At 43.1% G+C, this 108,369-nt stretch overlaps 3 protein-coding genes across 3 annotated transcripts; 2 read left to right on the forward strand and 1 right to left on the reverse strand.

Moving 5' to 3' along the window:
- Nucleotides 1–23,392: 23,392 nt before the first annotated feature.
- On the forward strand, nt 23,393–91,989 carry THRAP3 (thyroid hormone receptor associated protein 3). Its single transcript, XM_003415498.4, has 12 exons — nt 23,393–23,522; nt 50,318–50,424; nt 68,797–68,964; nt 73,001–73,906; nt 75,443–76,144; nt 77,108–77,280; nt 78,085–78,196; nt 79,213–79,297; nt 81,201–81,388; nt 83,751–83,949; nt 84,416–84,559; nt 90,457–91,989. Exons 3-12 carry the CDS (start codon nt 68,828–68,830, stop codon nt 90,676–90,678), a joined length of 2,868 nt encoding a protein of 955 aa, XP_003415546.2. The 5' UTR covers nt 23,393–23,522; nt 50,318–50,424; nt 68,797–68,827; the 3' UTR covers nt 90,679–91,989.
- A 1,823-nt stretch (nt 91,990–93,812) lies between these two features.
- On the forward strand, nt 93,813–105,457 carry SH3D21 (SH3 domain containing 21). The gene is made up of 12 exons (XM_023554540.2): nt 93,813–93,990; nt 94,504–94,559; nt 94,652–94,697; nt 94,851–94,951; nt 95,072–95,158; nt 95,678–95,720; nt 103,029–103,122; nt 103,218–103,270; nt 103,396–103,490; nt 103,639–105,053; nt 105,151–105,214; nt 105,287–105,457. Exons 1-12 carry the CDS (start codon nt 93,903–93,905, stop codon nt 105,356–105,358), a joined length of 2,214 nt encoding a protein of 737 aa, XP_023410308.1. The 5' UTR covers nt 93,813–93,902; the 3' UTR covers nt 105,359–105,457.
- An 817-nt stretch (nt 105,458–106,274) lies between these two features.
- EVA1B (eva-1 homolog B) lies at nt 106,275–107,808 on the reverse strand. The gene is made up of 3 exons (XM_064281731.1): nt 107,723–107,808; nt 107,242–107,339; nt 106,275–106,961 (listed from the first exon to the last, which is right to left on the reverse strand). The coding sequence occupies exons 2-3, from the start codon at nt 107,306–107,308 to the stop codon at nt 106,525–106,527; spliced, it is 504 nt and encodes a 167-aa protein (XP_064137801.1). The 5' UTR covers nt 107,309–107,339; nt 107,723–107,808; the 3' UTR covers nt 106,275–106,524.
- Between the last annotated feature and the right edge of the window lie 561 nt (nt 107,809–108,369).

A 108,369-nucleotide genomic window follows, 5' to 3' on the forward strand; every position in this document is an offset into this window, starting at 1 on the left:
CAGGGATATCATTGCTGATGTCAGATGAATCCTGGCTGAAAGGAGAAAATACCAAAAAGATGTTTACCTGTGTTTTATTGACTATGCAAAGGCATTCGACTGTGTGGAACATAACGGATTATGGATAACATTGCGAAGAATGGGAATTCCAGAACACTTAATTGTGCTCATGAGGAACCTGTGCATAGATCAAGAGGCAGTTGCTTGAACAGAACAAGGGGATACTGTGTGGCTTAAGGTCAGGAAAGGTGTCTGTCAGGGTTGTATCCTTTCACTTATTCAATCTGTATGCTGAGCAAATAATCTGAGAAGCTGGACTATATGAAGAAGAATGGGGCATCAGGATTGGAGGAAGACTCGTTAACAACCTGCGTTATGCAGATGACACAACCTTGCCTGCTGAAAGTAAAGAGGACTTGAAGCACTTACTGATGAAGATTGAAGACCTCAGCCTTCAGTATGGATTACACCTCAACAAAAAGAAAACAAAAATCCTCACAACTGGACCAATGAGCAACATCATGATAAATGGAGAAAAGATTGAAGTTGTCAAGGATTTCATTTTACTTGTATCCACAATCAACATCTATGGAAGATGTTGTCGCTAGGTGCTGTCGAGTTGGTTCCGACTCATAGCGACCCCATGCACAACACAACGAAACAGTGCCCGGTCCTGCGCCATCCTTACAATCATTGTTATGCTTGAGCTCATTGTTGCAGCCGCTGTGTCAATCCACCTCGTTGAGGGTCTTCCTCTTTTCTGCTGACCCTGTACTCTGCCAAGCATGATGTCCTTCCCCAGGGACTCATCCCTCCTGACAACCTGCCCAGTGTATGTAAGATGCAGTCTCGCCATCCTTGCTTCTAAGGAGCATTCTGGTTTTACTTCTTCTAAGACAGATTTGTTTGTTCTTTTGGCAGTCCACGGTATATTCAATATTCTTCGCCAACACCACAATTCAAAGGCATCAGTTCTTCTTCAGTCTTCCTTATTCATTGTCCAGCTTTCACATGCATAGGATGCGATTGAAAATACCATGGCTTGGGTCATGCACACCTTAGTCTTCAGGGTGACATCTTTGCTCTTCAACACTTTGAAGAGGTCCTTTGCAGCAGATTTGCCCAATGCAATGCGTCTCTTGATTTCTTGACTGGTGCTTCCATGGCTGTTGATTCCATACTGAAGGCTGTGGTCTGATCTTCAGCAGTAAGTGCTTCAAATCCTCTTCACTTTCAGCAAGCAAGGTTGTGTCATCTGCATAACACAGGTTGTTAATGAGCCGTCCTCCAATCTTGATGCCCTGTTCTTCTTCATATAGTCCAGCTTCTCGTATTATTTGTTGAGCATACAGATTAAATAGGTATGGTGAAAGAATACAACAGTGACGCACACCTTTCCTGACTTTAAACCAATCAGTATCCCCTTCTTCTGTCCGAACAACTGCCTCTTGGTCTATGTAAAGGTTCCTCATGAGCACAATTAAGTGTTCTGGAATTCCCATTCTTCTCGGTGTTATCCATAGTTTGTTATGATCCACACAGTCAAATGCCTTTGCATAATCAGTAAAACACAGGTAAGCATCCTTCTGGTATTCTCTGCTTTCAGCCAGGATCCATCTGACATCAGCAATGATATCCCTGGTTCCACGTCCTCTTCTGAAACCAGCCTGAATTTCTGGCAGTTCCTTCTGCCTGGAGCACTCTCCCCACCCTCTTCCCCCCAATCACTGCCTGATGACTATTCAAATCTTAAATATTACTCTTCCAGGAGGCCTCCATTGACCCCAGAGCTCTGTACCTACCCGAGCACAACAAACGCTTTATTGTAACTGTCCACTAGATGATCCTCTGCCAGACCCTGAGTCACGAGAGGGAGTAGAAAATATTTCAGTCTTCTTCTCCACTGTACTCTTCTTAGCCCTGTGCTGGGCATACAGTAGGTGCTCAGTCTGTGTTCAACAAATGACGGAGAGAGAGAAACAGAGCAAGCACATGAAAGCCAGAACAGTTGGACGGGCGCGGTGGAATTACAGGTAGGTCCCTGTTTCTGCAGAGCAGTGTGAGGCAGACTGGAGCACTGCCAAGGCTCCCAGAGGCTGGGGTCTGGTGTCTAGATCAGCTGGGAAGTTTGCTCTGTATCCTGAGGCATGGAAAACCACTGAAAGGTTTTAAGTAACATGACTGAAGGTGAAACATCAGCCTGTAAGGTGTGGAGGCAGGTGGGCAAGGCTGGGGCAGGATGATGGTGAAGACACTGTTGCAATAAATGTTTTTGGACGGAAACACAGAGAACTGGGGAAGGGAACTGGGTGGCCGAGGGACAGAGGTGGAAAGAGACTTTAAAAAGAAAAGAAATTATTGTAATTAAATATATGTGACAAAAAATTTTGGCATTTGAACCATTTTTTAAGGGTACAATTAAGTGACATGAATTACATTCACTATGTTATGCAACCATCAAACCCATCACCACTATCTAATTTCCAAAAGTTTTTCATCACCCCAAGCAGAAACTCAGTACCCTTTAAGCAGTAACTCCCCAATTCCCTCTTCCTCCCAGCTCCTGGTAATCACTAATAAACTTTGGGCTCTGTGCATTTGCCTATTCTAGACATCTCATATAAATGGGATCATACAGGAAACCCTGGTGGTGTAGTGGTTAAGTGCTACAGCTGCCCCATAGGGTTTCCAAGGAGAGTCTGGTGGTTTCGAACTGCCAACCTTTTGGTTAGCAGCCACTACGCCACCAGGGTTTCCAAATATTGCATACGATATACTTAAATTTAAAAAAGTATTCATTGTTTATCTGAGATTTAAATTTAACTGGGTGTCCCGTATTTTATCTGGCGACCCTATCCCCTGGCCCTTCTCCTCCCTCTGCCTCTACAGCTGGTCTTTTCCTCCAATTTTATTTTAAATCCTCATTTACCACTTGGATGATTTTAGTTTTAAATTAAAAAAAAAAAATTGCCACTAGACTTTTCTGGGATGCCAGTTACAGAGTCGCTGACCTCATACAGTGCCTACCCCTGGGCCCTGCTGGCTCAGCACACAGCAGCCTAGGCCACTGAAGGGCAGGATGGGCAGGACCAGCAGGCGGGCAGCTCTGGCACCAGGCACCAAGACCCAGGTCCTGGGTACTAGTGACCAAAAACCGGTTGCCGTCGAGTTGACTCTGACTCGTGATGACCCCGTGTGTGTCAGAGTAGAACTATGCTCCATAGGGTTTTCTTTCTTTCTTTTTTGTTATATAAGTGTTTATTTTCCATAGAGTTTTCAATGCTGCTTTTTTCAGAAGTAGATCAGCAGGCCTTTCTTCCTAGGTACCTCTGGATGAACTCAAATCTCCAACTTTCTGATTAGCAGTCGAGCACATTAACCATTTGCCCCACCCAGGGACTCTGGGTACTAGTGACAAACACTGGTAATTTAACCTGCACCATAAGCCTTGGGTTTCAGTCACAGGGAGCCATGTCTTGGCTCTGAGCACTGGGCTCCGGGTACTGAAAACCAGGTACTGGGCAGAGGGCACTGGGCTCAGTGTCAGTCATGAGTCTGGTGTCCCTTGCTCCCAGGCGGGGCTTGGGTGAGGAACTGCCCAGTCCCCAGTTCTTTAGTAACAGCTGTTGGACTGGGCTAGAGGAGAAATTTAAGGAGGTGGGGGTGGGGTGGGGAGGTAGGGGTCAATGGGTAGGGCAAGGCTACTTGGGTAGGCTTATTTGGGTCCCAGGCCCTGGGCTCAGAGGCTGAGACTTGGCTGGAGCCCCAGGCCTCAGAGACAGGCAGTAAGGCCCTAGGGGCAAGGCAGGGGAGGGGGATGGGAAGAGTGGGGACCTTGTAGCCTCTGTCTCTGCACCCTCCCCTTTTTGCCAATCTCCTGGCCCTTCTCCCAGGCTGAGGCAGCTGGAGTGATTAGTGTGGACTTCAGGAGTATGAATGCCAAAGGCTTGTCCCATGACTCAGAACACAAGGATCCAGCCAGAGCAGATGGCATGCCTGAAAGTGAAAAACAGAGATCAAGAGGTAAACAGATAAACAGGGAGAACACCAAAGAGACAGACTGGAGACACAGAGCAAGAGAGACAAAAATAAGAGACTGGACTTTAGGCCCATCCAGAGCAGTGTGGCGTGTGGCTGGTGAGGGAGGGAGGGATCAGTAACTACTGAAAGGCCAACCTTTGCTTTATCTTGTCCCGGGCCTCACCCTGCCTGAGTTTAGTGCAGCTTCTCCCCACTCTGTTCCCTACCCCAGGGTTTCTACACCTTGGTACAACTGACATTTTGTGCAGGATAATCCTTTGTTATAGAGGGCTGTCCTGTGCATTGTAGGATATTTAGCAGTGTCCCTGGTCTCTATCTACTACATGCCAGTAGCAACCACCCCCCCTTAAGCTGTGACAACCAAAAATATCTCCAGACATTGTCAAATGTTCCCCGGAGGGTCCCCCAGTTGAGAACCTTCCTGGGCCCCCAAGTAGACCCATGTGTTTGAAAGGAGCCAACTCCTGGTGTCTCCCATCCACCCAGCCTGAATCCCATCCTGGCTCGCCCAGCCCCCACAGGGCACGGCTTCAGCTGCCCTGACTCTGAAGCTGGGGAAGCCGGTAGAGTTGCTAAGACTAAGAAGAGGCCTGAGGGCCTACTGAAGCCATGGTCCTAACCCTCATGCCAAAGACAGCAGTGAACAAGGCCCCTGCCCTTGTGGAGCCTCTCTTCTTGTTTTACCCAGAAGGCATCCACGGGTATGTATTGGGGTGTGCTGTGGGGTGCTTTGTGAGTGAGTGGGCACTCTTGTCTCTAAGGGAGGAGGAAGAGATGAGCTGTCAAGTATGTATTTTAATCCACCATACTTAGATGTAAGATAGGTCACATTTATTTATTTCTCTACATTAGATTACCTGCCCCCTAAAATCCCTGCCAGCCTGGCTGGTGGGAAATTTAATCACCAACATATTTTGGGAGTCCTCTACCTGGTGGTGTAAATGTTCACAGATGGATGGGAGGTGGTGTAAGGAGGGACTTGATTTGTAGCGTTTGCCTATTTTCAAGGTGTAAATAGTCCTACCATGTTCAGTTTCAAACTACCAACACCTCACTGAAGGTGAAATGGGAAGAGGTATGCCATAGCATATCAGTATGCATCATTTCTACCATACCAGTTCTGGCCATAGCATATCAGTATGCATCATTTCTACCATACCAGTTCTGGTGTAAGTAACCTCAAGAGCATAGATAATAGTAAAACAACAACAAAAAAAAAACCCACTGCCGTCGCTTCGATTCTGATTCATAGTGACCCTGTAGGACAGAGGAGACTGCCCCATAGGGTATCCAAGGCTGTAAATCTTTATGGAAGCAGACTGACACATCTTTCTCCAGAGGAACAGCTGGTGGGTTTGAACTGCCGACCTTTTGGTTAACAGCCAAGTGCTTAACCACTGCGCTAATAGTAAAATAGTTAGGATGTTATTGCCTTTGTTTTTAATATACTTTATATAATTGTAAGTTTACATAAAGAAGCCCTGGTGGTGCAACGGTTAAGTGCTAGGCTGTGGCTGTAAGGGTGGTTTGAACCTACCCAGCTCCGAGGGAGAAAGATCTGGCAATCTGCTCCCATAAAGATTACAGCCTAGAAAACTCTATGGGGCAGTTCTACTCTGTCGCGTGGGGTCACTATGAGTCAAAATTGACTCGATGGCCCCTAATGACAACAAGTTTATATAATTTAATTTTTTATAATGCCCCTACCCCTCTAAAGCACTGTGCACAAATCCTCGGTATTTACCAAGTCTAGAACTTTGGGGGAGGGCTCTCTAGTCATCCAAAAATGTCTTCAAATATCACCAAATGTCTTCTGGGGAATGAAATCACCCCTGGCTGAGAACTGCCCAGTTAGACCCATGTGACTCAGATCAGCTCTATCCCCATGGACCTTCTTGGCTTGGCCACAGAAGTCTTTTGCCATGACTCCCAAAGCCACCACTCATATCAATCACACACCTGCCCCCTCTCTGCCAAAACAACTCTGTAGTCCCATCAAAGTTTCCCTAGATCTGAGGAATGACAACAACAGCAGCAAAGACACCCAAATCCCTGTTCACTTTCTCAGACTTGGGAGTACGCTGCAAACCTTTCTTCTTGGAGGGGTCCGCTTCCGCCCCTTAGGAGCTTGGGAGCCAAGCGCTGTGGAATAACCCAGCTCCACGTCTCCTGGAGCCAGGCCCTGGTAAACAAAAGCTCTGGCGGGGGGCGGGGGGGGGATGTCTTTTGGTGCCTGGCAACCTCTGCTTTCAGCCTGGCAACCTCTAAGGCTGCTAAGCTTTTAATAGCCTTAGTCCCCACCTCCGGGCAAGAAGAAGGAAATATACCCACAACAGGGAGAACAAAATGCAAATTACAACCTCAATATGTTTCTCTGCTGCAGAGTCAGACCATTGTGGTGGCAACAACCAGCTGAATCACTGAACTAAATAAGAAGAGTTTAGGCAACACTAGCAGAGATTCAGGCTAAACTTCAAGAAAGACTTCCTGGCCTACCTGGAGAAAGATTAAGGGCTGGCACGGTGAGGTAAGTAGTCTCCCCCTCCAGGCTGCCCAAGCAACCACTCAAAATTGGCATGTCTCCCCCACACTCATAAAACTTCCTTTGATAGCTCCCTACTGCCTCAGGATAAAAAAACAAAACCAGTTACCTCCAGTGGACTCTTACTCATGGTGGCCTCATCTGTGTCAGAGTATTCAATGGCTGCTTTTTCAGAAGTAGGTCGCCAGGCCTTTCTATCAAGGCACCTCTGAGCAGATTCAAATCTCTAACCTTTGGGTGAGCAGCCTGAGCACTTAACCATTTGTGCCGGCAAGGGACTCCTACCGTCTCAGGATAAAGTCATTTTAATAGCTTTTATTAATGGACCTTTGTAAGTACAAGTGGTTCACACTCGACAGTGGTTAAGAGCTACGACTGCTAAGCAAAAGGTCGGCTGTTCGAATCCACCAGTCACTCCTTGGAAACCCAGTGGGGCAGTTCTACCCTGTCTTATAGGATCGCTATGAGCTGGAATCGACTCAACAGCAATGAGTTTGGTTTGGGTGTGGTACTAACTTAAAGGCTGGCTGTTGGAACCCACCCAGGGGGCACTGTGGAAGAAAAGGCCTGTTCATCTGCTTCCGCAAAGATTAAACCAAAAAAACCCAACTCACTGCCGCGGAGTTGATTCCAACTCATAGTGACCCTATAGGGGTTCCAAGGCTATAAATCTTCACAGAAGCATACTGCCACATCTTTCTCCCATGGAGCAGCTGGTAAGTTCAAACTGCCCACATTTTGGTTAGCAGCTGACCCCTTTAACCACTGAGCCACCAGGGCTCCTTCTGTAAAGATAACAGCCAAGAAAACCATATAGAGCACAGTACGGTTCTACTCTATAGCACCTGAGGTCACCATGGGTCAGAATTTGCACAATGGCAACGGGTTTCAGATCTTTGTAAGGTAGGAGTTATCCTATTTTACAGATGAGAAAAATGAGTCTCAGAATAAATAACTTGTCTGAAGGCACACAGCTAGAGAAGTAGTCAAGGCTGGAATGTGAACTCAGATCTGACTCCAGAGCCTGTGCTCTTTGCCCTGCGTGACCCCATCTCTCACCCGCATGTGACCCCCATCTGCCTCTGAAGCCTCTCCCAAGCACCAGCTCCACCTCCACCTGGTAACGGAGCTGGAGAAAGGAGATCAAGCGTATATTTACTGATGAACTGCAAAACAACACTCTTGTGTTAGTTATTGCTGACCAGACAATAAGAACTTTTTAAAAGCTCAGCATACTGAACCTTTTCTCCCCAAGCAAGATAAAGAATTTCTCAGCCTCAGCACTATTGACACTTAGGTCCAGATAATTCTTGTGAGGGGCTGTCCTGTGCATTGTAGGATGTTTAACAGCATCCCTGGCCTCTACACACGAGATGTCAGTAGCACCCCCCTCCCAGCTGTGACAACCAAAAATGTCTCCAGACATTGCGAAACGTCAAGGGGTGAGGGAGGAGAAAAATTGCCCCAAGTTGAGAACCAGTGAGTTAGACCAAAGATAAATATGTACCTGTTTTAAAGAAGCAGGTCTCAGGGATAAATGTTCAGGGAGGAATAAACCCCCTGTTCTGAGGTAGTTTAGGGGAGACAGACCAGTGAGGTCCAGGCCTCAGCTTCTGATGAAAGTGGGGAGGGGATGCTTCTAAGGACTGAACTCCAGTCTGGAATAAGGCCTGCTCTGGGCCTTAAAATGCTTCTTCAGGTGATACTCTGAGACCAGACCCTTTTGACTTCCCTGGGAATAACTGACTTTGTGGGGGAGGGGTGGAGTGGGGGCAGCACTCTCAAATCAGAGTCCAAAAGAGGTCAGAGATTACATTTACTGCCAGCCATGTCCACCCCAAAGGAGGATGCCCAGCTTGCAAGAGGGACCTGCTTGGAGCCAAGGATGAGAAAAGAGTGGCAACAGGTGGTTGGAGCCATTTAATGAGCTCACCTGCTAACCAAAACGTTAGTGGTTTGAGTCTACCCAAAGGTGCCTTGGAATAAAGGCCTGGTCATCTACTAATGAAAAATCTGCCATTTAAGATCCTGTGGAGCACAGTTCTACTCTGATACACATGGGGTCACCATGAGTCAGAATTGACTCCACAACAACTGGTTTTTTCTGGTTTAGCCTATGAGCCTCTTTTCTTTCTGTGTCTAATATTGAGTGCTCTGTCTCCATTGATCTGCTCATATAAGTGGATTAAAGAGAATTGAAGACCCCTACCCCCACCCAGTTTACTCAAGGGTATGTCTATGTGTGGGGTCATACAGAACACTCTTTCAGAGCACCTTGAGGAAGCACAATATTCCCTCAAATAAACCTTTGACATCTCCGTACCTTTGTACCTGCTGCTCCCTCTGTTTGGAATGCTCTTTCCCTCTTCTCAGCCTGCAACACCCTTCCAACTCTTCAAAACCCAGCTCAAATGTTCCCTCTGTGTGTTGCTTTCCCTGCCCCTCCCAGGCTGTAGAAGAGCAGTGATTACACTGTGTCTCATTTGTATATTTTTTATCCCTTTGCATCTCAAGGAGCTCTGGTGGCACAGGGGTTGAGTTAAGCTGCCAACCAAAAGGTCTGCAGTTTGAATCCACCAGCAACTCCTTGGAAACCCTATGGGGCAGTTCTACTCTGTCCTACAGGGCGGCTATGAGTCAGAATTGACTCAACAGCAACGGGTTTTTTTTGGTTTTGGTTTTGTATCTCATAAATAGGGGCAGGAGTTCCATCATCACCTTCACTTGCTTAAAGAAGTAGTCAAGGCTGGACTGTGAACTCAGATCTGACTCCAAAGTCTGTGGTCTTTGCACTATTTGATCCTATCTCTCATCCCCATCTGACCTCCACCTGTCTCTGAAGCCTCCCCCAACCACAACCTCCACCTCATAAAGGAGCTGGAGAAAGGAAGTTAATTGTGTATTTATTGATGTACTGTAAAACAACACCGTTGCGTTAATTATTGCTGACCAGACAATTTCTGAGAATTATTGAGACGATTATTTGAATATTATTGAGAAGTGATGTGCCAATTTCAGTGCTGGGGGAATATGGAGGGCACAGGGCACAGCACACAGTCCAGTTTAGTGAGAATGAATGAGCAAAGGCATGGCATGAATGCTAATGCTGGGGTCTGAGAGCAAGGCGTACTCACACCACTCCCCTCTGAGTTCAGAACTAACTGAAAGGTATTCACCCAAGGAGTCAAGGCAGTAAAATGGAGAGCTAAATCAGCTTTATTGCTTAAGCTTCCAAGCTTTGTCCTCCCAAGTCTATACTTGGGGAAATCCCACTCAAGGGAGAGCCTGAGTCAGCTGAACAGACACACTTATCCAGTTCTGGGCCAGCCTCAAGAGTGGAGACAGAGAGTAGGGCCTCTAGACCTGCCTTTAGAAATCTGCCCCTGACCCAGGTGTTCACTACATGAAGGACAGGAGCTGTTGTTGTTGTTGTGTGCCATTGAGTCGATTCCGACTTCTTGTTGTTGTTAGGTGCCGTAGAGTTGACTCATAGTGACCCTATGTACAACAGAACGTAGAACCGCCTTACCCTGTGCCATCTGCACAATTCTTGTTATGCGTGAGCCCATTGTTGCAGCCGCTGTGTCAATCCGTCTCCTTGAGGGTCTTCCTCTTTTTTGCTGACCCTCTACCAAGCATGATGTCCTTCTCCAGGGACTGATCCTTCCTGATAACATGTCTGAAGTATGTGAGACATAGTCTCACCATCCTTGCTTCTAAGGAGCATTCTGGTTGTACTTCTTCCAAGACAGATTTGTTTGTTCTTTTGGCAGTCCATGGTTCTTTGCCAACACCAGAATTCAAAGGCATCAATTCTTCTTCAGTTCTTCAGTCTTCCTTATTCATCGTCCAGCTTTTGCATGCCTATGAGCCAAATGAAAACATCACGGCTTGTGTCAGGCTCACCTTAGTCCTCAAGGTGACTTGCTTTTTAACACTTTCAAGAGGTCGTTTGTAGCAGATTTGCCCGATGCAATGTCACGGCTTGTGTCAGGCTCACCTTAGTCCTCAAGGTGACATACTTGCTTTTTAACACTTTCAAGAGGTCGTTTGTAGCAGATTTGCCCGATGCAACGTGTCTTTTGATTTCTTGACTATCGCTTCCATGGGTGTTGACTATGGATTCAAGTGAAATGAAATCCTTGACAACTTCTACATTTTCTCCGTTTATCATGATGTTGCTTATTGGTCTGGTTGTGAGGTTTTTTTTTTGTTGTTGTTGTATGTTGAGGTGTAATCCATACTGAAAGCTGCGGTCTTTGATATTCAGCAGTAAGTGCTTCAAGTCCTCTTTACTTTCAGCAAGCAAGGTTGTATCATCCGCATAATGCAGGTTGTTAATGAGTCTTCCTCCAATCCTGATGCCCGTTCTTCTTCATATAGTCCAGCTTCTCGATACAAATTGAGTAACTGAAAGGATACAATCCTGACACACACCTTTCCTGACTTTAAACCACACAGTATCCCCTTGTTCTGTTCAAGCAACTGCCTCTTGATCTATGCACAGGTTCCTCATATGCACAATTAAGTGTTCTGGAATTCCCATTCTTCACAATGTTACCCACAGTTTGTTATGACCCACACAGTCAAATGCCTCTGCATAGTCAATAAAACACAGGTAAACATCTTTCTGGTATTCTCTGCTTTCACTCAGGATCCATTTGACATCGGCAGTGATATCCCTGATTCCACATCTTCTTCTGAATCCAACTTGAATCTCTGGCAGTTCTCTGTTGATGTACTGCTGCAGCTGCTTTTGAATAATCTTGAGCAAAATTTTACTTGTGTCTGATATTAATGACATCATTCGATAATTTCCATATTCGGTTGGATCACCTTTCTTGGGGATAGGATCTCTTTCAGTCAGTGGGCCAGGTAGCTGTCTTCCAAATTTCTTGGCATAGATGACTGCGCACTTCCAGCACTGCATCTGTTTGTTGAAATATCTCAATTTGTATTCCTTCAATTCCTGAAGCTTTGTTTTTTCGCCACTGTCTTCAGTGCAGCTTGGACTTCTTCCTTCAGTACAATCGGTTCCTGATCATATGCTTCCTTGTGAAAAGGTTGAACGTCCACCAGTTCTTTTTGGTGCAGTAACTCTTTGTATTCCTTCCATCTGCTTTTGTTGCTTCCCGTATCAATTAATATTTTCCCTGTAGAATCCTTCAGTATTGCAACTCAAGGTTTGGCTTTTTTCTTCAGTTCTTTCAGCTTGAAAAATGCCTAGCGTGTTCATCCCTTTTGGTTTTCTATCTCCAGGTATTTGCACATGTCATTATAATACTTTACTTTGTTTTCTCGAGCTGCCCTTTGAAATCTTTTGTTCAGTTCTTTTACTTCAACATTTCTTCCTTTTGCTTTAGCTACTTGACATTCAAGAGCAAATCTCAGAGTCTCTTCTGACATCCAGTTTGGTCTTTTCTTTCTTTCCTGTCTATTTAATGACCTCTTGCTTTCTTCATGTATGATGTCCTTGATGTCATTCCAAAACTTGTCTGGTCTTTGGTCATTAGTGTTCAACGCGTCGAATCTATTCTTTAGAGGGTCTCTAAATTCGGGTGGAATATACTCAAAGTCATACTTTGGTTCTCATGTACTTGTTCTAATTTTCTTCAGTTTTGGCTTGAACCTATGTATAAGCAATTGATGGTCTGTTCCGCATTTGGCCCCTGGCCTTGTTCTGACTGATGATATTGAGCTTTCCCATTGTCTCTTTCCACAGTTGTAGTCAAATTGATTCCTGTATATTCCATCTGGCGAGGCCCACACATATAGTCGCTTTTTATGTTGGGGAAAAAAGGTACTTTGCAATGAAGTCGTTGACCTTGCCAAATTCTATCATGCGATCACCAGCATCATTTCTACCACCAAGGCCATATTTTCTAGCTAGTGATCCTTCTTCCTTCTTTGTTCCCAACTTCTGCATTCCAATCACCAGTAATTATCAGTGCATCCTGATTGTATGTTTGATCAATTCCATACTGCAGAAGTTGGTAAAAATCTTCAATTTCTTCATCTTTGGCCTTAGTGGTTTGTGCGTAAATTTGAATAAAAGTTGCATTAACTGGTCTTCCTTGTGTTGTTGTTGTTGGGTGCCCTTGAATCGGTTCCGACTCATAGCGACCCCATGCACAACAGAACGAAACACTGCCGGGTCCTGAGCCATCCTTACAATTGTTATTATCCTTGAGCTCATTGTTGCAGCCATTGTGTCAATTCACCTCGTTGAGGGTCTTCCTCTTTTCTGCTGACTCTGTACTCTGCCAAGCATGATGTCCTTCTCCAGGGACTCATCCCTCCTGACAACATGTCCAAAGTATGTAAGATGCAGTCTCGCCATCCTTGCTTCTAAGGAGCATTCTGGTTGTACTTCTTCTCAGACAGATTTGTTCGTTCTTTTGGCAGTCCATATTCAATATTCTTCGCCAACACCACAATTCGAAGGCATCAGCTCTTCTTCGGTCTTCCTTATTCATTGTCCAGCTTTCACATGCATAGGATGCGATTGAAAATACCATGGCTTGGGTCTGGCGCACCTTAGTCTTCAAGATGACATCTTTGCTTTTCAACACTTTAAAGAGGTCCTTTGCAGCAGATTTGCCCAATGCAACGCGTCTTTTGATTTCTTGACTGATGCTTCCATGGCTGTTGATTGTGGATCCAAGTAAAAGGAAATCCTTGACAACTTCAATCTTTTCTCTGTTTATCATGATGTTGCTCATCGGTCCAGCTGTGAGGATTTTTGTTTTCTTTATGTTGAGGTGCAATCCAAACTGAAGGCTGTGGTCTTTGATCTTCATTAGTAAGTGCTTCAAATCCTCTTCACTTTCAGCAAGGAAGGTTGTGTCATCTGCATAATGCAGGTTGTTAATGAGTCTTCCTCCAATCCTGATGCCCCGTTCTTCTTCATACAGTCCAGCTTCTCGGATTATTTGTTCAGCATACAGATTGAATAGGTATGGTGAAAGAATACAACCCTGACACACAGCTTTCCTGACTTTAAACCAATCAGTGTCCCCTTGTTCTGTCCAAACAAACACCTCTTGCTCTATGTAAAGGTTCCTCATGATCACGATTAAGTGTTCTGGAATTCCCATTCTTCACAATGTTATCCACAGTTTGTTATGATCCACACAGTCGAATGCCTTTGCATAGTCAATAAAACACAGATAAACATCCTTCTGGTATTCTCTGCTTTCAGCCAGGATCCATCTGACATCAGCAATGATATCCCTGGTTCCATGTCCTCTTCTGAAGCCAGCCTGAACTTCTGGCAGTTCCCTGTTGATATACTGCTGCAGCCGTTTTTGAGTGATCTTCAGCAAAATTTTGCTTGCGTGTGATATTAATGATATTGTTCTATAATTTCCACATTCGGTTGGATCCCCTTTCTTGGGAATAGGCATAAATATGGATCTCTTCCAATCAGTTGGCCAGGAAGCTGTCTTCCATATTTCTTGCCATAGATGAGTGAGCACCTCCAGCACTGCATCTGTTTGTCGAAACATCTCAATTCCTGGAGCCTTGTTTTTCGCCAATGCCTTCAGAGCAGCTTGGACTTCTTCCTTCAGTAGTATCGGTTCCTGATTATATGCCACCTCTTGAAATGGTTGAACATCGACTAATTCTTTTTGGTATAATGACTCTGGGTATTCCTTCCATGTTCTTTTGATGCTTCCTACGTCGTTTAATATTTTTCCCATGGAATCCTTCACTATTGCAACTCGAGGCTTGGATTTTTTCTTCAGTTCTTTCAGCTTGAGAAACACTGAGCATGTTCTTCCCTTTTGGTTTTCCATCTCCAGCTCTTTGCACATGTCATTATAATATTTTACTTTGTCTTCTTGAGCCACCCTTTGAAATCTTCTGTTCAGTTCTTTTTCTTCATCAATTCTTCCTTTTGCTTGAGCTGCTTGATGTTCGAGAGCAAGTTTCAGAGTCTCCTCTGACATCCATCTTGGACTTTTCTTTCTTTCCTGTCTTTTCAGTGACCTCTTGTTTTCTTCATGTATGATGTCTTTGATGTCGTTCCACAACTCCTCTGGTCTGCGGTCACTAATGTTCAATGGGTCAAATCTATTCTTGAGATGGTCTCTAAATTCAGGTGGGATATACTCAAGGTCATATTTTGGCTCTCGTGGACTTGCTCTGATTTTCTTCAGTTTCAGCTTGAACTTGCATATGAGCAATTGATGGTCTGTTCCACAGTTGGCCCCTGGCCTTGTTCTGACTGATGATATTGAGCTTTTCCATTGTTTCTTTCCACAGATGTAGTTGATTTGATTCCTGTGTGTTCCATTTGGCAAGGTCGCCGTTTATGTTGGTGAAAGAAGGTATTTGCAGTGAAGAAGTTGTTGGTCTTGCAAAATTCTATCATTCGATCTCCAGCATTGTTTCTATCACCAAGGCCATATTTTCCAAGTACTGATCCTTCTTCTTTGTTTCCAACTTTTGCATTCCAATCACCAGTAATTATCAATGCATCTTGATTGCATGTCGATCAATTTCAGACTGCAGAAGCTGATGAAAATCTTCTATCTCTTCATCCTTGGACCTAGTGGTTGGTGCGTAAATTTGAATAATAGTCGTATTAACTGGTCTTCCTTGTAGCCGTATGGATATTTTCCTATCACTGACAGCATTGTACTTCAGGATACATCTTGAAACGTTCTTTTTGACGATGAATGCAACACCATTCCTCTTCGAGTTGTCATTCTTGGCATAGCAGTCTGATTGTCTGATTCAAAATGGCCAATACCAGTCCATTTCAGCTCACTAATGCCCAGGATATCAATGTTTATGCATTCCATTTCATTTTTGATGATTCCCAATTTTCCTAGATTCATACTTTGCACATTCCACGTTCCGATTATTAATGGATGTTTGTAGCTGTTTCTTCTTATTTGAGTCGTGCCACATCAGGAAATGAAGGTCCCAAAAGCTTTACTCCATCCACGTCATTAAGGTCGACTCTACTTAGAGGAAGCAGCTCTTCCCCAGTCATCTTTTGAGTGCCTTCCACCCTGAGGGACTCATCTTCCAGCACTATATCAGACAATGTTCTGCTGCTATTCATAAGGTTTTTTATCAGGTAATTAGTTTCAGAAGTAGACCGCCGGTCCTTCTTTCTAGCCTGCCTTAGTCTGGAAGCTCAGCTGAAGCCTGTCTGCCATGGGTGACCCTGCTGGTGTTTGAATACCGGTGGCATAGCTTCCAGCATCACAGCAACACACAAGCCCCCACAGTATGACAAACTGACAGACATGTGGGGGTTCTGACTCATAGCGACCCTATAGAACTGAGCAAAACTGCCCCATAGTATTTCCAAGGCTATAAATCTTTACGGAAGCAGATGGCCATATTTTTCTCCTGTGGAGCCGCTGTTGGGTCCAAACCGCTGACCTTTCAGGTAGCAGCTAAGTGTTTTAACCACTGTGCCATCAGGGTTCCTTAGGATAGGAGCCCCAAAACCCAAACAAACTCATTGCAGTCTAGTTGATTCTGACTCATAGCAACCCTATACGACAGAGTAGAATGGCCCCATAGGGTTTCTAAGAAGTGCCTGGTGGATTCAAACTGCCAACCTTTTGGTCAGCAGCCTGAGCTCTTAACTAGTGTGCCACCAAGGCTCCTAAGATAGGAGCAGAAGGGGGATATTCACTCACATCTGGGGGGCAGACTTGTAAAAGGAGGGGAGCCAAGGTCTTGTTTGCCTGCTGACCCTTCTCTCAGTCTCATCCATCAGAGAAAACATTTCCTCTCCTCAGGGGATGAGCAAGCAAGTGAGAAGGGGGACAGACAGGGTGGAGGTGGCTAGAAGTATATTCTGGAGAGGTGCTACTCAAAGTGGTACTCAAAGACAGACTGGTGTCTGTCAAGTCCCCAGTGAATTAACAGTAAGTGTTTAAAAACTTTTACAGCAATGAGATCAAGTGTTTTATATGTGTCTTTTTAAGATGCATTTTTCTAATAAGTAACTTTTATTTTATCTTATAAAAAGAATTAGCCCATCACAGAAGGGAAATGAAAACAAACAAACCCAACCATACCCCTTGTCTTCCACCACAGCTTAAGCAGCAGTGTTCCAAAAACCTGGCTCTTAATCCTCATTGCACATTAGAGTTTCCTGGTGAGCATTAAAAAATAAAAATAAACTCACTACTGAAGCCTAAACCTGTACCAACAGAATCAGAATGTTTGGGAGGTAGGGCCTAGACATGGATTTTTTTTCAAAAAATCCCTGGGGGACCTAATGTGCAGCTCAGCAGAGAACCTGTGCTTCATAAAAAGGTCAGCTTTGGAAACAGGAGAATGAGGGCCTAGGGCAGTGGTTCCAAACTTGCCTGCACGGTGGAATCATCTGGACTAACATATTTCCTGATGGAAGATGCTAGCTAGCCGACTGGCTAAGCTCAGCAGTAAAGGCCCTCAAGAGCAAAACAAGCAACTGCTATCCCAACCAGAATCTTTGGTTTGGTTCTCCTGCAAAGCAGAGATGGAGGAGAAGGTACCTTGGTCTGAACAATAGGCAAAGGTAACTAACTGTTCCTTTTTTCCATAAGTGGCTCTTTAAGCTTAGAGCTTCAGACAATGATGCTGATCCCAGTCTCTTCTGATTTTCCTTCTCACCTTCCTTCCTGCCTTCCTGAGAGGCTCTTGTACACCACAGATAGTTCCAACATCTTTTCTCTCTCATGACTCCAGCTTAAAAGTGACAGAAACCCAGCTCAAACTAGCTCATGTATTGGCTCACAGCATGGAAAAGTCCAGAGGTGCTGCTTACTTCAGCCATGGCTGAATCCAAGGGCTCAACCAGTGTAGCTGGGACTATGTGTTTTGTGCTGACTTCACTTTCAGGAAGGCTGTCTCCAAATGGTGGCAAAGATGACCATTAACAACTCCAGGCTGATGCTCTTCCAGTTTAGCAATGCCAGCAGAAACAGCCTTTTCTCATGTTTCGGCTCAGGTTGATGTCGTGTTAGGTGCCATCGAGTCAATTCCGACTCACAGTGACCCTATGTACAACAGAACGAAACACTGAGTGGTCCTGCACTGGTCTCAGAATTGTTGTTATGCTTGAGCCCATTGTCGCAGCCACTGTGTCAATCCATCTCGTTGAGGGTCTTCCTCTTTTTTGCTGACCCACTGTACTACCAAGCATGATGTCCTTCTCCAGGGACTGATCCCTCCTGAAAACATGTCCAAAGTGTGTGAGACATAGTCTTACCATCCTTGCTTCTAAGGAGCATTCTGGGTGTACTTCTACGACAGATTTGTTCATTCTTTTGGCAGTCCATGGTATATTCAATATTCTTTGCCAACACCACAATTCAAAGGCATCAATTCTTCTTCAGTTTCCTTACTCATCGCCCAGCTTTCATATACACATGAGGCAATTGAAAACATCTTGGCTTGGGTGAAGCGCACCCTAGTCTTCAAGGTGACATCTTTGCTTTTTAACACTTTAAAGAGGTCTTTTGCAGCAGATTTACCCAATGCAATCTGTCTTTTGATTTCTTGACTATTGCCTCCATGGATGTTGATTGGGGACCCAAGTAAAATGAAATCCTTGACAACTTCAATCTTTTCTCCATTTATCAGGTTGATACTCATTCCCTTTGCTAGACTGACTTCAGCCACCTGCCAATCACTGAGGCCAAGGGAATAAAATGTGTGGATCATCCAGAGTCACCTGTCCACCCCTGTACCCAGATGGGGAAAGGATTATTACAGTGCTGTTACCAGAAGGAGAGGGAATAGGAGGATGCTGGGCAGGCAAAAGCAATAGATGGCCACTATAATTGCTCCCAGGTTAGTGGAGGGATAAGAGGTGCAGAAATCACCATAATGTATAGCAGAATCTGACCAATGCAGATTGGGTGCTGGGGGTGCTTCTGAAGGAGGGGGACCCTGAACTGATGTTATAGGTGGAAACACTGAGGAGGGAAGGCATGAGCAGGTACAAGGAGGCAGGAAGCCCAGAGTACGCTCAAGATGAGTATAAATGACCAGGGCACTGGGTGCGAAGGAGCCAAGGCTAGAGAGGAGCATGGAGGCCAGATGGTCAAGGGCCATGAGCTTGAGCTTCATTCCAATGACAATCGGGAGCCTTTTGAAGGTGGAGAAGCTGGAGAGGTAGTCAGAGGTTAGACCATGCAGAGCTTTGTAGACCATTTTGAGGATATAGGGTTTGATCCTGAGGGCACTGGAAACAGGGAAGGACATGATCACAGCTGTTGTTGAGAAACAGCACTCTGACTACCTTCTGGAGAATGGACTGGACACAGAGAGGCCTTCAGAAGGTAGGGAGGCCAGTGGAGAGGTTTTTCTAATTTTTTCTTTGTAAAAATATAGATGAAACAACATCTGCCAATTTAATATTTATCATGTGTACAATTCAGCGAGATCAATGACATCAATCATGTTGTGCAACTATCACCAATACCCCTTGCCAAATTTTCCATCACCATAAACAGATACTCACTGCTTCCTAAACAATGACTCCCCCTCCCCCCCTTCTTCCTACCCCTGGTAGCCACTATTAAACTCTGATCTCTGCACATTTGCTTATTTTAGGTGTTTCATATTAGTGAGATCATATAATATTTATCCTTTTGTGATTGATTTATTTCACTCAGTATAATGTTTTCAAGGTTCATCCATGTCATGTAGCAGGACTTCATTTCTCTTTATGGCAGAGTAATATTCCATTGTATGTATATACTACATTTTTGTTTATCCATTCATCCATTGAAGGACACTTCAGTTGTTTCCACCTTTTGGCTATTATGAATAGTGCTGCAGTGAACATTGGCGTACATGTGTCTGTCTGTATTACTGCTTTCAAGTCTCTTGGGTACATACCTAGGAGTGAAATTGCTGGATCATGTGGTAATTCTACGTTTAAGTTTTTGAGGACCCATCAAACTGTTTTCCACAGGGCTGTACCATTTTGCATTCCCAGTGGAAGGGTCTTAATCATAACTAATACTTATATTAGCACCGTTCTAAGCACTTTACATGTCTAAAGACATATGAAAGCCTGAAGGAGGGTGATGGGGGATGTGGTAGATATTCCTGGTGCAGAATTCCTAAGACTTTGTGACTGATACAATGTAATAGATGAGGTAGAAAGAGGAAGCCAGGATTCCTCTGAGATTTTGGACCTGGGTGATTAGAAGAAGTTTCCCTAAGAGAAATAGGGAAGGAAGAACTAAGAAAAGGTCATATATATTTATGGCTGCCAAGTCTAAACCTAGCCTAGTGCTAGGCTCTAGAAAGACAAAGAACAAGCTAGTTGTTGCCTTCTAGGAGATGGCTCTCTGCAGGAGAATAATGGTTAATTTCAATACATTGTGATCCCTGTGGTGAGATTTGTACAAGCAGAGTGGGGAAGGGAGAAACAGTACTTCATTCCATACTGCCACTTGACACCTCCCTCTCCCTCTCCCTCTCACCCAGTCAGACACCAAGACCAGTAGATTTGACTTCCTAAATATCTTTTCAATCTGTCTACTTCTCTCTACCTCCACTGAAAACACACTAGACCAAGCCACTGTTCTCATCTGAAACAAGACTCAACCAGCTGTCATTGAGGCAATTCTTACTGAAGGCAACCTCATGTATGTCAGAGTAGAACTGTGCTCCATAGGGTTTTCAATGGCTGCTTTTTCGGGAAGTAGATCTTTATGCCCTTATTCTGAGGTGCCTCTGGGTACACTTGAATCTCCAACCTTTCTGTCAGCAGCTGAGCACTTTAACTGCACCATCCGGGGATTCTTTTTTTCTCATCTTAACTAGTGCAATAATCCACTTTCTCTGTGGCTTGCCCTAATCCATTCTCCACACTGTGCCAGAGTAATCCTTTAAGAAAAGAAATCTAAATCATGTCCCTGTTTATAAACTTTTCAGAGGTTTCCTGGTTCTCAGAATAAAATCCAGTATCTTCAACATGGGCCATCAGACCTAGTGGGATCTGGCTCCTTATGACATCATCAGTTTCATTGTGCTGTAATTCCTATTACACTTTAGACTCACTGGCCACCTAACAATATTTAGAATGTGCCAAGTTCCTTCCAGCCATTGGGCTTTCCCATGTGCTGTTCCTTCTGCCTAGAATGCTCTTTCCCTAAACCCTGGGCTGGCTAACTACATGTTTATCGGTCACTTCCTCAGGGAGAAGCCTTCTCTGACCCTCTAGCCTAGGTCAGGACCTCCTGCTTCTATGCCAAGAATCAGCGATTTTTATCAACAAAAGGCAGAATGTAAATGTTTTGGACCTTGTAGGCCATGTGATCTCTGTTGTAAGTACTAAACTGTGCTGTAGTAGCAGCCATGGAAAACCAAAAAACCCATTGCTGTCAAGTTGATTCTGACTCATAGCAACCCTATAGGACAGAGTAGAACTGCCCCATAGGGTTTCCAAGGCTGTAATCTTTACGGAAGCAGACTGCCAGATCTTTCTCCTGTGGGGTGGCTGATGGGTTCGAACCACCGATCTTTCAGTTAGCAGTCGAGCACTTAACCACTGTGCCACCAGGGCTCCTTAGCAGCAATAAACCCAGTGCCTTCGAGTCGATTCTGACTCATAGCGACCCTATAGGACAGAGTAGAACTGCCCCATAGAGTTTCCAAGGAGCGCCTGGTGGATTTGAACTGCCAACCCTTTGGTTAGCAGCCGTAGCGCTTAACCACTACGCCACTAGGGTTTCTGGTTTAGCAGCAATAGACAATACGTAAATGAATTTATTTATTTATTTTTGGGGGAAACTCTATGGGACAGTTCTACTCTGCCCTACAGGGTCGCTATGAGTCGGAATTGACTCGACAGCACTGGGTTTTTTTTTAATGAATTTATAGATTCTGAAATTTGAATTTCATATACTTTTCACATGTCACCAAATATTCTTCTTTTGATTTTTTTCCAACTATTTACAAATGGGAAAACAATTCCTAGCTTTGGGTGCACAAAAACAGGAGGTGGTCCAGAATTGGCCCACAGGCCATAGTTTGACAACCTGTCCTATGCTATCATAGCATACCCCATATACCTTCCCTGTTTTGCACTTATCACAGTAGTAAATAATTATGCATGTGATGGACTCCTTACTGTTGTCTCCCCAGTTGAACTTAAGCTCTGTGAGGCTTCATGAAGAAAAGCCTTTCAGGAGAAAGCCCTAGTGATCTGCTTCCAAAAAAACCAGCAATCGAAAACCCTACGGAGCACAGTTTTACTCTGATACACATGGGGTTGCCATGAATTGGAACTGCCTCGAGAGCAACTGTTTTGTTTAGCTCATTAATATCTTCCCAGTATTTTATCCTGAGCATTGCATATAGCATACACTCAGGAAGTCTGTGGATAGAAAATTAAGTTGAATCAGGACGTTTCAAAAAGCGCTCCACAGTATACGGTCCACAGGAAACGCTCAAAGGAGAAACAGTAAGTAATGTGGAAGGAATGCTGCTGAGGCCAGTAAGGGTGAGGCTGATGTGGCATGTTTTCTCTCACAATGAGTACTAGTTTCAACATTCATTGGTGTTTATTTGGAGCCCTGATGGCACAGTAGTTAAAGAGCATGGCTGCTAACCAAAAAGGCTGGCAGTTCAAATCCAGCAGCCACTCTTTGGAAACCCTGTGCAGTAGTTCTACTTTGTTCTATAGGATCAGAGTCCACTTGGCCGCAACAGGTTTGATTTTTTTGGTTTTACTGTTTACTTTGCCCTGAGCAAAGTCTGGTGGGGAAGATATACACGGGCCCTGATAATTACAGTACAGTATAACCTACTGCGGGAGCACAGAAATGGGAAAGAACTAGTAAACTTGTGAGGCATCACCGGGGGTCCTGGTGGTGCAGTGGTTAAGCACTCAGCTACTAACTGAAAGGTTGTTGTTTGGAACCCACCAGCCTCTCCATGGGAGAAAGATGTGGCAGTCTGCTTCTGGAAAGATTTACTGCCTTGGAAACACTATGAGGCAACTCTACTCTGCCCTATAGGGACAATGGGTAAATGCATCACAGAATAGATGACGTTGGAGCTGAGTCTTAAAGGTGTTAGTTGACTATGGCAGAAATTCCAGAGGAAACCAACAAGCCTGTGCAAAACCCTGATAAATTCAAAGCCCTGATTAAATACAGTGGTTTTATGTGTTAAGAATCACCGAAATGCAGGTTCCAGGGCCACACTCGTGAAACTTCTGCTTCAATATGCGAGTGCTCCCAGTTATCAGCATTTTAACAAGCTTCCCAGGACCACACTGTGAGAAAACCTCCTTTTGTGCTTCCAGCGTCATGGAAGGGGGACGGTGGCAGGAGACGAGGCTGGAGACAGGTTTGCCATCCTATCACAATAAAAATAACTCCATTTTGTCGGAGCCTTCCAACGATTTATGGCATACAAACCGAGTCTCATTTTATAGGAGAAGGAATTGGGGCTTAGAGAGCGGAGGCAATTTGATCAAGGGCAGAAAGCGAGAGGTGGCAGGGTAAAGACTTAAACCCAGCTCAGGCACTTTTAGACCACGCAGGAAGGGCAGCGAGTCGGTGGGGCTCAGGCGCTCCTTCCAGCTTGGATCCAAAATGGTGGGGGCAGTGGCGTCAGCAACGCCCCCGCCCCTTCCGTTCGCCTCCCTCCTTCTTACCCCAGGCGGGGGGAGGGGATGGACAGGAGCGGCCCACGTGACATCCGACGACTCGGCGCGTGACGTAAATCGGCGGGCCCAACGCTCGCCTTATCTTGTGGGAAACGTAGTTCAGTAGACCGCCGAGTCGGCAAGGACAGGAGGACCTAGGACTACATTTCCCAGGAGGTAGCGGGATGATGCCGCCGCCACCGTCGTAGGAGAGCGGGGACGCTGGGCGCGCTGTCGGGCGGGGGCGAGGTTCGGGCCGGTTGTGCCGTTGCGAGGCTGCAGCTGCGATCGGCGCGGTGGGCCCAGGTGAGTAGGCTCCTCTGATGAGGGGTCAACTCAAGCGGCTCCAGTCGTTTCGCCTTTTGCTTTTCCTCAGCGGCGGTTAGGTCAGGGTTCCCGGGAAGGCCTGGCGCGGCTGCTCCCCCACAGTTACCCCCGGGCCTCTGGTGTGCGGGCCTTGCTCCCTCCGGCTCCTCCCCCTCCCCGCCCTTTAGGGCTTCCCCTCGCTGCGGCCCCGCTTCCGAGGCTCGAGGCCGCCTTCTTTCTCCTTTTCTGCAATCTACTGGGGGAGACCGCCCTTCTCCCTTCCCCCACTTTGGTCAAACGAACTTCACTATTTGGGTTTCTTCTTTTCCTGGAACTCTTGGGTGCCCTCCCCCTCCACCAAGTCTCCACTGGCCTGGTTTCTCTTAGGGCGCATGTGGCTGGCAGTCAGCGAGTGCTGGTAGCTCTTCGTTCGTCTCTGCCTTGTGGCCAGAGGAGGCATAATCCAAATGTATCTGCCACGGGAATGATGGTGCTTCCCATTCCCTGCTCCGTTTCTGTTTCAGTCTCCTGGGCCGGGGGGAGGCCGACTTGCATTTCAGTGGTTATTGGCGTGTGTTCTGATTATACGAGGCAATTTCCTTTGCTTCTCTTTGCACCTAAGCAACTTTTATCGGCCGTTCTCTTTGCCCACCTAAACCTTAGGGGTGGAGCAAGGCGGCAGAAGCCAGCACTGGTGCCCAGAAGTTGGAAGCCATCAGCGAGTGTACGGTGTTTACGGGGAGGTGTTGATTGTACTGAACGGAGAACCTCTGAGTGCATGAAAGGGCTTGGCAGCAGGAGAAAGCCAGTAAGGCTTCTGCTGGCAGTATAACAGAAGGGACCTGGGAGACCGTCTGCCTGGGTTCGAATCTTGGCTCTGCTAGCTTTTGATTTTGGGTCAAGAGGCTTCACTTCCAAGTGCCTTAATTTCCTTATTTGTAAAATATCGGTAAATAATTGTGGGTGATTTATAGGGTTATTGTGAAGATTAGGAAACCATGGTGGTGGTGTGGTTAAGAGCTAGACTGCTAATGCAAAGGTCGGCAGTTTGAATCCACCAGGCGCTCCTCGGAAACTCCATGGGGCAGTTCTCTGTCCTATAGGGTCGCTGTGAGTCGGAATCTACTCGATGGCAGTGGGTTTGGTTTTTTGGTTTTGTGAAGATTAAATAAGATAAATTGAAAACGACTTGGCTCATTGCCTGGCATATGTTAAACTGTATATTGTTATTATCCGGAGCCTTGGTGATGCAAAGGTTAAATGCTGGGCTGCTAACCAAAAGCTTGGTGTGGTTCAGGCTCGCCCAGTGTCTTCAAGGGAGAAAGACCTGGCAATCTGCCTGCTGTAAAGATTACAGCTAAGAAAACCCTACGGGGTAGTTGTATTCTGTCAAATGGGGTCGCTATGAGTCCAAATCGACCGCATGGCACCCAACAACATCATTATTGTTATTTATAGAACTTCTAGCTTGTAGGCCTAGGATGGAAGGACGAGTATTACACGGTTGTTTTTCTGGCCTTACAGATGACCTCCCCGTTCCTTTTTTGTTTGTGGAATTAGTGTCTGTTTTATTCGGTCCTGTTGTCCGGACAGCCTGATGTGTATTATATATTGTGTAGAAAGAAGCCTGTTAAAGAGCCAAAAATGGCTGCTACCCTGAACAGCTTCTGGAGCAAATTGGGCTATTTGTTCCTTGCTGGGAGATATGTTTTTGGAACTTTTGTGCACACTTCAGGAATATTATAAGCAATTTTTACCACAGCCATTTAGGCTTGGTTGTGTTCTGTAAAAGAGATGAATTGAAGTTTCTGTAAGAAATTGTGTAATTAAAAATTTTAATGTCCAGTATAATTCCACGTCCCCTCTCCCATCCTCCAGACTTTAGCACCAGTGAAAACTCTGGTTTTGGATACTGATATTTTTAGTCTGCAGACTATGTACAGTTCAATTTTAGCAGTGGTGGTGGTGGTAGTAACAGTAGTAGTGGTTCTTCAGCGTATTTCTTTAATACTGTATTCACATACTTTTTGAATTTGTTTAGCCAGTTATGGGTTACAAAAAGAGTCACCTGTTCTGTGCTGAGAAATTGGAGGGAGGAAGGTTGGAGTATTTCTGAGGTTAGCACTGAGATGAGGAGGGGTGAAATGGTTTGGTAAAGCATAAGACGTAGGATTTACTTATTGTTTTAGGATGGGTGGCCTTAACCACCAAGAATCTTGGGATGCTAATTTGTTTATCTTGGGCATAGTGACATTGGGAATTGAGGGAATGTGGTTAGTGCTCTTCTCTCAAACGGTAGATTTTGATTGATTACTTCACGTACTCATAAACATTAATAAGATTAATTAGTTAATGAGATTATAAGATTAATTGGTTCAGCAGACAGTGCTTGAGGGCAGGGCTACCATGCTCTAGCCCCTGCGCTGGGCTCTGTGTGTACAGTGGGATGTGAGTCAGATGGGTTCTTGCCTTTTGGGAATTTACAATATAGGTGGTGGTGGGAGGAGACACACAAACAAGTGAGAAATAAATTACAAATTGAGAAAAGTGCTGTGGAGGTATGAAGCAGGGGACTCCGAAAAACACTAAAAAGGGGGAGAGCTGAGTGTGGTCAGAGAAGTTCTTTTTAGGGGCGCGAGAAGAGCCAGTTTTACAGGCTTTCGAGGGCAGAGCATTCCTGGTGGAGGAAACAGCAAGTGCAAACGCTCAAGGATGGGAAGAATTTAGGGTTTTTTCAGAGCTGAAAGGAGGCCAAGTGTGGTAGATGCCTAGTGAGAAGGATGAGTCGGAGAGGTAAGCAGAGGTGAGATTGTTTAGGGAAGCAATTTGAAGAGTGGGAGAAGGGGACGTTAAATCACTTCCACAGAAGTTTGGAAAATGGATTGTGGGGGTATTAATAAAGAGGCTATTGTACTAGTCTCAAAGGAGCCCTAGTGGTGCAGTGGTTAAAGAGCTTGGCTGCCAACCGAAAGGTCGGCGGTTCGAACTTACCAGCTGCTCTGTGGGAGAAAGATGTGGCAGTCTGCTCCCAGAAAGATTACAGCCTTGGAAACCTTATGGGGCAGTTCTGTTCTGTCCTGTAGGATTGCTGAGTTGGAATCTTTTGACTCGATGGCAGTGGGTTTGGTTTTTTTGGTTTTGTACTAGTCCAGGCTGGAGATGGTAGTGGCCTGAATTAGAGCGGTGGAGTAGAGATGTAGTGATGGGGAGAAGCAGAGGGTCTGGAGATTCAGTCTGATTAATACTCTTTAGAGCAGGACATTCTTGATTTATGGTCTGTGGACTCCAGGGGGCCTATGACCTTGTAAAATTTTTGGGAGAAGGATGCATTTTCTTAAAGTGTCTTTACCTTTCATCATATTCGTTAGTGTGTCAGTAATTTGAGAACCGCTGCTGTAGGGTCTGTAATGCAGGTTTATAACCCATAAAACAGTAGCTGCCTAAGGCTTACCAGGATAGTAAGAGACAAGTCTGCCCTTTCTAAGACATTGACCTTCTCAGTCTTCAAAAGAAAAAAAATTTTTTTAAAGAAATATGGAAGTTAGAATGGTCTCTTAGTTTCTTTTTGTCTAGAAGTAAGGGGCTGATTATGCACAAATTTATGAAAGTAATAACCCAGTTTCAGAAAGACCCATTTCTTAATGTTTTCTTCCACTGGGTTTTGTTTACGGTTCCTGTTTTCGTGGCTGAAATGGAGCACCTTAGTGTGTGAAGAGTAAGGTGATTTTCTTCTTGCTTTCATTCAACAGTTAGGGGTTTAAGATAGATATTCATATCTTTTGTGGCATATTTTAGACATCTCACAGCACTAGATGTGGTGTTTTTTGGGAGCATATGATGTGCTTTCCACCCTGAAGTGCTGCCCTACCCCTGAAAGAACCGTATATTTTTCTTTTTATAGCAGAGCTTGAAGTCTGAAGGCTCATGGACTAAATCCAGTCTGCAGACGTGTTTTGTTTGGCCCAAACAGTGTTATGAATTTGAATTAGTTGACAACATTTAAAAACTGGGAGATTTCATATAAAATGTGAATACAGGCTGCTCTTGAAAAATCAGACCTGACAACTGGGGCCTGCATTTCTGCTTGTGGCAGCCATCTTCTGTAGTTGTCGTGTCCTTCCAGTTTGCCACAGATCCCACCATAACTGACATACATCCCTGGCACGGAGCAGTTGATGTTTGTCATTTTACACCTTTATGTTACTTGTCTGTTGTAGACATTTGAATTTGCTGTCCCTGTTTTGGGTATATGATACAGTTCTCTGCTGTGACCACTCAAAGTTATTCTGCTGTCTTAACCATCACCATTTCTGTTGTCTGTCTTGGTGCCTTATTTCTTTCCTTCGTTTCTTCTAAAAAGACAATTTTAGGTAATTTTGGATAAGGAAGGTAGGAAGGGAGGCAAAGAACCAAAATAATTGAATTATTTTGTTGCCAAACGGAAGAGACCCAAGAACTTCTAGAAAGGATAACTACATTGATTAGGTTCCTGCCCACGCCTGTTAGCTGGTGAATGTGCAGGGTCTTCATTTCTGTTCTGCCTGGTTTGCTTTGTAGCATCTAGAATGTTGTAACTGCATAACTTGGCCAGTCTCAGAAGCTAGAAGGCCAAGCGAAGATAAGTTGTTGAACGTCTAAATCGAAGACTTTTGGCTCTTGTCCTGGGGCACAAGAACCAAAGTCATCATTATTATTTTTTATAATGTGCATCTTTTTTGCTTTCAGTAATTCTTTGTGATTTTTTGGAGGGATTAATAATTCGGTTCCCTGTGAACTTTTTTTTTTCTCTATTTTGGTTAAAAAGGGTGGCATAAACAAAGGATTGAGAGAGGAAGTCAAAGAGGTGAGACTGTTTTCTAAAGTTATTCAGATTATTTTATTCCAGGGCTTTCCATTACATCAGGGTTACCCAGAAGAGGGCCCCAGTATAGGGTCTTGACTAAAACTGCCTTTGGCTTCCAGACTGTGGGCTCTCAGAAAAGACTTTAAAATGGAGAACGAGGAAGTTGGTCAGATACCAGAATGGGGTTGCCCAATAGAATAAAAAGAATTGGGTAAGTTCTTTAATACAAGAAATTCTTTTTTCAGGCATAATAATGTGATCCTTCACAAAGCCTTGCTCTGTTTGCATACACTTAAGTTCTTGCTGCTTAGCTGTTTGATTGCTGTGTCATTTTGAACAGCCTTAAAAGAGACCAGTGAGTTAGGGGATTTTTTTTTTTCTTATTGTTATGTGGGTAAATGTACATGAAGACATTGTAAACTCTAAAAGTGATATGAGATGTAATTATTGCTTTTATGATGCAGAGTTTATGGGGTTTGAAGAGCTTCTGATTTATTTCACTTCCTTGACTGAAAGGGTGTGGGCAGATTTCATCAAGCACACATAGTATTCCTCTGTCCTTTCCCTGAAGTGCTTAATGCCAAGGTCATTAGCTTGCCTTTCAACGGCGTTTGTACATAGATAGGATTTTGAACTCTTGGTAGAAAGATACTAAAAATTTACTGTTCTTAAATTTTTATCAAATAAAACCTGGAGTTACGCAGGTGTGGTTTGTGAAAGTGGGCATGATGTGGTGGCAAGTTAATGTGGAGCCAAGCCAAAATACGTACGTGTCTAGACTCTCAGGTTTGTGTGTAGAATCTGGTCTGCCTGCGTATTCAGAGGTTACACATACACCAACAGTGATTTCTGTTGCTGGGAAATGATCACCTGTTTCAGGTATAAAAACGTGATGCCTGACAAATGCTAAAAAGAGATGTAAGTGTATGTGTGTATATATATATATACACACACGTATATATATAAACGGGAAACCCTAGTGGTGCAGTGGTTAAGCGCTACAGCTGTTAACCAAAGGGTCTGCAGTTCAAATCCACCAGGCGCTCCTTGGAAACCCTATGGGGCAGTTCTACTCTGTCCTATAGGGTCACTATGAGTTGGAATTGACTTGACGGCACTGGGTTTGGGTTTTTTTTTGGTTTATATATATAAATGGGGAACGGGGATGGGAAGGAGGTTGAAACCTATAATCCTGAATGTCAGAGCTGGGGCCAGACTTCTGTAGCTCCTCAGGGCTCTGATTCATATGGAATACCACCTTAAAGAAATACCGTTTTACCTCGCAAATTCTAAACTTTATAGAATCAGAATTGGAAAAACCTTTAAAAGTTATTTAGTCTTGTATTTAAAGCTGAGTTTTTTTTTTCTTACAATTTAGCAGTAGTAAACATAATCTGTTTAAAGCAGTGATTTGTTATGGCCCCTCGACACCCCTTTTAACTCAATACTGAAGTTACTCCTGAGGTTCACGTTTCAGCCAGAGAAAGATGAGATGAGTTTATAGGGCCAGCAATAACATGTGTGAGGAATGAGCTTCCTACTTCAATCATGCATACGAGACTAATGGGCACACCAGCTCAAAAGCAAAGACGAGAAGGCAGGAAGGGACAGGAAAACAGGAAGGATGGAAACGGAGTGTCACAAAACAATATGTGTATTAACTGTTCAATGAGAAATTAATTTGCAAACTTTCACCTAAAGCAAAATTAAAAAAAAAAATCCCTTCAGCATTCACATAAGTGAAATGTCACTTTTCAGGTGTATGAGTCAGAGTGAGTTTCATGGAAAAGGCAAGATTTTTTGTAAATGGGTGGTATGTTTGATCAGCAGAGATGGGAGAGCATTCTTGTCGGGGGAACGGCAAGGGAGTATTTATTCTGTTGGCTGTGTGTCTGCTAAACTGGAGCGCTATTGCTATTGAAAAAGGGGGAGAATGGACTTGGGGGCAAATAGTATCTGTTACACCTGATTTGTACAGAGACTACGGCAGGAGGACCACATCTAGGTAATATGCAGAGGGCTTGTGTGCCCATTCCTTTAGCAGGAATGTTCTGGCTAATGAAATAAAGGAGTTGATCAGGGAAAAATAAATAGATAAAGCAATGATTTGATGCTCAAAGTATTTATCAGAATACTAGCTATATAATTTGGAAGTTCTGTGTTCAGTATGCTGGGCATTTAGATTAAAAGATTGAAAAGCAAATAATACTGAAAATTGGCCTTACTGAAAACACTTCAGAGTAAATTGTAGGAAAGTACATATAACCTCCTGGCGTTAATCTTGTTGGGTGAAAAATAAAATCAAGGGATATTTGCCTATTTGTATTAAGTTGCACTTAATATCTTTGATTTCTCAACCAATCTCTTCAGCGTCATCAGCTTTGATGTCCTTTTGAAGGCATGAGTCTGTCACATAGCGAGAGAGGCCCCCCCTTGACTGCCCTGTCTATAGTAGCACCCCACACCAGTTGATACTCTTTTTTCCTCCGTAACCCTATGTTATTGCTACCTGATATTATTAATCTTGATCTATTGTGTCCCACCCTTCCCCCCCAGAGAGTGAAGCAGAATTTGTTTTTTTTCACTGCTAGAGAGACATGCTCTGACAAATAGAGGAGGCTCAGTAAATATTTATTGAAATACAGGAATAAATAGAACCTGCTGGGTGGCAGTCTCTGGAAGTTCTCCCACTATGAAGTTCTAGTTTACTCAGATTCTGTTAGGCTACCAGTTGGAAAGAATTTTTATGGTGTGTGTGGAGGGAAGAGCAGATTGAAAAGGATCAGGTGGGTACTTTCTGGAATAATGGAAATATTCTGCATTTTGATTGGGGGTCATGTTTACATGGTGTACTTTGTTAAAACTCATCGAACTGTATTCTTAAAATGTGTGATTCTTATTGTATGTGAATTATACCTTAATGAAGTTTATTTATAAAAAGATTTCTTATTCCAAACCCATCCTTTAAAGGCCATTCTGTAAAATTTCCAGTAAGTCCAAATAGATTTTGATAATGATTATTTTCATTGAATTTTTAGTGAATTTGACTAAGTATAGATTGGATAGGTATTTTTTTAAAGTTTACCGTTGGCAGCGAGGAAGTGCCTCAGGAGCTGTTGAGGGCGAGAGACTGAGCTGGCAGTTTTCTGAGCTGCCCACTCTCCATTTCAGTCAGCAGCTCTGCATTTGTGCTTTTATACTTTGGGGATCTGCTTAACATTCCATTTTTAATTTTTTTTCTCTTTTTTTAAAAAATCGTGCTTTAAGTGAAAGTTTACAGCTCATGTTAATTTCTCATGCAAAAATTTATACACATATTGTTTTGTGGCATTAGTTGCAATCCTCACAATGTGACAGCATGCTACCCCTTTGCACCCCGGGTTCCCTCTGTCCATTCAACCAGTTTCTATGCCTTCCTGCCTTCTCATCCTGCCTTAACATTTCATTTTTAAAAAGGTGAAAACCACTGAGTCCACTAAACCTTCCTATTTCTATCCAGTTTTCGAGTTCAGAGCTTGATAAACAACACATGTCATATAAAATGCTTGGTGGAGGCAGGGAATTGTCTTCAGTTTTCCCTTGCTCACAGACATAATAGATGCTCGTTGAAAAAATTCAGACATTTCAGATATATATAATGTAGAATGTGAATGTTCTTTGTGATGCCGTCTCTTTGGTCCGATGGCAATAGCTCGGGTATGTGGAAGAGCTTTCTACTGTTGGGTTGTGTCATACTTGTGATTTTTTCCTTTGGTGCGGAGCGAGGGTGTTTCAGCATAGTAAGAGCAGACAGTAAGCGACCATAGGGGAAGTACGGATGAAGCTTGGGATTTGTTATGAAAGCTTAATATGTAAAACATTGCTCCAGAAGGACTTGAGTTGTTAAGAGTATATTGCTCGTGATAATCTTCTTGGTTTTCTGGAATATTCGGAAGGTTATATGTTAATTCTTTGGTTAATTGTAAATGCTCTGTTCATAGCGTAGAACTTAATTTGCCTGTTTTCTTTCTTTGTTTCTGTTTCAGGCTTATTAGTCACTTAGATATGTTATTGTTGGACGTTTTATTTTCAGAAAGTATAAATTGTTTTACCACTCAATGAGCCAGAAACGATTTAAAGTTGTCTGTCAATTTGAATGGCAACGTAGAATGGAAAAGAAAAATATATTTACTTGATTGTTGGCTTATAGTCGTTCTTTTTTGCTGTGAAGTCTTTTTAGTGTTGGGGATACAGATATAATAAAAAATACGGTGAAATCTGTGAGAGCCGGAATTTGATGGGACTGCCTTGTTTTTCCGGTTCTCGAAGATTTTCCACCTTTGACAGGGTACAGTCTTAACCTTTGACAGGGTACAGTCTTACACGTTTCTATTGCTTGTTTTAGTGGAAAATACTTGCTTTTTCCTTCTCTGACAGGTCCCTATCTTATACAGATTCCACCTTTCGCAGGTTTTACTATGGTTTGTTAGGGAATTAATAGTTTGTGTCCCATTTGTAGCAAAATATTTTCAGCTGCAGTGTCCTCTTCATAGGGCATGCTCAGGGAGGCGTAAGATCTGTGGTACTTAGAGACCTTGGTTTTCTTGGATGAATGTGACAAGAAGTGGAAGTTGTCTGTTTCCTTATCAGAAGGATTTTTTTTTTCCTGTCATTTTTTTAACTCAGACTTTGGGGCAAGCTGTTTAACCCCTCTGGAGGAAAGTTTATTCAGTTTCAAATGGAGGTGGAAAAGTCTACCTCCAGTAGGGTTATTGTGGCGGATTGATGGTTAGGCTAGTGCCATGCACATACATGGTAGGAACTCAACAAATTCATCTCAAAATTATATTTGGAAACTAGAGGAGATGGGTTGTTGGGTAGCTATTTGGAAAAGTGAAGTACTCATGTGAAACTGGTCTGAATGAACAGTGAGAAAACTCCGGGCCCTTAATGATAGCAGATGAAAAGAGCAGAGGTTGTGATATAGGTCGTACATCAGGAATCTGAGGGGAGTATGAATTAGTCAATAAACAGTGCTGGGAGAACTGAGAAACAATTTTTGAAAACTAGTTAGATTCCTATCTTGGAAAAATAAATGTCATATGAATTAAAATTTAAAAGAAAAAGTAAAAGCACAAAAGAACTATGAATAAAAATGTGTAATTTTTTTTTTTTTTTTGGCTTTAACAGATTTATTTTCTCACAGTTTAGGAGGTTAGAAGTCCTAATTCAGGGTGCCAGCTCCAGGGGAGGCTTTCTCTGTTAGCTTTGGAGGAAGGTCCTTGTCTCTTGAGCTTTCTGTTCTAGACAGTCTTCATGTGGCTTGGCATCTCTCTTCCCCCATCTCTGCTGCTTGCTTGTTTCATCTCATATCTCTGTAAAGAAAGTGACTCAGACACAGCCTACACGACTCCTGTTTTATTAGCATAACAAAGACAACCCATTCCAAAATGGAATTATTACCACAGGTGTGGAGGTTGAGATTTACAACACGTTTGATGGGGCAGGGGAGACACACAATACAATCCATAACTGTCTACTAACTGCCATTTGCCTTCAGTTTATTGCTACTTTGGTCTTGTCTGTGCACCGTTACTGAAATTAGCTCAGCTCTTATCCTTGCTGTTTGCGAAGTTGATCTATGAAAACAACTCCATGGGCTCCTATAGAGTGATTTGGCCCCAGCCTCTTCTTTTCAGTCTGTGTTCCACTACTACTTTTCCTCTCTTACTTTATGCTCCATTCAGGTTTGACTGCAGATTCCAAACACGTGACTCTTTTCTGTAAAAATGTGTAATTTAATATTAACACAATCTTGGATAGGGAAGACCTTCCTAAGCATGATACAAACATAAACCGTAAAACAATATTCCTAGTTTTAACTCCATAAAAGTTAAAAATTTTTTAATGAAAAAAATATAGTCTGAAATAACATAGTAAAGGGATTAATATCTTAGAGCCTTTTTAAAATAGTAAGTATATATGGAACAAAACATTTACCATTTCAGTACTGTTCACATGTACAGTTCCTTGACTAACTTGTTCATCATGTTCAATCATCACCCTCATCCATTCCCAAATTTTTCCATCTTAAAAAGCCTTTTCTAATTAAAAAATATTGTTTAACCTCATTAGTAACCAGAGAGATGCAGATTAAATCAACAGTGAGATAATATTTTCTTTCTCAGACCTCCACTATGATAAAAAACAATATGGAAATCATTGTTGGTGAGGCTGTGGCGAAATGGGCATTCTCAAACAGTTTGGGTATCAATGTAAATTGCTGCAGCCTTTCTGGAGGATACAGTGTGTATCTGTACTTTTTTAACATGCTTAATCAAAAGTGCAAGTTTCCTAATAAAAGTTGATACCTACTTTCTTACCATTAATGTATTAAGGAATTTGTGTACATGAGTTGTGAATATGGACACGAGAAATTCTTTAATTTCAAAGTTGGCAAATAAATTGCTGCTCTCGTTATTAGGAAACTGATTTTATGTGATAATCAAAAGTATGAGTAAGCTGTAACTTTGTGTACAATGTTATTCCAGCTGGAATTTTGACCTTGCCCTTCTCACCTGGTCTTATTCCAGTAACTAGTCTTACGCTGAGCTGCCAACAAGAAATAGGCGGTGCTTTCTGAAGTGAGGAGCCCTGGTGGTGTAGTGGTTAAGAGCTCGGCTGTTAACCTAAAGTTCAGCAGTTCAGTCCACCTTGGGAAGCCTATGGGGGAGGTCCTACTCTGTCCTATAGGAATAAACCAAAAAAACCATACCTAGTGCCATCGAGTCAATTCTGACTCATAGCGACCCTATAGGACAGAGTAGAACTGCCCCATAAAGTTTCCAAGGAGCGCCTGGTGGATTTGAACGGCCGACCCTTGGGTTAGCAGCTGCAGCACTTAACCACTAAGCCACCAGGGTTTCCATGAGTTGGAATAGACATGGCAATTTGTTGTTGTTGTTGTTTGTTTGTTTCTCAAGTGGAGAGGATATCTGTTTCCTTGTTAGATATTAAATAGCTCTGTGAAGCCATAGGGATACAGCCATTGTCTCCTGTATTCCTCATAGCCACTCCTTTTAATGGGTAGGAAACCCCTGCTCAAATCTAAATTGTAAGTCCTAGATACATCTCTTTGTTGCTTGCTTCCCATCTCAATGCATTGTGCATGGAAGACTCAGCTTTTCATACAGCAACTCTTGAATAATACAGTTTCCTCTTGGAAATATTCGGAAGTTATTTTTTTTTGACTACATTTCTTGTTACAAAATATATAGCATATAGTGTAAATTTTTTTCTTAGCATAAGTGTAACCAGTACCTGAGTTAATTGTACCTAATGTAGATTTTTTTTTTGTTTAATGTAGATTTAGGCAAAATCCTAGCCCGATGTCTCCTTTGCATTTTACAAATATTTGTGTATCAACTTGGTTTTTTGAAGGTGATTCTGGAAACAGAAATATGTTTTAAGGATTTGACACAGTGCTCGTAAATGTAAGGATGTTGCTGGGGGGAAGTCTCAATGAAGTTTGAAATAAACCTTGATTCGCTGCTGAAAACAATTTGGAAAAATAAAATGATCATTGTTGAGTCTATCCATTGTTATCTCTGCCTTCCAACTTCTTGTTTTTATTTTTCGAACTGCCTTTTTTTTTCATTGTGCTTTAAGTGAAAGTTTACAAATCAAGTCGGTCTTACACAAAAACTTATATACACCTTGCTACATATCTACTCCCAATTACTCTCCCCCTAATGAGACAGCCGGCTCCCTCCCTCCACTCTCTCTTTTCATGTCCATATCACCAGCTTCTAACCCCCTCTACCCTTTCATCTTCCCTCCAGGCAGGAGATGCCAACGTAGTCTTAAGTGTCCACCTGATCCAAGTGTCCACCTGATCCAAGAAGCTCACTCCTTGCCAGCATTCCTCTCTGTTCCATTGCCCAGCCCAATCCCTGTCTGAAGAGTTGGCTTTGGGAATGGTTCCTGTCCTGGGCCAACAGAAGGTCTGGGGGCCGTGACCACCGGGGTCCTTCTAGTCTCAGTCAGACCATTAAGTCTGGTCTTTTTACGAGAATTTGGGGTCTGCATCCCACTGCCCTCCTGCTTCCTCAGGGGTTCTCTGTTGTGTTCCCTGTCAGGGCAGTTAGTGGTTGTAGCCAGGCACAATCTAGTTCTTCTGGTCTCAGGCTGATGTACGCTCTGGTTTATGTGGCCCCTGTCTCTTGGGCTCGTAATTACCTTGTGTCCTTGGTGTTCTTCTTTCTCCTTTGCTCCAGGTGGGTTGAGACCAGGTGATGCGTCTCAGATGGCTGCTTGCTAGCGTTTAAGACCCCAGACGCCACTCTCCAAAGTGGAATGAAGAATGTTTTCTTAATAGATTTTATTACGCCAATTGACTTAGATGTCCCCTGAAACCATGGTCCCCAGACCCCTGCCCCTGCTACGCTGCCTTCAAATCAGTTTATTTAGGAAACTTCTTTGCTTGTGGTTTAGTTCAGTTGTGCTGACCTTGCCTGTGTTGTGTGTTGTCCGTCCCTTCACCTAAAGTAGTTCTTATCTACTATCTAATTAGTGCATACCCCTCTCCCTTCCTCCCCTCCACCATCAAAGAATATTTTCTCAAACTACCTTTTTAAAATACAATGTGCTATGTACTTTATATGGAGCCTTAGATGGCATAGTGGTTAAGAGCTACAGCTGCAAACAAAAGGTTGGCGGTTCCAATGCACCAGGTGCTCTTGGAAACCCTATGGGGCAGTTCTACTCTGTCCTGTAGGGTTTGCTATGAGTTGGAATCTTCTCCATGGCAATGGGTTTTTTTAAGTGTACTTTATATACGTTAATTAATCAATCCTTATATTAGGTTCATGTGTTTGCAAAGCCCTTGCTGGTAACCATTTTGCCTATTTTCAACATATGCCCACATATGTTTATCCTTCGATGTGGGGTTATTTCTTTGACTTGACCATATAACATTGCTTTCTAAGTTCTGTTTCAGTCTTTAGAAGTTGTTCGCAAAAAATCTAAATTAATGCATGTGGTCAAAAAGCTTGGGAGATTCACAGGAATGATTGCACTTTTCTGTCACTATCATATGAGAATTACATTATTTTTTTTCCCCCTTGGTAGAGGAACTGGGAAAGGAAATGTAAAGGTAGGCTTTCTGAGCACAACTCCAGTGTTCAGCATTGTACAAACCTTTTTTCATGCTTTTTTTTTTTTAAAAAAAAGTATGCAACGTAAAGACATGCGTAAGAAGTATAAAGAATAATACAATTAGTAATCATGTAATTAAGCAATAAATTTAAGAAATAAAATACTGTCATTGTAAAGCACTTGACTACTAACCAGAAACTCTTGTTGAGAATTTACATTTCCACCCCAGATATACTGAATCAGAATCTACAGTTTAACAAGATTGCTAGATGATTCTTGTTGTTAGGTGCAACTCATAGCTACCTTGTACACAACAGAACAAAATACTGCCTGATCCTGCGGCATCCTAACAGCCGTTGCTATTCTTGAGCCTGTTATTGCAGCCACTGTGACAGTCCCCTCTCTTTGATAGTTTTCCTCTTTGGCTAACCCTCTATCAAGCGTGATGTCTTTCTCCAGGTGATTCTTAGGTATAGTAAATTTTGTGAACTGCTGCTCTACTATTGGTTCTCAAGATAGGTTGCTAACCAGCAGTATTAGAATCGCCTGGGAACTTGTTAGAAAGGCAGGTTCCCAGCAGGGTTTCAAAGCTCTGGTTCAGACTTACTCAGAGGCACCCTGGAAGACAGGCCTGGTGAACTGGTTCTGAAAGGTTACAGCCTTGAAAACCCTATGGAGCATTCTACTCTGCACAGAGGAGGTCGCCTGGAGTCAATCTATTTGACAGCAACTAGCAACGATCATCAGTAAATTTTCTGGGATTGCCCCCTTTTTCCCGAATCACTCTTCTGAATTTGGTGTTTATGATTTCTGTGCATTTTTTAGCATCTTATTAAAAACGTTTGCTTCCCTAAGCAACACGTTACCATTTTTGTATGTTTTTAGGCTTCATAGAAATTGTTCCTTACTGATTTATTTTGCAGCTTTTTTTCACTTAATCTTATGTTTGTGGAATTCATTCATGGTACATGTGTACTTTGTTTTCACTGCTGTATAATACTCATTCTCTGAACATGCTGCCTTTTTTTTTAATTGTGCTTTAAGTGAAAGTTTACAGCTCAGGTTAGTTTCTCACACAAAAATTTGTACACACATTGTTGTGTGACCCTAGTTGATGTGACAGCACACTCTTCCTTTCCACCCCGGATTTCCCTTGCCCATTCATTCAGCTCCTGTCCCTTTCTGCATTCTCATCTCACCTCCGGAGAGGAGCTGCCCATTTAGTCTCATGTATGTATCTGTTGGAACTAAGAAGTACACGCTTCACGAGTATCATTTTGTGTCTTATAGCCCAGTCTAATCTTTGTCCGAAGAGTTGACTTCAGGAATGATTTTAGTTCTGGGTTAACAGAGAGTCCAAGGGCCATGTCTTCTGGGATGCCTCCAGTCTCAGACCATTAAATGTAGTCTTTTTACTAGAATTTGAGTTCTGCACCCCACTTTTCTCCTCCGTCAGGGACTCTCTGTTGTGTTCCCTGTCAGGTAAACATGTCGCTTTTTATCTGTTTTCTCATTGGTATGCAGGGAGAGCTTTGGATAATCCTGTATGTGTTTTCTAGCTGTGTGGGAGAGTTTCTGTAGGGTTCATACCTAAAAGTGGAATTGCCGGGTCACAGAGTATACATATCTTCAACTTTACTAGATACTGTCATGTTGTTCTCCAGAGGGATTGTACTAGTTATTCTCCCAGCAGCAGTATATAAGCATTTCTGTTGCTATACATCTAAACGACACTTGATAGTTAGATGTAAAAATTTTTGACATTCTAATGATTATGAAATATTTCATTGTAGTTTTGAGTCGCATTTCTCTGAGTAATAGCGAAGATGAATATATTTTCATGTGTTTATTAGCCATATAGCTTTTCCCTTTTGTGGTTTGCCTGTTCATCTCCCTAACCCACCTTATTTTTAGTATTTATCATCATTTGACATACCATATATAGTTACTTGTTTGTATGTCTCACCTCACCATGAGGTCAGAGACTTTCTGTTTGTCAGTGTTATATCCCAAGTGCCTAAGACAGTGCCTGGCATATAGTTGGTGCTCAATAAATATTTGTTTAGTAAGTTAATCTTTTAATCCATTTAAACGATTGCAATTTTTACCTTTTTTTTTTTTTTAATTGATTCAGAGTTCTTTATGTGGAACCTAAAATTTAGAGTTGGGATTTTAGTCCTTTGGTTATATGTATTGCAAATGCACTGTCCTAGTATATGAATTTGTTTTGGTTTTCCAAGGTGTGTAGCCAGATTTATCTGTCTTTCCTGATATGGTTTGTACTTACAGTATCTTGTTTTAAATACTCCCTTCCTTGATTCATAAAGATATTGGCCTATATTTTCTTCTAAAAGTTTCAAAGCTATTCACATTTAATGTTTTATTTATTGTTTGTTTTTTAGACTACTTGGAGTTTATTTTTGTCTGTGGTTTGAGATAGAGATCTGTTTTTATTTTTCCCATATTATTGGTTTTAGCATTCATCAGTATTTTTTGTGTCAAGTCCCTACTTGTTTTAGGGCTTTGTATACAAAAAAAACCAAACCCCCGTTGCCGTCAAGTTGATTCCCACTCATGGCGAGCCCATGTGTTACAGAGTAGAACTGCTCCATAGGGTTGTCTTGGCTGTAATCTTTATGGAAGCAGATCTTCAGGCTTTTCTTTTCACTGTGCCACTGGGTGGGTTGAAACTGCCAACCTTTTGGGTAGTTACCAAGCACAAACCCTTTGCACCACAGTTGGCCCTATAACTTTTCTGCCAGGGTTTAAATCTTAAGTAACTTTATGTATCAGAAATTAGAAAAATATTGACAAACTGTAATACCAAATTTCCAGGCAATAGAAAGCAAGATTGCTAAATTAGGGATGGCATGAGTCACACAGCTGAATTGAATGTTTTAGAGGGAAAACTGTTTAAAGGCTAACTTTGACAGATGACAGTTCTTTTAGTAACTAAGGCTTGCAGTTACATCAGTTGCCGTTTTTTTTTTTTAAGTAGTTTTTATTGTGCTTTAAGTGAAAGTTTACAAATCAGGTCAGTCTCTCACACAAAAACCCATATACACCTTGCTACACACTCCCAATTACTCTCCCCCTTGTAAGACAGCCTGCTCTCTCCCTCCACTCTCTCTTTTCGTGTCCTTTTCGCTAGCTTCCAAGCCCTCCACCCTCTCATCTCCCCTCCAGGCAGGAGATGCCAACCTAGTCTCAAGAGTCCACCTGATTCAAGAAGCTCACTCCTCACCAGCATCCCTCTCCAACCCATTGTCCAGACTACACTGGTTTTTACAACCATTTATTTTCCTGATTAAACTTACAGACATAGCACTAATTCTGGTGAACTGTTATGCTGCTCATAAATGCTTTGGAAATAAGCTGTATTTTGTGAGGGACCCTCTGCTTAAGAGTGGCTAGATGGCCTTGAAATTTGGTATTTTGTGGGAGGAGGAGGCTTACTGTTCCCCAGTGGTGTTTGTAAATTGCTGTAGGGTTAATACCTGTTTCCAAGCAACTGCACATTTGTTTTCTAGAATTAGGAGAACTGGAGAAAATGGAAGTTTTGGATAGGCATTTTTTTCCCCAGAGACTTCTAAGATGGCCGATAAAATTATTGTTAATAGTAAGTTTAGTCGGAAAAAAATAATAAGTTTAAGTTGTCAGTACTCTGAGGTAGTTATTGACCTGCACGTTAAGTCTAGTAGCTGCTTACAGTTTGTAATTAAAAAAAAAGAAAAAGTTTCCAAAGGTGAATGAATATGCTTTATAATGGCTTCTCCAGCATGAGCACACTAATTTATCCAAACTAAACCCAGATTTCTTCATCCAAATTAACACCTTCCTCTTTACTATTTGCAGTGCCATCATGTTTTTTCTGGTCATTGAGTTCTGACGCCTTGTCTCTTCTTCATTTCTAAGTCTAGTCAGTTATCTGGTGCGTGCCATGCATGTGTAAGGTACTTTCAGACTTCGCTCTCGTGAGCTGTCATTTCCACTGGGATCGTTGGATGCTAAGACAGGAATGCCCCTTTTGTCATTTCTACCTATCCACATTTTACTTGTTCTTGAAGGGCCAGCTCAGATACCAGCTTTGCCTCCTTGAAACCTTCCTTCTTCCTTTAGCAGTAAATGGTCTTTGCCACTGTACTCCTGGTGGCACTCAATTCTGGTATGTATTATGTAGGTCAGTGTGTATAACACCTCTCCCCCAACCTTATCATAAACTCCTTAAAGGCCAGGATAGTGCCTTAAATATGGCGGGAACATATGTTAAATGAATGGTTCTGGTCCAGAGTTGCTTTACCTCAAACATGATAACTCTCCTAACTTATCCCTACTCTCGTCTATCCTGACTCATCCTCTTACCCAACAGTTTGCCTGCTTAGAAACATTTACTGCTTCCCATTCTCAGACATAGAGTTCAGCTTTCTTTTTAGTTGGCATTTGAGGCTAGCTATATTCTGGTCCTACCCTTAGGTAAATTTGACACTTCTGCATAGCTGTTCCATTCTTTAGCTCTTGAACAGTTGCATTTGCTTTTCCAGATTTTTTTTTTTTTTTTACATTTTGCTAACCCTTTGGGACCCAGCTCAAGTGTTGTCTTCTCTCCGACTAAGAACTCCCTTCTGAATTTCTATAGTACTGCCATATCTCTTGTGTTGTCAGAGTTTGTTAAAATTTTTTATGTACACTGTTTTGTATCTTGGAGTTTTTAGGAAAGAGGAAAAGCCAGTCCCGATAGGTCAACTGAATACCTACTAATAGGGCACGCTCCAGACAAAGCGACGTATGTTCCAAAATAAAAAAAAATTATTATGGCCTTTGGGAACTGGAAGTTGGGGAAATGGAGGATAGAAATTAGAAAGGAGACATCGTTGGAGTTTGAAAAAATTTACAAGCTAGTTAAAAACTAAACATTTTAGCTTTCTCAGGCAAATAAAATATTGTTGTCTATGTTAATGTCTCAAGTACATGATTCTATACATGTTACTTTCTTTTTAAAGCTGTATAGCTAATAGCTGTAAACAGTATACATAATATTCATTTGTTTATTCAGCAAACATGTAGTGATGCCCATACTGTGTCTAGGCACTGGGAATACAAAAAGGAATTTGATCTGGTACCTGTCCTCAAGGAGACATTTAGTCTTGTAATATTGCACTAGTAATTTTCAAGGAAATTGAGGTTCAGGTGGTAAGGAAATAATGTTAGCTTATAAAAGTTATGCCATATGATAAAAAGATAGATTCTGGAAAAGTAGCTGTTAAGATCTCTTGACAGTTCAAGTCTATCTGCTGGATAGGAGTGCTGTTTTGCTCCGAGGCACCTCTGTATAGCCTCAAAACCTGTTGCCGTCAAGTCGATTCCCACTCATAGTGATCCTATAGGACAGAGTAGGACTGCCTCATAGGATTTCCAAGGAGCGGCTGGTGGATTCAAACTGCCAACCCTTTAGTTAGCACCTGAACTCTTTAACTACTCTGCACAGCCTGAGAGCAAGATTTTAGAAACTCGTTTAGGTAGAAACTTTTCAGGTGCACACATGGCATGTTTGATCCCTCTCTGCCTTGTAAGGTGAGAAGCTGAGGCACAGAACAATGGGGTCATTTGAGGGGCAAACTCATTCAGCCTGGAATGAATCTTGGGTTTGTTGTCAGAGCACACTGCTTCTTTAAGATATTTGATGGTGTAATTAGTGTCTTACATTCTGAGTCGCCATAAAGCCAAATTCTAAATCCTCAAGACAGAGAAGGTAGTTGTTAGTGATCTTGTGACTACCATACCAGCTGGTTGAGGTCTTGTCTTTTAACTCCTGTCATTTTGACATTGGCCAGATTAATAGTAATATTTATTGAGTACTTAACAATGGGTAAGCACTGTTTAAAAACCTTTATATGTATTATAATTTACATAGTAACCTTATGAAGCAGGAACTCTTTTTATGTCAGTTTTGCAGATGATTAAACAGAACCGACAGAGTAACTCTTAACTCATTCAAAGGTCTCAACTGCTAGTTGGTGGAGCTGGGGTTCCAATTCAGGCCATCTGGCTTTAGAGCAAGTGCTCTTACAATTTACTGGACTAGTACTCTTTGGGAATTGCTTTAGGGTGGTTACTAATTTTTATTTGTCTTATTGTAAGTAGCTGGGTATGAATGTGTGTGTGTGTGTGTGTGTGTGTGTGTGTGTGTACATATATATGTGATAGTTTCTACCATTTGAGTTTCTACAGCTTTGAGAATTACTGTTTATTAAGGCTTTGTTGTTTGACCATTTGCTCTAAGTGCCTTTGTTAGGCAAATTATGTAGAATGGAGTTAGCCAGGTAGGGAATATTTTAGGTTTGTGGGCCAAGAGGCAAAACTGAGAATTTTAGGTAGGTACTTATGTATAACGGGAACCCTGGTGGCTAAGAGCTTTGCCGTTGGAACTTACCAGCCGCTCCTTGGAAACCCTATTACTTATGTATAACGGGAACCCTGGTGGCTAAGAGCTTTGCCGTTGGAACTTACCAGCCGCTCCTTGGAAACCCTATGCGGCAGTTCTGTTGTCCTGCAGGGTCGCTGTGAGTTGGAATCAATGTGTAACGAGAGAAAATACATTTCCACAAATTTTTTATTGACAAAATTCAAAATATAATAATTGAATACAATTTTTGTAATACAGGTCTGCTAGTGAGAGGAACAGATTTCTTTTTTAGGGGGATGACATTCCACTTGATTGGGGTTCAAAGTTCGTGTTCACATCAGAGTCAGTTGCAAATGTTCATCTGTTAATTCTGTAGTGAAATTTTATGTATTTCATCTTTGAAAATGTCTTTTCACACAGATAGATACTGCCAACTACTAATAGTAATCAATAAGCATATGATTTTAGTGGAGCATATTCATCACTTGGAAGGCATTTATAGAATTCTGTTAGATTCTTTCCTTGGTATTTGCCTTGTAGCATGCCATTACATTGAAGATTAATCACTTCCAGTTGGAAGTTAGGTGGAAACTCCTTGGTTGCATAGTAAACAGATTTTGAAATACAGAGATTTCCTTTGCACTTGTGTTGAGGTAGGAAAAATCCTGAAAATGTAGTTTGCTCAGAAAGTATATTTTACTTCTTATTTGCGTGGAAATGGAGATCTCGCTGGTTTTAACTTCTGACAGTTTGGGAAATGAATAAATAAAGTTTTTTTCTGACATTTTCGATACAAACAATATTCACATTAATTTCCCATATTATAAGCTTCTCCTGTAAGTGCCATTTTGCCTTACAATTTTAGGTCGAATTCATTAAGAAACATCAAGCGTGCAACAAAAGCTAACTTCCAAAGCCATTCAGTGTTCAGTAATAGCGATAAAATGGTTCTCCTTGTTCAGAAAATTATCAGCCTCAACACTGACCTCAGAAAATCACAATAAAACTTTACCACTGCTAAGCCATCCAGCTGCTGTGTGGTAAGGGAGATCAGGAAAGTGGCAAAACTGATGATGGAAGTCTACAAGAGTGACTATGATATTTCTATATGTATCTGTTTCTGTATTAAAGTAAATAAGTTTATACTGTGTTTACAACTCTGATCTAGAATGCTAGTACCACTTGGATTTTTCTAGGCTTCCCCTCTTGCTTGTCTATAACCTCCCATTCCAGCAGTAAGAAACCTTGCTTCTGTCATCTGCCAATCATTTACTTAATTGCTAATTCCACTATACATATATTATAGTGGTTTCAGAATTGTTAACCTGTATCTCTCTGGCGGTTTTTATCCCTCTGGCAAACAACTTTACCAGCTAGAGTACAGTGCAGTTCCTTTCCTCTTGAGTCTTCCAGACGCATTCATTTCCCAACTTACTTAGGTCAGTACCTTTTTCCTCCCACTTGCCTTGTTTTTTTAATTGACTGTTAATGCTGCTTCCATTGTCCTCAGTTATTCCCAACAATTATTCTTACTGAAAGGATAATAGTCTTAAGTTTATTTTTTCTGGACACATGTCTTTAGCTACTGCAGTCAAACATGATTTAATTAACTCACCATCACTAAATCGGCTTTCCTTGCTTTGCTAACAAGTGAGCCACTCAGAAACTTACTTTGGTTGTTGCCTTGTTTTTATTTTTGGAAAGAATTTCTGCTGTGACGAGATTCTGTTTTAAATTTTTTAGTTTTTCTGACAGTTGCTTTCTTATGAGTTGGGACTAATGTGATGAGTGCTTAGTTTGGCAGTGTCAACATACATTGTATTCTTAGCACAGCTGTGGTGTCATTTCCTAGTACACCAGCACTTTGCCATCTGGTTTGATAACAAAAAATAATCCACACTCACTATGCCTTAAAAGGGTAATATTCAAAGCCCCATTTTTTCCTTGTTTTGACATGACGGGTATGCACTGGTGGTTTAAAAAACACTGATAAAATGTGATGTGGCAGTGTGCATGGCACTCAGACGCTTTTTCCTTATAAATGTGTTGCTGTGGTTTGTCGTGTCTTGAGCAGCTGTGCAAAGCGATGAGAGCACTGCATACAGTCTCTGTTGGGGCTGCTCAACTCTGCCCTTGTAGTGCGAAAATCGTCCCGTGAATGAATGAGCATGCTTTTTGTGGGTACTGGAATTTGAATTTCATACAATTTTCACATGTCATGAAATATTATTCTTTTGATTCTCTGCCTCCATTTAAAGATGTTAAAACCATTCTTTTTTTTTAATTGTAATTTAGATGAAGGTTTACAGAACAAACTAGTTTCACATCAGACAGTACACACATTGTTCTGGTACATTGGTTAATAACCCCACGACATGTCAGCACTCGCCCTTCTCAACCCTCGGTTCCCTATTACCAGCTTTCCTGTTCCCTCCTGCCATCCAGTCCCTGTCCCAGGGCTGGTGTGCCCCTTTAGTCTTGTAAAACCATTCTTAACTGGTGGGCTGTACAAAAGCGGGTAGCCGTCTGGGTTTGGCCTGTGTGCTGTAGTTTGCTGGCCCTCAGTGTGGAAGGCCCTGTATATGTGACCCGTATGAAGTGTGTGTCTCTCTCTCCATAACCATTTGTAGTAACTTCATCAGTCTTGGATTCAATATAGGTTGCTGCCGATACCATGTAAACTACTTGGAACAGACGTTGCATTGTTTTCTGTGGTAGGACACTAAAGGTTTATTTGTTCAACTGTTCTGCTGTCATGATCTTATCAGTTCTTAGTATTTTTTCAATGGGGGAACAGCTAAGATGAAATTTTATTATTTATTGGCTACCACGAGTAGAAGACACTGTCCTCATTTGTCCACTTTAATTGGTAGGTAGCATCATGCTTTTGAAGCCAGAACATATTGGTCCTTCAGCTATGATACAAACAAGCTTTGTCCTGGTAGTTTAAAAGACTGGCATTGGCCTTGGGGTCACAGGAGTGGGTAAGGTCACCCTTGTGTTTCACCTTATGTTTTGTACTCTCAATAAAAGATTGCCAGGGGTGCCTGAGGCGAGATAAAAAAAAAATTCAGTCTTGTTTAACTGCAGGAGATACAAATGCTATATGGTCTTAGAATATTAGTGTTCACCCTTTGTTTGAGGACCTATATATTGTTGTTTAAGGTCTAGCAGTGGCACAGATTGTTAAGTGCTCTGCTGCTAACCTAAAGCTTGGGGGTTTGAACCCACCTAGCAGTTCTGTGGGAGAAAGACCTGGTGATTTGCATCCGTAAAGATTACAGCCAGGAAAACTCTACGTGGCAGTTCTGCTCTGTCACATGGGGTCACTATGAATCAGAATTGACTCATCGGCGCCTAACAACAGTGTATGGAAAGTGGGCATGTTCTGAGCTATCACTGGTCTACGCTACTTTTGTCCTTTTCCTAGATTATTGTAGGCAGTATCTACCAGTCGCTCTGCCCTGGTCCTGTTAAAGTCTGTTCTCCCTCAGCAGCCAGAGTGATCCTATGAAAACACAATTATGATCGTGTTACTCCTTTCTTCAAAACACTCCAGTGACTGCTCATGTTACCAGAGTAAAAGCAAAGTCCTTACAGTGGCCTGCAAGGCCCTGTCCATTAACCCACATCTCTGACTTGACCTATCAACTGCTCCCTTGGAAGTTTTTCCTTTGCAGCCACTCTTTTTGCTCAGTTCTTCAGACAGGCCAAGTGTGTTCCTTTCCCAGCGTCTTTGCACTTGCTGTTCCCTTTGCTTGGACCCTTTCACCCTCAGATACATGTACAGCAAATGCTTTCTCTTCAAGTCTCTGCTCAAATGTCACGGGAGAGAAGCCTTCCCTGACAGTTTTGTATAAAATCTTAACTCTTCTGCCCCCATCCCCCTCCTAGTCACCCCCTAGAGTGTAAGCTCCAGAAAGGAAAGGACTTTTTAACTGGTGAATCTCCAGTGCCTAGAATGCCGCCTTGCATGTAGTAAGCCAAAATCAAACCTGTTGCCATTGACTCACTTCCAACGCAATAAATGTTTTGTTGAATAAATGAACAATTAGTAATATAGAAGGGAAAAAGTATATTGTTGGCAATGCCAAGGCGTCCTTGGTAATACTTTGGCATTCCTCCAAGGGGGTTCAAGAGATAGAGGCTGTAAAGAACACCCAGTGGTTTACCAGATGACAAAGGCAGGACAAGCTGCTGGGGGGTGGGGGTGGGGCAGTAAAACCTGTGGTGGCAGGGCTTCAGGTGTCTCCTTACAGTCACAGGATCCTGATGGGTCAGAGTCTCAGGCTTGCTTCTCTGCCCATCATAACAATGAAACATTGAAGACTTGTTGGAATGATAAAATTCTTGCCAGTATCTGAGAAGAGGTTAATTAGCAAGAAAGAAACATAATGGGGTAGGAAAATGGAAGAGATGTTTGTATATTTGCCACTTGGGTAGAATTGTACAGTAAGATCATTTCTCAGTTTTGTAGCAGTCATTGGAATGTCCCTCACTGGGCAAGCCAGATGGATATGAGCCCTTGGTCCTCTGGAGTTATGAGGCCTTGGAAAGGAATTCTGGCTGATATAACCTAGGATGAGTTATAAGAATAAACTGCAAGAATGTATGCAAAGGTATTCTGAAAGAATGAGTTTTTGAAAGTGCTATATATATATATTTTTTTTTTACTATTTATCAACTAAGTAAATATCAACAACATTTTCATTAATTTGACTGAATGCAAATTTCCTTTAAATTACAGTCTAATCCTATTAGTATTTTTGTGAGTAGGCGCTTCGTAATGTTGGTTATCTGATTGTCTTTGGTACAGGTCAAGGGTTTGTTGCTTAGGTATTCAGTTTACTCAGCAAAAACATATCAGTGTTAGGTGCATAAAGAGTTCACAGCCCAGTGGGGAATTTGACAGATAAACAGATACAATTAGATGAGTGTAAGGAAAGATGTGTCCAGCTAACACAAAGAAGCAATACCTAACCCAGTGTGGGAGAGCCAGGGAAGGCTTGGTTTGGGAAGAGACCCTTAAAGGAATGAGTAGGAGTTTAGTGAAGGAGGAAGAGGCATTCCACATGTACAAAGGGTTCAGAGACTATAACTTAAGGAAATCAGTTCTTTTCTGCCCTGGGTAAGTAGGCAAGGGTTCAGCTATGTGCAAACCATGGGTTTCAGAGGAAGCTATGATGGGGAGGCCACACCTGAGGCACTCAGCATCTACTGAGGTCACCCACATCGCCATGGTGGAAAGTGAACATTGACTTGGGAGAATCAGGAAGGCTGCACCTTGAGACCAAAGGGGCATGCATGCTACAGACTGGATTGATGAAGTCCAAATAGAAAGTTTCCCATATATTTGTGAACTAGGTAGTCCTGATATGCCCCGGATGGGATATGTGAGGGACATGGCAGAAGGGAGATTTGTTACCTTCACACACCAATAATGGAGTTAGTGTTATATTACATAGCAAATTTAGTAGCCAAAAACAAAAACTGAGTATATTGTTTGTTCCTAGGCTCTGAGACCTAGAGGTTATGCCTGGTGCTGGGCACACATGGGCTTTCAGTGTATATTGATTGAGTGAATGCTGAGTAAGTTAAGAGAGTGTATCTTCAGATTATTTGGATCTTGGTTACCTTCCTACCTTTATAGTAATATGAATGAGTGATACAGCTTTAATAAGCTAGAAGTAAGGATATTAACTTTATATATGAGCTTGTTGATCTTGGAACTTTGTTTTCCTGTTTGTTTTGGATGACACTATTTTGATGTGCGGCCATGTTACTAATGTTTAGATCTGGGAAAAATTAGACAAATGGAGCTGAAGTTATTTTTGTGTGCTTTGTGGGGTGGGGATGGTGGTAGTATTTTGACCTGGAATGTATTTGTTAAATTTAGCTCTGCAAAAAATGATGTGCAGAGGGACGGAAGCATATGGGAACTCCCCGTACTTTCTGCACAGTTTTTCTGTACACACCTCAAACTGCTGTAAAAAAAAAAAAAAAAAGTCTATTAAAAATTTTAGCTGCACATATCTCAATTACATTTTTCTTTCCTTTCAAACAATTAGCTCCTGTGAATTTCTCCAGGTTGAATTCTGGAGCTTGTGAATTCGTCTTGCATAATGCAAACCCTGGCACCTGAAATATTACCAGTGGAAGAATTGGGTTACAAGAAGGAAGGTTTTAGCTTTCCACACTCCAACTTTATTATAAGAGGTTGAGTGGATGAAAATGAGGCAGGCAGACATGCACACACACGCACATCCGTCACACTAGCTTACTGAGAGAGGAGCCGATGTCCACTTGAAGTTGACAGCTCAAATAGGGTTTTTGCTTATAAATTTCAAGCATCGGCGATGCAGTCTACAGGTTGTGGATAGCGATTTTATCAGTGTTTATTTCCTCTCATTCCAGAATTGTAACCTGACTTTGTAAATTGGAAAAGCCAGTGGCACTGCCAGTGTTTTTTGAGGTAGTGTCTGCTTGGGATCCAGTGCAAGTCGAATCATTGTTCAGATAAGGTAAGTGTATGGGGGTAAGAAGAACTAATACCTTCACTGATGTATGAAATCAGTCTTTATGTTAAAAGTTGACTATTTTTCAGAAGATTCCTAATGGAAGTTCTGGTTACTTATTAATTAAGCAGCATTTGTATTTCAGTTTAACAAACTGAAACCAGTTAATAAAGTAGCCTTGGACTCTGATTCCTTCCATATTGTACGATCAGCAGTTTGGTTGGTTTTTTAAAGTTTTGAGTTCTTTAATAATACACGTGCATTCATTTGAAAGTACTGAAAAAGATCATCCATAAACTTGACATACATATATTAAAAAAAAAAAAACAAAACCAAACCCAGTGACGCCGAGTCAATTCCGACTCATAGCGACCGCATAGGACAGAGTAGAATTGCCCCGTAGAGTTTCCAGGGAGTGCCTGGCAGATTCGAACTGCCGACCCTTTGGTTAGCAGCCGTAGCACTTAACCACTACGCCACCAGGTCACTGTTAATATTTTGGTTAACAGTCTTTTAATGAGTATGTTACCTGGATATGTATGTGTTTAATCAAAATTGGAATTATACTTTTTTGTCTTCTGGTTTTTGTTAATAAGGTGAGATATATTTTCCTCATTTGCATTTTTAAATGCCTGTATGACATTTCATCATATGGATGTGCTATATAATTTATTTAACCTAATCCCTTTTTGGTAGACATGGTCTTATCCCCCGTTTTTCCTTGTCATAGATTTCTATGTGATGGACATGAAAAAACTCTTGTGTACATTTGATTTCTCCCCTATATTACATTCTCTTAACTTTAAACATTCTATATTTTTTTGGTACTGTTTTAATTTTTATTAATGCATGTGCAAAAAAAACTACGTAGACAGACAGCTGCACCACTGGGCTTTGTCCCCAATCCCTAGGAGCAATTATTTTCAACTCTTTAGCTGTTTCTTTTGTTATTAGCATAGCTTTCTATGTGCATATATTACTTATTGATTTCCCACTTTTTTTGTTATTTTGTATTAACTTCCTATGTTGGATAGTGGAGGTCTGTGATAGGCTTCCCCAGCTGCCTCACATACATTTATTGTCACTGGTTATAACATAATTTTGGTTAGAACAGTATTCACTGTTGACAATATTATGATTCACCAAAAAAAAAAAAAACCAAACCCAGTGCCATCGAGTTGATTCCGACTCATAGTGACCCTATGGGACAGAGTAGAACTGCCCCGTAGAGTTTCCAAGGAGCGCCTGGTGGATTCAAACTGCTGATCCTTTGGTTAGCAGCTGTAGCACTTAACCGCTATGCCACCAGGGTTTCCTAATATTATGATCATGAATAGCTTATTCACAGCGTAGTTATTTTGCATGCTATAGTTACTTTTCCTATTTGCACAACTGTTTTCCTGTGTTAAAATATTTTTGTCTGTTTTGCTTAGTTTTCAGTGTTTTTATCAGTAACTCCTCCCAGACTCTACCTAGAAGTGTAATCTTTCTCATTACATTTAAGCACCTTGGCTGTAAGTTTTATCTTCTTGGAGATGATTTCTGATATGTTCCGTTCTGAGCTTGTGCTCTATGCTGCAGTCGTACTTGCTATCCCAACGTCATCGGCCTGGTGATATTTCCTACCTCGTTTGTACTAGATTCCGTTATCTTTTCTCATCTCTGTGTTTTGTCTTTTTCTTTCTTTATTTAATCCTTTGTTTTGGAGAGCATTTCCTGTAACTTCCTGAGAAGAGGGTGTATGAGAGGTAGATTTTTTAGACATTGTCTAAAAAGGCTTTTATTCTTCCTGTATGTTGATTGTTAGTTTGGCTGGGTATACAATTCTAGTTTGGAAATAATTTTCCTTCAGAATTTTGAAGATACTGCTTTCTTGTCTTTTGTCTGCCACCGTTGGTGAGCTGTCTGTTGCTTTTGCGTGTAACTTGTACATAATCTTTTTAGACTTCTTCATCCACAGTGTTCTGAAATTTCATTATGTTGTTGATGTGGTTGTTTCAGCCACTTAATGGATTGAAACTTATGTCCTCCAGTTCTAGGAAGTTTTTTAGAATTATGTCTTTGATTTTTCCCTACTCTTTTTCCAGGATTGTTTATTTGAATGTTGGATCCTCTAGATCGATTCTTCATTTTATCTTTTTTTCCTCCTATTTCCATTTCTGTGTTTTTCTACTTTCTGGGAGATCTCCTTGGTTATGTTTTTCAACTTTGTATTGTTTCCACTTGTGCTCTTATATTTTTCATTTCCAAGAGCTCTTTTTTGTTCTTTGAATGAAGCAGAGAGGTGAAATAGCATAGTATTTAAGATTGTGGATAGTTTCCTCGTATGCAAAATGGAGGCAATAATAAATAGAACCTGCCTTATAGTATCGTTGTGAGTTAAATGAATTAATACGTTAAGTGTTTAGACCAGTGCCTGGCTGTTATTCTACTATTGTTATTATTGTTGTTTCTGACCTTTTATAATGGATACAATATGTTTTATCTCTGAGGATATTAATGATGTTTTTGATAGGCATATCAAATAGTCACTGATTTTTTTTTTTCGTTGTGCATTAGATGAAGGTTTACAGAGTAAATGAGTTCCTCATTAGACAGTCAATACCCATATTGTTTTGTGACTTTGGTTGCGAACCCACGATGTGTCAACACTCTCTCTTTGACCTTGGGTTCCCCATTACCAGCTTTCCTGTCACCTCCTGCCTTCTTGTCCTTGCCCCTGGGTTGGTGTGCCCATTTAGCCTTGTTTTGTTCCATGGGCCTGTCTGATCTTTGGCTGAAGAGTGAACTCCAGGAGTGACTTAAGTACTGAGTTAAAAGGGTGTCCAGGGGCTATACCCTTGGGGCACTAATTTATCTTTTAATTTTTTTTTTTAGCATTTCCTTAACATGTCTGGAACTTTATTTTTGTTGATGATGAGAAGTAGAAATCTAACTTTTATACCAAGTGTTAATCAGTTGTCCCAGTTACTGATTTATCCTTCCTTTTTCCACTGGTTTGAAAAGCTACCTTTTTAAGGTATATTTCTTGACTTTCTATTTTGATGCATATCTGCCTAATCTTATGCCAGTACTTAATGTTTTAATTATTGTAGTGTTATATGATCTTTAAATACTTAGTGATACAAGCCTTCTTGTCTCACCAAGAAAAAAATAAAATAAATTATCTTCATATTTTTAATTTTGATCCATACAGAAATATGGCAGGTCTTGCTTAAGAGAATTAAAAATTGGAAATGAGAAAATAAATATTGGAAAGGCACAGACATAGGAAGCCAGTGACATAATTTTTTTTTATTAACTTTTATTGAGCTTCAAGTGAACGTTTACAAATCAAGTCAGACTGTCACATATAAGTTTATATACACCTTACTCCGTACTCCCACTTGCTCTCCCCCTAATGAGTCAGCCCTTCCAGTCTCTCCTTTCGTGACAATTTTGCCAGCTTCCAACTCTGTCTATGCTCCCATCCCCCCTCCAGGCAGGAGATGCCAACACAGTCTCAAGTGTCCACCTGATATAATTAGCTCACTCTTCATCAGCATCTCTCTCCTACCCACTGTCCAGTCCCTTTCATGTCTGATGAGTTGTCTTCGGGAATGGTTCCTGTCCTGTGCCAACAGAAGGTTTGGGGACCGTGACTGCCGGGATTCCTCTAGTCTCAGTCAGACCATTAAGTATGGTCTTTTTGTGAGAATTTGGGGTCTGCATCCCACTGATCTCCTGCTCCCTCAGGGGTTCTCTGCTGTGCTCCCTATCAGGGCAGTCATCGATTGTGGCCGGGCACCATCTAGTTCTTCTGGTCTCAGGATGATGTAGGTCTCTGGTTCATGTGGCCCTTTCTGTGTCTTGGGCTCATAGTTATTGTGTGACCTTGGTGTTCTTCATTCTCCTTTGATCCAGGTGGGTTGAGACTAATTGGTGCATCTTAGATGGCCGCTTGTTAGCATTTAAGACCCCAGACGCCACATTTCAAAGTGGGATGCAGAATGTTTTCATAATAGAATCATTTTGCCAATTGACTTAGAAGTCCCCTTAAACCATGGTCCCCAAACCCCCGCCCTTGCTCCGCTGACCTTTGAAGCATTCAGTTTATCCCGGAAGCTTCTTTGCTTTTGGTCCAGTCCAGTTGAGCTGACCTTCCATGTATTGAGTATTGTCCTTCCCTTCACCTAAAGCAGTTCTTATCTACTAATTAATCAGTAAAAAGCCCTGTCCCACCCTACCTCCCTCCCCGCCTCGTAACCACAAAAGTATGTGTTCTTCTCAGTTTATACTATTTCTCAAGATCTTACAATAGGGGTCTTATACAATATTAGTGACATAATTTTTTAAAGACGTCTGCTGAGCGCTTGAAATGTGGTATTGTATCGGACAATACATCTGTAGGAGCTTATGCTTCTGAAAGAATAGATAAAACTAATATATTTATGGAATGATACCCTGTGCTAGTCCATACATAAGTTAAAGCAGTGATTAACATATAACAAAATAAATGTATATATGGCACTAAGTAAGGGCAAAGTGGGCAAATCCCACATTTATTGCTAACTTTGTGGTAAGGATCCACATGAATCCAGTGCCCAAGGGGGTGAGGGGTGGATCCAGTCCTCACCTTTTCACTTCTCACTTCTCCATCTTTGTCTCCCCAGCTGCCGACACAGCATACTCTCTCCAACCCTTGCCACCGGGAGCTAGGTCAGAGCTCACAACTTAAAATACACGGTCCTTCAGATTGCCAAATAAGCAGATGCCAGCTCCTGCTGGCTCTCATTGCCCCTGTAAGTTCGATAATTCACTGGAACGACTCACAGAATCTAATGGAGAGTATACCATACTTAAACAGCTGCAGATTTATTACAACCAAAAAGGATTCAAACGAGGAGACACATAGGGTGAGGCCTGGTAGAGGTCCTAAAGAGGGACATACTCCACTGTCTGATGCGTGGTCACCAACCAGAAAGTTCATCTGCACCTTAAGGCTCAGGGCTTTTTATTGGCCATCATAGATTACATCATGCCTCCTAGGCGTAATCAACATTGAGCCCCTGGGTGGTTTCTCTTGGTTTGGCCAGCCCGCACTCATTAGCCTTAGGTGTGGTCCAGCTACAAAGAACTGAGAACAAAGGCCAAATTGCTTTTTGCCAAGCAATTCCATACCCCTCCCCCCCGCCACACACACATTTTTTTCCCTTCAAATGGTTTTACGATAGACTTATTTTAGGAAAATAATTTGAGCAATGTCTGTAAAAGATGTCAAATAACTAATTTCTTCTAATACAGTTGTGAACATGCACCATACAGAACTCTATGCAAACAGCAGATGCGTATGTATCAATGGTACACTGTTCACTAGATGAAGAAGGACCACAGACCTAATCTTTGGAATCTGCAGTGTTCGTAGTCCTCTGGTCCTGAACCCCTTTTCAGACTTCTGAATCAGAATCTTCGTGAATGGACCTTTTTTTTTAAGCTCTGCAGGTGATGGTAATATGTACTGCTTGTTCAGCCCAAGGTCTTAGTAACAATAATTTCATTTTTATAAAAAAATAGATAATTAAATGTCACAGCGGCTTGATTTAGTTTTTAAAAAAGGCTTTCCTTAATGAGAGCTGGAAGGAAGCCATAGGCCATTAATTAACCTATGCTACATATTGTTTTTATTAAGTTAGAAAAGCTGAGAGTTATTCTAAAAAATGAGAAGAAAATATTCCCCAGTAGTAACATGAACCCTTTTAAAGTGGGAACTAGTATTGAGGTTACTCTCTCCTGGGGATATAGGAGAGGAGCCTCTTGGGTGAAATGAAGATTCTTAAAGCTGCTGACTAGCTATTCATTCTGTTTCTCTAATGATGAAAGATTAGTTGCATAGATGATCCTGAGCCTAATAGGCACCCACTGAGTAAATTTTCAAGAGGGTGTACCACAAATTATATACACTGGAGATATTGCAGTGAAAAAGTTCCAAATTAATGGCCCCTCACCTTACCAACATCCCTGCCAACATCTTAACAACAAAGGGATTTATTTTTCAGGAGGTCATGACCTGGAGAATATAGAATATGACTTTTTCTTCTTTTGTTTCCAGTGCACTTCTTCAGTTTAGCACATGCAGTTTGGCTAGTAAAGGTAGAAAACACTTGGTTGCACTTCGTATAAAGATACCTGATTATCTGTTATTTATATTAATAGGCAGGTAAATAGTAAGGAAATAGGCTCATTCATAAAAATCTATTTGCTCCTGGGAAAGTTCCCATATATCTCTTGTCCGTTCGCACTCTGGAACTGTAGTTAAGCACAGCTTAAGGTGTAAATTCACTAGCTTTGTGCCAGACACTCTACCTGTATGTCTTTAATTCCCATGGCATTGTTGTGAGGTAAATCACATTGTTTCCATTCTATAAATCAGAAGACAGCATCTCATCCAGCTGATGGGTGGGAGAGCCAGAATTCAACCCAGTTCTTTTTGCTGCTAAAGCCACTACACACTGCAGAACCTGGCCCAGCATTATAAAGTCACATTCTGGGGTTCTGTCCATTTGGGACAGGACATTTTAGATTGGTAAATATGCTTCAGTATATTCCTTCACTTCATGGAAACACCCTCCTTTATATGCCCATCATGAAATGTAACATCTAGTCCTAGCTCAGTTTCTTGTGTTGGAGTCATAGGTTCCCTTTCCATCAAGCAGGGATTTCCCAGTTCTCTATGTCCTTTGGTCTTCATGACTGTGAAATATGGGTACTGTTACCCCATATTTTTAAAAATAAACTTGTTTTAGAGTAGTTTTAGCTTTACAGAAAAATCGTGAGGATAGTACAAAGAGTTCTCGTACACCCCACACCCAATTTCCCGTTATTAACATCTTGTATTAGTATGACACATTTGTTAAGTGTTTAAACTATTTTAACACAAGAAAATTTCAGTTCAAAGAGGGTAGGTGACAAAGATCTTACCAATGATCTTCTTTTTGACATTAGTCTGGCGTTTTCTTCACTTTTCACCAAAGCAAAAGAAAACCTCCAAAGTCTCATTATGAGCCTGAAAAGATACAAAAAAATTTTTGTACCTGCAATAATAGGACAGAGAACCTGTCCTCCTTGTTCACTACATGTAGCACAATGCCTATCACAGAGTGAGTGCTCAGTAAGTACTGATGGAATGAATAGACAACTGCCCTTGGTACTTGCTGGACCAGGTATTTTTGGAGAATACGCTCATACCAGTCTTACCAAAATAACAGGGACTGTGAGGCTTGCTTCAATGAGAAAGCAAAACTACTTAAAAAATTGTGAGATTTGATTCTGGGTGTACTTTGCAGTAAGTGCTTCTTAGTGCAGCGTCCTGTTTGTGTTTGTAAAGCCCAACTGACCACTCCTCACAGTTCCTTATCTAGGAACCCTTAGAAGTTAAGTAATATGTCCAGTATTATTGTCCACATTTAATAAATGAATAAACTGAAATCCACAGAAATGATTACCTTCTTAAGGTCCCCTAGAATTCCTCTCTCATTTCGGGTCACTTCCTTTTGCTCAGATGTTAATAGATTGTCTGCTTATGGCCCAGGATGCCAGCAGATAAAGTTGAGCTCACCAACCTACGTGCTTCCTGTCTCCTTAGAATGCCTTTAGGAGGTATAGTACTTATAAACATTTTTGCATACATTTTATTTCTACAGTTTACTAGCCTTTTTCAAGATGACTTGAGACCTAAGTTTATTATTTGTGTGCATTTTTTCAGAATTTTCAAGCATTGATTAAACTGACTATGCTGCTTTCTGTGAATATATGTAATATTCCAGCTGTCTTTAGTCTTCCCTATGTTTTAATTTCTGGTTGAGGAGAAACATTGCAGCTTGATTGTAAGAATGACTAAACATGTTTCCTAGCAAAGTTTTGTCATTATCTTAAATTATTATTTAATATTTTCTCCGGTGTTAAAAATAAAAAAGCTTTATGAAACAGTGATTCCTGTGTGGGAATCAGCTTTGAAATAATTGGTGCCCTTCTGCATCCCATATTCTGTGCTGTTATGGAAAGTATATATCTCATTGATGTTTTCTTACCCTTTCAAGTAACTGAGAAGTAATGTGGTTCTGTTCCTTTAAAAAGTGAAAAATGAAAGGGGTAGAGTTTGCCACATCAGCAGGACTTGAAAGTAATTCACTCACTGAAAAGCAGGAATGAAATGTGACATCTTGTGGACTCTGCTGGAAGCAAGCTTACTGAGCCCTTCCAAGGCTCTTCTGAGCCCTGACTTGCTCTGGGAGCTCATCTTTCTCAGGTGAGGTTGGTGCTGCCTGAATTCGTTATAGGTGGGTTGCCCTAGAAGCAAATGATAAGTAGTCAGAAGGTAAGTGTCCAGGTCCCTGGACAGTTGATATCTGTGTGTTTTTGGGTAGATTGCATTGTTTTTAAAAAGGGTAGAATAGGATATGGATCTTAAATGATCCTTCGTAGTAAATTTCCGAGTTGGTGGGTTGTGAGTAGTGTGTGATTCTTCTTTAGATACAAAACATTACTACTTAGGATATGGCTGAAAGTAGGAGCCCTCGTGGCACAGTGGTTAAAACCTCATCCACTAATGAAAAGGTTGGCAGTTTGAATCCACCATCCGCTCCTTGGAAATCCTGTGGGGCAGTTCTCTTCATCCCTGTAGGCTGGCTGTGAGTTGGAATTGACTTGACGGCAGTGGGCTTGGCTGAAAGTAACAAGGAATAGTATCCTGCTCAATTTGTGCAAACTTTTATTTTGCCAGTGATAGAGCTATTCCAAATTCTCATTTGGTGGTTGAAAAAACAAGCATAGGATGGTGAAGACTCTTGCCCCAAATATGGGTTTCTGGTTTTATTTGGAGCGGTAGTTTAGTTTTGGTAAATTTCTCTCATTTAAGGGGCCTGAACACTTGCTTGGTGCTGCTATTTATTTTTCCCCAGTCTGTCATTGCCCACCAGTGGTAACAAATAAGGTCAGTTGTGTCCTTCCTCAGGGGCTCTGATATTTTGGACAGGGAAGAGTGGGAAGAAAGCAGTATGCATTGCCACACAGGAGGCGAGAGCAACATCTGTTGTTTATTAGTTGGTGATTGATGCTTGGGCTCAGAAGAACACGTCAGGAAGAGTGTGGTTTCTGAGGTAGGGTAGGCTTCCCTCCTGGATGGACAGGTGCCCATCATCCCCACACCCATTCACAGACTGTAGGGCATCTCTTGGCTTTTGCAGAGTGACCCTGACAGGTCCATTTTACATTTGGGAGCCCAAAGTGTCCAAAGTAAGTAGTAGTACTGTTAGAAAGGAATTACCCTATTTTCCTCATGTTTGAAATGACAGCAAGAAGTCCTTGTCGTTTTTTGTTTACACTATGCAGTTTAACACAAATTTTTTAAGAGACAAATAACCTTGTGCTCTCATATGCCATCCAAAGAAGCATTAAGGCTAGAAAAGGAAGAACAGAAAGTAGCTTTTTGGAGGACTTGGAATTGAACCTCTTTCCCACAATGGCAATATTTTTGACCTAGAGAAAGATGCTCATTTATTATTACAGATAGTCTATGTACACTTATGCCAGGCTTGCTCTTCCCTTAATTGCTGTTTTTTAAACTAATTTAGTGCTTACCCTCAGGGGAACTGTAAAAGGAAAAAACTATTTTGTTGTTGTTGAGAATATACACAGCAAAACATACACCAACAGTTTCTATATGTACCACTTAGTGTCACTAACTACATTCTTAAGTTGTACGACCATCCTCACCCTCCTTTTCTGAGTAGCTCTCCCCCATAACATAAATCCACTGTCCCCTAAGGTTCATATCTACTCTTTCAAGTTGCTGTTGCCAGTTTGATCCTATATAGATAGTTCTTAAAAGAGCGTACTGCTCAGGGCAGACCTTTTTTGCTAGTTAAGCTAACCAGTTCTAAGAAGGCTTCAGGAAATATTTTTGTTTTAAAGTTTAAAGATTATTTTAGGACAGTAGTTTCAGAGGTTCATTCAACCTTCACGGCTCCCAGAAGTCTGGAGTCCATGAGATTTTGAAATTCTGTTCTGCATTTTCCCTCAGGGAAACTTACTTTTTTTTTTTTTTTTTAAATTCATTGTGCTTTAAGTGAACGTTCACAAGTCAAGTCAGTCTCTCATACAAAACCTTATATACACCTTGCTTTGTACTCCTACCTGCTCTTCCCCTAACGAGACAGCACATTCTTCCTCTCTACCCTGTATTCCCCATGTCTGTTCAGCTAGCTCCTGTCCCCCTCTGCCACCCATATAGTTTCATATGTCTACTTGAGCCAAGAAGCTCACTCCTCACCAGTATCATTTTCTATGTTATAGTCTAGACCAGTCCCAGTCTGAAGAGTTGGCTTTGGGAATGGTTCCAGTCTTGGGCTGACAGAAGGTCTGGGACCATGACCTCTGGGGTCCCTCCAGTCTCAGTCAGACCATTAAGTTCTGGTCTTTTTGTGAGAATTTGAGGTCTGCATCCCACTGTTCTTCTGCTCCATCAGGGATTCTCTGTTGTGTTCCCTGTCAGGGCAGTCATCAGTTGTAACCAGGCACCATCTAATTCTTCCGGTCTCAGGCTGATGTAGTCTCTGGCTTATGTGGCCGTTTCTGTCTCTTGGCCCACATTTACCTTGTGTCTTTAGTGTTCTTTGTTTACTTTTGCTCCAGGTGGATTGAGACCAATTGATGGATCTTAGATGGCTGCTTGCTAGTGTTTAAGACCTCAGGGAAACTTTTTTTTTTTTTATGCTTTAAGTGAAAGTTTACAAATCAAGTTGGTCTCTCATACAAAAATTTATAAATACCTTGCTGTATACTCCTAAATTGCTCTCCCCCTGAGACAGCACAGTCCTTCCCTCCACTCTTCTCTTTTTGTGTCCCTTCGGCCAGCTTCCGACCCCCTCTGCCCTCTCATCTCCTTTCCAGACAGGAGATGCCAACATATTCTCATGTGTCCACTTGAGCCAAGAAGCTCATATTTCACCAGTATCATTTTCTGTCCCATTGTCCAGTCCATTCCCTGTCTGAAGAGTTGGCTTTGGGAATGGTTCCTGTCCTGGGCTAACAGAAGGTCTGGGGACCATGACCAATGGGGTCCTTTGAGTCTCAGTCAGACCATTAAGTCTGGTCTTATGAGAATTTGGGGTCTGCATCCCACTGCTCTCCTGCTCCCTCAGGGGTTCTCTGTTGTGTTCCCTGTCAGGGCAGTCATTGGTTGTAGCCAGGCACCATCTAGTTCTTCTGGTCTCAGGCTGATGTAATCTTTGGTTTATGTGACCCTTTCTGTCACTTGGGCTCATAATTACCTTGTGTCTTTGGTGTTCTTCATTCTCCTTTGCTCCAGGTGGGCTGAGACCAATTGATGCATCTTAAATGGCCACTTGCTAGCTTTTAAGAGCCCAGGGAAACTTAGGTGGACCTTTTTGTGTTTGCAGTTACCCTGACAGAAGAACCGAGGGCCAGGTACTGTTACTCAGAGGGTATGGGCTTTACCGGCCATCACTCAGTCTCTCCAGTTTCTAAACTTGGAGGGGAGGCTCCCTGTGCTGAATTGTTTCTGTGAAGTTTTGCCCAGCTGGTTCCTCCTTTGAATTCTCTTTCCAGCCTGACAGCACCTATAGGGAAGAACAGTTGAGAATTTGTTTTGTAAACAGGTATAAGCTAAAATAGGTGCTTTCAGTAATAAAGTAATCTTGAATGAAGTTGATAAGGATAAAAGCTCATTGGTAGAAGATTACAATGTCAAATATTTCCCTAAATGCCAAACAAACAGTTGGAGTGAAATCACAATTTTTGTGGTGGATTTGGGGCTCCATAGAATTAGAAACCTTTGCTATTTTGAGTGGCTAATCAAGAAATGCAATTTATTAGTGTGTATTTTCTTCTCTCTCAATAGTTTTCTCAACTTGTTCTGAAGTATTCATACTTGTGTAAACAGGTTGATAAAGCAGCCTACAACAGCAATATTTTCGACTACTCATGTCCTGTAATTGGGAGATAGTTTGAGTTTACACTTTGGAATTTAATGTGTTTGAGTTTAAATCAGAGTAATTGTTATTTTTGGTTAAGTGATTCTCTTTTCACACTTATTCTCAGAAGACACACATGGAGAAGCAAATAGAGGCGAGCTATGGGTCCCTTCATTACACGCCTGTTTTTTAAAAAAGGAAATCTGATTTTTTTGGAGAAAAACTGTGGGAAAGGAGCTGCATAGACTACCTGTATCCACCCAAACTTGTTAGGAGTTTGATCATGAATAGAGCCCGCCTGCAGAGTGTTGATGGCTTTTGAGCCTGGATGATGGGTTCATTTGAGTTCCTTATACTATTCTCTCTACTGTTGTGTAGGTTTGAGTACTTCCTGTAATAAAAATATTTTTTAAAAATAGAGCCCAGTTGGCTATAAAGCAGGCTCCCTCTGAACGCTCTTTAAAGTCATAAAAGAGCACAACTTCATTGTAATGTTTCTGAAATGGACTTTGAGTAAAAATACAGTTATTATTTATTTAGAGTTTTGTAGAAATTCCCATGTTAGATTTTTAAAAATCTCAACAGAAAGCAGGGAGATGTTTGATTCCACATTAAAGATAAAAGAATCAAGACCCTTAACTTCATTAATGTTTGTGTATGCACACACATATATATACTGTTTGTGTGTGTGTATATGTATGTATATGTGTATATTTAAGAATCATGAGGAAAAATCCCTGTAAAACCACTGGCTAAAAAGAAAGAAGCAAGTGCTCCTCTCCTGCCTGTTCTGTTTCGTATCCTCCCCTTTCTTGCACTCTTTCTGTTCCTTTCTTCCTTCCCACTTTGCAGAGGTAACCACCGTTAACCGTTCGCAGTGTGTGTGCATATAGATATATCTTAGGTAACATCTGTACCTACATAACTGTATTTTTTAAGCAGGTTCTGCTGAATTTAATATTTAAAATTTAAGAGTTTTGGTACTAAACTCCAGAATAATTTTGATTTTATAAGACAGGCAAACTATTATTATACCATTAAATTGTTTAAGTAGTAAAATTATCATTTTCAGCAAAGAAACCCCCCACCCTTTTTAGGGGGATGCTTAATTCACATTGGTATTAGGTATGCATATTCTGTGAATTTTAAGAACCCAGAATTGAAATGAGTATTCATATTTACAAATATGTCTTGTTTAAGATGATAAGAGAGCTACTCGATAGCAGAGTAAATGTGTGGAAGGGGTCTCTGATTTGTTTGTTTTCCAAGATACGGTGGGGTATGAAGCCTTGGCAGAATGTTAGGAGCCTAGAGATACTGACAGCTGCTCTTGATTCTGTTACCCTCTTTTCTCCTTTCTTTTACTCAAGAAAGGACACTGTCCAGAGAAAAAGCATAAAATAATAAACATGTTTTAATATTTCACCTGAGCTTTGCGTTCTTACCCCTAACTATCCAGAGGCATACAGAAGTAGAAATCAAGCCCACTTCCTTGTCTAAAATACTTTATCAACGATGCATTTCTTTCTTTATATTTTTGGATCTGTTCTTTATCTTAGTCATTATGTCTCTTGTTCACTAAGAATTTTCTGCTTCTTGCCGTCAGTGACTGTTGAAAGCATGGCTGTCTTGACGCAGTGGTAGTGGAGTTTTAGTCTTAACTTAAACCAAAACCAAAGCTGGTGCTCCTGAGTCAGTTCCGACTCATAGTGACTCTATAGGACAGGATAGAACTGCCCCACAGGGTTTCCAAAGAGTGGCTGGTGGATTCGAACTGCCAACCTTTTGGTTGGCGGCCGAGCTCTTAACCACTGTACCACCAGGGCCCCTACTCTAGCCTGGCACTAATAACTTGTGTCTCCCTAATACTGAGATCAGTTTGGCCTTCTGTGCTTTTGAGTAAGGTGTAGAAAGGATGAGAGTGATCTCAACTTCTAGTTTAGCACAGGAGTGATTGGAGTTGTGATATGTAAGTAATTTTATTCCTGGATGTTATTGTTAATATTTGATGAACTGATCTTTTATTATTCCTACTTATGTGGTGAAGAGAATGGAGAGTGAAGAGGAAGTTGGAAAGAGCTTGTTCATTCAGTTAGTAAGTACTGAGTGGCTAACCAGTGTTCAAAGCACCGGAGATAAAATGGAGAACAAATCAGTCATGGTCCCTGACTGGTTCATCTTATAGCCCCTGAGTTTGGTATCCTGAATTGTTCAGTTTATTTGCTTTACGATTTATTTGCTTAGTCATCAAATGTAGTGCCATCCAATCTGGAAAAGTATGCTGTTCTCTTTTTTTGATTGTTTTAAAGTTATATTAGAGATCCATAAAAAAGGGGAGATTAATTTTGAGACTCATTTTAAAGGCAGGTGTTAAGAGATAAATAGTTGAAAATCAATCAATGTAATGCACCATATCGGCAGAATAAAGGATCAAAACCACATAATCACCTCAGTAGACACAGTAAAAACATCTGACAGAATCCATTACCCTTTCATGATAAAACCATTCAACAAACCAGGAATAGAAGGAAACGTCCTCAACCTGATAAAACTACCATGATCTAAGGAATCCACTAAAACTCAATATTAGCAATAAACAAATTCAGCAAGGTTGTATGATACAAGATCAGTACAGTCATGTACCACACAGAGTATGTTCAAGTAACGTCTGACCACGTACATGTCCGTGGTCCCATAAGGTTATAGTAGAGTTTAGAAATCCTGATTGAAGAATGGGATGTAGGGGACCTGACTGGATGTAGTTAACGTAACAGCTTTCTGCACACGACACGTGTATCTCCTGTCTCTTGTATACAAAGCAGTTGCACTGCCAGGCGTGTAATGGTACAGTACATACATAACCTGTGCTACGTATATCTTGATAGTTGTAATAAACGCCTGTGTTACTGGCTTATGTATATACTGTACTGTACTTTCTATCATTATTTTAACGTGAACTTTCCCTACTTAAAAATAAAAAGTTTACCATATAACAGTGTATGCTTCAACTTGTAGGCAGCAGCATCCACATTGCATATCTCTTTAGTGTTGTAGGGTTATCTGTTTAATTTTCTTTTGAAAATGTTACCATGAAGTGCACCATGGCTCCCAAAACCAGTGCTAGTGATAGCAGCAGCTAGAGGCAAAGGAGACGTATTTGTTGATTTGGAAGGGAAACAAAAGGTTATTAATTAAACAACAGGAGGTGGAAAATCTGTGAATGCTATTGCTCACAATTGATTTAAGCGTACTGTCACAAAGTTCAAATCACATAATATTCCGATTTCACAGAACGTTTCATGAACGTTTGTGCATGACTGCATTCAAAAATCAATTGTATTTCTATATCCTAGCATTGAACACCTTAGCTAGAGCAGAGAACAGTTTCATCCTTTTGCCAGGATCTAGACTGCAGGTCCTTAAAACCCTCATCTAACAGTCTTTTAAGGTAAGAGATTTATCACCTTTAGCCTCTGGCTTTCAGTTTCTCCAGAAAAAAAAAAAAAGACCTCTAAATTTTATCTCCAAGGTGTTTCCTCTATAAGCTGGAGCTGTAGCAGCTTCCTGGACTTTTTGCCTTTCTGAAAGTTGTTAAATCTAGTATATTCAAATCTAGAATGTAATAATTAGAAACAAATATCACCTTTTAGTTTGTCTATAAATTGCCTCCTTTACTAGATCCTAAACTGTAAGAGTAGAGACTATTGTTTATTCATTCCTGTGTGCCAAACGCTGCTCTAGACAGGCAGTGTAACTTAGTGGTGAAGAACACAGGGACAGCGCCAGGTTGCTTTGGTTGCCTTGCCACTTGAAGCTGTGTGACCTTGGGCAAGTTAGTTATCCTTTCTGCCTCAGTTTCCTCATCTGTAAAAAGCAATATGATAATGTGCCCACCTTGAGATAAAATGAGCTAATAAAAGCAGTATTTAAGTGTTTGGTATTCTGGTCATTGGGGATACAGCAGTAAATAAGAAAGATGAGATTTCTTCTGGTGCAGAGCTTGCCTTCTCTTTTAGTTGGGTAAAGACAGGAAACCCTGGTGGCGTAGTGGTTAAGTGCTATGGCTGCTAACCAAAACGCTGGCAGTTCGACTCTACCAGGTGCTCCCTAGAAACTCTATGGGGCAGTTTTGCTCTGTCCTATAGGGTCGCTATGAGTCAGAATCGACTCGATGGCAGTGGGTTGTTTTTTTTTTTTTTTGGTAAAGGCAGAATAACAAAATAGTAAATAGAAAAGACAGTTTCAAATATAGCCGGCCCTCCATATCTGTGGGTTCCTCCATATCTGCAGATTCAGCTAACCGTGGATTGAAAATATTCGGAAAAGGTTCCAAAACGCAGAACTTGAATTTGCCATGTGCAGAGCACTATGCTGAAGTCACCCGGATGGGACAGTGTGTAGGCATACCCTCCTTCCGTCTCACAGATCTTTGGTTTCTCTCCGGCACTCATTTGAGCATTGAACTTGTACAGACTTTTTGTTTTCCTTGTCATTTTTCCCTAAACAATACAGTGTAACAATTATTTACATAACATTGACATTGTATTAGCTATTATAAGTAATCTAGAGACGATTTAAAGTATATAGGAGGATGTGTAGATTATATGCAAATATTATGCCATTTTATATAAGGGACTTGTGTATCAGTGGATTCTGGTTGGGGGGGGGCCCTGGAACCAATCTCCGGTGGATATCAAGGGACAACTGCACTGACTTTAGTACTCTGAAGGGAAAAAAAGATACTAGACTAGATACCTACAGCTTGACTAGGTGACTTGTGTAAATCAGGGCAAACCTCTGAGGAGATAGCTTTTGAACTGAAATCTGAATAACAAGGAGGTAGCTTCATAGGGGAAGACTAAAACATGGCAAAGAGATTACCAGGAAGAGTTGCAAATGCCTGAGGTAGGAACAGACTTGCCCTGTGTAAGGGACTAGAAGAAGTCACTTGTGGCTGTGTGTATTAGTGAGGTAGGAGGGTAGGGACTTGTTTTTGTTGTGCTGGCTTTTATATTCCAGAACAAAGTTCAGCCTCTTGCACAATAAATATTTGTTGATTATTATTTTGCCTTCACAAATTGGCAGCATCACTTCAAGGAGCCTTCTGCTAAGCAATGAGGCAGTGAGGTGTGGTAGAACAAGCCCTGGGCTGAACTCTTCAGTGTTTTGACCTAGTTTACACTCCTAACTAGCTCTGTGATCTTTGACAGATCCCGTGCTCTTATTGATCCGTGATAAAGATATACTTAGCACTTTAAGTTTTTACTACCTGGAAGATAAACTTCAGTTGTCCAAGGTGCTAGTAGGATTTAAAGGAGAAATGAATTGGCTTGATAGTGCTCCTTGCAAACTAACCCAGTGTCCACCTCTCAGAGCAGCTCTTAGGAAGGAGGAAGGAAAAGGAAAAAAAGTCATCATTTTCAATGTGGGAAAATGACCCTGGAAGAAAGATGTTTCTTGGTGCTAATGAAGAGCTGTATGAAAGTGGTGTATCTCCTCTTTATGAATTACTTTAGCCCTGTATTTATGGATTAATAGCCTGTATTTTTACAGGGTAGAGAACAGGTAGTCCCCAACTTAAACAGTGTGTTCGAGTTACTACCAACTGCACTTAGGACTGTTTTTTGTTTTTCCTACAACTTATCATTAGTACCGTGTACTACATACAGTGTTGCAGTGCGGAATTTGCTGGTGTTATCATTCTCAGTTGTTTGCTCGCGGATAATCAATGTTATGATTTATAAAGATACTGGTAATAAAAGGCAATAATTAAAAAAAAAAAAAAAACTATTCAACTTAAATCAGCCAACTTACAATAGAGTCGTTGGAACAGAACCTCGTTGTACGTCCAGGCCTGCCTGTATACGTTACGTTGGTATTAGAATATTTGAGAATATTCCCTCTCACTCTCTTTTAACCTGTTCTTTGAAAGTAAGCATTAAGGATATGCTTATGGCTTTGAAGGTCATATATAGTACAGGGAGTAGAGAAACGGTCAGAATTGCTGTATACTCTATAACCAAAATGTAATTTGTGTAGATTTTCTTTGTTATTGGAAGTGTGAAACCTCTGTCAGGTCATCTCAGTACTTTAACGGCTGACTTAGTCCTCAAGACATTGTCCGCTTATTGAGAAAAGACTTAGGTGTACCACATCACTGATAGCTCCCCTCATCCTCTTCAGTGTTTCCTAGTGTTCCCCAGTTAGAGTTACACGGCAGGGTTTCCCTTTGCTCCTGTGGCTTGGTCTGTGTAAGACTTGTGCTACCTAGCAATTCCTTTTGATGGAAGGGCAGAGAGTGGTTTTTTTAATCAGCCATTACGTTTTTTTTTTTTTTTTTTCTAGGTGTCAAGAGAAGTTCAGATTTGCAAAGAGACTCATTTGTTTGAATATATTTTCTTACATTTAGGTATAATTGAAAAGTGACCTTCCCTGTAGAGATGTCAAAAACAAATAAGTCCAAGTCTGGATCTCGCTCTTCTCGTTCAAGATCTGGATCAAGATCTCGTTCTCGTTCATTTTCAAAGTCTCGGTCCCGGAGTCGATCTGTGTCTCGTTCAAGGAAGCGCAGGCTGAGGTAAGGGGGTGTCACTGTATACTGAGATAATTACTGCATCTGTCAGTGTGGGTTTCTTAAGAGCTTTTGTTAGACCATTTCCATGAGTGTCGAATGGATTGGGGGACTGGCTTGAGGTGGAGGGTTGGGTTATAAGAGATCCTCAGTCTCTTCAAACACCACAAATTCATATCAGCTTTGATTGCCATGCTTTTGCCTAATTCCGTTTCTCCTCTGCCAGCGCGTATTATTTCCCATCCACTTTGGAAGAAAGAGCATTTTATTTTTTATTTGAGCTGCTTGCTTCACATCTCTACACCTGATTATTTTTTATTGAAGTATTTTTGGAGGCTTGGACCAGAGTTTATCTGCATCATCAGTGAAGAAAATGATAGCTAAAAGTATTAGTAGTAAGATCACCATTGCAAGGGAGAGAAGGCCTTCACCCACTGAAAATAATTAAACTTAAAAAACCTATTGGGAGTCATTTGTATACACCCAATGTGCCAATCGCTAACAAGCTGCATCTGTTTTGTAAAACACATCTTTAAAATATCTAAAAAAGAGTTTTAGACATATGTTTGTCTTACTAAATGTAAAAATAATTATTTTGAATTAACTGCCAGTATGCTTTAGTCAGTTTTCATAACTTTTAGGTGGATTTCCTTATTTCAGTTATATCTTGGAATAATGTCCTCCTCTTTTGATGTGTTATGAGTTGGTTTTTCATTCTTTCAAAGTGTTTTAATTTTCATTTGTGGGTAGATAAGAACCTTTCAGTAGATATAGGTTTCCTTCTTTGAGTTGGGAAAATGTGGTTGGTGAATTTAAGTACTCATGAAGGGGAATCTTTGTACAATTTCACCTTTTTTTTTAATCAGAACTATACTAGACAAGGAGATAATTTCTCAGTTTTGCCACTTGGAAGCCCCACTGTTTATTTCAGATGAGTATCTAGAATCTTTTTCCTAGATGAATTGGTTATGAAATTTAAAATAAACCACAGAAAAAGTTGCTTATTGAGCTTGTGTTCATGATGATTTCCATAGTCTATTAAATAAATGGCTGTTGGTTTTTTTTTTTTTTCCCTTCCTGCCAGCAAGAACAAGTTAATTCTTAAATGGAATATTGAGAAGCCTTCCTGAAAATTAATTTCAGACCAGAGTTAGAAGAAAAAGTAGCTATACATAAATATTAATAACTCTGATATAATATAGAATGGAAAGGTTTAACTTTTGAGTTTCTTCCTCAAACAAAAGAAAAACTACATATACATACATATGCATGTATATATATATATATATATTTTTTTTTTTTTTTTCCAGAGATTACATTTTGAGGATAACCAGTCCTCGATTTTTTTCTCTCTCCCGTGTTTTTTGGGGCATGCATTTTCATACCAGACTTTATTTAAGCCCTAGGCTCTAGAGCCTGTCTATTGCCCAACTGTGTCAGATTCCGTAAAGTAAAATTCCATCCTTCCTCTTCACTAGCCCCAGAAAGAAAGGGAAAGACCCACCAAATATATTTACACCTATCTCAGAAAATTGCTATCAGGGCCATGGAACTGAGAAGAGACTCAGAGTAACTCCTACTTTGTACCCAGAACCTTTTGATTTGAGTGGTTTAAACCTCAGTATTAGCTTATTTGGTTCTAAAGGTACTATTTTAAAACTTAAATCTAGTAAATAAAAAAAAAATAATAAATTTTTTTTTTTTTTTTTTTTTTTTTATTTACTAGATTTAAGTTTTAAATAGGAACTAAATAATTGGTTCAAAAACAACCAAAACTGAGAGACAAATTTGAATGAACACAAACCAAATAGAAAAATGTTAACCAACTCTGAAGTACTGGTGACACCTCAAAGTCTGGGCAGATCTGTCTGGACAGATCTTTTTTCCTTGTTCTACAAATTATTTGGCATGGTCATTGGCTTGGCAAAGGAGGGGAAACATCTTAAGCAGGAGTATGTGCCGAGATAGGCCTAGAGCCACTTTATGTGCCATCTTATACCTAGAAGATAATTTTGGAGGAAATTTCTCCAATAGAAAATATGCTCTTATACTTGATTCTAGTCTGACTTCTCTGTTTTTTAGAAACAGATAAATTTGCCACTGAATGTTCAGTTTTTATTTCTCCCTTATCTGTTCCATGTTTTTTCTTCTGTTTTCCCTCTCCTACAAGGAAAGTATACTATCCAGAGTTTAAGAAACCATGCCTTTAAATTAACTAACTGCTGAGTTCTACACACTTGGAGAAAATTGATTGTTTCCTTGTATTTCACAGACTGTATCCTCTTAAGTGACTTCTCGTAAATAACTCCATTTGCAATCTGCAGAGACTCCCATTCCTGCATCTGTGCAATGACTGCGGGTTTTGGATGCAGTGTGCCACAGGGCCCTCACTAGTAATTGATAACAGAAGCAGCAGCAGCCTCTGAGGATGGGAACATGAATTAAACCCTCTTTAGTGCTGGTGGTGGATCACCTCCTTCAAGTATAGCCTTTTAATCTGGTCATATTCAGTCTCATAGCCTGCATCTGCCTCTCCTTTCTTCTTTTCTTATATTGTTGTTACTGTTTTCGAATGAAAAAGTGTGGAAGGTAAGTTGTTCTTTAATTGTTCTTAAATAGCAACCAGTACAACCAGTGGTAAGACGTAGCAACATATTTGTGAGTTACCGTTATTCTTGGGGTAGGTAAAGACTGAGTACGAAGGCTAATAAATAGTGGAAAATCAATCCCACTTTAAATTAAATGGAATATAAGGTTCTCTTTAAAAGTACTACTTTGGTTACTTGTTAAACTTGGCATATTTGCTAAAAGGGGTTAGTTTTTAAAAACAACAGAAGTGCATCTGTTCCTAGTCAGGCCTGATGTGAGAAGGTCAGCCACTTAACTGATCTTTAGTCTATGTGTAAAGGTAGTATTTTCGGAAAGAGTTTTCTAGTAAATCTTAGATATTTCTAGCCAACTACTTCGGAATAGTGACTAATATGAGTGGTAAAAGCTATAGTTGGCAAGTGATATCCAAGAACCCCAGTGGATTTTTACACCAACACATGTAGATTTTGGCTTTTTTTGGTGGAAACAAAGCTCCCTGTCATTGACAAGTTTGGCATTCTTGAACATGTAGTTTTTACAAAGTTAGTTTACTGTTGAATCCCTGTGGTTCTGGAAGTGTGTCTTTGCTAAATAAGAGCTCTGTCTTACTAAATGAAGAGGAGTAAATGCTCGGCTTCCGGTTGAATTGAAAAATGTGCAGATGTAGGGGGGACCCTGTTTTTATGATTTCTCTCTTAGCTTAACTTGGGTACCTGAGCACCTTGTGGTCACATGGTGCCCTCTTGTGGCACTTAGGTAAGATCATGTAGCTCAGCCATGGAAATTTGACCTTCTAAATAGTGAAACCATTTCCAGGTCCCCAGTAAAAAAAATTCTTAGTAAATTCTTTTACTCTTTTTCCCCAAGTCCCTATTTAAGTGTTATTTGATGTAGATTTATCCTAACTTCATTTTTTTACAACACTACATCTTAGCAGGAACTGAGAAATTAGCCTTGCCCAGAGAGGTCAGTGTGATGGCGAGTGGAGTGTTCTGTCTAGGAACCAGAGGACCTGAATAGTTACCTATCTAGCTTGCATTTCTTCCTGACTTCCACTGACGTAGAGACCTGTAAAATCCACTGTACCGGTGAAACTTGCCGTATTAAAATGATCTTTGTTTAGTTTCCTACATTAAGAAAATTTGCATATCCTTTTGGTCTTTTTAGGACTAAATCTCTACTTTAAATGTACTGCATTATTAATGAAGTGATCTCAGTGTTTCATCGTTTGTTGAAGTGTTAATCCTTATCTGTATTTTTGTATTTAATATGGGCCACAAGCAGTGGGATGAAAAATTTAAGTTTGTATCTTTGCTTTGAAAACAAAGCTGAAAAAATGAACGAGATAAGAAATGTGAGGGATGAGACAGTTACCTTTGTTTGCAGGCTTTTCTTGAATGAAAATTCTTGGGTCAAAAATTCAAGTATTTCTCCCTTTCCCTCCCCTTTTCAGTTCTAGGTCTCGTTCCAGATCGTATTCTCCAGCTCATAACAGAGAAAGAAATCACCCAAGAGTATATCAGAATCGTGATTTCCGAGGTCACAACAGAGGCTATAGAAGGCCCTATTATTTCCGTGGGCGCAACAGAGGCTTTTATCCATGGGGCCAGTATAACCGAGGAGGCTATGGAAACTACCGCTCAAATTGGCAGAATTACCGGCAAGCCTACAGTCCTCGTCGGGGCCGTTCTCGATCACGGTCCCCAAAGAGAAGGTCCCCTTCACCAAGGTCCAGGAGCCATTCTAGAAACTCCGATAAGTCTTCCTCTGACAGGTCAAGGCGCTCCTCATCCTCTCGTTCTTCCTCCAACCACAGCCGAGTTGAATCTTCTAAGCGCAAGTCTACGAAGGAGAAAAAGTCCTCTTCCAAGGATAGTCGGCCTTCTCAGGCTGCTGGGGATAACCAGGGCGATGAGGCCAAGGAGCAGACGTTTTCCGGAGGCACCTCTCAAGATACAAAAGCATCTGAGAGCTCGAAGCCATGGTCAGATGCCACCACCTATGGCGCTGGTTCTACATCAAGGGCCTCGGCTGCTTCCGACATGAGTCCCCGAGAGCGAAGCCCTGCTCTCAAAAGCCCTCTCCAGTCTGTGGTGGTGAGGCGGCGGTCACCCCGTCCTAGCCCTGTGCCAAAGCCTAGCCCTCCCCTCTCCAACACATCCCAGATGGGCTCAACTCTGTCAAGTGGTGCTGGATATCAGGCTGGGACACACCAAGGTCAGTTCGATCATGGCTCTGGGTCCCTGAGTCCATCCAAAAAGAGCCCTGTGGGTAAGAGTCCACCGGCCACTGGCTCTACGTATGGCTCGTCTCAAAAGGAGGAGACTGCTGCTTCAGGAGGAGCAGCTTATACCAAGAGGCAAGTATCTGGTTTCCCCTACCTGGTTGTGCTTTTATCTCACCAGCTGGCAGTTTAATTGTAATGTGATCTAAGTTAGAGCTCTGATTAATGGTAATAAGGTAATTCTCATTTCCTAAACTTTTCATTAGCAAACTTTAAAAGCATTACCCAAGGAAACCTTTAGCTTAACTCTGGCTTTCCTACCTTCCTGAATTTGTATTGCAGCATAAAGTTTCTTTAGACTACTCTGCAATGATGTTTTCACATTTAAAATTTGCCTTGGATTCTACCAATGTAAGCCAGAGAACAGTATAGATTTGTGGGTCAGCTATCAAAAAAATATGATCTTTGCCAAAGTGAGTGGCCATTGGAGCTGTTAGACCCTCTAGGACCCACCATCTGCTGTGACCGATCTGCATCAGCCTGCCATGGTGAAGAGCTGCGCCCCTCACACCCTTCAGTTGAGGAGACTGGGCAGAATGGGAAAATCCAAGGCTTAGTCCAGGAAGGCCTTGTTTTAAAACCACAAGGTGGGTGTATGTCCCAGTAGAAGCCAACCAGGCTGCATATTAGGAGAGGACATGCCAGTGCTTCCGTCTTTCTACCCTGGGGGACACGGTGAGTTGGAACTTGAATCTTTTTTTGTTTATGGATGGATTGGGATGACAGAGAGGTTTCAAGAAAGTTGCATTGGAACCAGGTTGTGGTCAAGAGCGACTGACTGGACAAGTGGTTTCTTCTTTTTCTTTCTTTTCTATTAGCATATTCTTTGATAGCCTACTATCCTGTGATTTTTCCTTGCCTTATCAGTGTAATTATAAATTGATTAGGCTTTCTCCATTAATGTTACAGATGAAATGTTCAGAATCTGTACTTTCCAGCCTTCAGTAAGTCCACTTGAAAATAGAAGTTTTGTTCCTCGCCAGAATTGTGACTCTCATTAGAAGGCTTAGGCTTTCCTATAAGAAACAGTATGATGATTTCTGCCCCCCAAATAACATGTATTTTGTTTTTATTTGTGTTTGCAGTACATTTCATACTTAGATCTTCTAGGTGACTTGCATCAAATTCGAAGTCTCTTTTGAGACTTGTGTTTCCAAATATGTGTTGTATAAAAGCAAAACAGTCCAAGGTTGAACATTCTATGTTAACTTTGCTGAAAGCAGATTTTAAGTGACTGAGTGAAGGTTGGGTAAGACCGTAATTTTTTTTTCCATAGACCACATTACAGGTAAGTAGGTTTAGTTTTTTTGTTTTTTGGGGGTCTGTTTTTGTTTTAGTATCCTAAAAATGACCCTTGTTACTTTTTTTCATTGCTTGTGTAAGACACAACTCCATAGATTATATATTTTTCTCTTAAAGAGAAGCTCATAGATCTGTGTAGATTGGTTTTTCAGAATTTATTAGAAAGTAAGCAAATAAAAAGTCCTTTTGGTAACACTGGAATCCACAAGACATGTTCTGAGAATCAAAAATCAGTGACCATATGGTATTATTTTAGAGCGTGTTGCTTAAGAAGCCTCTTGTGTGTCTCCCTTGTGTTTTTGTAACTAGGTATCTAGATGAGCAGAAGACAGAGAATGGAAAAGATAAGGAACAGAAACAAACAAATACTGATAAAGAGAAAATGAAAGAAAAAGGGAGCTTCTCTGACACAGGCTTGGGTGATGCGAAAATGAAATCTGATCCGTTTGCTCCCAAAACCGATGCTGAGAAGCCTTTCCGGGGCAGTCAGTCTCCCAAAAGGTATAAGCTGAGAGATGACTTTGAGAAGAAGATGGCTGACTTCCATAAGGAGGAGATGGACGACCAAGATAAGGACAAAGCTAAAGGAAGGAAGGAATCTGAGTTTGATGATGAACCCAAATTTATGTCAAAAGTCATAGCAGGTGTAAACAAAAACCAGGAGGAGGAGAAGTCGGGCAAATGGGAGGGCCTGGTATATGCACCTCCAGGGAAGGAAAAGCAGAGGAAAACAGAGGAGCTGGAGGAGGAGTCTTTCTCAGAGAGATCTAAAAAGGAGGATCGGGGAGGGACCAAGAGAACCGAGAGTGGGCATAGAGGATTTGTGCCTGAGAAGAATTTTCGAGTGACCGCATACAAAGCAGTCCAGGAGAAAAGCTCATCACCTCCCCCAAGAAAGACCTCTGAGAGCCGAGGCAAAGGAGACTTTTCCACAGGGAAGTCTTCTTTTTCCATTACTCGAGAGGCCCAGGTCAATGTCCGGATGGACTCTTTTGATGAGGACCTTGCACGGTGAGATGTAGTCCTTCTTGATCCTCAGGGGCTTTAGTGGCCTAAGTGGTGTCTCCTAACCCCTCTCCATGAGGGCATCCAGGAACTAGGACAGGCCCCTCCTGTACTTCTACCCGTTCACATTTCAGTGCTGACACCTCATGTCTACCTGTCTTCAGTGGAGAGTGTGTCTCCCTGAGAGATTATGTGCTAGGGGTATTATCATGGAGAAGGTGAAGTGTCTTTTCTGCCTTCAGAGACAGGCTTTTTGGGTTCCTGGGTCCCTTCTTGTTCTCTCTCTCTCTCGCCCTTTGTCCATCATCCCCACTCTCATCCTGTTTCTTCTCAAATATATTTGTGTTTCCCCTATGACACCATCAGGATCCATTTCTCCATTCTTAGCTTGTTCATCAAAGTCTATATTATAGGCCTCCACCATCAGATAACATAGCAATTTGAGAATTGAGGGAGACAGACATGTGTGCATGTCTTCCTCCCTCCCCCTCACCATTGGGAAAGAGTGATGAGGCCCAGGCTGACTGTTCTTTGCTTGGAATAACATTTGCCCAGCCATCTGGAAGTCTGCCTGAACGACATTCCACCACATCCCACTCCTGCTTCATTGTGTCAGCTCACTGCCTGGCCTTGGTTGGCCACACTAGCTCATCTTTTAAAATACCTTCCCATCTGTTGTGTATATTAAAACCACCACTGACCCTAACAAAGGAATCCCTGTAGTTTAGCACTTTTCACCTCTCCCATTTGTTCTTATTAAAGATTCTCAGTGAAAAAGTGAAGATGGAGATTTTGGATACCTTTTTTCAGAGTTATGGTGCATTGAGGTGACTTTGAATTTATGTAGGAAGAGGAAAAGGAGCTTTGTGGATAGATTTTCAATTCTTTGGGGGGAAAAAGTGTTTTTATGGTTTAAAAATTCTGTCTATATATCTTGTTACATTGGGTCTTCCTGTGTTTCTTTTTCAGACCCAGTGGCTTATTGGCTCAGGAACGCAAACTCTGTCGGGATTTAGTCCATAGCAACAAAAAGGAACAGGAATTTCGTTCCATTTTCCAGCATATACAATCAGCTCAGTCTCAGCGTAGCCCCTCAGAATTGTTTGCCCAGCACATAGTGACTATTGTTCACCATGTTAAAGGTGAGTTCAGACTGCAGCCTGCTTTCAGCCTCCTTTTCCACACTCTTAGCCTCCTCTGTTATAAACAGAAGCATGAGTGAGTGAATAAGGGAGCCTTTTGGGGCCTTTTATCTCATCTAAAGGGCCTTTGAAGTTAGGGGCTGGCTTCAGAGAAATTTCTTACAGGGAGAAGTTTCCATTTTTAATTACACAGCTGAATATTTTGAAATGCTACTAATCTGTCATCATATTTTGAAATGCCACTAATCTGTCATCATGAGAATAGTTAAACTCCTTAAGATGAAGGCTTAAAATGCTAGAAAGATTAGGAGGTGTGGAAAGTGTTTTCTCTGTCACCTCTCTCTCTCTCTCTTCCTTTACAACAGACAGAAGCGTCTGGCAGTCTCTTGCAGACCTTCTGATATATGAGTTTCTTCCCTAAATCATTCTACCATCCCTTGGGCAGATGGTGGTAGGTAGGTTAGGGAGTGGCTGAGAGAAGAAATGGAGAAGCTGGGTTGGGCCAATTACAGTCTCCATCTCAAACTTAAGTAGGAGTCGGGGCTGTGCTTTAAAGGGAAGTAAGCTCCAGATTTCCCTGTCTTTGTGTCTACGTCCTAAGACAAGGAAGCTACAGTGGAAATCCAGTGCCCAACATTGGATTATGTCTGAACCAGCCTTTTTTCCTTCCTCTTTTCACTATGTTTGTTGTATTGACTTGGGTACTTCAGTCCCATCTCTGTGGTTGCAGGTTCATGTAAAGGAGTTTAATATTGTGTCTGACTTTGGTAACAATGTGTTGTGTGTTTCTTTGAATCTCCACAGAGCATCACTTTGGGTCCTCAGGAATGACATTGCATGAACGCTTTACTAAATACCTGAAGAGAGGAACTGAGCAGGAGGCAGCTAAAAACAAGAAAAGCCCAGAGATACACAGGTGAAGTCCTCAGCCTTACACTGGAGGTTGTAATCAAAGACTTCACCTCAGATATTAAACTCATCTTGTTTTTCCCAAGTTAGGTGCATTAGCAGCAGAAGAGGGTAGTATCATGCAGGCTCCAGGGCAGTTAGGGGCGTCTATAGCTGAGAGTGGAAGGGACGTGCTTTGATGACAACAGTCTCTTGGTTTGGGCCTGAGAAAAACAGCCTTCTTGATAAAGATAAACTTTCTGTATTATTCTTGGGGGCTGACAGATGGTAAACTGAGATCACTGTGGACTTTTTATAGGTAGAGTAAATGGTAGTTGCTTTAAGCAAAGCCTTGTATTACATGTATTACATATCTTAATTCTTCTTTTGCAAGAATTTGCAGCAGGGTTAGGGGGCCCAGAGGAGCTTGTAGAATTACCTCAGAGTTTAAAACAAAAGTTGGCCTTCTATTCAGTTCTTCAATAGTCAATCCTTGAGCCTGTTGCAGAAGGTAGGAGGACCATGTTTGTACAAGTCTTAGATTTAGGGCCTGTTGGGGTACGCATACACGCTAGTCAGTTTTTTCTTACCTAGACTTGAGGGGAATATAGACCCTTCTATTGTGATTTCCAAGATGAAAACTGCTCTTTGAGGTTAGCAGGGCATAGAGATTTTTGATGTGAACCTGAGATTATAGGTATGACTGTGGATGGGTCCATCTTCCTGGGAGGGAACAAGAAATGCCTTTGAGTTTGACTAGAAAGTTAGGAATGTATATGTGGTGGGCAATATCTATCTACCTATCTATCTATCTATATGTATGTAGATAAATATATGGAAGATATAAGAATACAAGTAATGTGTATATGTGTTATGAAATATAATAAAAAGGAATGGCCAGAATCCACTGTCCCACCTAAGAACTACAGTATGTTGTTAGGTGCTATCAAGTAACCCCATGTACAACAGAATGAAACACCAGAGTATACCAGTACTGTACTCACACAATGCAGTGTTACACAGTTTTTGTGTTTTCAATTTTAGGAGGATAGACATTTCCCCCAGTACATTCAGAAAACATGGTTTGGCTCATGACGAGATGAAAAGTCCTCGAGAACCTGGCTACAAGGTGAACTGTTGCTTTGATCAGTAATTCCAACAAAATGAGTGCGTTGGGCATGAACTTGACAGAAATGTGTTTGTTTAAATTACTCTCTACTTAAGTTTGTGTTTTTCTTTTAAGGATGGGCATAATTCTAAAAATGAACTACAAAGGGTTAATTTTTATTAAATGTATCAACAACCTTTGTGAAGTGGTTAGAATATGGTAAATGACCCCAAAGTCTATTGAGGTGAGCTTGAGAAAAAAAAGAGAGGAGTTTTGGAACAAGTGCCCATGATGAGAGAAGAAACTTTTTGTGATATTTTTCTGCTTGTAAGTATTATCAAATCAACTGTATACATGCACTATTTCCAACCATGATTTCAAAAAGACATGCATGTCAGAGGAGAGTTGAAATATTCATTCTTAACTGAGTAGACTGTCTTAAACAGCTAGTCCAGTTTTTTCCTAACATTGTACCATATCTATCATTTGTCGGTTACTGTTATTTAAAGCTAAACATTACTTTGGTAGCCCAACTACATTTGCAATGATGTGCACGTAAATACTGTTAAGCTTGTACGCAGTCTTTTACTATGAAGTACTAGATTTGGGTTTTTAAAAATCTGAGTATTTATTGACCTTCATTCACATAACAGTTGAAATTTAAAATTAGAGATGGCTCTTCCCGTGTTGCTGAAATCTTTTCTAAAAAAAAAGTAATTTTCAAGTTTTCCAAACAAATTTGTGGTGTTGGTTGAATGTGCTGATAGGCACTCTGCGTAGTCTCTCTTCTCTCCTGTCCCCCTTCTCTCTCTAAGCACCTACCAGCTTGGCACTAACCATGTGAAACACAAGGTTTTGAAACATCAGAAGAAACCGCGTCTTCCATGTCTCAGAAAGCCAGCTTTTTAGAGGTGCTGTCTGTACTGCCCAGGGGAGCAGTGGCTGTGGTGGTCTTTTTTTCTTTTTTGTGTGTCTTTGGAGGATGCAGAGGCCCAATTCCCTCCCTCAAAAACAACGTAATAACAAAACAACAAACCTACTTACTGCCACGTCTGCTGTTAGTTAAAACTAAACTTTATCTCAGCGAGACATTTAGTAGTTTATGTAAGTAAAATATTGATACAGAGTGCACTGCTCATTCCTTCCTCTTTTTGGGGAGATTTACTTCCACAAGGTAAATCCTAGTGTAAGATGTCCGTGAAGCTACACGACGTCTTTGCTCTCATGAACTTTCCTGTTTCCCAAAAATTTTTGGAAGCCATTGTTGTGATGTTTTGGGATGGTATGCAGCATACTCTGTGATTATTAAACTTATAGAAAGTTAGCACAAAAAATTTTTTTTAATTTAGATCTGGTGTCAACATCTTATAAATTCATTATAGTTTTTTATATTCCTTCTTAAGAAGTTTCTCAGTATAACTCAGCGTTTTGGAAGACTCTTCGAGTCTCCCATTGTCTCTTTTTGGACTCAGTACTCAGAGATAATTTCAAGTAGAAGATACGCCATGGGTGGCTGCTACAGTGTAGGTAGAGGAAGGATAACATGAGCGTTTCCACTCTTAATGGTGACTGAGACTGAGCCAGCCTAATCACCCACCTTCCAGAGCTGATTTTGGCCTTCTTGTAGGCTAGCCAGAGTCATTGCTGGGCCACAGAGGATTCAGACATAAAATGAGATGACTTTGTAGCATTTTCAAAGGCTACTATCCTCATTATTTTAGAGACTTGGCTTGGGCTCTGTGAGGGATCCTCATGAATTGACTTCTTTGGGGCATCCTGCATCCCTCTTAAGCTTGGGTGAGGTGCCTCACATTCCCAGTGCTTCCTCTGCACCACCCCATTGGAGTAGAAACCGCAGTTTGTGGGGTGGTTAGTTCGCAGCCTTGAATCCCAAAAACCTTAGTTTTGACTTCTCTTTTGGCAGGCTGAGGGAAAATACAAAGATGATCCCGTTGATCTTCGCCTTGATATTGAACGTCGTAAAAAACATAAAGAGAGAGATCTTAAACGAGGTAAATCAAGAGAATCAGTGGATTCACGAGATTCAAGCCATTCAAGGGAAAGATCAGCTGAGAAAACAGAGAAAACTCATAAAGGATCAAAGAAGCAGAAGTACGTAAGCCCCTGTCTGTTACCCCATTGAAACTGTTGAGTCGGGTCTCTTACCTGCCTCCTTTGGGCTCTACACCAGACCTTCCAGGCCAGAGGACTTTGGGTTAGGAGTGATAGTAACTTGTGCAGTTTTTTTTCTTTCATACAATGTACCTGTCATGCAGGACCCCTAAATTGAAAACAGAACTTCTTCATCAAAACAGGTGTGATCCTTGTACAAAGAAGACCTCCTGGGAGATGGGTGGTTAATCTGGCTAAAGGGATGGTGTTGAGAATCATTTGAGAATTTGCCGTTGTTTTAGACATGTTCTTTCTCATCACAGATCTGCACGGTGGGGATTATATTTTAGAAATGGCTCAGCTATTGTCAGGTAATAACACTCTTTGGTCAAAGAAACAGGGTGGAACTAGATAGGACAAGATCGTTGACCTTAAATGCCTTTTAAACTAGTTTTGAAGACAGTTCCAAGAGAGGTGTTCAAATATTCTTTGAACAAAGGTTGCATTGTTGAACTTTGTAGGGCAGCATTCATGCCAAGATCCTGATGTATTTACATTTTCAAAAGTTCCATAACTTTTCAATCATGCCTGATTAAAACTAGCAGTTCAAGCTTCACACCTTCCTGTAGAAGCCGTACTCCTGCTGTTTCTGAACTTAAGCTGGCAGGTATTTTCATATCCATTTTCTGATAACCCTTTAAGATAAGTTGAGCAGTTGGTGTAATGCTTAATTATGTCCATCCGAAAGATGAAGCTCAACTCAGAATGACTTGTCTAAGATCACCTAAACATGAGCTGACATCAAAACGCAGATCTGCCCTTCTACTCTTTCTCCTGTTCTACTGTATTAGTTATGCGTTGGGAGCCCCAGCAGCTTTCAGGGCTGCCCTTGGGTAAGGGACCTGATAATCCTCCACAGGGAATGCAAGTGGTGGTGCCTCGGTCTCAGGGCCGCCACTGCAGGAAAGGGAGCAGGACCCCTCGAGCATTTCACAGTGAGGCTTGGGCACTTAACCCTGATTCCTCTCCCTGGAACACCTGCCTATACCTCTGACTTGATGGGTGACCCTGAAGCAGTCTTTTTGCAGCCCTAATTTTTCTGTTGTTCCATATTAAAAGACTGTACTACACTTCACGAGAACTCTTTTTCATATAACTGAAGAATGACTTATCTAAGGTCAGGTCACACAGCTAGTAAGAGGGTATGCTAGGACTCAAATCTAGGGCCTTTTGAGAGCCTTATTTTTGAAACCCTCTTAATATAGCACTGATTTTAGAGTTATGCATCTGAGTCAGAAGAATCCTATAACAATAACCTTGATTTTCCCTTTTTGTGAGTAGGTGCTAGAAAGAATTAGCAAGATTCAGATATTTAAGTTCTTGACCTTCATGTGTGTACCTGTGTGTGACTGTGTTTGTGTGTGTGTGTGTTGGGGGTTGCTTTCCGTAATAGAAAAAGACTAAGAGACGGGAGGGCAACAACAGGTTACTGACACTTGCCTGGCTTCTCCCTAGGATGATCCCTAACTCCTGAGACCCAGGCCTTTCTGCCACCTTAGAGGCAGCCTCCTCCACTACCATGTGGCAGGGCTGGTCTTCAGTACATAGACTGTGACTCATCGTATTAAGCTAATTTGCCCTAGTCTGTAATTTCCCCTAGATGAAGGGAAGGCAAATAACTCTGGGAAAGGGTTTCTCCATATCCTGTGCTTAATAACACAACCTGTTTGGGCTCAGTGGGAGGTGGTATGTGGAATCGTGGTATAATTAGTCAAAGCTAGGTTTGAATCCAGGTTCTCCTCAACTGTGAGTCTACCATCTATAAAATGAGGAAAATAATACCCAATAATCACAGTTGGCATTTATTGCATTCCTACTATGTCAGTGTAAAGCGTTTAAATACATTGTTTAATCTTTAGAGCAACCCCATAAGATAGGTAGTAGTAGTAGTAGTTTCCCTGTGAGAAATACAAGTAGCATAAAGCCCTAGCAGATGATAGCATATAAAGCCTCTGGCACAGTACCAGATACATCGTAGCTCGCAATGCAGTGTTTCCTTCTCTCTTCCTAATTCATGCATGTGTGTTGGGCTGAGCTGCTAGAAGCCATGGACTGTTTGTTCCTCCTTCTGTATGTGTCCTTTGCTCATCCCAGTCTCAGGTATAGGTGTGTTACTAAACATGACTGACAGAATTGGGAGGAAGCTCCCCAGGTGCCCTGCTTGGTTTTTTTAGATTACTTGTCCTCAGTTTTTTCATCACAGATATACTTCTGGTTACCCTTTGCCTCTTAGCCATGAGACTCCAGTCAAGGGCTCCACTTCATTGGCTTATTGACCTCCCCGTCTCTTCCATCTTCATAGGAAGCACCGCAGAGCACGAGACCGGTCCAGGTCCTCATCTTCTTCTTCCCAGTCGTCCCACTCCTACAAAGCTGAAGAGTACACTGAAGAGACGGAGGAGAGAGAGGAGAGCACCACAGGCTTTGACAAATCAAGACTGGGGACCAAAGATTTTGTGGGTCCAAGTGAAAGAGGAGGAGGCAGAGCTCGAGGGACCTTTGTAAGACCTTGCCCCCTCCTCTCTTCCCCAGGCCCCTTGCTTCCACCAATTCGGGCGATATTTCACCAGAACACCAGTTTGTTGCCTTTGATGTATGTCATGTAGTCTGCAGACCCCAAACTCTGCATCCCTCCCCTGCCTCAGAGCCTTTCCATTCTTAGTTGTTTTTCTGTCCATAATTACTTAGCTAGAAAGGCTCTGTGGCTTCTGGTCTCAGAACTCTCCCATCTGTCTCCTGCTGTCTGTGGCGAGGCCCGTGGGCCGTGTTTATACTTGGGCTAGGCTATAGACTTAAGTGGAGTTGAGAGGGAATGGCTGGAAAACATTGCCAGACTGGTTTGGGAACGACCAGCATATGACTATAGGACATCTACCCATTCTGTGCCAGGAAGGTGTTTGAACAGAATACAGGGAATTGTTTTTCTTTGTTGCTGATGTGACCCTTTGTTCCCATTTATTGCCACAGCAATTTCGAGCCAGAGGCAGAGGCTGGGGCAGAGGCAACTACTCTGGTAACAATAACAACAACAGCAACAACGATTTTCAAAAGAGAAACCGGGAAGAAGAGTGGGACCCGGAGTACACACCCAAAAGCAAGAAGTATTACTTGGTATGTGTTCCACATAGCCAGGAAAAGCCAGAGGGCATTTAGCTCACATAGTAGCTAATACCAAGGCCTTAACCAGTCTGTTCAAAGCTGTGATTGACTGTGTGCAGGTGCATTTGCACACCTGGGGGGATGTGTACCCACTCTCCAGAAGTAGGGAGTTCCTATGAAACCTTTTGTAAGCTGAAATGGCATAGAGTGAAAAAGCAATTGCCGTTAATTTACATGGGAAAATTTTTGAGTGTTCCCAGACCCAAAAAGTAACTACTAAATTGTACCAAACAACACAAAAAAGCTAAAATAACACTACAATATAGTAGAGGCAGGAATGATACGGTAAATATACAGCCTGTGTAAAGTAGAAATAATGTGTGTCAGTGTAGTTTCACTCACCAGAATTGGGAAGACAGTAAGTACATTGGAAGGCTCAGAGGTGGTGGTAGCAATGATGGCAGTCCTGGTAGCCTAGCTGGCAATGGCACATAGGGCTAGGTTGGAGGGCCGGGGTTCGATTCCCACAGAAGAGTGGAATTTATATTAACTGCGTGCCGAGGGATGAGTCCTATAGTTAGAGAAATGCACAGGGGACAACAAGTTGAGGATGGGATCTCGCAATGCATGGTATGTTTATATATCACCAGCCATTTGATTGAACGTGGCTGGGTCATTGAATAAGGGCAGAGGAGTTTGAAAGGAGGAGCTTGGTCAAGCTGCTTTGTAAAACAGGTGGCAGACACATTGATGTAGACAGCTTACCAAGCACAGATACAGGCACGGTTGAAAGCGGAGATGCTGAGTGTAGTTCCTGAGGACGGAGCTTGGCGATGTCACTCTCGTTGCTCGGGGTGCAGCAGGCATCTTTTTATGGGCTCCCTGCAAAACAAATGTGGAATGCTGTTTGATTTTCACCATTTTTCATAAAAGTAAAAATCCTCTTTGGATTTCTCTCGATTAGCAAAAGCAGGTACTAATGTAGGTCTTTCATAAAAGCAAAGTGGCATAAAGCAACTTTTTGAAAAGTGGGTGACACCTGTCTAGTGCTGGTTAGACGGGTGTTAGAGAGGCCATCCTGGCCTTGGAAGGATTGATCCTCTAAGGCGATCATGAATTCCTGAGACAGGAAGTGTTAGTCTCACCTTTTTAGTCCATGACTTGTTTTACTGCTCACCCACTCCCATCCTCAGCCTCCTTCTAGCCTCTACCCCATGATAGAGCCGTAACCCTCCCCTGAAGCCCTCCCCTGAAGCCCTCCCCTGAAGCCCTCCCCTGAAGCCGCAGTTCCACTCTGTCACTCCCCAGTGCAAGGTGGACAGTGAAGACAGATACTCAGGATCTCTTTTTGAGGAAGGGAACCTATCTCTCAAATGAAATGTCACTAGGATTTCTCTCATCTAAGCTATTGGTCTTTCCAGTCACTTTCTGGGCCTTTCTTTCCTTCTCTCAGTTTGGGTCTCTTCTAGGCTGGGTTGCCTAGCCAGTGAGTGAGCTCTCTTTGCCTTGCTATGTAAACAGTAGGCTCAAGTCCTAGCAGATGTGATTTTGACTATTGTAACCAAGGCAGACTTGGAGCTGAGTCTCTGTTGCCCACCAGAAGTGCGTGGGGCTGTATTGCCAGTTGCACGGTTAGGAAACATGTCTTTGGTGTATGGATGACTGCATAGCCACTTCTGCTTTTCTAGGCCTGCTGGGAGCTGCTGTGAGGCTCCAAGCAGACCCTTGATCCTAGCTCTAAGGGGAAATTAGTTGGCTGGGCTTTGGGTAAATGGTGGAGCAGGACTGCTATAGGGGAAAAGACTAGAGGAAAGGCCATCCAAGATACCTCTCTTTCTTAGTCCCCACCTGCCACCTGAAAGAGTATTGTCAACCTGATTCGTTTAGGCTGGTGAACAGTCATAGCCCTGGTGAGAAAAAGCTGACCCTTACCTAAGCTGACCCTTAGCTAAGCTGACCCTTAGCTGAGCTGACCCCAGGAGCCTAAGGCCAGCCCAAGCCTGGGTGGGTGGTGGTATAGGTGAGGGTGTTTTAAATTTTTGGAAGCCACAGGCCTGATGAGATTAACAGCAACTTTTAGTTTTCAAATGCTTTCTCATATTCTTTCATTGGAATGCCTTCTGTCTCTTGAGATCAGAGCAGGGATTGTTGGAGATGAAGGCTGTTTTTTCTACTCTGCTACGCTTTCTCCTTCCATAAACCTAGAGAGGACAGATACAAGATGGGAGACTGGGTTCTAGTCCTTCCTCGGCCACTAGCTAGTTGGAGACCATGAGTAGGTCATTTGGGCTGTTTTTGGTCGGGGTGTGGGTGGGTCAGGAAGAACTGGAGTCCCAGCTGTGTATCCCAAGTGTTGCTTCCTTTAGTTAACTCTTTAGCAACCCAGACGAGGCATAGTTTCACATTTCGGTGTGATTGACTTTCTCAAACCCATCCTTTGAGAGATGGTGTACTAAATAAATCACAGGGAACCGAAAGTTCCTAAGCCCCAGTTTCTTTATTTTGCATAGTGGGGGTGATAATGGTAGGTAATGTAAGGGTTAAAGGAGGAAATTCATGTAAAGGTCTTAGCTTGGTGCTCAATGAAGGTTTTATCATCCTCCTCCTTGTCATAGTGCCCAAGCTGCTGCCTATGGCAGAATTCCTGAGGCGCTCAGCCGAATACAGTCTCAGCTCTGAACCGGTGTCATTTTTGGAGCGAGAGACAGGGAGAAATTTTGTTGTTGTTAGGTGGTGTTGAGTCAGTTCCGACTCATAGCGACCCTTTGCACAACAGAAAGGAACGCTGCACGGTTCTGCTCCATCCTCATTGTTGTTGCTTTGCTTGATCCCATTGTTGCAGCTACTGTGTCAATCCATCTCTTTTTCTCGGACCCTTTACTTTACAAAGCATGATGTCCTTCTCCGGGGACTGAACCCTCCTGACAACATGTCCAAAGTATGTGAGACATAGTCTCGCCATCCTTGCTTCCAAGGAGCATTCTGGTTGTACTTCTTCCAAGATAGATTTGTTCATTCTTTTGGCAGCCCATGGTATATTCAGTATTCTTCACCAACACCACAATTCAAAGAAATCAGTTCTTCTTTGGTCTACCTTATTCATTGCCCAGCTTTCGCATACCTCTGAGGTGATTGAAAACGCCATGGCTTGGGTCAGGTGCACCTTAGTCCTTATGATGACATCTTTGGTTTTTAACACTGTAAAGAGATCTCTTGCAGCCAATTTGCCCACAGCAATGCATCTTTTGATTACTCGACTGCTGCTTCCGTGGGTGTTGATTGTGGATCCAAGTAAAATGAAATTCTTGATAACGTCAATCTTTTCTCTCATTCTTCATGGTGTTGCTTATTGGTCTAGTTGTTCGAGGTGTAATCCATACTGAAGGATGTGGACTTTGGTCTTCATCAGCAAGTGCTTCAAGTCCTCTTCACTTTCAGCAAGCAAGGTTAGGTCATCTGCATAACGCAGGTTGTTAATGAGTCTTCCTCCAATCCGTTCTTCATGTAGTCCAGCTTCTCTTATTATTTGCCCAGCATACAGATTGAATAGGTTTGGTGAAAGGATACAACCCTAACACACACCTTTTTGACTTCACACCAGGCAGTATCCCCTTGTTCTGTTAGAGCAACTTCCTCTTGATCTATGTACAGGTTCTTCATGAGCACAATTCAGTGTTCTGGAATTTCCATTCTTTCACAATGTTATCCATAATTTGGTGTGATGCACAGTGGAATGTCTTTGCATAGTCAGTAAAACACAGGTAAACATCTTTCTGTTATTCTCTGCATTCAGCCAGGATCCATCAGGCATCAGCAGTAATACCCCTGGTTCCACATCCTCTTCTAAATCCAGCTTGAATTTTCTGGCAGTTCCCTGTCAATATACTGTGGCAGCTGCTTTTGAATGATCTTCAAAATTTTGCTTGCATGTAATATTAATGATATTGTTTGATAATTTCCACATTCAGTTGGATCACCTTTCTTGGGAATAGGCATAAATATGGATCTCTTTCAGTCAGTTGGCCAGACAGCTGTCCTCCAGATTTCTTCGCATAGACGAGTGAGCACTTCCAGCGCTGCATCCATTTGTTAAAACATCTCAATTGATACTCCGTCAATTCCTGGAGCCTTGTTTTTCGCCAGTGCCTTCAGTGCAGCTTGGAATTTTTCTGTTATCTTCGGTTCCTAATCATATGCCACCTCTTGAAATGGCTGAACATCGACCAGTTCTTTTTGGTATAATGACTCTGTGTATTCCCCCGTCTTCTTTTGATGCTTCCTGCGTCGTTTAACATTTTTCTGATACAGAATCCTTCGCTATTGCAACTTGAGGCTTGAATTTTTTCTTCAGTTCTGTCAGCTTGAGAAATGTTGAGCATGTTCTTCCTTTTTGGTTTTCTATCTCCAGGTCTTTGCACAAGTCATCATAATACTTTGTCTTCTCAAGCCGCCTTTTGAAATCTTCTGTTCATCACTTTTACTTCATCATTTTTTGCTTTTGCTTTAGCTACTGGACGTTCAAGAGCAGGTTTCAGAGTCTCTTCTGACATCCATTTAGGCCTTTTCTTTCTCCCGTCTTTTTAATGATCTCTCGGCTTCTTCACGTGTGGTGTTCTTGACGTCATTCTACAACTCACCTGGTCTTCAGTCGTTATTGTTCAGCGTGTCAAATCTGTCTTTGAGATGGTCTCTAAATTCAGGTGGGGATGTACTCAAGGTTGTACTTTGGCTCTCGTGGACTTGTTCTGATTTTCTTCAGTTTCAGCTTGAACTTGCCTGTGAGTGAGTAATTGATGGTCTGATCTGCAGTTGGCCCCTGGCCTTGTTCTGACTGATGATAATTGAGCTTTTCCATCTGGCGATGTCCATATGTATAGTTGCCGTTTATGTTGGTGAAAACAGGTGTTTGCAGTGAAGTAGTCATTGGTCTTGCCAAATTCAGTCATACCATTTCCAGCATATTTTCCAACTACTGACCCTGCTTTGCATTCCAATCACCAGTAATTATCAGTACATCCTGATTGCACATTTGATCAATTTCAGACTCAGAAGTTGGTAAAAATCTTCAGTTTCTTCGTCTTTGGCCTTAGTGGTTGGTGCTTAAGTTTGAATAATAGTCGCATTTACTGGTCTTCCTTATAGGTGTATGGATATTATCCTATCACTGACAGCTTTGTACTTCAGGATAGATCTTGAAATATTCTTTTTGATGATGAATGCAATGCCATTCCTCTTCAGATTGCCATTCCTGGCATAGTGGATCATAATGGTTGTCCGATTCAGAATGACCAGTGCCAGTCCATTTCAGCTCACTAATGCCTAGGATATCCATCTGTTTGAGTTCCATTTCATTTTTGACGATTTCCAGTTTTCCTAGATTCATGCTTCATACATTCTAGGTTCTGATTATTAATGGATGTTTGCGGCTGTCTCTTCTCATTTTGAGTCATGCCATATCAGCAAATGAAGGTCCCAGAAGCTTGACTCCATCTCGTTGACTCTACTCTGAGGAGGCAGCTCTTCCCCAGTCGTCTTTTGAGTGCTTTCCAACCTGAGGGGCTCATCATCCGGCACTATATCAGTGTTCTGCTGCTATTCATAAGGTTTTCACTAGCTGATTATTTTCAGAAGTAGGTTCTTCTTCTTTGTCTCAGTCTTGAAGCTCAGCTGAAACCTGTCTGCCATGGGTGACCCTGCTGGTGGTATTTGAATATGGGTGGCATAGCTTCCAGCATCACAGCAACACATAAGCCCCCACAGTACAGCAAACTGACAGGCGCATGGGGGGTGGGGCGAGAAATGTAGGAGTAAAAGCCTAGGTTGGGGCACAGGTTATTTTAGAAAGGGACGTTTGGGTGGGTGCCAGAGAAGAGGGCTCTGGCATTAATAGTGATTCTCTTTCCTCTCAGCATGATGACCGTGAAGGCGAAGGCAGTGAGAAGTGGGTGAGCCGGGGCCGGGGCCGAGGAGCCTTTCCCCGGGGTCGGGGCCGGTTCATGTTCCGGAAATCCAGCACCAGCCCCAAATGGGCCCATGACAAGTTCAGCGGGGAGGAAGGGGAGATTGAAGATGACGAGAGTGGGACAGAGAACCGAGAAGAGAAGGACAATTTGCAGCCTACAACTGAGTAGCGGCCCCTCTGCTGGGAGCCCCTGCCCAGGGAGCGAGGCGCCGGGAAGATGGCTGGTGAGGAGCTAAACAGGAGCCTCAAAAAGATTCTGAAAATACCCACCCACCCACCAACCCACCACCAGCCTTGCAGAATCCTACTACAACAGAAAGCATCCCTGGCGCTGCGTCCCACTGGACTGAGGAGGCCAGCCATGGAGCCTGGGGTCAGGCCCCACTCTTGAGCAGAATGCAACACATTGGGCTTAGCTGTGTTTCTCATTTGTTGTTGGTGTGTGGGGTGGGGGCCTGGGGTGGGGAGGGGGAGCGATGCTTGGATTTTGGTTTGTTCCCTATGAGAAGCCAACAGTTCTTAATTTCGTTTTATTTGAAGCTAAGAGGAATAATTTGATTATTTTCAATCTCTTCTCCCCCTTCCTGATTTTAAAAGCCCTTCTTTTTTTTTAGGCATATGTAGTAGCATTAGCAAAGATGATTTAATTTGGGTAACTTTGATTCTTAAAACAGAAAACAAAGCATGTGAATAAACATTTAAGTGTTCACCTCAGTTTGGGACCAAACTGCTTGGATCTTTGTAAAAACTGGTTTTGTATGTCATGGGAGGAGTTCAAGGTCTTTCTGACCACCTTGTGTTCCCCTTTTCTGCACAGCCCCTTGGTGGCTGCTCCTAACGACACCCTACACTGCCCCCTCCATCTTCTCTGATTTCTTCTGGGCTGGACTGCCCATCCGCCACCAGCAGCTCCAGTATCCCAAACTTTCTAGTCTTGCTGATCCTCTCAGCAACCGGGGTGGAAACTGGAGGGCAGTTTCTGGTCTGTTTTCTAAGAAACTTCTGAATTCTATTATCTTTACAAATATAAGATGAGAAGATAATTTTTTCAATATTTTTTATTAATCTTTTTATAAAGAAACTCCTATGATCGATTAAGGAAGGTGGTTGTGGTTGAGTGGTTCGTGGGGTGTTTTTTTTTTTTTTCCTTTTTTGTTTTTTAAGTTGAAACATTCTCAGATGTTTGGGGGGGAAACATCCTCTTAAAGTGGTCCTGTGCTTGCCTTCTGGGGAGGCGGTCCAGAGTAGGTGAATCATATGGCATTTATGCATATGTTATATGCGGACTGCACCCGCCTTTGCCCCCCCAGCCTTTGCCTCTTGGATTGTTGTGCTACTTTCCCCTTACTTTGCTACATTTCTATAGTTAAGTTGGTTTTACTTGAATGATTCATGTTTAGGGGGAAGAAAATGAAAAATATCCTTAAAATTTGTTTCAACTCCTCCTGCAAATAAAAATAAATGAAGTGGCAGATGTAAATGGGCTCCAGTCATTGTCACCCGGAGTGTGCGTGTGCGCATGTGTGTGTGTTGGGGCGGTGGATATCTTCCCAAAGCAGTTTCAGGAAACAAAGATATTTGTGGGGGCAGAATGTTGCTTAAGCCCTCCTCACAAGCCTGTCAGTTCTGTGGGAGGAGCCTTGTCCATCCCTCAGTGGGCCAATAATTTCTCATTCCCACCCCATGGGTTTTGCTTCATCCTGTACCTTGGACCCCAGGAAAGCCAGATTTTTTCACTGTGGTGTCAAGGGCAAGGACCTGGCTTCCCGGTGGTAGGGCAAGGGTGGAAAGGGTGTGGATAACATGGTTCAGCCCTCTGGGCTCACCACTGAGCAGGAAGATGACCTGGAAGCTAGCCTAACCCACCCACATGGGCCTGGCCCCAGTTGGGCCCTAACCTTCAGACCTTTGCCAGCCCTGGGCTTGGCTGTATGTAGGTGCCTTGTAAAGTTCCTTATTATTGCCTTCCCCCAAGGAGAATACAGAGGTGTTTTCTGAAACCAAACTAGGAAGGACCCTGTGGGCTGGAAGGAGAGACCTTTGCTTGTGTGTATGAGCACCACAGAGGGGATAGCTTTATAGTGTAGGGAGTATACCACCAATAACTGCAAATCCAGCAGCCACCTCCACCCAGGCCCCCGGTTAGAGTAGTTGCTGCCTGCTGGGGGCCCCACCCTGGTATGTGCTTCTCCACACCTCTTCCCCTGCAGCTAAAAGCTTGCTAGCTGGGAGATAGGATGGGGCTCTGGAAGGCTCTGCAAATGGTAGGTGGGAGCCTTGGGGCTTAGAAAGGCTGGGAGAAGTGGGGAGACGGCTGGACTAGAATTTAGGAGACGGCAGGGACGAGTTTGGAGGAGGCGTGACCCTTGCGTGGGCCAGAGACCTTGGGAGTCCTCACCCCTGGGTTGGGGGGCCGAACCTGGTGAGCCGGACCGCCCCCTCTCCTACACCCACTCATAGCACCTGGAAGCCGACCTATTGGCTTGCGTCTCCACCTCCTTTCCTTCACAAGCTCGGAGCCCGTCCCACCCCACCCTGGTCCAGTACTCGGCCGCCAGCCGGACTGCGCTGCTCTACCCTGCCAGATCCGGAGGGCGCCTCGGAAGCCATGGGTATGTGCAGAGAGGTTTAAGTGACTCCTCCTTGCCACCGTGTGAATATGGTAACAAAAACCTACCACCAACACCCCACTCGCCCGCTGTCCTCTGCCCGGAGCCCGGGACTCCTGGCGGCGCGCCCTGGCGAATCCGCCCCGACTGGGCCTTGCTGAGCCGCGCCCCCGCCCCGTCTTCCTCCCGCAGAGGTCCTGGTCCTGGCTGGATACCGCGCGCAGAAGGAGGACGAGCTGAGCCTGGCGCCCGAGGACGTGGTCCGGCAGGTGCGCCAGGGGCCCGGCGCACGGGGCTGGCTGCGCGGAGAGACGGGGGGCCGCTGCGGCCTCTTCCCCCAGCGCCTGGTGCAGGTAAGGCGGGGCCAGAGGGGCGCCGGGGAAATCCGCGCCGTGTCCGGGAGCTAAAAGCCTCCCTCTCCTCTGTCCTCATCCCTAGGAGATTCCGGAGAATCTGTGGGGCTCCGCGGAGGCGCCGAGACCGCGCTGCGCGCGCCACCGAGGTGAGCACCGTGACCTGCTGGCGAGCGCGCGGAAGCCGCGTGTCCAGAGCCGCCCTCTTACCGCGGCGGCCGGGCACGGTTCTGGGCGGGGCCGCGCGGCCGCGCTGTGGCCTGTGATTGGTTCTTGAGTACAATGCTCCGCTACGGGGCGGGGCCTGGAGGCACTGAGGGGTGCGCTGCGGCCTGCCCCTCCCCCAGCTCAGCGGACTGGGGCACCCGGCGGAAGCTGCCGCACTCTCGTCCCACACCAGGTCACCCTGCCGAATCTCGGGGCCCCCAAAGATGGTGCAAAGTGAACTTCAACTACAACCCGGAGCAGGCGGACGAGCTGAAGCTGCAAGCTGGGGAGATAGTGGAAGTGTTAAAAGAGGTGAGGGGATGGCGTGCTGAGAGTGTATGGAGGTGATAATGGAGCAAGTCTCAGTGATGGGTGAAGTGAGGGAGTGGGCGATGGGAATGGTGAGGGACGCAGAGATGGGGAAGTGAGGAAGCAAGGGAGGAGGAGGTCTTCCGGCAGAATCGGAGCAGAACCAGGGGGTGTCAAGAGTTTTAGAGACCTTTGGGGCAGAACCAGATGGCCCTGCGTCCTCCCCTCCTCCCCAGATTGAGGACGGCTGGTGGCTGGGGCAGAAGAACGGGCAGCTGGGAGCCTTCCCATCCAACTTTGTGGAGTTGCTGGACAGTGGGCCCCCAAGTGAGATCTCCATCCTGTCACCCAGTGAACCCTGTGACCACACACTACAATCTCCATTGACCTTCCCGGTGGCTTGAGCCTGTGATCCACACAACCTGGCCCTGTGACCCCTTTGACCCTCTTCCATGATCTAACCTGCAAGCTTACACACCCCACCTAACCTCACTGTCTCCCCCGCCCTACCCCCAGGCCTTGGTAACCCAGACGCATCTTCAATCAACCCTTATTCCCAGCGGCCTTCCAAGGTAAATTGGGTCAGGGTGAATGTATAGATGGTGAGATCCCCTTAGGGTGGTTGGGGCCTCAGCCTGTTCTTCCCTCTCCCTGCCTCCACTAGCTGAGCAGTCTGACCTATGACAAACCTCCGGATTATCTTCAGACAGGTGAGCACCCAGCCAAAGGGTCCTGTGGTCTCTCCCTGCTCCAAACCACACTACCCTGACTTGGGGGAGGGGAGACCAGATAGGCTGATGGGGGTAGGGGGAGCTGCTGACTGCTAGAGGGTTGTTGGCTTGAATGGACTGACCTCCCTTCAGTCTCCCACCCTGAGACCTACAGGGTCCTGTTTGACTACCAGCCTGAGGCCCCAGATGAGTTGGAGCTACGGAGGGGGGCCGTGGTGAAAGTACTGAACAAGGTATGAAAGGGAATAGGGCAGGGGAGGCCCAGGGAATGGAGTGCTGAAAAGGGGTGGGACCTAGACGAGAAGAAACTTGGGGGACCTGGCTCACCTCCCACCCTCATCTTTCTCTCCCAGACCACAGAGGATAAGGGCTGGTGGGAAGGAGAGTCTCAAGGCAGGAGAGGAGTTTTTCCAGACAACTTTGTGCTCCCATCACCCCCTGTGAGTACAGAGCCTCACACTCAGGTGGCGGGGGCTGAGCTACTTGGAAAAGTTGGGGCTGATAGCACTCCCAGCCTGTTTCCATAGTGTAGTGTAGCGGTTATTACGTTCATGTCACACGCGAAAGGTCCCTGGTTCGATCCCGGGTGGAAACAACATGTCCCTTTCATAAAAGTTACAGTGAAATTTTGGAAACCCTGGTGGCATAGTGGTTAAGTGCTACGGCTGCTAACCAAAAGGTCAGCAGTTCGAATCCGCCAGGCGCTCCTTGGAAATCCTGTGTGGCAGTTCTACTCTGTCTTATAGGGTCGCTATGGGTCGGAATCTACTTGAGGGCACTGGGTTTGGTTTTTGGTATATAGCACTCCCTGGGCACAGCCGGAGGGACATGGGGCTCCCTTGAAACAGCCAGGGGGTTATAGCATTACTCGGACCCAGTTGGAGGGCTACCCCTAAATGAGAGTACACCTAAAGGTGTGGAGGCAACTCATTAGGCTCTGATACTTCTTTTCTGTGTAGATCAAGAAGCTGCTCCCACGGAAAGTGGCATCTCGGGAATCAGGTGGGTGCCTGGGCGCCTGGACTGGGAGGCCCACAGCTCAGTTACCAGTATCTAGAGTTTTGTATTTATAACTCCCTTGAGTTTTTAAGTTTTTTTTTTTTAATACATGTATGTACCTAAACAATGTATCACTTAATTTTTTTGCTTGTTTTTGAACTTTATAAAAATGATATACTGTAGATAGTTTTCTGGGACTTGCTTTGTTTGATCAGCATTGTCTCTAAGATTCATCCATGTTGTGTGTAGCTGTAGTTATTTACTTTTTCTTCTGTATCATTTTTCTTGTAGGGAATATACTATGATTTATGTATGTATCTGTTCTCCTAATATTGGACAATTTATTTCCAGTTTTTTTGCTATTACAAATAGTGCCATGAATATTCATGCGCATGTCTTCTGGTGTGCAGGTGTGATAGTTTCTCTAGGGTATAATCCTAGGAGTGGCACTGCTGGAACACACGGTATGCAAGTTCTCCACTTGACTAGATAAAGTCAAATTGATTTCCGAAGTGACTGTATACTTCTTAACATTCCATCATTAGCGTGTAAGAGATCCTGTTGGTCTAAATATTGGAATTTTTTTTTTTCTTGCCTTTATTTTTGAAGGAGAGTTTTGCTGGATATAGAATTCTTAGTTGGCAGGTTCCCCCCCCCCGCCCCCGCTGCCAGCACTTTGAATGGCATTCCACATCCTTCAGGCCTCCATTGTTTCTTTCCTTCTTTCTTAACCTTTATTAAGGAATGAGTCACATAAAGTACAAGTCACCAATTTTAAGTAGATACTATGGTGATTTTTCCTCATTGCCTGGTAACCACCAGTTTTCTTGTGTTGAAGGATTTACCTATTCCAGGTGTTTCATGTAAGTGGGATAATAATCTTTGTCCTTTTGTGACCGGCTTATTTCACTTAAAACCTATTTCACTTAGGGGTATGTTTTTAAGGTTCATCCATGTGATGGCATGTATCAGAACTTCGTTCTTCTTTATAGCTGAATTATACTCCATTGTGTGTATACACCATAATTTGTTTATCCATTCATATGTTCATGGGCACTTGGGTTGTTCCTATCTTTTAGCTATGGTGAATAACACGGCAGTGAACATTGGTGTATTTGTATATCTTTGAGTTGCTACTTTCAGTTCTTTTGAGTATATACCTAGTAGTGGAAATACTGGGCCATGTGGTATTTCTATGTTTAACTTTTTTAGAAATCACCAAACTGTTTTCCATAGCAACTACACCATTTTACATTCCCATCAGCAATGTATAAGTGTTTCAATTTCTTCACATCTTTGCCAACACTTGTCTTCTTTTTTTTTTATAGTAGCCATCCTAGTAGGTATGAAGTGGTATCTCATTGTCGTTTTGATTTACATTTCAATAACTAATGATGTTTAGCCTCTTTTCATGTACTTGTTAGCCATTTGTATACCTTCTTTGGAGAAATGTCTTTTGCCCATTTTTTAATTGGGCTGTTAGTCTTTTTGTTGTTGAGTTTTAAGAGTTCTTTATAAATTTGGGTGTTAAAGTTTTATCTGATATATGTTTTCCAAATATTTCCTCCCATTCTGTAGGTTGTCTCTTCACGTCCCTGATAATACCTCTTGATGCACAAAAATTTTAAATTTCAGTGAAGTCCAGTTTATTTATTTTTTTCTCTTGTTGCTCATGTTTTTGTGTCATATCTAAAAATCTGTTACCTAAAAGAACATCTTGAAACTTTACCGCTATGTTTTCTTATAAAAGTTTTATGGTTTTAGCTCTTATATTTAGGTCATTGATCCATTTTTAGTAATTTTGTATATGATAAGAGGTATGGGTCTAGCTTCATTCTTGTCACGTGGAAATCCAATTGTCCCAGCACCATTTGTCAAAGAGACTGTTCCTTCTCCCACCGAGTAAATTTGACATCCTTATCAAAAATCAATTGACTGTAGATGTATGGGTTTATTTTTAGACTCTTGATTCTGTTACATTCATCAGTTTGTATGTTGATCCTTATACCGGTTTCACACTGGTTTTATTAGTGCAGCTTGGTAGTATGTTTTAAATCGGGAAGTGTGAGTTGTCCTACTTTGTTCTTTTTTTTTTAGAATTGTTTTGGCTATTCCAAGCCCCTTGCAATTCCACATGAATTTAAGGATTGGCTTTTCCAATTCTGCAAAGGGCTGCTGGAATTTTCATAGGAATTGTGTTGTATCTGTAGATCGTTTTTGGTAGAATTGACTTATTAACAATATTAAGTTTACTGATCCAATTAACACAGTGTTTTTTCCATTTATTTAGATCTCCTTTGATTTCTTTCAGCACTGTGTTATAGTTTTCACTATAAAGGCTTTCACCCCTTGGTTAACTTTATCCCCAGGTATTTTATTCTTTTAGAAGCTATTATAAAATGAATGGTTTTCTTAATTTTCTTTTCAGATTATTACTTGCTGGTGTATAAAAATGGAAACCCTGGTGGTGTAGTGATTAAGAGCTCTGGCTGTTAACCAAAAGGTTGGCAGTTCAAATTCACCAGGCATTCCCTGAAAACTCTGTGGGGCAGTTCTACTCTGTCCTGTAGGGTCACTCTGAATTGGAATCGACTCAATAGCAACGGGTTTGGTTTTTTTTTTTTTTTTTGGTGTACAAAAAAAAACAATTGATTTCTGTTTGTTGATCTTGTACCCTGCAACTTAGCAGAATTTCTTATTAGCTTTAGTAGCTTTCTTGTGGATTCCTGGGAATTTTCTCTATATAGAATCTTGTCATCTGCAAAGAGAGTTACATTTACTTCTTTTCTCATTTGGCTGCCTTTTATTTCTTTTTCTTGCCTAATTGCTCTGGATAGGACTTCCAGTATAGTGTTGAATAGCAGTGGTGAAAGTGGGCATCCTTGTCTTGTTCTGGATCTTAGGGGGGAACGTCCATTGTTTCTGATGAAAAGTCACCCATTAATTGTAGATGCTATTTATATACATGGTATTTTATATCTTGCTGCTTTCAAGATTTTCTTTTTGTCTTTGACTTTCAACAATTTGACTGTGATATGTCTAGATGTGGATTTCATTATATTTATCCTACTTGGGATTTGTTGAGATTCCTGCATGTGTAGATTAATAGTTTTCATCAGATTTGGAAGTTTTTGGCCATTATTTCTTCATATCTCTCTCTCTTTTTTTTTTTTTTTTGGGCCCTATCATTCTCTCCTCTCTTTTGGGAATTGCCGTTATATTTATGTTGGTATGTCTGATGTTGTCCCATTGATCTCTGAGACTCTATACATTTTTCTTCAACCTTTCTTCTCTGTTCTTCATGTTGCATAATTTTTAATGATCTGTCTTCCTTTAGTGAATTTTTCTTTCACTTACTGTATTTTTTAACTCCAGAATTTCCATTTGGTTCTTTTTTATCATTTCTGTTTCCTTATTGAGATTCTCTATTTGTTGATTGATTTTTGTCATACTTTAATTCTTTAAACACGATTAAAGAATCTTTCTTTGTCTCGTTTATAACAGCTGCTTTGAAGTCTTTGAGTCTAACCTCTGTGGACATTCCTAGATGGTCTGTATTGACTCTTCCCCTAAGTAGGGGGTTACGCTTTTTTCTTCGCATGCCTCTTAATTTTTTTTTTTTGAGAACTGGACATATTGCAGTAAATCTGGATTTTGATTTTTCCCTGAAGAAAGTTGGTTTTGCTATTTTGTTTCTTTGTTTAATAATTTGACTGGGCTAAATCTGTTATTTCCTGTAGTGTGTGGCTACTGATATCTCTTAAATTTAAAAAATTTACTAAAAAAAATTAAGGCATGGCTTCCTAAGAATCACCCCGTCTACATATTATTGCTCAGCCAACGATTGGACAGAGGTTGCACTCAGACACATTAAGTGAGATTCTTACCCTCCGCAAGTGGATATCTGTGTGGGCAGAATAGCGTATTCAAATTCAGGCTATTTTCAAGTCTTCTTTTTTACTTTCCACTTTGCCCTTCCACATATTCTCTGGGGATGCAGGCAGCCTCAAGGTTGACCAGGACTGTGGGATAACTTGGGCTTTCTCTGGTCTCTGCTCACTGGCACACAGTTTCAGCCAGGAATATATGTGCCCCACCCTTGACTCAGGCTAATAGAGATGTTTGTCCTCCCCACCTACCTGCTGCCTAGATCATCACTTCCACCAACAATGTCAGTGGGTGTGGACCTCACTGACCACTCCAAATTGAATGATCCCTCTTCAACTATGGCAGTGAAGCTGCTGGTCCTCACAGTCTGCTCCACCCTGGCAGAACATCCACTGGGCAAGAACACTCAAGCATAAATGCTTCTCAGATTGTTATATGCCTTTGGTCAGTTTCCAAAGCACTTAAGTGGTTGTTTTGTCAGTTTTGTCCAGCTTGATAGTTGATTTTTGGGGAGAGGATTTGCCCACTACCTCACTTAGCCATAGCCAGGTCCCACGGGTATTATCCATTACTCTTACCCTTGCTTTCAAATGTTTCACTCCTTGTCTCACTGTGGTTCCAGTTTGCTAATGCTCTCTCTAGCTGTTTGGCGAAGTCTAATCTGCTGTTTAACCTTTACATTGCATTTTATTTCGAGAATGCTATTTTTTTATTTCTGGCAATTCAATTTTCTTTATTTTTCTCAATCTACTGTTTATCCCTAATGGGCCCTTTATCACACGCTCCATCCTTTATTCCTTCAAATATCTTATACATAGCTGTGCTGTGTTCTCTATCTGACAATTCCAGTACTTGTTGTGTCTTATCTCTGCTGACTTCTGCGCTTAGTGATTTATTTTCTTGTGTGTTTTATAATATTTGTTTATGAGTTCATTGCTTGATCTGAATTTGTGAGAGTCTTGCAGGACTTAGTTGGGGAAGATTTCTTCCAGAGTGGATTTGCTTCTGCTTCTGCCAGTAGCCAGAGGAAAACCTCTTCAGCCCTCCTGAAGAAAGGTGGTGAGAGGGCAGCACTGTTTTACAGATGCTGAACCAGGGACTTTTGGTGAGGTGATGGATCAGGGCTTGGGACACTTCACCACAGGCCCAAGGACCGAGGTTCAGTATCCACAGAGCAGGGCTGCCCTCTCACCGCTTTTCTAGCCCCAGTTCCGCTGTCCCACCCGCCATTTTTAGTGAACCTCCCTACCTCTTTTTAGTCCAGGAGTGCCTCCAAGTGTATCCTAAATGGGATATAATTGTTCTTTAGTGGGAGGGCCTTTCAGAGCACCCAGTCAACCGTATTACCAGAAACAGAAGTCAGAGTTAACATTTACAGGTAGTACCTGACCTACAACAGGGCTGCATTCCAACGACTCGGTCATTAAATTGGTTCTGATGCAAGTTGAATACCTCTTTTTTTTTTTAGTGTTCATTATTATTGTCTTTTGTTATCAGTATCTTTAGAAATCCGGCAGCATTTTGAACACTAAATCATAAAATTGGACATCTGTGAGTGAACATCTGAGAATGATAATGTTATGGATTGAATTGTGTCCCCCAGAAATATATGTTGAAATTCATAATCTCTGCCTCTGGTTATAATTCCATTTGGAAGTGGGTTGTCTTTGTTATGTTAATGAGACAGGATTAGCATAGGGTATATTTTGAGTCAATCTCTTTTGAGATACAAAAGAGATTAAACAAGCAAGTGAGGGAAACAAGAGATGGGGAAGACAGCTGCCAAGCCACATGAAGACTGCCCAGGAGCAGAAGCTCAGAGAGACAAGGACCTTCCCCCAGAGCCTAGAGAGAGAGGAATCCTTCCTCTAGAGCCAACATCCTGAATTCAGACTTCTAGCTTCCTGAAAAGTGAGAAAATAAATTTCTGTTTGTTAAAGCCACCATTTGTGGTATTTGTTATAGCAGCACTAGGTAACTGAGAGATGACATCAGCCAATTATGTGCTGCAGCATATTAACTAATGACAAGATGTGAAAAAAAAAAAGTCGTTAAGTCCAGTTCAGCATAACTTGAATATGTCATAAGTCAGGGACTACCTGTACTGAGCTTGGACTATATGCTGCTTTTCTAAGCACTTCACATGTATTGTCACTTAGACCTCACAACAGCGCTATGAGGTGTGTATTCTTATCCGTGTTTTCAGATGAGGACATGGGGGCACTGAGAGGTTGTTACTTGCCCACATTCTCACACAGCTAAGCTAGCAAGTAGTAGAGCTGGAATTCAAATCCTGATGCCTGGCTGTAGAATCCATGTTCTTACTCACTATGATACACTGTTGATAGGTTTGTGTGCATAATTGCATGTGATGATGTGTCTGAGTACACGTCAGCACAGTAAATGTGTGCTTATCCCAGAGTGGCTGTTTGTGTGTCCATGGATATGAATGTCACTGTATGTGACTGCCTTCGGGTGTCCACTCTGATGTCCCCTTTTCAGTGGAGACTTTTCTGACCACCTCATTAAAAATTGTACAGTGCCCTGCTTATTCCTTCTCAGTAACACCTCATAACTCTAACATGCTATATATTTTACTTATGTCTGCTTTCTCAGTAGAGTGTGAGCTCATTCTGAGGGCTACACTGTAGGCAGTGTGGGTGCAGCAGAGCCCAGGTTGGAGGCCGCTGCAATAGTCCCCATGAAGATGGTGGAGGTAGTGACAAGTGATTAGATTCAGGACATATTTTGAAGGTAGCGTTGACAGGATTTGCTGATGGTCTGGATGTGCAGCATAAGGGGATAAAAGAAGTCTAGGATGCCTCCTTTATGGGTAAGATGCGGAATAGCGGGAAAGGGGGGAAAGGGGCAGATTTAGGGGAATGAAGGGGCTGGGATCGATTTGGGGTATTTTCAGTGTATGACGCCAGTTAGCTCTCCAGTTGGAGATACTGAGAGGACAGTTGGGTATGAGTCGAGTTCAGGAAAGAGGAAGGTTCTAGAGATGAGAATTTCAGTGCTGTTGGCTTACTGATGATATTTAAACTCATATGACTGGGTGAGACCTCTTGGGGAGTAAATGAGATAGAGAAGACAAGTTCAAAGGAGGGTATATTGGAAGGGGGAAGGCTGTTGCCATGGTCCAAGTAAGAGTGAAGTCTGAGCTAGGGAAGGAGCCATAGGCACTGAGAAGGGGGACAGGTCTTAGAAAGTGTGGAGGTAAAACACGCAGGATATAGAGCCATCTCCCCCACAAAGCCTCCCTTATACCCATCTGGTTGTATCCCTTAGGGAGCTCCCAGGAGGTAGGATTGATTCATCTCCTGTCTCTGGTCCCCTGTGCACAGCACAGAATGGAGCCAGCAACCGTTAGATACATGAGTAAATGGTGAATGAATGCCTCACTCCCCTCTCCCCTCCCAGCTCTTGTTAAGGAACCAAAAAAGATGATGCCCAAAACAGCCCTCCCTACTGTCAAGAAGCTGGTGACAGCCCCCACGGGGCCCAGCAAAGCCAAGTAAGGAGCAAGATGGGAGTGGACAGGGGAAGGGTGCAGAGGAAATGCTGCTCCCTGCCTCCCTACCCCCAGGGCCTGATGAGGGTGTATTCCAGGCCATCCTGGACATCCAGTGGGGAAAATCAGAAACGACCCTCCCGTGACTTAGGTAAGGGCTGCCTCCCTCCAGTGGGGATGGGGGATGGAGATGGGGTGGGTGGTTGTGCTAAAGAAGAGGTGGGGAGAGACTGAGGGTCAGAGTAGGCCCAGGCCCCTGAAGTTCTGCTTTCATAGGCTCCAGTGGCAGATTCCTTGGTGGGGTTCCCGGCCACCCTGGCAGAAAACGATCCAAAACCCAGGCTCCCCAGCAACACTCTGCACCCAGTCAGGTGAGACCCCCAAGATATGTGGGAGTGGGGTACTGGGTGGAGTCTGGTTCCCAGAGGTGTGGTATGCAAAGGATCCTACAAAGGGGAGTCAGACTTAAACCTGCAAGGTCTCCGGCCCTCGGCTGAGACGCCACCCTTGTCACCACAGGAGGAAGAGCAGAGCAGCCTGGCAAAGGCACCTTCTGTGAATAAAGCCCCCACTCTGGATGAGATCCCCAAACCAGAGAAGATCCTGTATCCAGATAAGGCCACTACCCCAGAGAAGACTCGGACTCCTGACAAAGTCCCTGCTTCAGAGAAGACCCCAACTCTGGATAAGGCCCCCACTCCAGAAAAGACCCTAACTCCAGATGAGGCCCCCACCCTAGAGAAGATTTCAACTCTGGATAATACCTCCACTCCAGATAAGGCCCCTACCCCAGAGAAGACCTCAACTCTGGACAAGGCCCCCACTCCAGAAAACACCCAGACTCCAGATAAGGCTTCCACCCCAGAGAAGATTCCAACTCTGAACAATACCCTCACTCCAGAAAAGGTCCCAACTCCAGATGAGGCCCCTACCCCAGAGAAGACCCCAACTTTGAGCAAGGCTCCCATTCCAGAAAAGACCCTGACTCCAGATAAGTCTTCTACCCCAGAAAAAACCCTAACTCTGGACAAGGGGCCCACTCCAGAAAAGATCTTGACTCCAGATAGGGTCCCCAGCCCACAGAGGACCCCAACCTTGGACAAGACCCCCACCCCAGAGAATACCCTGCTGCTGGACAAGACCCCCACTCCAGATAATGCCCCCATCCCAGAAAAGACCCCCACTCCTGACAGAGTTCCCACCCCAGAGAGGGTCTTTTCTGTGGGTGAGGCCCCTGCCCCAGAAGTCTCACCCGAGAATAAAGCCCCCGGCCCAAAAATGGCCCCTCCTGCTGATGAGCCCCCCACTTTAGACAAGATCTCAACCTGGGAGCAGGTGCTAGATGAAGAAGCACCCTGTAGCAGACACAACAGTCAGTTCCATCACTTCTCCCCAGAAGAAGCCCTGCAGAAGGTCAAATCCCTCATGGCCAAGGAAGCTCGATCCCAAGAGGAGGTCCACGTGCCAGAGGAGCCCCTGTTACACCCTTACTCCCCAGGGTGTAACTTCTGCATGATGAGACCCCATCTGGATGAGAGAGACACCTCCCCACTCCAGCCTGAGCTTAAGTCCCAGCCAGGGTCTCTGCCCACCCCTGACAAGGCCCACCCCCCAAAAGAGGCCACAACCCTCCTACAGGAAACACCTGGGGAAGATGAGGCTACCCAGAAAGAGGAGACAGTCCCAAAAGAGGAGGCACCCCCCAAAAAGAAAGTGTCTCCCAAAGAGAAGGTTCCCCCCAACGAGTTACCCCCTGCCCAAAAGAAACCACATCCCATCAAGCTTACCCCAGACCCCCAAGAGACTCTCTCTCTCCATTCCCGGGTCCCACAAAATCCCACAGAAAGCAAAGACGACAGAGTCGATGTAGCGAGGCTAAAGGAAGAGGTGGCGTCTCTAAAGAGGTCTCTGGAACTAACGGGGGTGCAGCTAGAGTAAGTAGGAAGGTAGAGGGAGGGGAAGTGGGAAAGAGGGGGACTCTAAGCCTTCTCGCCCCTCCCTCTCACCAGCGGGTGGGTCTCTTGTCCGCAGAAGGAAGCTGAAGGACATCTGGGAGGAGTTGAAGACCGAGAGGGAGCAACGCCGGTTGCTGGAGGTGGGTGGGTTGTGGAAACAAGGCGAGGTGGGAGCTGGCGCGGGCCTTCCCCTGACGCCCTCTCTCGATTAGGTTCAGGTGCTGCAGAGGACCCAGGAGCCCCCGACGCGGGACTCCGTCCACTCGCAGACGCAGACGTATTAAGGGTGGGCCTAGGAAGGACCACAGCCCAACCTAGAGGGTTTTCTGGCTTCGGCCACCCACGTCCTTGCCCACGACTTTGGGAAACGCGAGAAAGTAAAAGTCTCCCTGCTCGCGCGCGCTGCCTGGTCTGTGGGGGCGGGGCCTGCGCGGCGGGGGCGGGGCCAGGCTGGTGCTCCCCGCCCTCCGCATTCCTGGCGGTCTCTCCCGGGCACATCTGGCCAACATGTGGCTTCCATTACGGTTCCCAAGGCCTGTGTGCGGCTATTTTTATCCACCGGATGGTGGGGGGACGGCTTCTTCGGACGCCAGCCCTGCGCTGGAGTAATGGCCGGCCGGAGGGGCCCAGGCGGGGTCGGGCTCTGCCTGCTGTGCCTGGATTCCGGAATCCAGCTGTGTGCCAGGGGAGGGGCCGGCCGCCCGGAGGGCCTTCTCTGGAGCCAGGAGGCCTCTCCGTCAGCCCCAGAGGGACTCACAGGAATGCTCCTCTGCTCAGACACATGTGGTTACACTAGGGCTAATAAGACCTTAGCTTCAAGGTCAGGGTCCCCTTAGGCCTGGGGTGTATGTCTGCATGTGACTGCAGTGTTTGCGTGGACCCAGCGCATTTGTAGGGACAGATGTGATGTGCACATAGGCCTTTGTGGGGGAAGGAATGTATTTATGAGTAAGGATTGTGTGTGAGCGTGAAGACTGATGATAGTGGAGTGTGAGTGCAGAAGTGTGTATTTCTGTGTTTTTGCTGTGAAGTGAACACAGCATTTGTGCTGAGACATCTGGTGGGTGGGTGGGTTAGCTGGCCACAGCTTGTAAAAGAGTCGGTGGGTCTAGGCCGTGGAGCTCCCTGCATGGCAGGAGACTTGGGGCCCCAGGTGGGGGGGGCAGCAGGGGTACCAGAGGAAGAGACTGAGAATGCGGCTTTCTTTGGTCATTTCTTCATTGTCCCCCGGTGGGGTGGGGACTCCGCCTCCTGCCCTCCCCCCTGGCCTTCTGGCAAATCTGGGGAAGGGTGCCTTCCAGAGGGTGGGGGATCCATGCCCAATAGCACCAGGGAGCCCTGGGGGCGGGGCCTCCATAGACCTGTGGGTGGGGGCAGTCCCAAGGTCCTGGGGAGGCACAGAGCTCCTTTGCAGTCCAGTCCTCAGAGCGCCTTGCAGCCGGGTCGCTGGTCAGTAATAGTGCATGCGGCCCAGGGTACCCGTGGCCGTGGGGCCGGGCCCCAGTGTTCCTGTGCCCAGCAGGTCCGGCTGCCCAGTGCGCCAGATCTCCCGCAGGATCCGCTCCCGCTCCTCCAGCCGCTGTGCCCGCTCCAGCTCCTCAGCCGACGTGAAGACGTTGACGCTGAGGGGGCCATCGGGTTCCGGAGACAGCTCGGCTCCCGGCAGCGTGTCGTCGGGGCCCAGCCGCGTCATCGTATCCTCCTCATCTTCATCGTCGTCCTCTTCCTCGGGGTCCAGGGTGCTGCTGCGAGGATCCCGGTGGGGAGGGGGGCCGCGGGGCCGCGGGCGGGGGGCACAGGAGATGCTGATGACTAGGAGGCACAGGGTCAGCAGCAGGCCGAAGCAGACGCCCAGCACGAAGTAGAGGCCAAAGCTTTCGGGGTTAGCTGCGGATCAGAGGGCAGAGGTCATGCAGGGGTCCTGGAGGGTGGAAGGCAGTCCTGGAAAAGACTGGTTCTGTATTTGGAGGCAAGGGCCGTAAGCCCTGTACAGGGGTATTGGGGAGCTGCTATCGGGCAATGGGGGGCAATGAGCGTGGTGAAGCTGGGAGGTGAGTGGCTAGTAAGGAGTTAGTGTTATGGCCAGGGCGGGAAGAGGTGAAGTGGAGCCTGAGAGGGGCAGGGAGGGGTCCATGTCCCCAGGGTGCTTCCGGCCGCCCCCCCTCACCGCGGATGTGTGCGTAGGCTGCCAGGCTGTTGCTGAGCAACTCCATGTCCCTTCGGGGGGCGTCCATGCTGCTTTGGGGGGGCAGCTCTCTTGTCAGCCTGTGAGGTCAGCAAGGTCAGACCCTTCCCCCGAGTCCAGAGCTGGCCCTGACCCGCATCCTTCTCGAAATAGCTTCACTCTCTAGAGGAGCGGCCCCAGGTTCCGCCCTGGACCGGACGGTTCCCTAACTTCGTAGCAGGCCTGGGCCGGGTCTGGGGGCTCCTTCCTCGGGGCCGGGACGCCCCTCCATCCTGAGGGCAGAGGAGTGGGCCGCAGGAGGCTCCGCCCCCTCGCGGGTCCCCAGTTCAGGCCGCGCAGCGCCGCCCGGGAGCTGGATGGAGGCCTGCTACCCCACTCCCCTGGCAGGCTCCGGGAGGGGAAGCCGTGGCCCTCCCGCCGCCCGCCCGCGGGGACCCTCGGCCGACAGCCCGGGCTCACTCACCGTCAGCGCCCCTCTCCCTGGCGCGTCCGGCCTCCGTCCCGGGCAGCCGCATACACCCGCGTCCGGTCGCTCCCGCCCGGTCCGGTCCCGGCCGCCCCGCCCGCCCGCCCGCCTCGACTCCCAGGCAGCGGCAGCGCGGGCCGGACACGGGCCGATGGACCTGCGGGCGGAAAGTTTGCTCCGAGGAAAGAGGAGGGACGGGGCGGGGCGGGGCGGGGCGGGGGAGGCGGGGAGGAAGAGGGCCCGGGAGGAGGGGGAGAGGAGGGAGGAGGGGAGCGAGGCTTGCGGGGGCCGCGCCCCCACGAGAAACCGCTGGGAAGGCGGGTTGCAGGGACCTGCCCCCAGACCACTAAAAACAACAGTAGTAATGATGAAGTTCTGACTAGGTGCCAGGCGGTGGGCTAAACGGTGTACATATTCTTTGATTTCGTCTTAATAACCCTATAATGTAGGTACTATTATCCTCACTTTGCGGGTAAGTAAACTGAGTCACGGAGAGCTTGAATAACTTTACCATACAGGCAGGATTTGAACACACTATTCCCTGACCTGGACTCTTAACCATTTCCCTATACCTTGCCCCTCCTCCCAGCCAGGTGCTCAGTCCCTGCTCTCAGCTCTGCCCCAGACCTCCCGCACCCCCGCCA

This window comes from Loxodonta africana, chromosome 3, assembly GCF_030014295.1.
Source record: "Loxodonta africana isolate mLoxAfr1 chromosome 3, mLoxAfr1.hap2, whole genome shotgun sequence".
Classification (NCBI taxonomy): domain Eukaryota; kingdom Metazoa; phylum Chordata; class Mammalia; order Proboscidea; family Elephantidae; genus Loxodonta; species Loxodonta africana.

Coding starts and splice junctions, on each gene's coding strand:
- SH3D21 (XM_023554540.2), top strand. CDS start 93,903: ATGGTGCAAAGTGAACTTCAACTACAACCCGGAGCAGGCGGACGAGCT. Junction 94,952..95,071: donor TGGTGAAAGTACTGAACAAG/GTATGAAAGGGA, acceptor TTTCTCTCCCAG/ACCACAGAGGATAAGGGCTG. Junction 103,271..103,395: donor ACGACCCTCCCGTGACTTAG/GTAAGGGCTGCC, acceptor CTGCTTTCATAG/GCTCCAGTGGCAGATTCCTT.
- THRAP3 (XM_003415498.4), top strand. CDS start 68,828: ATGTCAAAAACAAATAAGTCCAAGTCTGGATCTCGCTCTTCTCGTTCA. Junction 68,965..73,000: donor TCAAGGAAGCGCAGGCTGAG/GTAAGGGGGTGT, acceptor TCCCCTTTTCAG/TTCTAGGTCTCGTTCCAGAT. Junction 78,197..79,212: donor AAAAGCCCAGAGATACACAG/GTGAAGTCCTCA, acceptor TTTCAATTTTAG/GAGGATAGACATTTCCCCCA.
- EVA1B (XM_064281731.1), bottom strand. CDS start 107,308: ATGGACGCCCCCCGAAGGGACATGGAGTTGCTCAGCAACAGCCTGGCA. Junction 106,962..107,241: donor AGCCTACGCACACATCCGCG/GTGAGGGGGGGC, acceptor TCTGATCCGCAG/CTAACCCCGAAAGCTTTGGC.